The following is a 144,179-nucleotide window of genomic DNA, read 5'->3' as shown; positions in this document are numbered from 1 at the left end:
TCCCAGGACCCTGGGATCATGACCTGAACTGAAGGCAGAGGCTTTAACCCACTGAGCCACCCAGGCACCCTGGGGGTTTTGTTTTAATCCATTCACCCACTTTGTCTTTTAATTGGAGAATTTAGTCCATTTACATTTTAAGTAATTATTAATAGGTATGTACTTATTGCCATTTTGTTCATTGTTTTCTGGCTATTTTGTTATTTGTTCTTCTCTTTGTCTCTTTCTGTGTGACTTGATGATCTTCCATAGTGAAATGCTTAGATTTCTCCTTTGTCTTTTGCATGTCTATAATAGGTGTTTGCTTTGTGGTTACCATGAGACTTGCATCTTTACAACAGTCTATTTTAAACAATTGAACTTTGAACACATACTAAAGGTCTACATTTTTACTCTCCTCCCACACACACACACCTTTTTTTGTTTTTCTGCCTCAGTATTCATCTTTTTACATTGTTTATCCATTAACAAATTATTGTAGTTGTGGTTATTTTTATTTATTTTTTATTTTTAAGATTTATTTATTTTTAGAGGGGGGGGAGAAAGAGAGCAGGCAGGGAACAGAGTGAGAGAGGGAAAAAGAGTCTTTTTTATTTTTTGAGGATTTATTTATTTATTTTGAGAGAGAGATGGGTAAGGGAAAGGGGAGAAGAAGAGAATCTTTCAAGCAGACTCCCCACTGAGCAAGGAGCCTGACTTGTCAAGATTCAGATGTTTAACATCCTGACAAGAGTCGGATGTTTAACTGACTGCACCACTCAGGCACCCCGTAGTAGTAGTTATTTTCAATACTTTTGTATTTTAACTTTCATGCCAGAGTTATAAGTGATTTATACACCACCATACCGGCCTGAGTTTTCTGAATCAATCTATGTGTATTATCTTTACCAGTGAGATTTATATTTATATTTTCCTATAATGAAAGTGTCCTCTTGTTTCACTCTGAAAAAGTCCTAAGAACATTTCTTTTAAGTCTTGTAGAGTGGTAATGGACACCTTCAGCTATTGCTTATCTGCAAAACTCTTTATCTCTCCTTTAGTTCTGAAGGGCAACCTTGCCAGGTAGAGTATTCTTGGTTGGCAGGTTTTTTTATTTGTTTGTTTCTGTTTTTCTTTTGCTTTCAGCACTTTGAATATATCATGCCACTCTCTTCTATCCTGGGAAGTTTCTTCAGAAAACAAAACTCCTGCTAAGTCTTATTGTGGTCATTGGAGGGGGCGAGTGGGGAATCCCTTGCATGTAGCAAGTTGCTTTTCTCTTGCTTTAAGATTGTCTCTTTGTCTTTAACTATTTACATTTTAATTACAGTGTGTCTTGGTGTGGGTCCCTTTGAATTCATCTTATTTGCAATTCTCTGCACTTCCTGAATATGGAAGTCTGTTTCTTTCCCACATTGGGAAGGTTTTCAACTGTCATTTCTTAGAATATGCTTTCTGCTTCTTTCTCTGTCTCTTCTCCTTTTGGTACTTTTATAATGTGTATACTGGTCTGTTTGATGTTGTCCATATGTTCCTTAAGTTATCTTGACTCTTGTTCATTTTTTTTTTTTCGTTCTGCTCTTCTGATTGGATGAATCCTACCATTCTACCTGGCAACCCACTAATCCTTAATTCCATTTGACCCAGTCAGCTATTGAAACTCTCCAATATTTTTTCTCAGTCCATTTATTGTATTCTTCAGCTCTATGATTTCTGTTTGGTCCTTTCTTATATATTCTGTCTCTGTTGAAATTCTCACTTTATATATACAACATCTCCTGACCTTGGTGAGCCTATTTATGACTGTTATTTTGAATTTTTTATCATGTAAATCACTTACCTTATTTTTCTCAAGGTCTGTTTTTAGGGTTGTATTGTGTTCTTTTATTTGGAACATATTCCTCTATTTATTCATCTTGTTTGACTCTGTGTAGATTTCTGTGCATTAGATAACCATTTCTCTCAGTCTTGATGTAGTTGTCTCCTGTAGGAGATTATCTTTATCAATAAGCCTGACTCATTGGTCAAGTGAGCTCTTGGTTACCTCTCAAATCTTTGTGATTGTCCAAGTTGCCTTCTTTGTTCCTAGTGGCTCTCAGTAGTTGAGCATTTTTTGCCAAAATATGTCAGTGTCCCAAAGTGAGGGAAAACCACAGTCAGCACCTAGATGCAGGCTGGTTGAGACCAGCCAGGTCCTCAGGCAATAGCTGGGAATGTATATGGTTAAAGTCTTTCCAAGGATAAACTAAGAAATGGGCTTTATTGTCTTCTCCCTCTATGCTGGACACCAGTATATAGCCATAAAGGTTTATTTCTTCTCCCATTCATAACTGTTTCTTTGTTTGCCACAGTCCTGTGTGACTCATGACTGCATTGGTTCTCAGAGTCAGACCATCCAGGGGACCATCCACTGTGTAACAGCTGTAAACTTGGGGCACCAGACATATGTACAAGCTCATTCTAGGGAGATAATGGTGATTTTGAATAGACTTCAGTGAAAAGGCAGAGGTGGTATCAACTGGCTACACCAGTCTGTGGGAAGGACCATAGTCATCCCCTATGTGTATGGAGAATTGATTGATCCTCAATCAGCAGCCTCTGAAGTGTGCAAATAGGCCTCTTTTAGAGAAGGACTGGCAGATCAGTGTTTCTATCTTCTCTATGTGTATGTGTATGGAGAATTGATTGATCCTCAATCAGCAGCCTCTGAAGTGTGCAAATAGGCCTCTTTTAGAGAAGGACTGGCAGATCAGTGTTTCTATCTTCTCACTCTTCACTGAACCTTACTTCAGTGTGAGTGATATGGGTATTTTCTCATTTATTTAAAGTATAACAGTCAAGTAGTTTCTGGATATATTTCAGAATGAAATTTCCCCTGTGCAACTGTAGATTCAGTCTGTCCACAGAGGAGACGAGTTCAGGAGGCTCCTATATTGCCATAAGAATCTCTTTACATTATTATTTTTAAATGAATACTGTTTTGTCAAATATTTTTGACATTTGTGTTAAAATCTATAACTATACTAGTGACTATTACTTGGACTTAGTTATTTTTAAGAGTGTTCAGTCCTTCCCATCAATCCCTTTTAAACAAGTTTTCTCCACCAAATTATTAATTGCAGTATACATATACATTTTACTCATCCAGATGATATTTATCTTCAAGTAACTTTTACCAAGAAAATATATAGATAATATTTTTTTCTTTTTTTAAATTTTTTTTTTTTTTTAAATCTCAGAATGCCCATAAATTTCTTTCTCACATGAACTACAATATTTTGATTTTAAAACTCTTCGGTGTATAACATTTTTCTTCTCAAAATTTCATAATTTCTGCTCTATTGTTCTGTAGATGTTTTTCTTCTTAATCTTTATTCTTTATTCTAGGATTCTTTCCTTTTAACTCACTTTATGTATTACATTAAGAATTTGGAAAATAGAAAATTAATTTTAAAAAATGCTTATATCCCCACAATCAAGCGAGAATCCATGTTAATGGATAAGATCATTGCTTTTTTTCTGTGTTTATGTTTATATATTTAATTACTATTACACTATGTAAACAGTTTATATAGTCACTTTTTCCTACTAATAGATTGTGTGGGTTTTTTTTTTTAGTTGTTAAAATATTCCTTTATAAGACATAATTTATAATTATTTCCTAATTATTTATCCTATTGTATGATAATATAACTAAGCACTCCCATATTCTTAGATATTTAGAGTTTCCTATTTGTGATAACAAATCACCCAATGAATGTTTATGTATACATGTGTGCAGGCTTTTCTATTTTTTTTTTTTTAATGGGAGATTCCTAGGAAATAATGTATTGACTCAAAGGGTATGAACTCTTAAGATTTTTTTATACATAATATAAAATTGATTTCCTGAAAGTTTATGCTAAATCATAACTAACATTTCACATTGTAATTAATGGAAAGAACCTATCATTGCCAATTTAACAGAGGCAACTTACATCACACGATTTGAATGTCTTCTTATTTACTTGATTATTAGAGAGGGAAAGAAGTTATACACTTTTTCCTGTGTTGAGTGCCTAATTGTATTTCCTCTTTTATGAATTGCCTTTCCATATCTTATGTAGTACAGTGGGTTAACAACTCTGCCTTTTGAGAAGTACCAAAGATGTGGTTTGATTTACATTTAATCAATCAGAATATGTATTTTTTTAAATTTTTAAATAGCTTTAAAACAGGGCCTGAAATGTTTCTTTTTATCAGGAATCATAGTTGAAAAACAGCTTGTGACAGACTCTAAGCATTTAGTGTGATGGAGAGGAAATCTAGGAAGAATTAGATTATTATGTTTTGGTAATTCATACTTTTTTCTATCTGAATGCCTGTAATATTTCATCTGGAAAATGGTAAGTCCTCTTACTGAACATATTCAATAGTACTATTCAATGGATTTACTTTATTTTTTTTTAAGATTTTATTTATTTATTTGACAGAGAGAAAGATCACAAGTAGGCAGAGAGGCAGGCAGAAAGAGAGGGGGAACCAGGCTCCCTGCTGAGCAGAGAGTCTGATGCGGGGCTCAATCCCAGGACCCTGAGATCATGACCTGAGCTGAAGGCAGAGGCTTAACCCACTGAGCCACCCAGGCGCCCCTGGATTTACTTTTTCTACATGTATTTTATTGATATGTTTATTTCACTTATTCATTCTCTCATCTCTCTGTAACTCATATATACCTATAACTTTTAGGCATAGTTTTTGTCAACTCTTTTCATCAATGAGTTATCATCTCAACATTGTTTTCCTCTTTTTCCCATTTTCCTCTGCATTTAATACTCTTCATGTTTCATTTCTCCACTTCCATTTTGCTTTCTTCTCGTTATTTGTAGTTGTTTAGTAGGATGATTTTTTGTTTCCTATAACATTTTCTCAGAGTTGTGATTTACAGAACAGTGGCATCTCAAAGATGTCCATATCCTTTCCTCTTATTCTATAGCAAAAAGGGCTCTATGGGTGTGATTAGTTAGGACCTTAAGGTGGGAATCTTATCCTGGATAATTCAACTGAAGTTAGAAAGAGAGGAGAGAGAGAGAGAGAGAGAGAGAGAGAGAGAGGTGATGATAGGAGAATGGTCAATATGAGATTTGATTTTGTTGAATTTGAAGATGAGGGAAGTGGGTGACTACAAACCAAGAACTATGGGCAACCTCTAGTTGTTGGCAAAGGCCAGGAAATAAATTTTCCCCTAGAGTCTTCAGAAAAAAAATACAACCCTGCTGACACCTTGATTTTAGCCCAGTGAGACTTGTACTCCACTTCTAACCTACAGAACTGTAAGATAACTGTGTGTTTTTTTAAGCCACTAAGTTTGTAGTAATTCATAATGCCAGTAATAGAAAACTAGTACAAGAGGTATACCTTCAGAGTTATGGTTCTTTCTCACCTTTCTACAAACCAAATCCATATAATAATTCTTAAAGAATGAAAGTTTTCATTTATGGATTGAATTTGGCCTTATTCACTGTATACCTCTGTAATATTTGTATATCTTTCTTAAATCTATAATTTGATGCATTTGATGAGATCACAGTCAAGCATACAGGATATATTTATCCATGTGTGGGCTATATGTTGGCATCTATATTTACATAGCTCTTTGGCATTCTGAGCTGATAGATTACATGGAAAATTGCAGTTTTCTCTATATTTCTAGCCCTTAACCTACATTAGTACTTTTGTTTCTTCTTGTTTTTATACCAGTTAACAGTATTTTACTTTAAGGACTATGTAATCTAGGGTTAAGTCGCAATCATCAACTTTCTACCTAGTTTTCTGAGATTTGTAATCTATGCATCAGTATAAGAAGGAAAGTAGTGGGGCGCCTGGGTGGCTCAGTGGGTTAAAGCCTCTGTTTTCAGCTCAGGTCATGATCCCAGGGTCCTGGAATCAGACCCCGAATCAGGCTCTCTGCTCAGCGGGGAGCCTGCTTCCCCCCCACCCCCTCTCTGCCTCTCTACCTAATTATGTTCTCTGTCTGTCAAATAAATAAATAAATAAATCTTAAAAAAAAAAAAGGAAGGAAAGTAGTGTTGGGAGGGATGATAAGGAAAAAGACAAGCAATATTTATGAAAACTAAAAAAATGAATCACTCCATGAAAAATATCAATGGCATTTGTATTTTGTGAATGATAACAGACATGCATTACTTAAACTAGAATATGTTTATTAGAGAATAGTTGAAAATTCCAGAAAATTATAAAACATAAAATAGAAGTTATCTAATGTCTCAAAGGTAGCTGCCTCCTAATATGATATTGTATAACCTTTTAAACATTTTAAAATATTGAAATCATATGGTTGTACAATCTCATTTGTTCATCTGATATATTAAATGTGTTTCCCTAAGCCATAAGTTTTACCTTGGATTATAGTGACTCTTAAATTTCTTCTATTGTATGTATTATTTACATGATGAGTGTGTATACATCCTCAAATTTTTTACATGTGAGATGAGAGCAGTCAGTATAGTATACCTAATTTCTTGTAGGTTTAGTAAATTTTGGTCTCCCTAAGATTTTAAGCACACATAGCCCAGAGTGGTCATGCTTCCCAATTTTTGCAGTAAGTTAACTAAATGAGTTGTGGCCAAAACATAGAGTAGTAAAATATCGTATTTCCTTTTTTCTTATTTAGTATTTTGGTGTTTATCCTTGTTTTGGAATGTTTTCCCTTAGTTTGGAATTGAGAGAGATTGTACCTAAAATTAGTAGGTGGGTGTAATATTAAGCCTAAATTTGTACAGTTGATAGCAGTGAAACCCATAATCTTATAATGACAAAAAAATAAAATTTGGAGCGAGGTGGCACATTAAAAATTACTCGTTTACCACTCCTATTTTAGATCTGAGTAAACTGAGGCCCAGAGAGGTGACATAAAGCACTTCCAAGAGCTTTGTGTTAGTAATATCAAAACTAAAATTCAATTCACTTTTTCTTCTAGTCCTTTAGCATGAGCAAGAAAACAACAACAACAAAACACGTGTGACTTCCACTTACAGTTTCTTGCTTATCCATTTCTTCTGAATCTACCTCCTTTCTCATGGCATGGATCTGTGACATTTAATAATGAGACTGGCCTCTGAACACCTTGATTGAGGAACTGTCAGAGATCGCTGTCAAAGGGCCTTTTCTTTTTGGAAGCAGATACATATACCCCTCCCCCCTCAGACTATGCATGAGCTTTACTTCCCTTTTCAAACAGACCTCTTTGTTTCTGTTGTTCTATGTTCTCAAAATTGTATGTGGCCAGTGGAATTAGTTTTGACCGTGAGAAAAAGTCCTACTTGTTTTTCATTATTATACTTTATTCTGTTTATCTCTTCTATAGGTTGATGCGATATCCAAATTTGTTTTTTAAAGTACGGCACAATTTAAATTGTGTTTTGTTCTGATTTTTAGTTTGGGAGATCATATCTCATATTTTTGTTATTTTTTTCACATGTTTGTAATCATTGAGACTTAAGTCATTAACTGCTGTTTTGTAAGAGTTATTTGATGTTGAAGAATTATTTTAATTCACTTAAAATAAGGTTTTTAAAAATTTTTCTTCTAAAAACAGGAAATCAAATGTTGATGAGAAGAAAAAAAAATAAACAAAATAAGTTTGTCTCACTTTAGTTAAATTTTATAGCACCTTATTTACTAAATCCTGCTTTGTCAAGTTTTATAACTTGTATAAATACATCTAGGTCACAGTGAATTCTTGGCAAATGACAATATAAAATTCAGAGTAAACTAGAAAAAGTGATTCAAATGATGACAGATAGTTCGATAGATAGATTGATTGATACAGATTTTGATTTATTGACAGGTTGATTCTATATTTCAAGAGTAGGATTCCTAACTTCCCTATCAATACATTTTCTTCAACCACCTCCATTCATGCTGTTTAGCAAAACTGTGTAACTTATTTTGTTTTTATTAAGGATTGCATTAAATTACCGAAGACCTCATAATAGGTATCTGGGATAAATTACTAATCTTTTACTCTGCTCATTTTCCCTGCAAAGATATTCATAGGATTTGTCACAAACTGATGAAGTTATCATTTGGTTAAACAAAAAATCATCTAAGGCCTTGATCCTCAAAAGGTAGTTCATTGACCAGAATCTTGACATTGGATATTCAGAAATGGACAGAAAGTATATAACATTTTCCATATACCCATCACTAAGAATAATTAGCAAATGCTTACATTTGCTTCAAATGGTATCTTAAAGAAGGGAAACACTACAGATATAGCCAAAGTCTTCTGGAAACTCCTGGTCCCTTTAACCTCATCTTCCATATCCCATATTGAAGTCTGTTAACACTATTCATTTTTTAAATTACATATGTATGTTGATAGTCAATGTGTAGTACTGTTTTCTGTATTTTAAACGTTTTGTGTAAATGATGTGGTACTGTATTTATAATTCTATGACTTTTTGTTTCATTCAACATTAGTTTTGAAATTAACCAGTTAGATGTTTCTATATTATAAACATTTTTTCTTTGAATTTTAAAGTTCTGCTCTTTATATTTATGTCTTTGCTTTTTACACTTAGTCCATCCAGAATTTGTTTATGTAACCTGATATAGAAAAATATGTGATTTTTTAATGAATTTTTTTAAGTTTGTGAACATGAAGTGTATTATAGTTTCAGATGTAGAATTTAGTGACTCATCAGTTGCATATAACACCTAGTTCTCATTACATCAAGTGTCCTCCTTAATGCCCATCACCTAATTACCCCATCCCCAAACCCACCTCCCCTCCAGCAACCTTCAGTTTATTTCCTGTTGTCTCTTATGGTTTGCCTCTCTTTCTGTTTTTATCATATTTATTTTTCCTTCCCTTCCCCTATGTTCATGGTTTTTGTTTCTTAAATTCCACTTATGAATGAAATAATACGATATTGTCTTTCTTTGACTGACTTATTTTGCTTAGCATAATATATTCTACTTCTATCCATGTCATTTCAAATGAGAAGATTTCATTCTTTTTGATGTATCCAAAGGATACAAACATAGTGACTCAAAGGGGCACATGCAGCCCAATGCTTATAGGAGAGTGTCCACCATAGCCAAACTATGGGAAGAGACCAGAGGTCCACTGACTGATAAATGGATAAAGAAGTTGTGATATGTATATATAGCTCTATTTATCTATCTATCTGGCTATATATATGGCCAGATATATAATTTTATATATATATATATATATATAATATATATATATATATATATTTTTATATATGACAGGAAAAAATGTGATTTTAATCTGTCTTTACAGTATTTTTAAAAATCCTGTCACCTTAGTTTTTGAAATTTTCTTGGCTATTTTATTTAATATTTTGATTCTCTCCTTTTTTTCTGTTATGAAGAGTTAAATCATACAGAAATTTTATGAAGATTCATGAAAAATCCCTTGAGATGTTCATTGAAACTAACTAAAGTGGATATATAAACGGGAATAAAAGTAGTATCTTTATAATGTTATAATACCATCACTTCTATTCATGAACATAGTGCATCCCTTCATGTATTGCTTTTTTTAATGCCCCTCACCAAAGTTTTATATTTTTGTCCATTAAATTTCTTGTACTACTTTTGTAGATTAAGTCTCAGATAATATTTAAATATTGTTGCTATTTTGAATAAAATCTTTTACTTTATTATATCTTATAAGGATTTATGAGGTATAAGAAATGCATGCATATTTATTTACATATGTAAAATACATAAATATGTATGCATGTTTGCAGATAGAGATACAGACATAGACATGGTATATATGTGTGTTCATGTGCCCAGCAAACTTGAGTTCTCTTTTCTATGTATGTACAGTTTTCTCACATAATAACCAGCTTCTATGTTCCTTTACCATTCTTTTGCCGTTTTTGTTTTGTTTTTTTGTTTGTTTGTTTTGTTTTTAGTATTATTGAATTGTGTAGGACTTCACTAGTTAGGTAATAGGAAGTCACCTAGTGTTTTCTTTCTTTTCTTTTTTTTTTTTTTTAAGATTTTATTTATTTGACAGAGAGAGGCAGAGAGAGAAGGAATAGAAGCAAGGGGAGTGGGAGAGAGAGAAGCAGGCTTCCCGCTGAGCAAGGAGCTAGAGGCAGGGGCTGGATCCCAGAACCATGGGATCATGACCTGAGCTGAAAACACATGCTTAACTGACTGAGCCACCCAAGCACCCTTAGCCTTGTGTTTTAATGATGTCAGTGAGGATATATCTAAAGCCTCCTACATTAACATTTTCTGTATCATTTTTAAGGCATATCTTATAAGACACACCTACTATTTGTAAGGCATACTACTTTCCTATCTTTTTTTTATAATTATGTTATCTTAGTTACCATACAGTACATCATTAGTTTTTGATGTAGTGTTCCGTGATTAATTGTTTGTGTATAACACCCAGTGCTCCATGGAATACGTGCCCTCCTTGATATCCATCTCTGGGCTCACCTGTCCTCCCACCCACATCCCCTCCAAAACCCTCAGTTTGTTTCCCAGAGTCCATAGTCTCTCAGAGTTCATCTCCTCCTCTGATTTCACCCCCTTCATTTTTCCCTTCCTTCTCCTAATGTCCTCCATGCTATCTCCTATTTTTAGTTTCCTAGAAGCTACCTTCTAAAATTATAAATACTTGTTGAATTCTGTGCTTTTCCTATATGTTCTAAATTTATATCTTTTTCATCTCATTTGTTATTTAGGAAAAGAATATTAATAGGTGTACTTATATTAAAATCTCATTGCATTCTTGAGATAAACTATTTATTTTGATGCATTTGTTACAATTATTGCATTCATATGATGCATTTTGTCTGCATTACTGGAGGAGGATGTTTTTATTTAGATTTTAATAATTTTATACAATAATGTGATTGGTCTATAATTTTTAGCTCATATTGTTCTTATATAGTTTTGGTATCAATAATATATTAGCATCATAAAACAAACATGATAGTTTTCCCTATTTTAACACATTTTATATAAGGCATTGGTCATAGGATTTATATAATAAGATGTAACTCACTTAAACAATAACTGAACCCTATATAAAAGATTTTATTTTGAATGTGGCTACTGCACGATGGAAACGTATTCCATGGTGAAGTGGATTGTGCAATCTAGGGAAAAGGAACAACACCATGAAGTCTGGGAAGGACCACCATCAAGATCAAAACTAATACAAATCTATACTCAGATTTTCAGAAATAACCCATTCATAAACTATTATGAGTATATTTATTAAATGAATGTTTCTGTGTATATTTTTGAAAACACTCAACTTGGTATTTATATATTAAAAATGTCCATAAATTTGGAAGATACAAGTTTTAAAAAACGGATAAATGATGCCCATGGATGGCATGGCACAGATGTAAACAGGGGAGGCATGTTTTAATTGAATTTTGAGAAGTAATTGGAATCCCTACAAAGGGAAAATTTGATTTTGTATTTTAAACTATGTTTATCTCTTGAAGGAGGGAAAATACTCAAAATGGAGAATTTCTTAGGATATACCATAGATGAATACTTCAAAACTGTTTTATTGTCTTTGTTCCATATCCAAACTTATTAGGTATTTGATTTCCCTGGGACTGGACATTTGAGAAGGTACGCCTAGGAAAACGAATGTAAGTATTTCATACACTGTAGAAAAATACCCAAATGTGATTGAACAAGTTACTTTCTGATTAAAAAATTAATCTGGTATGGATTTAGATCATGGTGATGCTGATCAACTCTGCATTACTAATTGAGCTGAAAAAACTCTTAGTTTCAATTAGGTTTTCAAATCTGATTTATTGGTAATGGCTGCCTATGTTGATGAGTATCGGGAGGTCAGGCTCATCATATGAATGCAGTGATTTATTAGCAATATAACAGAATGGAAAAAAAGATTGACAGTATAAATGTCACATATTTGCCATCCTTATTGTACTAATTTTTAAACCACTGAGGTAGAGCGTCAAAGCAGCCTAATCTAAAATAGTTACATTTGCCTTGTCTTTCTACAGTGATATCTATACTATAGCTATCTACTAATCAAGAGCCATTTTACAAGGGTGGATTTGTAGGTACACTATGAGCAAAGATGCTACAGTAATACAGAATCAATGTCTTCCCATTGCAGAAAAGGCATGGATAGTCACACATGCACTGAGAGTCTCCAATAGAGTAAAGTGCTCTAAAACTAATGCTGCAATAACTAGTTTCACTTAAATGGTTTAACTGAACTAAACTGTCTTAACTCTGTTTTGAACAACATATTTTACATATTTAACTTTTATTTTTTTAAAAGTACTCTTCAGAAGCAATAATATTTTACCCACTTTACATTCAAGGAAACTGAGGCTCAGAAATAGTCACTAATTTGCCAAATGTCTAAAATAAGAAAATTGTTTAACTTAAACTGGTGGGTTACAAGGCATACCTAAGGTCACAAAACTATTAGATAATATGGTCATAATATGAACCCACTCAAAATGCCGCCATAGTCCTCTCTTGCTGGTATAATTATAATCATATCACATAGACTTCTAGAAAGTCCTTATGCTTTCTTTGTTAGCATTCTACTATGCAAAGATATAGTAAAGCTTTTATTTACATATTTATTACAAAGGTCATAAATTCACATATGTCCAGAGATCATTAATATAAGAGATGAATATAGAGAGACCACTAAAATGGCCATTCCCTTTCCATTGAGTCTTCAAGGAGAGAATGTATGTATGTATATGTATATATATATTTTTTTTTCAATATGTTTATTATATGATGTCAATATATAAATAATATATATATATAAAATACTAAGTCACTTAATTATTTGGGGATTTGAGCTCATTTAAGATGTAAGTAGGAAATTAGAAAGTCTAAGAGCTGCACTTTTCTTCAGATCTTAAACTGAAAGCAGCTCAAGAATAGTTACTGTCTAATTGATCATTTTCCCAGTACCTAGAAGACTACTTGTACTGTGAAGAAAAATTTTTGAGGAATAACTGAAGACAACTAAAGGTTATCTAGAAATTAGAAGTAATGAGACTTACTTTGCAAGAATATTGAAAATACCGAATGAATTACTGTAAGACACCTATATAGTGCCTAGAATGTGCATTTATTTTCAGGACCAACTCCTACTTGAATAAAAGAAATGTGGAATTTAAACTCTAAAATGAGGGTTTGAGGTGCCTGGGTGGCTCAGTGGGTTAAGCCTCTGCCTTGGGCTCAGGTCATCGAGCTCCACATCGGACCCTCTGTTCAGCAGGGAGCCTGCTTCCTCCTCTCTCTCTGCCTGCCTCTCTGCCTACTTGTGATCTCTCTCTATCAAATAAATAAATAAAATCTTTAAAAAAGATAAATAAAATGAGGTTTTTCACATTGTCCTGTGTTTAAGGACCTTGTGAGCAGATTACAGTCAGTGAAAATCCCCAAATATCTCAATTCAAGTGAGTAGCCCAAGAATCTATCTTTCAAACAAGTGTAGCAGATGATCTAAATGCATAAAGAGCACGGACAATACTTCACACAATATAGATCTAGAAAGCACTGTTAACTAGACTGAATTATGTTTATTTACAGTTTTAGGAGTTGACACTTGACATAATTCAAAAGCAATCACATTTAGAATTTTTAAAAGCATAAGATTTAAAAAGCATATTGCAATATGTGTTCTTAAGTAGATAAGAACCCCATGGAGCTAGACGAAGAGCTCCTCAATTATTCCTGTTGATCTGTGACCATCTGGTAATGGGGATTAAGAACTAGTCTTCTCTCCACTAAATAATAATGCATTATCATTACATTCATTTTCCTTTCCTCCCACACCACCTACACATGATAGAATAATCACTTTTCTCCCAGCTACACTACACAAAATGTTTTTTTGTGACATGATTTAGAAAACTTTTAAGAAGGGACTTGTCCTCTTCTCACATCTACCATTTACCCCTAAAATAATAGTTTGTAAAGTTACAGAATCTGTGAACCTCATGCAGAGTACAATATGAAGGTCAGTGTTCACTTTCTAAGTCCAATAATGCTCCAGAGCTCCAGACACTGCACAATTTACTCTTAAAATGTTCAAATCACTCTTTCAGTGAAGATTCCTAAGTGCCCTTTGAATATGTGAGAGTGGACACCCAGGGAAGGAAAGAAAAGCAAGAAAATAAGGGTGAAAGGAAAGGAAGGATATAGAGAAAGAAAGCAATTACAATTTCAAATGACTGAAGGCATTATGAAATGCTTAATAATTTTGTTTTTAGAGTTGTGGGAGCTTCTGAGAGAGGTGCTGAAAGTAGGAGATACCTGGTTCTGGGAGTCTTTTCAGAACCAGAGCTCACACTCAGCTGCTCTGTCTTCCTTATCACCACTCCGGTGGTCTCCTCTCTGGCTATTAAAATATCAAATTTCTCACATCTGGACACAAGCTAGGAATCTTTGTTTGAAAAGCCTTTGTTTAGGGGAAACATCTAGTTCCAGTGAAATAGAAAATAAATAGATGTATCTGTTTCTGCATGTGGTACAAACTTGACAGTGGAACCGTGCCTTTTCTGTGCAGCAGTTCAAAAGTGGGCTTTTCATGTAAACTCAAGTCACTTCCTTCATTTTTGAGGTCAGTTCAATCTTCCAAACTATGCTTTACTTTAGGAATCACAGGTATTGGTGAGGTTTATACACATTAACTCTGATGAGATTGTGAAAATATTATCCATTTTTATATAACCATTTTTTTACTATAACTTTCACCCTCTGACTTAAAACATATGCTCCTCTGGAAAATATTCATTAACCTTTCACATGATGTATAACTAGCTTTATCACGGTGGATTAAAAAAAAATCCTACTTAGAGTTTTGAAAGAGAGACCCAGTGGGAAATACACAAATGGTAAACTCTACCGAAGGACACAAAAAGGCCCATAAAACATCAGAAGGGTTATAGAGGTCTATGGATTTTAATTGCTGTGTGCCATTGGGCCTTTACAAAGCAATCAAGCAGGCAATCTCCAAAGACAGTCCTGCCATAATACATTTAACAATAGAGTTCTCACCCCATCGGCAGACTAGGGTTTATGAAGGTCCCAATAGCAATTAATGACCTTGTATGCTGAGAGAGAGAGAGAGGGAGAGAGAAAGAGAGAGAGAGAGAGACTTAAATTGACTCTTTTTTTGATGTATAAGTTTAGAAATGATAATTTTAAGAGGAAGGAAGTAAAAGTTAGAGTTAAGGAATGCAATGACTTTATTAAGTGTACTCTGTATTTTCTTTCTTTTTACCTTTCCCCAAAGGTGGAGAGAATCAGTGAAAAGCAATGTGGTCACCAAAATGAATTACTTGAACAGCAGTTGTATTTTGCTCATTTTCTGGTGTGGGGACAGTGAAAATGATAGATTTATTTGTTATTGGACTTAACACAATTATTCAATTATTTGAATATGATGGAGTGATCATTGTAAACCCTAAGACACCCTAAATATCCAACTTTCATTGATCCCAACTCACTTAAACTAATATTAATATTTATACTTCCTTGCATACCAGCTCTGTATCAAACACTACACCTTATTTTATCTAATCCTATGATTAAATGTTACTCTCTTTAACTGATGGAGTAGAGCAGGTAGAGAGATGACTCAAGGCCAGACTTCTAAGTGACCACACTGGGATTCAATCCTAGATATGTTAAGACCGTGGACTCAACATCTTTCTCCCACATGTACAACAGTCTTTCGTATGCCACTAGAGCCAGTAATGCACAGCTGTGTTATAGGGAGTGTGCTTTGCAACAACTTTCTTCAACTCTGGCCTAGGCTTCTGGAAGATTGGTGTTTGGATTTGATTAGCTATCCTCTTCCGGTCTGCCTTGAAATGCCCACTAAGCGAGACTTGGGAACTATACACATTGGCAGAGACTATAAACAGTATAAATCCTTCTGCCTACTATCCAGTGCCTTAGCCTGACTAGACCTATTGGCCTCCAGAGAACACTGGTCAGGAGACTTCTCATTTAATTCCCATTATCTGCAGCCATTTTGTCCCACTTACGCTTGGGCCAAGTTCCCCAGGCTGAGTTTCTGTCTGGTGCCTTGTACCGTGGGAGGTAGGAGAGAGCAGTCTGAAGAAATTTCAAGCAAAAACAAGCCAGAAAAAAAAAATTTTTTTTTCTTGTGAATTTCATTTATGGCTTCTTAGAACGTTCTGCTGTCCTTTGCTTTTGTGTGTTGAAGGTAGTTATCTCTATACACATCTAACATTGAATTTAGAGTATACTCTTTTACCTCTCACCACAGATCCTGGCTTAAGGAGAAATAAAATCTACCTCATTTTGTCCCAGATGTTTTTCTTGTAGTTATCATTTAACACTTGCTTTGCCCTTTCAATATACCTTCCTTATGTCTGCTGAAGAAAAATTTGTAATAGAGGGAAAATATGATAGTATAATCACTGCCCCCAAAGCTTACCAAAAAATGTCTCATAAAAGAAATTATCATCACATAAAACTTGTTCCCCTTATTTGTGTGTGTGCGTAGTTGATATGTTAGTACCACAGGATGGCTCTCACACCAAGAGGGAGAAACTCTGATGATAGCAATAATTATAGCTATCTTTATTTTAAGCTTCCTAGGAATGAAGCTCTTTGCAAAGTGTTTTACATATTTATTTTTACTTAACCAATGTTTAATTAGAACTGTACAGTTTCCAAAGATAATTTCACAAAAACAATCAGTCTTATAACTGAATTTTTAATGTAAATGGCTCTATGCACCCCTTTTTAATTTATGCCTGAAATTGAAAGAATAATGTACAGTATAACTTGATGTAAGTAAAACAATGTCTTTTTCTTTCATATGCATTCCTCCAGATTTTCCAAAGGATTATCTCATATTGAGTAAAAGTTAGACCTTAAACCCAGACAAGGTACAAGACCGGCTCCTCTTGCCTCTCTGATCTCTTCTAACTCCCAGCAGGTTCGACCCCTGACACCCAGGCTTCTGCTCATCCTAGAACAGGCAACAGTTCTACTAACTCAAGGCCTTTGCTCTTGTTCTGCCCTCTTTCTGGATGATCTTCCTGATATCTTTCTGGATCTCTCCCTCAGGGTCAGGACTTGCAGATAAGTCACCTTCTTGGTGAGGTTTTTGGTTTTTTTGTGATAGTCCATTTCAGAATGTCTGCCCCAATCCCACACTTCCTATCTTTATGATTTATCTTTCTTTTTAGCTCATTTATTACTCTCTGACATATACTTTACTAATTTAATTTCTTCCCAGGTCTATTGAGATGTAACTGACATAACATTGTGTGAGTTTAACATACACAGTGTGATGATTTAGTATACATGTGTATTGTGAAATGATTGCTCTAATAAGGTTAATTAACACACCCATCACCTCACATAGTTGCCTTTTTTTCTTCTTTTTGCACTGGGAACATTTAAAATCTACTCACCTAGAATCTTTCAATTACCTAATATAGTATTGTGTTAACTATAGTCACCATGCTACACAGTAATATCCCCAGAATATATTCATATTCTAACTGTAAGTTTGTGCTTTCTGACCAGCATCCTTCCTTTCACCCCACAGGCCCTGGCAACCAGTCTACTCTTTGTTTCTATGAGTTTGGCTTCTTAAAATTCCACATAAAAGTGAGATCATACAGTATTTGTATTTGCCTGATATATTTCACTTAGCATAATGCTCGCAGGGTTTATCCATGTTATCACAAATAGTAGGATTTTCTTCTTATTTATGGCTGCATATAATATATATATATATATATATGTGTGTGTGTGTGTGTGTGTATATATATATATATATATATGGCATGCATTTTTTTCTCTATCCATTCATACATCATTGGGCACTTAGGTTGTTCCCATGTCTTGACTAATGTGAATAAAGCTGCACTGAACATGGAATGCCGATATCTCTTTTAAAATGGTGATTTCATTTCATTTAAATATATATCCAGAAGTAGGATTTCTGGATCATATGGTAGTCCTCTTAAAGTTTTTTAGGAACCTCCATACTGTTTTCCATATTGGCTTTATCAATTTACATTCCTGCCAATGGTGCACAAAGATCCCCTTTTTCTACATCCTTGCCAACACTTGTTATCTCTTGAGCAGTTTTTGTTATGGTTGTTGTTTTGCTTTGTTTTATTAGAATTAGCAGGTATGAAGTGATATCTCATGGGGGTTTTACTTGCGTTTCCCTTATGGTTAGTTAGTTGACCATCCTTTCATATACCTGTTGGCCATTTGGATGCCTTCTTTGGGAAATATTCATTCAGTTCCTTCCCACACTTTTTAGTTGCATTGTTTTTATTTCCTTATTTATTTATTTATTTACTAAAGATTTTATTTATTTATTTGACAGAGAGAGACACAGTGAGAGAGGGAACACAAGCGGGCGGGTTGGTGGGGGGGTGGCGGGACTAGGAGAGGGAAAGCAGGCTTCCCGCTGAGCAGGGAGCCAGATGTGGGGCTCGATCCTGGGATCACAGCCTGAGCCAAAGGCAGATGCATAACGACTAAGCCACCCAGGAGCCCCGCGTTGTTTTTATTTTTGTTTTGTTTTCTGTTGATTTTATGAGTTCCTTATGTATTTTGGAAATTAACCTTTTATCAGATAATGTGATTTGCAAATACTTTCTCCCGTTCTGTAGGTCGTCTTTTCGTTTTGTTGGTTGTTTCGTTTGCTATGCAGAACCTTTTTAGTTTGATATGGTCCCATTTATGTATTTTACTTTTGTTACTTTTGCTTTTAGTATCATATCCAGAAAATCATTATGAAGACCATTGTCAAGGAGCTGCTTCTTCAAGTTTTCTCGTAGGAGTTTTATGGTTTTAGTTCTTACAATTAAGTCTAATCCATTTGAGTTAATTTTTTTGACTGGTTTAAGGATGGTGTCCAGGTATCTGGGTTTGCCAACACCATTAATTGAGGAGACTGTCCTTTCCCCATTGAGTATTCTTGGCTTCCTTGTCAAATATTAGTTGATTGTGTATGTATGGTTTTATATCTGACTCTTGGTTTTGTTCCATTGAGTATATTGTCTATGTTTCTGTTTTAATGTCAATACCATATTATTTTGATTATTATAGCTTTGTAATATAGTTTGAAATCAGAAAATATGATGCCTCTAGCTTTTTTCTCTCTCCTTAGATTGCTTTGGGCATTCTGAGTCCTTTGTGGTTCCATATAAATTTTAAGATTTTTTTTCTATTTCTGTGAAAAATACCATTAGATCTTTTATAGGGATTGCACTGAATCTACAAATGGCTTTGGGTATTATGGATATTTTAACAATATTAATTATTCTAATCCATGAGCATGGAATATCATTCCATTTATTTGTATCTTCTTCAATTTCTTTCATCAGTGTCTTTTTTTTAAAGATTTTATTTCTTTATTTGACAGCAAGAGACCGTGAGAGAGGGCACACAAGCAGGGGGAGTGGGAAAAGGAGAAGCAGGCTTCCCGCAGAGCAAGAAGCCCAGTGTGGGGCTCAAAGGACCTGAGCCCAAAGCAGACACTTAACAACTGAGCCACTCAGGCGCCCCTCTTTCGTCAATGTCTTAATTTTTTTCAGTGTATAGATCTTTTACCCACTGGTTGAATTTATTCCAAAGTTTTTATTTTTATTATTTTTGTGCTCTTGTAAATTTATGCTCTTGTTTTCTTTCTTTCTTTTTCAGATAGTCCATTCTATTGTCAGTGTATAGAAACAAAATGATTTTTATATGTTGATTTTTGTATCTCGTAACTTCAGTGATTTTGTTTTATGAGTTGTAACAGGTTTTTGATAGTCTTTATCATATAATTATATGTTATATATATGTATATATGTGTATATGTATGTATATGCATATGTATATATATTTGATTATAACATCTGCAGAGACAGTTTTACATCTTCTTTTATAACTTGGATTTCTTTTTCTTGCCTAATTTCTCTGGCTAGGCCTTTCAGTACTATGCTGAGTAAGGTGATGAAACCTTTTCTTGTTTCTGATCTTAGTGGGAAAGCTTTCAATCTTTAACTGTTGAGTATAAGGTTTATCATATTATGGCTTGTCATTTGTGACTTTTATTACATTGACGTACATTTCTTCTATGCCCAATTTGTTAAGTATGTTATCATGAAAGGATGTTGAACTTAGTAAGATGTTTTCTCCACCATTTGAGATGATCATATGATTTTTATCTTTCATTTGTTAATATGATGTGTCACTTTTTTTGATTTATGGATATGGAACCATTTTTGCATCCCAGGGTTAATATTCCACTTGGTCATGGTGGAACATAATAGTTCCTTTTATTATTTTTTTTTTAGATTTTTATTTTTTATTTTTATTTTATTTTTTATTTTATTTTATTTTATTTATTTTATTTTATTTATTATTTATTTTTATTTTATTTTTTATTATTTTTTTAAGATTTTATTTATTTGACAGATTTTAATTTTTAATTTTTATTTTTTATTCTATTTTATTTTATTTTATTTATTATTTATTTTTATTTTATTTTTTATTTTTTTTTAAGATTTTATTTATTTATTTGACAGACAGAGATCACAGGTAGGCAGAGAGGCAGGCAGAGAGAGGAGAAGCAGGTTCCCTGCTGAGCAGAGAGCCCAATGCAGGGCTCCATCCCAGGACCCTGGGATCATGACCTGACCCAAAGGCAGAGGCTTTAACCCACTGAGCCACCCAGGCACCCCAGAAGATTCCTTTTAATGTGCTGCTGAGTTCAGTTTGCCAAATTTATTAAGACATTTTATATTTATTTTCATCCGGAATATTGGCCTGTAGTTTTCCTGTAGTATCCTTAGAGATACCCATTACCCTAATATCTAATATTAGGGTATAATATCTAATATCTAATAACTTAGATATTAGGGTAATGCTGACTCCATAATGGGTTTAGGAGTAGTTTCTTCTCCTAAAGTTTTTGATAGAGTTTGAGAATGGTTGATGTTATTTATTTATTTTTCAATGCTCAGCAGAATTCATCAGTGAAATCATGTAGTCTTGGGCTTTTCTCTGTTGAGAGGTTTTTGATTGCTGATTCAGTCTCCTTAGTCATTACTGGTCTGTTTTATTTGTTTAATTAATGTCTGTCTATACATAAGGTCCTTGGAGAACAAGATTTGGGCTACTTGTTTGACTACTGTATTCCCTGAGCTTAGAAACACGTATGGCATTTAGTAGGAGCTGTGCAAATAATTGTCAAATGAATGAATGATGGAATGAATGAACAGCCTGGTTCAACCCAGAATTTGTCTTCAAAGAAGCAGAGTTCAGATAGGTGGATCACTGTCAGAAATGGACTCTCTAGAATCCTGTAAAGAATATTCCATTCCGGCCATTGTCATTTTACCACTTCCTACTCCAAATCTTACTCGTACCTGTTGCTTAATCTTTTGGTTACAGTTACCTTCCAATCACAAAATTCTTGCTCCTAGTCTATGTACTCTTTGTCCCTCCACCCTTTCTCTTTGCTATTCTACCCCTTCCTCCCTTTTTTCAGGTTTAGCCCCACAGAAAACCCAAGTCCGTCTGGCAATAGCAGGACTGTCTTACATGGATGGGGTCAAGATAAAGGAAACCCAAATCCTTTTCAGCAAGGAGAGGAGAGAAATGATTGGGCAATATTCAAAGAATAAATATTTATATCCTTTCAAAAATTATCCATGTTTTTGAAATTGTGGCCTGCTTTAAAATCAATGTCAAAACTTCCACCTTGCCACAATGGCCAATACCCGTCTGCATGTGGCTAGCCATGTTAAAAATGTATCTGTTCATCCAGCAATCACCTTGGTAGTGCTTTTTCTATTAGTATTATCACAGTAGTTAATTTTTAACAGAAGTTTGGATTCATAAGTGTGGATTAAATTGTCTTCAGATGTATTAAATTACGACAGCATTGAAATGAACGCTCTGTATGGAAGAAGAGCAGTAGAGTTTCAAAATACACATTTATAAATGAAGCTAATATCTGACACTTATGAAAACAGGTCACTTTCACATTTGCCATAAAGCTTTTTGATCCTAACAAGGAAACATGGCAACAGATGCAGCTTTGTTTTATTTTGTTACCAAGATACATAAAACCAACATCTTTGCCTATCAAGTATCGAGCAATAAAATGAGGACAGCAAAGTTTACAAATTGTTCAGTGTATTCTCAACAATTGAATTATAACATTCAAGTAGGTTGTGTGTGTGCATGAGTGTGGGTGCTTACATCATGTTCTTCTAAAGGCTGTCATTCAGGGACCAAATAATTATCACTCAAAAGGATCCAATATTTGTATAAAACTAAAGTTTCAGAATACATAGCCCAACTAAGGAAAAACAAAATAACTCTGCAATTAACAAAATAAGAAATGCCGTCAAAACCTTGACATATGCCGTTAAAAGATAAACTGAGACATATTAAAATTGTTAAGAGTTTTATTTGAGCATTATGTTTGGAATAGGGCAGCACCAAACTGCAATTTGTTAGGATCACACCCCTAATAGGAACTAGGGGAAAGATGTACATAAAGTTAGAAAGGGAAGAAAGGCTCTTTATTATCTGATTGGCTATAGTTAAAATCCTAGTTGGCTCTCTAAGATTAGTTGTCTTTAAAGTTTTGATTTGTAAATGACTTTGAGGCATTTGCAGGCTTAGATTTTGGTTTGCTTACATAGGGCCACCACAGCATTAGAGACACCTCAGTCTAATGACCTACTTGTTTAATAAATTTAACATTGCTGTTAAATTTTCCTGGAGTTTGATATACTAGACTATCCACACACCAAAATACGCCATAATGCTTTAACCACAATCTTAAACATACTGAAGAAATAATAAAGTTAAGCACAGACTATGAGCAGTGGATTATCATGGGACTATGCCAGAAACAACAGTCAAAATTGTTTCAGAAGAATCTGTATAGACTGCAAATGCATGCTGTAATTAATTATAATTTTTGAAGATGTTTTCTCCTGCCTTCCCTCCTCTGCCCAGTCCATGGGGAAGAGTACTTTTATTAAATTTCTGCCAGTTTTTAAATAAATATAATAGTAAATATGGGGTTTTTAAAAATAAATAAATAACTCAAAGATGGTTTCTCTTCTTGATCTACATCCTCTTTCTCTTTACAAGTAGTAAACATTGGTATGACCCATAGCTCAATCCTTGGACCTCTTGTTTTTTTTTCATACTTCTTTATCTGATCTCATTCAGTCCTGTAGCAGGAATTATTTCTGTATTATTCAGAATGAGCTAGACTAGCTACAATAACACAGCAAGGTTGACTTCTCATTCATGCTATGGCATTGTGAGGCAGCTGGAAGTTATGCTACATGTTATTCTCATTTTGGAACCCATATAGATGGAGCACCCACCCTCTGGAAAACTATCAGTAGATAATGGCAGAACAGTAAGAGTTCTTAAGGCCCTCATATGGAAATTAAATGGTTTCGCCTACAATAGCTTCCTCTCAATGCTATTTCAAAACCCCAACTAACCACAAGGGAACTAAGAAATGCAATTTTACCATATGCCTGAAAAGTAGAGAACTGGAAGTGTCTGACACTGCATCATCTGCTTCTTCCTGATGACTCCATAATTTTGTTCTTCCTGTGGGATTGTTTGCTGAATCCCACAGTTGTATATCCAACTGCTAAATCCACATTCTAATTTGAAAGCTTGAGACCATCTCCAATTTAACCTGTCCAAAGAAGAATTGATTCCTCATGCCTACAAGCACCCCTCCTCCAAGCTGCCCTGTCTCAGGAAATCATTCACCATCATTTACCTATTTATTCAGGCTCTACAACTTGGAATTTTTTTTTACTCTTCTCTTTCTTCTAAATCACATAGTTTACCATCAAGTTCCCTTATCTCAGCTTTCACATATCCAAAACCAACCACTTTTCACTATATATACCTCTTCCAACTGTTATCCAAACCACTGTTTTCTCTTAGTTGGGCCACCAAAATGGTCCCCTCATTGGTCCTCTTGTTTTTCCTAAACACTATTATCCATATAGCACTGAAATGATCCTTTTAAATCACAAGAAGTTATTTCATACCTGTTTATATTACTCCAATGGCTCCCAGTCATATTTATATTAAATTTCAGATGCCTTGCCATGTTCTATAATTTGATGCACATTAAAAATTTATTTACCACCCAGTGGCTAGAATGATCCTTTTAGGGTATATTTCAAATTATGACATACCCCCCTTCAAAGCACTCAGAGTGTTTCCCACTTCACTTAGGTAAAATTCAAAGTTGTTACCATCACCTTAAGTGTCTTTATCATCTTGTTCCTGGCTCTCGCTACATCATCATCTTACCATAGTCTCCCTCACTAACTCTTTTTTTGTTTTTTCAAACTCCTCATGAACACCTTAGCCTTTGCTATTCCTTTGGCCTGGAGCTCTCCTACCTAATCATCTGCTTATCATGATGCTCTATTTTACCATGATTACTACTGAAACATCATCTATCACAGAAACCTTCCTTCCCTTGACTGCTATCTAAAATAGCATTTCTTCTCTCCTCCTCCACAACACTCCATTCCCCTCACCTTGTTTCATTTCTCAGATGCCAGAACCCTGGTTTTTAAGGAAGATTTAAGGCAAAATAAGAGCTCGTGAGGAAAATAAAAGAATAGCTCCCTTACAAAAATAAGGTTAAAAATTAAATGCCATTTTGATTAAAGGGTAAAGGATTCCCCCACTGCTTACTTTTATGCTCTATCAAGGGCATCTCTGAGGCTGGCAAGAATTCTTAAGCCTGTGATTTGGGTTTTTCCTTAGTACGATCTCTTCCTACTCTTTTCTTTACCAGAAAACTTGTGAAAAGAGCAGTCTTTCCTTATTGTCTCTATGATCTCCACTCATTTGATCCACTATTTCTATGTGTTTGCCTCACTTCCAGTTCTGCTTGCATTGCCCTGTGAAAGTCAATGCCTGTTGAAGGAATAATTAAACGGGATTGGAAGTGTTGTAAAGTTCCTTTTTAACAAACACTTTTCCAAAAGGACAGGAACTTTTTTTTTTTTCTAATCAAATACAAGAGAATAAGAAAACAAATTTTAATCACAGCTACCATGGTTTCCTCACAGACTTAAAGAGATATTTCCAGAAAAATCCAATTTGATTTGCATTCAAATTTCTTTTCCCTCAAGCTTATACTGCATAAACTTCAGTTTGGATTAATGTGATCTCCTTTACATAAAAGGCTTCTTCTTTTACATAACACTTCAAAATTATCATGCTATTAATAACCTCAAAATATGTTGATGAGGGTATGATGAGCACAAGAAACATTATATACAATTTGCAATAGATCTACATAGAGATTTTTGTAAATGAGACAGTGTGAACTTTGAAGACAACCATAAAAGTAGTGAAGCACCAAGGAGAGTACTTCAAAGTCTTGAAATTAAAGTTATCATCAGGTTCAGTAATTTCTAAGATTATTTAACCATTCTGAATAATCACAGTATGACAGAACCAGATAGAAAAGATTTGAGCAACTAAGAAGTAATGGGCTGAGGTCACATCCTAAACGAGTCTAAATTCTTTACTTTAAGCTATTAACCAATAGGATTATTATATAATTGGTTGATCTGTTCTGGTAGCATTTATTGATTACTCAAACCATACTAATTAGTAGTCTGTCAAGTAGCAAATGTTAAGCAAGCACTGAAGCATAGTCTCCAATCTCATTGTGTGTGTGTCTGTGTGTGTGTGTGTGTGTGTGTGTTTGTGTGTGTGTGTATAACATGGTATGTGCATGAAGCACAATTACAAAAATCTGGGTTTTCTTAGAAAATATTTAGTTTTTAATATTTGCAAGCTTAGTTGGCATGTTATTTTAACTGAGAAAGTTAACAAGCAGACAGTTGATAACAATAATGATGATGATGATAGAAACAACTAATATTCATACCTCATTGCTGCCTTTGTATAGTGTTTTGACATAAAAGAATAGTTAATATAGAATTGTGAAAACAATTCTGTAAGTGAATCTAATTCCAAATCTTTCAAATATAAAACCCAACTTTAATGCCATATCTGCTATGGCTTGGAGTTTACTTTTCCATTGCATTTTACTGACAGTATGCCTTTATTAGGCTGTTCTGCATAGTAGTTGATAATGAGGGTTTTGGAGCTAAACTGCTTGAGGTTTTTGCTTTGGCTCTCCCACTTAGTAGCTGTTTGACTTTGAATAAATTACTTAGGCACGCTGTGCTTTTTCCTTTTATATACAAGAGATAATAATAGAACTTGTCTCAAAGGATTACAAGGAATATATGAAACAACCATCTAGAAAGCACTTGGGAAGAACAATGTCCAGCACCTAAGAAATATCTGCAAATGTTATCTATTATTAATACTTTCATTATTAATCATTTTCAAGCAGTTAAGTACGACAAAACATCACTTGGTATCTTACTAATTTTTGTACTGTCAGAAATGCTCTGTTAGGTTTCTCATTCCTACACAACTATTTTTACTTCCAGACTTGAATTTTTCACATCATTATAAATCTATTACTTAGATTCAGATTTTGCTAGGGGCAGGTATGGATATCCAGCATTTTGGCACTAGATCATAAAAATATCAATATAAATACTTTCCTGTATTTTTCTATAATATTTATTTACAAAGGTAATCTGTTTCCTTATTTTGGTTCCTTTGATCAAATTAAAGTGAAAACAAAAAGTCCTAACTCATCTATTTAGGTAAAAGCCATTTTCTTCACTCTTTATCCCCTCTTTTCTCATGAACAGAGTCACATGGAATATCTATAAAGTTTGAAAACCGTGATTTTTTTTTTCACTGTACCAAGGAACATTTCACTATTTTCTTCATCATAACCCTAGAATTTTAACATTTTAATTTAACAATTTTAAAATTGTTCCCTTACAATTTTTACAGTTTCTCTCCATGGACAAAACTATGTCTTTTCCTACAAAATGTACATATTTTAAATAAAACATGAACCCAAAATTCAGGACATTTAATTGACATTAATATAGACATGAACATATAAAGCACACCTCACATTTGAGGCCTTGGTTTAGTCTTCATATATCATTGTACTTTTAAAAATGTTGTTTAAGGTGTTGTACTTTTAAAGTGTCAAAAAACAAGACAGGAAGGTATCTCCATTTCACAGGTGAAAAACAAGTCCAAATGAGGTAGAATGAGTCAATCAGCTCACTTAAAGGTTTGGTCAAAGCTAGAACTAAAAGGTAAATTCTCAGGTCTCTAGTCTTTTCCACAGAGTCATTAAATATTATAATTAAAGTCTGATTCTAATGTTAGCATATTTGGTAAAAACCAAATACAGATGAAATAATCTTTGAAATTTATTGAATTATCTTATAAAGTATAGGACAATGTGCATGAATTTGTGTGCACCACCCCCTAGACATATCTTTCAGTTTGTTAGAACTTTAAACTGAAGCAGTAAGTTAGAGTAGATGAGCTAGCAGAATGAATTGTGAGACTGGCCAGCCTGCTGTCAGACTGACTAGCAGAAAAACAGATGAAAAACAAAGATACCATACAATACTTCTGTAAATTATTATATTGAAGCTATACGAGACTCAAGGGTGGAAATTGGTGGAAATTATGAGAAACTTCCAGAGAAGACCACTAGGGGAAGCTGGGCTGGGAGTCCCTAACACATGGAATGGGGTACATACTTAATAAAGGGTATCCAATGTGATTACTCAAAGAAGCTAAAATGTCCTTCGCAGTATGAGGACCACAGGGGAGGATTGTGTGTCTCATGCTGAGAAGTCTAAATGGCAAAGACAGGTTGACCAAAGCAAGTCAAAGGATACATGGCTGGCTGCATTGGGCATGACCTGTATTTTCAGATTTTGTTTGGTCAAAGTACTTATTAGTGTTTCCTTTGGAACAGGAGTGGACTATAAGAATGGAGCATTAGTGAGGAAGTTGTATTATGTTCTGTCCCATAGGTATGCCTGTTCTGTAGCAGATGTCAGATCCCTACATTCCTAGCAGCTTTGAAAAGTGAGAATGTAGAATTGTAGATGGTAGGTCCTCAGCGATGGGAAAATGACATTCTTGAGCTTGGTACACAGCATATTTCTCAGATCATAACTTTCATCAGATGTTAATAGAAAGTTCATGTAAAAAAGTTCTACGATCTCCTAACTTTGGAAAAAAATAGTTACTAAATCCCTTTCTAGCTATTTGTAATGCATATTAGTACATTAGAGATTCTGAAAAGTCTTGCAGTAAACACAATTTAATTTTGTTTAACCTATCATTCACAGATGATTATTTTGAATATAGACTTTTCTATATATCTATAAATATCATTCATACATATAACGACTGAGAGGAGAATTTGCTACCCTATAGAATGCTTTTTTGATATATTATTTTGGACCAATTATTTTTAAGAAACAACAGGCACAAAAGAAGCTCTAAAAACTGAGAAGTTACCCTTTGTAAGAGACATTGACAATTATAAGGGAGCTCTCCACTTGCAAGGGTGTTTGCCTCTTTGTACCAAAAGGAAAATGACTACATTTCTAGAAACTCTTAAGAGAAGAGGCCACCTACTTAAATCTGTGTAACAACCATATCCTTGTTCACCGTGTGTTGCCTGGGAACCTCTCATAACTGGCTCCCCTTGTAACATCTTTCGTCTTTAGCTGAAGATGGTATTTAATGGCTTCATTCATTAAGAAGTTAAGTTGGCTAATTGAATTTAAATTTAAAAAAAAAATTAAGATGGTGATGGCTTGAGCCATTTTGAGGAGTTAACTCAATTTTCCTGGGTATCTCCCATGTATAGGGAAGTATTCATGTTCTTAACCTTCTGTTTGTTTTTCTCCTGTTAATCTGTCTTTTTTTATTATAAGAGACTCTCAATCAAGAAACTGGAAGAGTAGAGGGAGAATTATTTTTTCTCCCCTACAATAATGTGTAATATATATTTTACATATATACTTACAGATTATATACACACATATTCCATAAATATATTATATATGTATACACACAATATAATGTATATATTCATTGGAACACAGATTGAGAAACCTTGCTCAGTATTCTTTTCCATACCTCCATATGTCAACATGTTTGCAAAAGAATAATTCTTTCCAAAAGTCATGTCATAATGTATCAGTCACAACCAGACTGACTCCCATTTCCTAAAATCTCAATAGATTAACCCATAAAAGCTTTGTTTTTATCATATCACAGTCTGATGCAAATCAGGTGGCTCTCATTGGTGGCTCTCTTCCATCTCCTAGGGATCTGAGTTGCTTCCATTTTTCCATCTTTACACTTCTTTTCTTCAAACCTCAAATAAAAGAGAGAGGGAAGTGGAGACACCATACCTGCTCTTACTTACCTCTACCAAGAAGTGGCATTATACATTAACTACCTCTTATGTTCCCATTAGTAAGAACTTACTTATAAGGTTCCAACACAATTGCAAGGGAGGCTGGAAATCATAATCTTTCTTCACACCCCAGAAAAAGAAATGCGGTGGTGGACAAATCACTTTTCTCTGGAACATATCACATGTATTTCCTTAACAAGAGGGAAAAAAAAAAAAAAAAAGGTAACCTACTGGATCTCCATAGCCACTTCCAATATTTCCATTCATATTCAAGATACATTCATTTATTCAGCTAATAAGTACTTATTGATTGCCTGCTATGTGATAGACAACATGCAGGGATGCCTTGGTAAACATGAAAGAAAAAATTCTGTCTTCATCAATTTTAGAAACAGGCCATGAATAAGAAAATTTTCTTTTTCTGAACACTTGTCACTTTCATCTGCAAAGCAGTGTTTGAGGACAGCTATTACATATCTGTTACTGTGGTCAAAAATAGCATCTTGACTTTGATTTAGATCATAGACCTTAAAGAAAGACCATTAGAATTTAAATGACTATATAATACATGGCTACATTTATCTTTAAAAATCTCCTATTAAGCTTTACAGCATGGTTTTTTCCTTTTTAAAAAAATTCAAAAAAGCAGAAAAATCACAGTAAAATAAAAAGCACATCTATACTAGAATGATTTACATTTTTAATCATTTTACAGTATTTGTTTTTTTTCTTATAGAATACTTTCTGGACATACAAAAAACAGAAATTGGTTTATATAATTCCTGTCATATTTTATGTTTTCTTTTATATTTGTATTCATAAAGAATAGGTAATTGCTTTGTAAATTTTTAAAATATGCTTAAATTATACATTCCACAAAGATAAAGATTATTTCCTCTCTACTATATAGTTACCAGTCAATAAATATTTATTGGTTGAATAAAGACATATATACAATATTCTCCAACTTATTTTTACATAACTAAAAAAAAACAAACAAAAACATTTTGACCAGATCATAACAAATGTACAAAGAGGTCCACCATTATGGGTATTGTAATAGGCAGGAATCTAAAGATTTCCACCCAAGATTTCCATCTTCTAGTCATCTAATCAAATACTACCTATCTAGTCACCAGTGTGAAGGGGACTTTGCAAAACTAATTAATATTGCTAACTTTTAAATAGGGAAATTATTGTGGATTATCTGGGTGGATCCAGTTTAATCATCTGAACCCTTAAAAACAGAAAAATGTCTCTAGCTGAAGTGACAGAGGTGCAGAGAAGAAAGTGAGGCAAGAGAAATGAGACAGATTATGAAGGAGAGGAAGACTCAGTTTGCCACTGCTGGCTTTGAAGCGGCAAGGGGCCACAGACCAGGGAAAGTAGGTCGCTCTTGGTGACTGAGAACAAACCCCAACCAGGATCCAGCAAGACAGGTGAGACCTCAGTCCTACCACCACCTGGGACTAAGGTTTGTTAACAACCTGAGTGTGCCTGGAAACAGAGTATCCGCTAGAGTTTCACAAAGGAATGCAGGCTGGTCTTCACCTCGGCTTTAGCTTTATAAGTCTCTAAACAAGTGAACCATGCTGTGCCTGGACTTCTGATGAGTGAGATAATAAATGGATATAAAGCCACTAATTTTGTTGTAATCTGTTACTATAACAATAGAAAAATAATACAGGTTCAGTTAATTATCACACAGCAAATACATTAGTATGGCCATCACCCAGGTCAAGAAATAAAACCTGCCCAACCGCTAACCATTCTCTATTCCCCACATGTAACCACAATCTTCACTTTTAACAATATAAATTAGTTTTGATTATTTCTGAACATTATATTAATGAAATCAGAAGCACATATTACGTTGGATCTGGCCTCTTTCAGTCAGTGCTATATGTATATGATGTATCCATGACTGCGCGTATACTTCTAGATCATCATTTTCACTGTTACATGACATTTCACAGCATGAATATATGTCACTGTTTACATAAAGTTGGCCTCAAATTTCATCCTGGTCTTCGTTTTTCTTCCCATACCTTCAAATGCATTGAATATGTGTAGCTTATTTTAAATAATCGTGCAAACGTCAGTGACATCAGGACAAGTAGAAACAGCACTGGGATAGCATCTTTGTGTCAGGCCTGTTAACAATTTCTGTCCCCTTCAAAACACATGAGGATTCACAGCTCACCTGTTTCTTTGAGAAAAATTTTATTTCCTGAACATCCCCTGCACTGCAAATTCCGTCCTGGGCTGTTTTAGGAAAGGAAGGCAAGGCAGTGATTCAGAAGGTGCACCATGTATTGGGAACCAAGGAAGAAAGGGATGTTATAAATGAACTAGACTTGAGGGATATTATTATTTTGTGAAAAATGAAGAGCATGCATAGAATTTGTTAGATTCGCTTAAAGATCCCTAATAAAACATGTAAAATAATAAGAGGAATACTAGATACTTAAATGTTAAAAACATACAGAATGAAATAATAAAACCATTAAGGAAAAGGGACAGGGAAAGTTTCTTGACAGAACCGTGATACATCAGATTTGAAAGAGTGGAGATTGGAAAGAATTCCAGACACAAAAATGCTAGCACATCAATTTCAGTGTATTTTTGAGAACTTTCTTCTTTTTTCCTCCAAGAAATGTAAAGACAAATGTAATGATTTGTACATTTTTTAAAAGATTTTATTTATTTATTTATTTGACAGAGAGAGAACACAAGTAGGCAGAGAGGCAGGCAGAGAGAGAGGGGGAAGCAGGCTCCCCGCTGAGCAGAGAGCCCGATGCGGGGCTCGATCCCAGGACTCCAGGATCATGACCCGAGCCGAAGGCAGAAGCTTAACCCTCTGAGCCATCCAGGTGCCCCGATTTGTACATTTTTGTAAAGATGTACAAATAAGAGAGAGAGAGGGAGAGAGAGAAGTGGATAGAGAAGAACCTGTTAAAGGAGTAACTTTTCATTTATTATATTTCATTATTATATATATTAGTGTCATATATAGTAGTATATCATATATAGTAGTATGTCAATCACAAGGAAGACAACCAGGATTGGTATTGCATATCTCTTCCTTAAGCCCAGTACCTGCAACGGATATAATTCTTTGAGATTTTTCCCTATAAATATGGAAATTTTTTTTCCTTTTTTTAGAGGTGACAAAATGGTTTCATCAACATAGACCAGGGTTTCTAAATCTCAAAACTATCAACATTTAGGGCCAGATGATTCTTTGTTTGGGGGTCTATCTTGCTCTTTTGGGTTATTTAGCAGTATTTCTGCTTTATACTCACTAGATTTTGCTAGTACTCCTTACCCTGAGTTGGATGTACTCTGGGGGACAAAATAGCCCTTGTTTGAGAACCTAAACTGTCAATTTAAAAAAAAAAAATGTGAGGGGCGCCTGGGTGGCTCAGTGGGTTAAAGCCTCTGCCTTCAGCTCAGGTCATGGCGAGGGTCCTGGGATCGAGCCCCGCATCGGGCTCTCTGCTCGGCAGGGAGCCCGCTTCCTCCTCTCTCTCTCTGCCTGCCTTGCTGCCTACCTGTGATCTCTATCTGTCAAATAAAAAAAAAAAAATGTGGAGATCACAGTAGACTCTTAGAATCTATTCTTGAAGTCCCTGTCACTACAGTAAATCTGTGAGCATATAAAATTTTAGAATTATGAAGGGATATAGTAATCTAATAGATTATAGTGCAGAAAAAAAAATCAGAACACCTAGCTCTTGCTCATTAGGATGTTAAAACCCTGAAAGTGTGTGTGTGTGTGTGTGTGTGTGTGTGTGTGTGTGTGCGTGCGTGCATGTGCGTGCGTGCGTGTGTGTGTGTGTATGTGTGTGTAAAATGGGTTTGACTTGAAAAGCAAACATTCATCAAAGGATTCACTTAAAAGAGACTACCTGGGTGTGGTGTAGTCTAGCCACTCAGAAACCCTGCGTGGAACTCCCAAACATCTATCAGGAGTTGTCGGTGGGAGCACAGATTTGGGTTAGAGCGCATCTACTCTACAGTTTGAAAGGAAACTAAACAGCAATTGAATGTTCAATCCAAGGGGCCAGATCACTGCCTACTGTTTCCTCTTGGAGTGATTCCAGGTAATATTTGCACATTTTAACGATTTTGGATTTGACTAACTTAAATAATTAAAGGCTGGAGCCAACAGTGCAAAAATATTTTCCCAAAATGAACAATGCGAGCCTGTCATCTATTTAAGAAAGAATGTTTGTAGTTATGGCACACGTCTTCTTTCGTTGTTATATAATAGGCTTATTCTCTGACTTGTGCTAAAGATTTAACGCCACAGTTCCACATGCATAATATCAGACACAAGGGATTCCTTGTTCCTTCTCAACCCCAAAATTTACGAAATAAGATAAGATGCCTCTATTGTGTTATTTTCCCAGTTGCCATTCTTCACTGATGAGAGTAAACAGAGCACTAAATGAATTACGGCTATTAATTTCTTTATGAAGGAATAATACTGTAATGAGATCTGCACAATTTTATCATCTGAGATTTCTATTTTTGTTATATGTTCACATGCGTGCTCTCAAAATCCCTCATTTGGAAATGCTCATAAAAGAAGTATCAAATCTATCTCTACATCAAGAATGAAATATGTAAAACCAGACTGGTTCCTTCCTTTCTTTTATACACTGATTTAAACATTATTTTCCGGGTATCTACATATGCCTCTAAAATCCCGTGCAACTGTTCAAATGTTGAAAGTAAATGAAATAATCATGCTTGTTAAAAGAAAAAAAAATGTAAAACAACCTTTAGACCAAACGTGATGCATTATATTGACATAATAAATGTGGACATTAATTAAAGAGCAGCAGAATCCAGCAGAGAAGTTTGCCCTCCATCTGCTTGACTTGAGGTAATAACAATGTTCTGTTAACCCAAACTGACAGATTTTCTAGGGTTTGACTTGATCTTGAAAGTTGCTGCTCCTAGTAGGAATAACCGTATGTCTGACATCATCCGTGGCAGGCCATATGGAGTAAAATTCACTGCTGATTTGTTTCTTGTTTTTGTTTTTTGGTCTACCTTCCTCTTGAGCTCTGGGTTGTAGGTAACCCTTCACACTTTTCCTAGTTTACCACCCATGTACTTTCCCATACAAAATAGCTAGGCCTCAGGTGATGTCCCAGGTTCCAGTCCACTTGTGTTTGCCGAAAGGACATGCCAAAAATTCACCTCGTGTCCTCACCGAGAAGAGAAGTAGGCTGGCAAAAGTGAAATATGGCATAGTAATCAATGGGGTTGTTATCCAAGCCAAATATGAAAGCAGAAGCGTGTTAAGCCCATCAGGTATTCTGTAAGAAAAGAACTTACAGAATTTTCTAAATAATAAATTAGTGGGATGAGGGATCTTGTCCCAGAACTGAAACCTACATCTTTGAATCTGTTCCCATCCAGTATGTATTAGTTAACCAAGGGAACTGTTTTCTTCTTCCATCTCATTACAGATCAAACATCAAAAGCTTTCCACTAGAAGCAGGCACCCAGGAGGCATTTTGCTTTGTCACAATACAGTATTCACAGCCTCGCTGATAGGAGCGCTAACTCTCTTGGTAGCCTTAAAGAACAACAGTGTAGTTATTTGTTGTGCTTTTCCTCTCCTCCCCTGGAATTGTTGCTTCACTGTAATAAGTAACATTCCTTCCAATTATCTGAGTTCCTCAAGTCCACAGAGCTGACCCCATGACTTTCGAACCGACTCACTGTTTAGAGTCATTAATCTAAGATTATAAACATGGAGGGAGATTCATGAGAAAGGGATGAACTCATGGTTCCTGAAGAAAGACAATGGCATGCAGTGTTTTCTCAGGGGCTGCGTTTGCGTGCATGTGTGCGTGTGTGTGCGTGTGCGTGTGTGTGTGTGTGTATGTGTGTTGATTTTAAATCCTCCTTCTTTTCCTGAGAGGATTTTCCCCCTCGTCTTTTGAACTGTCCTCATCCTCTGGCGTGCTTTAGTTGTAGCCGTCAGGGACACCTATTGCAGCCAGCGTACTGGAATGGCTTGTTTTTCTCCCAGTCTTTGCCGGGACGGCAGATTCCAGAAGGCAACGAACATCCTGATGGAGCAGTGTTAATACTGGGCAGATCAAACTTGCCAGCTCTTATCCACTTGCCAATGCCAGAATTCACTCACAAATTGCTCACCTTTCTTGTAAACCTGTCTACTGTTTTTGAAATTGGAAATGGCAACGAAGTACCATTGGTGACTCTGTATTAAGTCAGAACGACTGAGATATATTTATGTGAATTGAAGGCATTATACTTTGATTCTAGGGATCATCTTGAAGGTTTTGATGTTCTCTGGTCTTTCTTCTTGGTTCTATGAAGAATTTTTTTTTTCTTTCTTTTTTTTTGAAATCTCTGGAGGGAAAGAAGAAACTGCATAAAACAGACACCTGTATTCTATACCTCTCTATTTAAAAGCTAATGTAATAATTAGAAATCTTAAACGCTGTGCATGCGTGTGAACTTGATACGTATCCAAGTCTTTCATCTTCACCAGAGATCTGATTAAATCTTCTGAGATCTTTTTGGAAGCTGAAGAGAAATATTCTGAATCTGCATCATTTTGATACTACATTACATAGGAAATTAAAACATTCTTTTTGTTGCTGGAATTGGCTTTAGAACAGACAGCATGACTCCCCCCTGGTCTGGAGCTCTGATGTCAATGTGAACTAAAATATTCTCTCTCCCATCCATTCCCAATCTCTGCTGCTTTTGCTGCCTCCTTATAAAGATTATACATACACTTAGCAAATGAAGAAAGGAATTAGTGATGCTCTCTCATTTCCTGTCTTCCCACAGATGGTGATAAATTCAAATTCAGACTCCATTAAACCTGAGTAGAGAAACCCAGCAGGTGGCTGTACTAATGGAAAATCCTGGCTTTGGAATAATGGGAATTACAACCGACAGCTCTTCTACACCACAAAAAAGATGATGTATCCTTATTGACAGTGTCGCATTTGAGTCCAGAAGGCTGATCTGATAGTTCATTCCTGGCACAACGGAAGCTAAAAGCCCCCTGGGTATTTTCTTGGCCACACCACTGTAATTTTTGTCATATGAACTTTCTATTACAATTCATTTTACAAATCTCATATAAGCTGAAGAGAGCAAGAGGAATAGGAGGGAGGGAAAAAGAAAGAGGGGACCTTTCTTTTGCCTACAGGCATACTTTTATTCTTTTTTCTTGCTTTAAAGGACAAATAAAGGTTGACATACAACAGTATTTCCAGCCAATTCAGTATTTTTAATGCTGACATGCTTGGCCCAAGTTCTTTCAAAGACCCTAGACAAGCTCATCTAAGGGAGTTTCTGTTTAAAAGATGCATAGATTTCCCTGGAGGTGGAATGCCTGATGTTCCACTAGAATTCTTACAGGAATCTTCATTGGTATGTATTTTTTTTCCCTTGCTTTTCTCTTAGCTCCACCCTCCTTTTAAAACTCCAACATGTTGTTTGCAAAATAATAATAATAATAATAATAATAAAATAAATTAAGAAAGAAAGAAAGAAAAGGATTTGATCACACCTATCTGAAAAAGCATCTGCGTGTTCAAATATTTAAAACCTCATATTTTCAATAAACCTCTAAGTCTCTGAAAATACAACAAGGATTTATCAAAATATTTCATTGTATTCACCATCTGGCAGCAGCTTAAAATATTATATTAAGATTAATAATCATACTTTGCACTTACTCAATATAACATGCTTCCTCTCAAGAACTGTTAGTACTTTACAAAACTGAACTGAGTCATTGACACTTTTTCTCCCGCAAACACTCCCCAGGGTGAAAACAAAAACAAAAGTGTGGGAGAAAAATTCAAAGGACAGGTAAAGGTTGGAGATGGCCTGGAGAGGTTAGCTTTTCATTCAAGGCAGAACTTTCTCCTTCAGTCCATCAATCTCAGTCAACTTTCATTTCGCAGCTTTTTGAGTAAGAACTTTGTTCTACCCCGGTAAAGTGCTGGGGCATCCAGCTTTCATTGCCCCCAAGTTCAAAGCTTAGGAATTGGCCTTTAACTGAAACACAGACCTACGAGCCTAGATACTTGCGGCTCACAGTGAGGGATCATTGGACCTTGGAGAAGAGGAACACAGATCTGATGAGGCCATAACAGAGAGGGATACAGTAACTACAGACTTACCTCCATCCTCTCTACAAGGATGAACTGGAAACTGATGTAAGTACTTCCCTATAACATCTGTGTGTGTGTGTGTGTGTGTGTGTGTGTGTGTGTGAATATATATCTTTTAACACATGCATATGTATAGAGTCCTCATTGCCTTTGGGTTTCATCATTTCCAATTAGCTTATTTATGTCATGATGTTCTGAATTAAATAACTGCCTAGATATTTGTCTCATGTGGATATCCCCAGCTGAAAGGCCAACAGTGACTCCCTATCACACTGAAGAAGGGCTAAGTCACAGCCAGAGAGAAGCTCACGGTGGATGTTACTGGAGGAAAATTATTTGTACCTGAGCACACTAGAAAAACAAAGGGCCAAATCAGAAGGGCTATGAAATACTGTTATCTTCAAATGGTTTTGTCGTGTGAAAGCGCAAAACCCCCATGCACAGATTGTCAACAAAATCAGGGAAATCTCAAATGAAGACTGGTAATTGAGTTCCCTGTTCGTATTTTAGCGTCTACCACTGTTGCCTACAGACATAAATTGCTAGGGAGACAGACTTGGAAAACTTAAAATATCTGACGATATGAAAATACTATCAATTTGCATTTAAACAATTGTAGTAGTCATTTTATTGACTGCATAACATGTGCTGGGCTCCGTTTGTTGTATTATTTAAGTCTTGCGATTGCCTTTTAATACTGCCGTTTCACAGAAGAGGAAGCAGAGACTTACAATGGAGGTTACTTTACCTAGGTCACTTTGCTTGGATGGGGTAGGGTAGAGTTTGAATTCAGGTTTCACTGACTCCAACAGCATCAGAATCGCAGTCATGTAAGGCAGTGGCTGTCAAGCAACATCAGTATTACCTAAAAACTTCTTAGAAATGCAAGTTCTCGGGCTCCAACCCAGACTCATTCAAAAACCCTGAGTCTAGGTTCCAGAAATCAGTGTTTCTTTCTTTTTTTTTTTTTTTTTAAGATTTTTTATTTATTTGTCAGAGAGGGAGGGAGAGAGAGCGAGCACAGGTGGACAGAATGGCAGGCAGAGGCAGAGGGAGAAGCAGGCTCCCCGCCAAGCAAGGAGCCCGATGTGGGACTCGATCCCAGGATGCTGGGATCATGACCTGAGCCGAAGGCAGCTGCTTAACCAACTGAGCCACCCAGGCGTCCCCAGAAATCAGTGTTTCTAACAATCCTCCAGGGCATTCTGATATGCACTAATGTTTAAGAACCACGGTTGTGTGTTGGGAAGGATGTGGAGAAAAGAGAACCTTTGTTCATGGACGGTGGGAATGTAAATTGGTACAGCAATTTTGGAAAACAGTGAGGAGGCTCCTCAAGAATTTAAAAATAGAACCGCCAGATGGTTCAGTAATCCAACTTCTGGGTATATGTCGAAAGGAAATGAAATCAGTATCTCGTAGAGAGATCTGCACGCCCATGTTCATTGCAACATTATTCACAATCACCAGCATATACACACAACCTTAAAATGTGCCCTCCGATGGAAGGATAAATAAAGAAGAATGGATAAAGAGGTAAGAGACTATGATCAGTCATGACATAGAAGGAAATCCTGCTATCTGCAGCAATGTGCATAAACTGGAAGTCACTGTGCTAAGTGAAATAAGGTAGACAGAAAAAGGCAAACACTGTATGATCTCATTTATATATAGAATATACATAAAGAAAAAGTTGAACTCGTAGAAACAGAACACGAATAATGGTTACCATGGCCTGGGGCTGAAGAGATGGGGAGATGCTGGTCAAAGGATTCAAGCCTTCAATTACAAGATGAATAAGTTCTGAGTGCCTGATTTGTAGCTCAGTGACAGTAGTTGATACTGCTCTTGTATCTTGAAATTAGCTGAGGGTAGAGCTTAAGGATTCTCACCACATACACATATACACACAAATAGGGTAGCTAAATGAAGTGATGTGATAATTAACCTGATTGTGGTTATTATTTCACAAAGTATATGTATCTCAAAGTATCACATTTTACACTTTAAATGCATATGATTTTGTCAATTATACCTCAATGAAACTGGAGAAAAAATGTTTTTAAATGAAAAATATCAAAGAATTGCAATTATGGACTTAGAATTGCTTAGAATTACTTGGTGACACTCCAGTTCTAGCCTTGTACCATGTCCCAGCAACACATCTCCTTTTTGCCTAAGCTTGAGGGTGCCTCTCTTTTCTGGCAACCAAAATCAATACCAAATCCAGAATAAAGAAGGTTTGTTTCTGGGGCATCAATATTCAAAATCCAAATCTATGATTTGTTCAAACAATTTGTTCAATATTTTTAGAGAAGATTAACATTGGTTCATTTTTGGGTTCCTGTTCAATATTTGTTCTTTTAAAAAAAAACTTTATTTTTAAAATTTTTAAATTTAAATTCATTTAGCCAACATATAATACATCATTAGTTTCAGATGTAGAGTTCAGTAATTCATCAGTTGCATATAACATCCAGTGCTCATCACATCACATGCCCTCCTTAATGTTCATCACCCAATTATCCCATCCCCCCACCAACTTCCCCTCCAGCAACCCTCAGTTGGTTTCCTATAATTAAGAGTCTCTCATGGTTTGTCTCCCTCTCTGATGGCTTCCCATTCAGTCTTCCCTCCCTTCCCCTATGATCCTTTGTGCTGTTTCTTATATTCCACATATGCTTGGAACCATATGACAATTATCTTTCTCTGGTTGACTTATTTCTCTCAGAAATAATACCCTCTAGTTCCATCCATGTCGATGTAGATGGTTAAGTATTCATCCTTTTTTATGGCTCAGTAATATTCCATTGTGTGTGTGTGTGTGTGTGTGTGTGTGTGCACATGTGTATTAGTAGTAGTAGTGGTTCGGTATTTGTTCTATTCTGGCTTGAGGTTAAAGGCTACTGTGACTTTGCACGTGAGGGTTTGGAAGGGGTTGGTACTAATTAAGGCACTTTTCACATCTTCAGTAAGGCTCTTCCCTTTACCTTATTACTCATCTCTGGCCTCATTGTACCTGGTCACTCTGAGACCAGTGCCTCACCAGTGGGTGAACTGGCAAACTAACCCCAGGACCTCTTCAGGGCCCTAAAGTTTTCTGCACTGAGACTTCTTGGCTCATTTCATTCATCAGTGTTTTCTTGGCTCCATGTCATGCAGAAATTTATTGCAGTATTTAATTTTTGAATCTTATATCAGTTATATAATTTACTGTGTCTACTTACACACTTAAAATAAAAATGTAAATATAAATCTTAATTTGGGAGGAGCAAAAAATATATATCTGTTTTCCAATATACTCAGTATGAATCTTGCTCTCTTTTCTTTCTTAAACTTTACCAAACAGATGTGTGAGAGAGCCCATAAATTTTCTGAAAACCAAAAGAAAGATAAAATATTTTAAGGAAATTTAAAATATTTTAATTTACTCAAATTATGCCTTAAGACCAATTACTGAGTCATAAAATCATCTAAGTGGTGGCAATCAGCCCTAGAAAAGACTAAGTTAAATGGAATAGACTAGACGGGAATAGAAAATAAAATATCAGTTTATCATATAAAAATACTGTTTTGTGAAACTTTTGTTTCTATTTTACGTTTCAGGGTGTTCACACATGGATGCAGACATGAGTTTGTGTGTGTGTTACAAACTTTTTAATTGTGCTACGAAATATTGTGTTAAAAAATGAAAAATGCATTTCTTACTATGGATTTTGGGTCATGGCAAAGAGTTTGAAAAACACTTCCTTGGTCTCTCTACAGGAGGAAGGGAGAAAAATTAAATATTTACTAGTTGACTGCTGTGGGTCCAACATGGTACTCACATATGTTATCTTATTAACAACTCCCAATCTACATGTGAATTAAGTATTTTTACCCTGGTGTAGTGCTGGGAATGGCCAGCAAAACCTGTACCGTTGGATGAGAGATTACTCCAGACGTGGCTGTGAAAGAGAGGAGAAGGCAAGGGGGGCAATGCTCAGAAAGAAAGACCCTTTGCTCTTCTTTACTCTCACCTTTATTCATAGTTCATAGTTCAGGATAATCATACAAGCAAGTGATGGGGGGCAAGGGCTTACAGGAGATAGAAGTCTGATTATGGGAAAGATACAATGTGCTGATCACCTTGTTCTAGGAGTTCTGCTAAACTTAGCTTTAGGGGACAATGCATACATCTCTTAGATCATGGGGTGGCTGTTTGGGCTAAGACAGCTTCAGGAAAGGCAACTCCCCACAGCATTCAAACAGCTGAGTGGCCCCACGGCCCTCTGCTTTCCAAAGGCCTATGCCCTTCTCTGAAACCTTCCATTGCCCCCGGCAGCCTCTGTGTTACATTTTAGCAAGCTGGGTATTATGGATGATTTCATACTCTACCTTAACCCCAACATTGTAGAAACCTGAAGAGGCTCGAAGACATACGGACTGATCCTAAGAATGAATGCATGGAAGTAGAAGTTCTAGACTTAAACTGAATATGTACTAAAAACAAAATCTGATGTTTTCATTATATTTTTTTTCCATTATATTTTGTCTGCCTCTATTAGGCCATTTTTTTAACCCAAAAAAGGATCAAGTTAAAACATTCAGATTATGGAGTAATACATAGTAACTTACTATTAAATAGCAAGGTATTTTTGTTTGTTTGTTTGTTATCACAATGAATTAATCCCAGAATAGATAAGCCAATTAAAGAATATGAAAGGAAATCATGTATACTGATATATTCCTGTTTTGTTCTTCAAAATTCATTAAAATGTTTTAAGTATATTTTGTTTTTAAATAAGCCTAAATGTGATCCTACTTTTTGTAAACTCTCCTATGCCTTACATGGCTATATTCATGTATTTTTCATCTTAAAAACTTGTATTAGGTATCTTTTCCCAAAATCTGTGGGAAATCACCCAAATAATTAAGGCTGACAATGGCAATACTAGAACTGTATCTTATAAAGTTAATTTTGTAGTATTGTGGATAATGTAGTGGGAAAAAGGAAGAAAGGGGAAGGCAGACTAATTAGGAATTTTGATGAATTCAGGAGAGAGAGATGATGATGATGATGACTATAGACTTGGTCAGAGGAAGTGGTGATATAAAATAAAAGATGAATCCTAGAGATTTTTATTTTAGACATAGAGAAATAGGTAGGGGAAATCCCAAGCCTATATCAATAGGGGTAAGATTAATAAAGGAAGAAACATGGAAATTTCCAGCAGAAGTTTAAGAAGGGTTGAAATCTCATTAGTTAGCATTGTCCAGAGAAACAGAACCAAAAGGATGGGTGGATGGATGGATGGACCGATGATTGATAGATAGATAGATTGATTCATTCTAAGGAATGGCTCATGTTATTGTGGAGGCTGACAAGTCCAAAATACTCAGATTAGACCAATAGACTAGAAACCCACAAAGTGATTGATTTTGCAGTTGAAGTCCGAAGACAGTCCGGAGACAGAATCCCCTTTCTTCAGGGACCCCAGTCTGTTTTCTGTTAAAGCCTTCAACTTATTGGATGAGGACCACCCATATCATGGAGGATAACCTGCTTTACTTGGAGTCTACTGATTTAAATACTAATCTCATCCAAAAAATAACTTCACAAAGATCTCCTGTCTGGTATTTGAACAAATATCTGGGTACAGTGACCTAGCCACATTGACACATAAAATTAACCATCATAAATCAGAAATAAAGTTTGTCAAGCAAATAAGACCATGCTTTGCCTTTGCATAGAGTAAGCACTCAATAAATGTAATTTTGATTGCCAGCAGGTCCAAGAAGAGGATGTAAGTAGCTTACCGAAGAGAAGTGATAAAATATGGAGGTTATTATTGAGAGGGGAATGCCAAGCACGGACTGATTTTCACTATGTCCATTCCTGAGTTTCTGTTCCCACTGCCAACACTTTTCAGGCTTATTTCAGTCCTCAATAAATGCCCAAACATGCAAGAGTATTGTAACCATTTTTTTCATGTTCCTTTTCCCTCTCTTTTCAAATGGACTCAGAATAAAATTGTCTTTCATTACAAGGACGAGCATATAATCAAAATTATGAAAGGCCTGAATTCCCAATAATCTTCCAGATACATTTGGAAATGAAATCATTGAGACCAGAATAAGAATAATAATAGATGAGTATCTTTCAATTGGCTGTATATATTTATCATTTTAAATTGATTTTCAAGAATTATACTTCTTAAAAAACAAATGTGTAATTTTACTTCAGATTTCAGCTTTATCTTGAAACTTATGTTAGCCTAAACAGACTGTCAAAATATGAGATGGGTATTTTAAAAATACATTTTGATAATCTGTTCTACATGTGATTCCTTCAGCCAAAGTCTTGAATTTTTGAACTGTTAGAGAACAATATTTTTTACTAAGAACCACATTCCTTAAAACATTTAAACTTTCTTTTTAGAGGTATAAGTAAGAGAGAGTAATAAATTTCAAAGTAATAAACCCACTGAAACATATAATTTAAGAAGGTTTTAGGTATTATTATTGTTTAATATAATTATATCATATTTATAATATTATTATTTGGAGTACATTAGTATCAAGTTCTGTTATAAAGCATTGTTTAAAAGAAAACAATGAAAAAGAAGAACAAAGTTGAATAACTACGCTATCTGATTTCAGGATTCACAATAAAGCTCTAGTGATGAAGTCAGTATGTATTGGCATAAGGATAGACACAGAGATTAAAGCATCAGAATAGAGAACCAGATTAGACCTACAAACATATGGGCAATTGTTTTTTTGACAAAGATCCAAAGGGAGGAAAGATAGTCTTTCAATTGCAAGAAAACTGAACCTCTGTCCATATCTTACATCCTACCCCAAAATGAACTCAAATGGATTGTAGACACATATGTAAAAGCTGAAAGTATAAATTCCTAGAAAAAAACATAGGAGAACTTTTTGTGACCTTGGGCTAGGCCAAGCTTTCTTGGATAGGACAGAAAACTCAGAGACCATTAAAAAAAGTGATAAACTCCATCAAAATTAAGGAGCTTGTACTTTTCTTAAAGACCCAATATAAAAAAAAAATTAAAAATGGCCAAAATCCCAAACACTGGCAACACTAAATGCTGGCAAGAATGTGAAGTAATAGGAACTTTCATTCATTGCTATTGGGAATGCAGCATTGTATAATGATTTGGCACTTTCTTACAGACTGTACTTTGACCATATAATCTAGCAATTGTACTCCTTAATATTTACCCAAAGGACTGAAAACTTCTGTCTGCACCACCCATATATTTATCCCACCTTTATTCATAATTGTCAAAACTTGAAAGCAACCAAGATGTCCTTCAGTAAGTGAATGGGCCAGAGAGTGGAATATTACTCAGCACTAAATAGGAATGAACTGTCAAGCCATTACAAGACATGGCAAAACCTGAAGTAAGCCAATCCAAAAGTGCCATGCATGATTCCAACTATAGGGTATTCTGGAAAAGGCAGAACTATGAAGAGAGTCTTAAAAAAAAAAAAAATCAGGGATGCCTGAGTGGCTCCATCGGTTAAGCAGCTGCCTTCAGCTCCGGTCATGATCCCAGCGTCCTGGGATCAAGTCCCACATCCGGCTCCTTGCTCCGCGGGGAGCCTGCTTCTCCCTCTATCTCTACCTGCCACTCTGCCTGCCTGTACTCTATCTCTCTGACAAATAAATAAATAAAATCTTTAAAAAAAAAATCAGTAGTTAACCAGAACTTTCAGGTGAAGGGATGATCAAATGGAGCCCAGAGTCCATGAAAATCCCCTGTATGATACTACAACGATGACATGTCCTAATACGTTTCTGCAAACCTCTAGAATGTACAACACCAAGAGTGAACCCAAATGTAAACCAGGGTGACTGTGATATGTCAGTGTAGGTTCGTCACTTGTAACAAGTGTACCTTCTGATGCGAGATGGTGTTAGTGGAAGAAGACATGCGTGTGTGTGGCATAGGATATATTCGGGACGTCTCTATGCCTGCCTCTCACTTTTGCTGTTAAAACTTCTTAGAACTGTTTAAAAAAAAAAAAAGTAAGTGGTAAAAAATACAGACAGGGAGAATATTTGGAAAACATATATTTGATATAATGTTTGTATACAGAATATATTTTAAAAATTACAAGAATATAAGTAGCCCAGTTTTTTAAAAAGCCAGATAACGAGAAGATACTTCACAAGACAAATGACAAAACCAGCCCAGGAAAAGATGCCCAATTTCACTGTCCATTAGGGGAAGACAAATTGCCACAATGGGATTCCCCTACACATCTGTTAAAATGGCTGATGAGAACGCAGAACCAGTGGAGCTCTCCTGTCTTGCCTATGAGAATGCAAAACTGTCACAGTCACTTCGGAAAACAGTCTGGCAGTTTCTGATAAAAAGGAAACATACACAACAAACATACTTACGACTCAATAACCTTACAATCTCTTATGCAATCTTAATCTCTTATGCAAGAGAAGTGAAATTACATGTCCACACAAATACCTGGATGCAAATGGTCATAGTAACTTTATTCATAATTGTTAAAAACTGGACACAATCCAAATGTACATTACAGTGAGTACTTCTGTACAGCGGAACACTGCTTGTCAATTTTTCAATGTATCTGTATCAAGTTGTCCCTTTATCGATAAAAAAGGATTAACATGCAGAAATGAAGATGGGTCTTAAACTATTATGTTAAATGAAAGAAGGCCACACAAACATCCACATACTGAATGGTTCAATTTTTATGACATTTTAGCAAACACAATCTTATAGGGACAGAAATCAGATCACTGTAAGCCAGGATCTGAGGTTAGGGGAAGCACACTGAAGACTTTATTATTATAAAGAATAATAAGGGAAGACGTTTTAGGGAGGTGAAAATATTTTATGTGCTGGTTGTGGTTGTGGTTACACACTTAGGTTTGTCAAAACTCAGAGAACTGTGTCTTTTCATGTATTTAAATTATACCTCAATAAACCCGACCTTTAAAAAAAAAAACATAGGTTTTGATTAAGAAAGAGGTAGATTGGTATGTTATTACAGAAGATGTTGACCTTGTGACCTTGACCAAGTTCCTTAACTTTGAAATGTCAATGTACCTCTCTTTGTATTAGTCTATGCCAAGTGTTGAGCACAGAGCCTCCTTCTGAATTTTAGTGTTTACAAAAAGATAGGGATGGTCCCTATACCACAGTGAGCTGAGTGGAAAGTGGGGGTGGGATAGAGGTGATGGGTACAAACGTAACTCTTCTCTAGGATGAACAGGAAAAACCCATGCACCCCACCACTTCCAAAACCAGGCTCATCTTACCAAGTAAATTCTTACAGCTTACAGAAAGTAATTTAAAAAGTTTCATTGCCAACACAGGAAAAATATAAACTATAAATATATGTGTGTGTATCATATACAGTTTGTTAATTGGAGTGTGAATGCAGTAGAAAGAGGGTATGAGTAATAGGTGGCTTAAGCCAAATTTAGTCTAGTCAGATCCTTGTTCTGCCAATATACCTCAAGCTTAAATGGTATCACTGAAGCTGTTTCAGACTTGAATTGCTCCAAAGCATTATCCCCGTGCCAACTAGGCTGAAATCTGGTGGTAGTACACTTCTCCATCCAGATATTTATTTACAGCCTCACTTAAGCCATGCATAACTTTATAAGCACTTAGAAAGCTACACTCACAGACGATTTGTGAAGCAAACGTATGCTGGAAAATAAGCAGTTTACAATATGAAATACATTTTTTATGGGGAAGGTTGTTGGAGATTGTGTGGTTAATTAAACAGTCAAGCTCATGGATCCCCATGCAGAACTACGAACACAAGAGTTGTAACCACTTTTGGTGACTTTTGGTTTCAAATTTGACTCTGTGATTAGATGAATTTACCTCCCCACCGCTCTGAAGTAGTAGTGAACCTATTTTCTTCCTTTCCTGGAATCTAATAACAGAAAAGAAATTCTACTTATTGACCACTTCTTTAAAAAACAGATTTGGGGGGAAAAAAGAAAAAAGAAGAAGATTTGAGGTACAGAACTAGATTCTCTCTGTCTCCCAAATCCATGTTTGTTGTCTGTTTTTGATCACGCCTTGATACCTCTCTTTCATATGCTTCTCCTGTTTGGGAGAGGGGGAGTGCATGCTTGAGGGGTAATTATAATTGTTTTTGTTTTTTGTTTTTAAATCCAAGGATTTGAATGTTTAAACGCTTGATGTGTATACTGTCTATACATATACAAATATGTGTTTATAAATTAGCATCAAACAATAATGAATTAACAGCTGAGTGCCTGTGGTGTGCCCACTCTTGTCCATAAATCATAAGCAACTTGACCTAAGGCTAAGCAATGGTTGGTTTGAAATTTCACATTAAGACTAACTTTTCATTACAAGTCAATCAAAAGTGAACTCACTCACACAGTTCTGACATTCTGATGCAATTCAAGAGGGAAAACATTATTAAAATTATAAAAATAAGCTATCCATTCATATTTTCAGCAGTTTGAACCATGAAAGCAACATAAGCACATTATAGAGGAAACAGTTACCCATAATTTCATTTTCCTTGGAAAACCATTTTTGTTTCATAGCCTTCTTCATATCTGTGTGACTTTTGCAGTGCGTGTCTCTTAAAAAACGAAACATACCTAAATTTCTAAAGGAGGAGTTCGCAAACTCAGACCTGAGGTCCAAATTCAGCCAGCTGCCTATTTTTATACAAACCACAAGCTAAATTAGATTTTTATGATATTAAATGGTGGAAAATCAAAAGAAACACTATTCCACGATGTGCGAAAATTATATAAAGTTCAAATTGCGGCGTTGATAAATAAAATTTTCTTGACCTACAGCCATGCTGATTTCTTTATGTATTGTCTGTGGCTGCTTTTTAGCTTCACGGGGCTGGCAGTAGGTTAAGTCAAGTGAAGCACTGACCTTGGTCACAGAATTTAAGGGGGGGTGCCCAGAAACTGGGTAATAAAAATAAATAATATTCTAATGCAATATTTTACAACTCAAAGTTAATGCCAAAAATTCATGACAAACAAAATATCAAAACTTTATACAGGTCTGCATCAGTATTGTAATGGCAGAACTGAGTGATTAGACCAGGACTATGGCCTGTAACACCGCAACCATCAATTGTCTGGGTTTTACCAGAAGAGTTTGCCAACTCCTGCTCTCCAGCATTTAGTCCCTACTACTGTTTTCCTGTTTCCACCAAGGTTTTCTTCTTTAGTATCAGATCAATAACATTTGTGACCAAGACATTCCATGCCAAGGCTCTTTGTCAATCAGAAGAAAGGATATAAACCAAATGAAATATATTTGATTAGAAATATGACAGGCATGAACTGTTCTCATTGTGACTGTGGTTTTCTTAAAGAAAAGGAGGAGGAAGGTGAGGTGAGGAGGAGGAATCATGCCATGTGACCCAGACAGAATTCTGTGTGAAAGGCTGGTTCTAACAGGATACCAAGTAAGATGGGTGGCAGGGGTGGGCATAAACTTACAGAGAGCACCGTTCAACCAGACGTCACCAAATACTGCTTGCTTAAAAAAAAGCAGTTGTTAATTCATGTGTGGTACCAGGTTATTTTGCACCATAATTTCACTCTGAGGAGGTTCAGGACACCAGCCACCAAACCTTAGGTATTATTTAAATTCTGAAAAGGAAGGGCATAGACTCTGCCAAGGATCCGCCTACACTTTTCATCTTCAAGAGCTGGTTGCCTAATAATGGTGGCTAAGTCGTTAAACCAAGAGCTAAGTACTAGAGGTGAAATGCCATGTAATGAGATTAAATATCAGGGAGAAGTCTCAAAACCTGATTTCTACAGATTATTATTTAAATTCTTATTTGTTGTTCTGAACTCCATTTTCCACCTGTTGGTTTTTATAAACCGTTTGTGTCTGAACACTGTTAAGGTGAACGTTAGTTTTTCATACTTACCCAAACAAATCTTTGATAGTAATTTGCCAGACTTCTTTTCTTACTGTTCAGAGTCTTGAAAAAATTTTTCATAAGGGCACACTCAGAATTTCTTGTACCTTGGGAGTCGTTCTGCTTTGCAAAGATCTTGTGCTGCAACAAGGATATGTGCATTTGTTACCTGAATGAAGTTACATTTTGCCTGTTTTTCTAAACCTTGTACTAAGAACGCCTGAGGTTTTAATTTTTGTTCCTAGTAAATATATCAAACTTACATATTATATTCCACAATAGCCACTTACTAAATATTTGAAGAGAGAGCCAGCTTTTGTATTGTATAAAGTCATTTCAGACACAAATACAAATCTTTCAAATATACAGTGGTCTTACATATTCTTTAACATATTTGATTATACAGGCCTGCAACAAATTAAGAAAGGGAGATTTTTTTTTTTTAGGACAATTGTATAGTCATTATATTATTAGACAATAAAGATACTTTTATTTCTGCAACTTATGGTTAACACTGGTGATTATGACATTTATTTGAGCTTTTTAAAAATTGGTTGTTAGATATTCTGACTGGTGATATTTATAAACATTCTCAATTATAGACAGTCTCAATTCTGATCCAACAACTCAATCACCTAGCACGGCTGAATCATATAGCAACTTATTAGAACTTCAATCTTTGTGGTCTGTCACCAGAAATTCATCATTTATGAAAACAAATACTTAACAAATTCCAGAATTGAAAAATTACAAACATTAGAAAAAATATGTCAAGTTTAATATTGTAAAATTACTCAGATATTATGATATATGCCTAAGAAAAGTATGACCTCTCTGCTAGGTAGAATGACTACTAAGTGCTCAGAGTCTGGCTCACCATTATATATATGCTGTATATATGCAGCAAATTGCTCATAGTAATCTCTTTTTTTAAGATTTTATTCGTTTGTTTATTTATTTATTGGAGAGAAAGCAGGAGCATGAAAGGGGGAAGATCAGAGGGAGAAACAGACTGCCTGCTGAGCAGGGAGACCAATGCGGGACTCGATCCTGAACTCCAGGATCATGATCTGAGCCGAAAGCAGTTGGTTAATCAGCTGAAGCCACCCAGGTGCCCGCATGTAGTGCTCTTTTAATGATGATTCGTTGAATAAATGAACTCAATACATTGAACAAACACTGATGAAACTGTATTGACGCATGCTATCATTGTGGACCTTGACAAAGTCTCATCAAGCATTTTCAAGTCCAGGAGCGCCTGGGTGGCTCAGTCGGTAAAGCATCTGCCTTCAGCTCAGGTAATGATCCCGGGGTCCTGGGATCCAGCCGAGGTGCATCTGGCTCTCGGTTCAGTGGGGGGTCTGTTTTTCTGTTTCCCTCTGCCCCTCTCCCCACCCCCGTTCATGTTTACTCTCTCTCAAATAAATAAAATCTTTAAAAAAATAAAAAATAAATAAAACTAGAGCCTGTGTTAGAAATGTGGATAGATAGACAAATAATATACAGAAAGTATGTAATAACTCTGTAAGTAAACTCAGATCCATGCCTAAAAAGAGTCAGGAGTTTTTTTTTTTAAAGGCTTTATGTCTAAGGGGGGCTGTAACAGTACTGGTCTTTTCTATTTCAATGGCCATTTGGATTCAGAGTAAAATTTAAAGTGGAATCTCTTAAGGATGAAATAAAAGTCCCTTGTATTGAGGGCCATTGCTCTGCTTGGTTGTTGGTGAAAGGTAGGACCTGTTCTGTGGCTATATTAAAGATTTCAGTGGCTTCCATGGATAATGCCTACACTGTATAACTTATCGTTGAAAAGTGGTCCCATTAATAACTCCTGAAACCAAAGGATTGACCAACAGATACCATTTACTGAGTACTAAGGAAGGAATAATATATGAGGTTCTTGAGAATCTTGAACAGATTTAATTCCACCTATACCATTGGAATATTTTCGCTTTGGTCAGAGACACGACACACACCTGGGAATACAAAGAAGAGTTTATTTTAAAGAATCTAAAATATCTGTTGTAATGAAGTACTTGAGGTGCTAAAAAAAAAAAAAAAAAAAAAAAAAAAAAAAAAAAAAAAAAACAAAAAGAAAACATTCATCTGGGAGTCAGAATATGTGAATTTGGTCTCAGCTGTGCTAATAACTGGCTGTGTGACCCTGGGCTGGTCACGTCAACTTGCGAGCCCTTAATTTTTTCATCTCTTAAATGAAAGATGTCGCAGAGGGATTTGATGATCCTAAACCCTGCGTGTAAATCATAGCGAAATCTACAGAAAGTAATCAAGGCAGGAGAGTATGGAAGAGGCACCTGAGTTCTGTTTGTAATTAAAGAGGTTGGCTATCAAAAGTTGGGATGCGAGAAATGCTCAGGGTGCACATGCCACACACGGTTTCCTGCTCCAAGGAAAGCTGCCTTCTCTCACGCAATTTGCCAGCTCGATTCTTCTGTTTTTTTTTTTTCTGATTCTTATCCACAGGACACTGCAATCACTTGCTAGTTTGTGTTGTATTTGCTCAGAGTAATCATATTACCTCCAGCAACTTATGATGTGGTCCTAGGATGTGGCAGGATTTCAGCTGCAGGAAAGAAAAGGATCAATCTGAGCATTCTTGAGAAAGATTGCAAAACTGCTTTTAGTTCACATACTGTATCTCTCGTGTGAGGTTTCTTTTAATGAGGAAAAAGCGATTTTTAAAAGGAGGAACTCGGATGTTTCCTAAAGCAACATTCAAAGCAATTAAATGGAGCTTTTTAAGCAACATGATCTTTTTCACTCTCTCAAGCTCCTCTTTAGCCTTAAGTAAAAAACCAAAAGAGACCTTTGAAAAATGATGATTTTTTTATACTTAATATGTGATCTTTTCATGTTTCTGCTGTTGTATGCTTTTGAGCTGTCTAACAACTATAGCTATGTAGCCAGAAGAAGGGCAGACTTGTCTTATATCCTGTGAAGAGGTGACTACCTTTAGTGTGACAATGAAAGAAAACATAAGAATTCTATGAAAGGTTTGACTACAGAGAATATGGGGCCAAGACCTTCATCTAACCTTGGATACACATTATTCTTAATAATGCATACCGTTCTCTCTCTCTCTCTCTTTTTTTTTTTGGCCGACTTTAAGTAGTGAGCTTACGGAAATTGATGATATTTTACAGAAACAGATTTAAAAAAAAAAAAAAGCATAGTTCTGTTTCCTGTATCTTTCACAGTTCTTTAATTTGAGACATATCACTTTTATCTCGTCTTGCTTTAACACCAGATTTGGTTTAATTAAATTTATGTCAAATGAACACATGAAACGAAAGAAAAATCAGAAAGCCTGCAGTTGCCCATTAGTGAGTCAGTGACTGCAGTGAAAGGCTTTTGAAGCCTGGCTTACTGCCAGGACAAGCTTGCAATGATGCTCGGAGACACCCATGATGCTTTGAAGGGAAGGACTTAGCTGACCTGAGCCTGCTCAGTGGAATCAGTCAAAATCCTCATGGGCTGGATGTAAAATCTATAATAAGTCTTCTGTCTTCAACCATTTACCTGTCAAAGGAAAAGAGTAGGGGGTGTAAAACCACAATCCGCATAGAAAATTAATTGTACTAGACCCATTTATTATTATTATTATTATTATTATTATTATTATTATTATTTTATGTGGGTGGTTTTGTTCATCTGTTTTGAAAGCAACATGCCAAGCCTTTTGAGAAGTAGTGCCATAGCATCAGTCTCCAGAGATACTCTGCCAAAACGGTATTTAACTGAAGTTCTTCTAATTGAAATAACTGTCATTGAGTCAAATAATGTATGCTGTTAGAGAATATAAAAAGAATAACCTTTAGGAACTAATATGTAGAGCTTTGCAAATGTGTCACTGTTAAAACACCTAAGTTTAAAAATAAGCAAAGCCCCAAATGTTTTGACACTCTTCTTAAAACGCAAAGTAGTGTATCACATCTCATATTGCTTCTGATACCACATGTTCTTTGTGTTTTTATACTTGAACACATTTAATACATCCAGCCCCGGCACCCCCATATAAAAGTATATTAAAAGATCTACCAATCACATATAATGTTTTTTTTTCTTTGGTTTTTGCATTCAGATGTTTTTCTTAAGGGGTATATGCTTATCGGAATCTAACCCAGAGGTTCATTTGCATTTTGTATTTTCATATTTTAGACATTAAGGCCTTTAAAAAAATTTTTAGATTTTATTTATTTATTTGAGAGAGAATGAGAGAGAGAGAGAGAGAAACAGAAGCTGGGGAGGGTTAGACCCTCACAGAGCAGAGAGCCCAAGGACATAGGGCTCAATCCCAGGACCCCAAGATCACGACCTGAGCCGAGGGCAGACGCTTAACCAACTGAGCCACCAACGTGCCCCTAGACATTACAGTCTTGACACAAACTTTCAACAATAAAATAAATAAATCATTATGCAGCAGCGGGTACACCAAGCCTTAGTTAAACAAGATATGTAACAGCAAGCTGGGTGAACATCCAGAAATATCAAAGGGACTAAGAAAGGCAAGAGCAAGCTCTTCGTCCGTCCGTCTGTCCTTCCTTCCTTCCTTGTTTTCTGGTCCTATTTGGAAATAACTGAAACAAAGAAAAATTTAAATGTTCCCAAAGTCAAATCATATTATCCGAGAGGCAGCAACAATCCAGCAATCCCAAGAATCACAACGTCCTTATTCACTTTCGAATGCACTGTTTTGCTCGTCTAACACAGTTGCGTCGTCTCATATTTTCTACGTATTTAGGGTCTGCTTTTTTTCTTCTTCTTTTTTCTATTTCATTTACAACTGAACAGAAATGTCAGGCAAATTAGAAGTAGAAGATTCCCAGGGTTGCTTCTGTACCATTCGAACATGTTTCCACTTACAGCGCCAGTGCCTCTTGGCAAGTTGTGGAGTGTGGGTCCGCACCGGAGCACCACACTACGAGGTGCCTTTGGGAGAGCATCGTCTTGAGAAGAGAAAGGATTTCTGTCTAGAGCTGAATATGAGACATCGTGTCTCGGCCAACAGCAAAGTCCTTAATTTTGTGGAATTTGTGAAAATGTGTTCGGCCGGATTCTGCCACTTGCCTCTAGTTGGATATTACTAGTCTTTTCATTTTCATGAGATCAAATAAGATATAAAAATATTCAGTGTTTTCAAATTCCATAGGATATAGGACAATCCTAGTAATATAAGAAAAAAGATGGGTTTAATTTACATTCACATTACCTGTGATGAGGTTAAAAATGTGAGTTCATATTCAAATAATTCACTTCTTAAAACCCATACCTTTCTTTGTTCTCAATATATACATTTAACATTTAAAATATTTTATAACACCAACACATACTTCTCCCAAAAAAACTTTAATTATAATTAAAAAGGAAGAATTTCATGTTGATGAAATAATATTCAATTATTCAGTATTAATTCAGCATTCTTACTGCCATATGTATTTTTCTTCATGAAAAACTTGTCAGTTCCTTCAATAATTTTGTTTAGTAAAAGATAAATTATCTGTTACAAATTGCACATGATCATAGTAATTGAGAAGAATCTTAAAATGCTCTAAGAGCTATTTGATAATAAAAGTTTTAAGAAATTGAATCTATTTGTGAACATGGTGATAGCCTTGTTTACTTGTTTTTGATTATGTTAAGGTATTATTAGATGTCTGCTTTGTTTTATTCATGAAGACTTTCTCTAAGAGTTACAGAAAACTAAGCAAGCATTCAAAATTCTTAGAGATTGCCTCCTGCAAAATTTCCTCCTGCAAAACATTTGTCCGATAAGCTTTTTAAAACCAGAATACATAACGACCTGACCACAGTACTGAGGCAAATTTTTACTATTTTTTTTTTAATTTTGAACTATTCTAGTTATTGTGTAGTGCAGATTTTCCCCGTGGCACTACCGATCTTGCGTCTTTAGTCCACATTTTAAAACCAAATTGCCAGAAGTGTCTGAAAGGCTGTACTTCAGAAAAAAAAAAAAAAAAAAAAAAAAGCACTTCAGGGCCAAGCTTTTGCTAACACACCAAGCATTAAGAGATGAATCAAGGGCGTACAGAATGCTGAGAGCACCTTTCGCTCTGGAATCAAAGGCATGCCACGAGGAGTCAACATTTTGCCTGAAGTTGCTCTCTCTGGCTCTCCCGTTGCCTGTAATGAAGTAGCTAAAAGGACATTTGGGACAATCCTGGGCCAAGCAGAGCTGTCTCAGATCCACCTAAAGAATCATAGCCAAAAGGAAAAAAAAAAAAAAAAAAGATTCTGAGAAATATCTCAATCCAGTTCTCTGTATTTGTCCACAGAGAGTAAAATGTGTGCAGGCACGGCCCATGTTACTGGGAGTAGAATATGACATTCAGTCAGTTGCTCCCTGATAGTCTCCAGTAAATTGCCACCCACTCAAACTCTGCCTTCGTCGTGATCCCGCAGATGCGAATTTAGGAGTCTGTGGTTCATTAGGGTGCAAATTCCCCAGTTTTGTGTTTGAGGGTTTCCTCAGTTACTCAACGTGGAAGGGTTAGGATGGAATGATGAGAGAGAAAAAGAGGGAACAAACCCTTTAAAAATGACCCAAGAAGACTTTTTATAGCCACATGCTTCTTCTACCAGCAGTAAGACTCTGACAGGCGGGCATTCCTATGGATACTTTTCCAGCTCAAAGTAAGGATTAATACAGAAGTCCTGATATTCTAATTATGTCAATGCCCAGCAAAGTGCCTTCCAGATAACACTTCCGAAAGAAAATTGCTTACAAATGCCATTTATTCATTTATGTTCATAAAATGAAGCAAGCAAATCAATAAATGGATATGAAGTATTTGGAGCATTGGGGAAGCCAATATTACACCAATTTTTTGTCATATAACCAATAACATCTCTAGTTTTAGACAAGACACTAAATTGCAAAGACAGCCCTAAATTCCCAGTACCTTTTCCATAAATTCTTTTTCTTAAGAATTAAAAGCATGAGGTATATTTTAATATTATCCTCCAAATAAAAGAATAAATAAGTAACTATTTTTTTTTAGGTTAAATAAATAGTTTCTCTCTTAGGGACCATTGAGAACAGAGGGTGAAAGGCAAGAAAATGTATTTTAAATATGACGTTAAGAGACACGATTATCCTTCATATAAAATACAAATATTTAAATGAAATAAGGTGTATTATTTATGCGATTCGAACTTAAAGTGTACTCAACTTGAAGATAACATTTTTTTCCCTTACTGTAACTGTCCACAGGAGAGCCCGCATCACTTTTATTTTTTAGAACAATAACTTGTTTTACCTATTGTCAACATTGGTACATAAAATGCCTGGAGCATATTTTAGAAATCACACAGGGTTCTGTCTTTGAGTTCTGTCCTTACAGATTCCCCCAGTTCTAACAATATCATCACGGAATATTAAAATATTCACAGCAAAGGGACACACAAGTTTGAAGGTTGCAGTCAAACTGATTATACTAAGCGATAACACCAGGGTTGTCCCAACATTGGAGCTGACAAGTCAAAAGGGGACATACTGTGCATTTTCACTGGCAAAAGGTAAAGATTCAGTGTAGCAAGACAGCTGCCTTCCTGTGATCAGAGCTATTACGGAAAGAAAGGATTTTGATTAAGACCGTTCACTTCGCGCAGAAGCACATTTGAAAGAAACAGTAAGGGAGAATGTGCCCAATGCACACCTAAAATGTTAATTAATACATCTCCGGAAAGAGGAGCCACTTACGTTTCAGTTACACAGGCAGGGTGAATTCATGAACTCAGTTCAACGTTCCCCTTTGCATAGTTGGTGGGCTTCAAAAAAAGGCAGCAATGAAGTCACTTACAGTTTGCAATTCAGCTGTCATGTGGAAGTCTGCAGTAGGTACGAGCAAAATATACGGTGCAGAATATGTGGCTCAATATCATACAGCAAAATCGAACTTTGCAACTGCTTATGCATAATTAACTCTCTGGGACTAGCCTGCTCTGGTGTACCACTTTATAGAGCAATAAAAAATTAAACTAAAAATACAGACTCCTAGGTAACTGTGGTCACGGTAAAACTCTGTCTTCCTTTGCAAGCTTATTATTTCCGGAAGCTGTGGCTGACAGCTTCTATGAACACACATTTTTGCATATATTTTGTTTATGTGAGAGCCTTGGCATTTCAGCCATCTCCTGCTGAGGCCCCTTCCTACCATATGCTTCTGTTTTTCTTCATTAGGTGATGTGATCCCTTCTGACTATTGCATGCATGTGAAAGGACAGTGGGCTTGGGGGAGAGAAGTAACCCGGCTTTAAGAGCGTGCACGTCAGTTGGCCTTCAGCTGTTCGGCACTGATTGCCTCTGACAAGTGTTGTAGCTACTCGTGCTAATGGATGTCTCTGCTTTAGCAGAGAAGAGGTGAAAAGGATGTAATTTCCAGTGAAAGAAAGCAACATGAACTATTATTTAATTACTGCCTAATATAAAACTCCCTGGGAGTCCCCGTTGATTTATAGTTCGAGCTTCTCCCTTTCTTTATTAATGAACAATCTAGTCTTTTAATGCAGTGCACTTAAGTTGCACCTGTTATTGATAGGGACTTTCCCATACAGAGCAAGGCAAACAATCCATTTTGCTACTCGAAGCATATAGGCTTAAGTGCTTTATTTTCTTAAACATAGAACATGTTCTTTCACCTTCTAAAAAACAAAACAAAAGAAAACAAAAAAAAAACAAAAACAAAAGACACTCGTGTCAGTGTTACCCAGCTTTATTTTTTCCACTGGTCAAAGTTTGGGGTTTTTGTTTTGTTTTGTTTTGTTTTTTTATTGCTGTGGGTACTGAACTTTTCAACTCTCTGGCTTCTAAGAATCAATTAACATCCTCTTCTCCCCCCTCCCTCCTTCAATCTTCACACCAATAGGGTGCTGAGTTAAGGAGACATAGTTTTTGTTTTGTTTTTTAGCCTCGTGCAATTTCTGAATATGCCGAAGCTGATGTGCATCAGCAGTCGGTCTCCTACACAGAATTCACTGTCCTGCCAGGGGACCTGTAACTTCCAAATCCGAGAGGAAGTAGTAATGCAAACCCATTCTTCATTGTCAAATGACAGGGCATTTCGCAATCAAGTTGTTTCTATTCGTTTCTTTCATTGGGGGAAACAGTAAGGGCAGAAACAAGCTCATGCGATGTTTTGGAATGAATGCTGTTTACTTTGCACACTGCACTGGCGTGGCCATTCAGAAGAGAGCGGGCTGCTCTAAGTAGTAACTGGCTTCTGATCACCTTTAAATGCATAGTAATAAGATCATATAATTTTTTCTTCTATACATGGTTTGTAGGAATTATATTGCTGAAGTTTCTTTCTTTCTTTCTTTCTTTCTTTCTTTTTTTTTTTTTTGCTACTACTTCTATCTTCCTTACCCAGTTTTGCTCAAGGATTATCCTTGCGGTATCTAGACATATAGTACCTTATATCATTTATGCAAATATAGATCCAATATTTCACAAAAAGGCACATATTCACTTTATGAAAGTACATTGTGTCTGAGCCATAAGCTCATATGGAGAATAAAACTTTCTGTATTATATATAGTCCATATGTTTACTTCAATCACTTTTAGGTCCTATTAATTTTTAAGCATTTGTCCTTCATTTTGCTGTATCCTTAGGTAGTCTGGTAAAACCTTGAAAATTGTGGTTTCCTTTTAAATGCTGCCAATTTGCGGATTTGGATATTATCAGAAAACAGTTCATACAGTGATGCTACACTCTGATGTTTTCCTACTCTACATTTTTGTGTTCCTGAAAAATGTTCCTGTCTGCCTCATTTATTTAAGTATATATAAAACCGAAACAGATACTCTACAAATGACATTAATACAACTTTATGTTAAAGGCTTATAGATTCTGTTCAGGGTTTTCCCAAAGCTAAATCTCTCACCTTTGATACAGATTCTCATGTTGTTCTTTACACTAATGTAAAGAAATACTATTTTTATCCAATGACTGTCCTAAACATAGACCTGTGATTTATATAGGAAGAGTGTTAATGAGTGTGCATGTTATTGTCTATTCGCTTTAGAATATTCTTAATATTCTTTTACTTGGAAGCAGAGTGTGAGTGTACAGTTTTTGTAAGCAATCCATTTCTTTTTGATTTACTTGCATTGCATAAATCAAATATTGACCCTCTTGGAGGAAGAAAGGTTATTTATGTCGCAGTTTCCAGCATGAAATGGTAGTAATGCCAAATGGAACAATTTATGCTCTGTATGCCAATTAAGGATTTTGACTCCTGATCTAAAATCTGATTGTTTGACACTAAGTGTTAAAAATAGGGAGTAGAATTCACCAAATTTTGTCAAGGTAAAATTTTATTTTCAACTGTGCTATACAATAAAAGAATGTTCTTGCTCTTCTCTAGAATTGCCATTACTATGTGTGAATTACTCAAAAAGCAACACGAAAGTGTTTTCTTTTCTTGTGTAGTCCCTCAAGAAAAGATGAAAAAATTAGAAATTGAATTATTATGTTTTTAATGTAAAATCAATTAAGCTTCATATAGTTCCTGATAATAATATATTAATATTTCTTCCTCTTTATAAGTTCTTGTAGGGAGTGAAGCAAAAACATGATTATTAGAAAAGTAACTGTTTCCTTGTCTCATTTGACAAAAAAAAAAAAAAGCTTCATTCATAATGAGGAACGGGGAGGTTTCGAGGAGTAAAAACTGCTGATTACATTCAAGGTCTAAACTTCATCAATAATAGAACTATAAAAAACATTTTTAAATTTGGGTCTTTTCCCCAAATAATATTAATTAATCTGATTTGGGAAGCAGGAGATAGAATATTTAAAGGTGCTGCATTTGCTATAGAATTGATCATCCTCTATTTAAGAATTTTTTGCATGGCTTATGACATTTTACATGTTTAAAAGAAAAGTGAATAATGAAATTCTTCTGTGAGGATGAATACAAAACTGTCTAAATCTTACACATTTGTTAATGCAGAAGAAAGTTTATTGCTTAGTTCTGGAAGGAAGAAATTTCCCTTAGGTGATTTGGAAATGTTAATATCCTTTTTGCCTCTACTTTTTTAAAATAATTTTTTTTATGAAAGAAACACACACACACACAAACACACAACAAAAATAGGATTACTGCAACTGAATTTTAACAGGCTGCAATTAGCCCTCAGGCCAAACCCCTTAGTTTTAAATAACTTATATGTTTCTAATAAGGAAATTATTACAGAAAAGCTTCAAAACCTCTTAAAAGATAAAATGCTTTTTTAAAAAAATTGTTTCTTCTCTCATCCTCATAAACAACAGTAAAATAATGAACATTTTAGGAAAATAGGTGACTTAAATTAGATTTTAAGTCTATGGAGTCTCAGAGCGAGTCATCTTTAGTCAACTCAGTAAAAATCCTTGACAATATTTTAATGTCTTCAAAGCAAGTTCACATTTCTTCATGAGTACTGTATAAATGATGCAAGGACTCACCCGAAGACAAACATATTAACACACGTCTAATTATCAAAGAATCTTCATGAAACCAAACATACCTTGCTCTCATCTCTGTAACGAGATTTATAAACCGAGAGAGTTTGAACTCCACAAATGTTAAATGAACATTTTAAAAGGTAAAAATGTATTTCTAGCGATACACCAAATGGGATTTGAGTAGTAGCTAAAATAAAACCTTAGGTCTCCAAATGTCTATTTCAATTTGCTCTAAGGATCAGAAAGAGTACTGCTGCTCAGAAATTCTGGCGGCACTTTCTTCCAGGGATGGAACATGCATGAAATGTCCATGGATGGAGAGGTAGTGGTCATTTTAAGAGAAGAGACTCCACTTTGAAAATAGGGGTACTTTGTAAATCAACAACTATCCCCCCCGCCCATTTTCAGAGAGCAGCGGCGCTCACTCTCAAAAGGCTCTATAAGCTCTGCGCGCGGAAGACGCAATCCCAAATCCAGAGGAAAACCGTTGAGGTTTACAAACTACTTTTCTTAATCATCAAAAGTACAGGGGGTGGTATTCTTGCTTCATTTGTGGGTCCACTCCCAACTCCAAACAGATCTGAAACCATTACAACGCATGGCAGTTGGTCGATAGTGTGGAAAAACCTCATTTACTGACTGGCCAGACAGTTTTAAAACCTTCAGATTTTTCTAAGTCTAGGTTATTAACTGTCTGACTGTAATCACATCTTCACCATAGGGAGCTTCAAAAGCTTTTCATTTGCATTGAATCAGTTGCCTTCCTCCCTGTCTTTTTTTCCCCCTGGAAATAAGCTTAAATAATTCAACAAACTACACACATGGCTAGTGATTATTGAACCATTCTGAGACACTCGAGGCAAATGGACCATTATGTGGTGGGAATTAAAACTTTTTTCCCAGTCACTGGGAGGGTAGGTATTCATATATACAAATATATCTCTCTGCAACACTTCTTCCACACTTTCCATTCTCCTAAAATAATATGAACACCTACGGTTGTGCCATAACTTTTACTCCCCAGTGCTTTTTCAGCAATTGTTAGGTCAGATAAAGAGCCTTGGGGAGTGCACGGATATTCCAGATTTCTTTGCCCAAGTATGGAGACTGAGTTACTTTAAAAGAAAATACAACACTTTTGAGAGCACAGTTGAAGAAGAATAAGTAACTTATTTTAATCATTCTAAACGTTCACAATATTAGATCAAAATACGATGAAGGGTGTTTGGGAACTTAATATGATTTAGCCTTAATTACAAATATTTATATTTTGTTAGGTCTCTGTGTAAAAGTATTTGTGGATATTTTGCGCTCACAGCCACACAGGCTTTTGAATTATCCCAAACCTGGAGAATTACTTTGTAATTTATCTTGCCATCTGTTTCTGTAGATGTTTGATGAATGAAGATAAAAACTCTAGGCCTTGTCACCCTAAGATAGAAACTAGGGTTTTATGGTAGATTTTAACAAAGAAAAAAATTAATTTCGAAAGATAGAAATAATTTTTATTGATATAGTGCTTTTATTTCTCTAAGCAGATAGCAATAAAAAAGAATAAAAGACAGAAAAATCACATATTTTCATAAAACAATAAATCTTCAATGTAAAATATCATAGAACATTGCATAACTGTCTTTGCAGACTAGAAAATTTATTGGGAATAGAGTTTTTTTCCTCTAAACATTAACTTTGAGGTCTTAAAGAATGAGTCATACTTCATTGCATAAGACTAATTCAAGTAATTTTTTTAGTAAAGCACTAGTATCAGATATGATATGTATCCTGACACCAATATTAAGGATATGCCTACACTAGCAATTTCATGTAAGTATCTGTTGTGATTATTTTGTGATTATATACTTATTTATAAACGATTTCAATTTTTGTGATTTATTTAAGTATGATATAGTTTTGCATCCACTTTCCAGCAGTGTACAGCATTTGTCAAACTTAAGATACACTTGTCAAACTGTGATGTATATAAAAATATATGGATGCGACAAAAGACTCATGCGTGTAAAATGAGTGATCAATGGCACCATCGGATGTTCTGTTTCTTGTATCTTTGATCCTCTGATATCTTTTTCCTAATTCTCTAATCTGTTATGAGCCTGATTCATGACTGGCTCTCAACAAATACTTGCTGTTGAATGAACTCAGGTACTTTCTTCCTTCTAGGCTGATAGAACATCAAGCAGTTCACAGCAATGCAGAATTGTATTGTACATGTGTTTTACTGATTACAGTATTTTTATTTAAATACAGGGTTTTCAATTATATATTTTATGCTATTATGTCTTTGGTACCTTATCCCTGTGCTTGCTGATTCTTCCTAACAATGACTCCAGCAACTTGAGCATCCTAACTACTCTGGCATTCTTCCTCTGTTAAAGACAGAGATTCGTGTACCTTTTTAAGTGGTGGTGGTGGGGAGAAGTGGGTTATAGACAGCTTTGAGAACTGGATTTTATTTATGTATTCTTTTCCTGAAACAGTTATTTTTTTAAAGGTTTATTTTATAGAGAGAGGGAGGAAAAAAAGCATGCGCAATGTGGGGGAGGGGCAGTGGGAGAGTCTACCTCTCCCACTGAGAGAGAAAATCTCAAGCAGACTCTGTGCTGAGTGCAGAGCCTGACATGGGGCTTGACCTCATAACCCTGAGATCATGACATGAGCAGAAACCAAGAGACCAACGCTTAAGCAACTGAGCCACCCAGGTGCCCCTTCCTGAAACATTTTAGATACTTTTTTTCAGAGTTCATAGAGCAAAGAAATCAACCCATGGAATGCAGATTACGAGTACCTAATATAAGGGGATCTGTTCACATTGGAGCATTGATTTAAGACAAGTGATGTGACACTATCGACTCTAATGCGCAGGATCAGGAGTTGGCAAACTATGACCCTCAAGCCAAATCTGCCTGCCACTTGTTTTTATAAATAGTTTTATTAGAACAAACTTACCCTTTTCATTTACATATTTTATCTGGTTGTTTTCATGCTTAATAGCATTGTCGAGTAGTTGCAACAGAGAGCAAATGGCTGAAATCTACAATAATTATTATATGGCTCTTTACAGAAAACAGTTTGATCAACAGTGGACTAAAAATGTAATCTGAATACAGTGAATTTTTTGTGTTATTCAGGAAGACAAGACTCAAACTGAATATGAATTATGAAGATGAATGGATAAAGAAGATGTGAGATATATGAATACTTACCATTTACATTGATGTGGAAGGAACTAGAGGGTATTATGCCGACCAGAGTAAGTCAATCAGAGAAAGACAGTTGTCATATGATTTTAATCATATGTGGAATATAAGAAAAAGTGCAGAAGGTCATAGGGGAAAGGAGGGAAAACTGAATGGGAAGTCATCAGGGAGGGAGACAAACCATGAGAGACTCTTAACCATAGGAAACAAACCGAGGACTGCTGGAGGGGAGAGGAGGGAGGGTGGATAGGGTAACTGGGTGATGGGCATTAAAGAGGGCACATGATGTGATGAGCACTGGGTGTTATATGCAACTAATGAATTACTGAACTCTACATCTGAAACTGATAATATACTGTATGTTAGCTGATTAAATTTAAATTTTAAAAAGAGTCCAAAGTGCTGTATAAACATAATAGATGATCCCACAAGGATGAGGGGTGCCTCAAATAAAATCATTACTAAGTTATCTTGACTTAAAATATTTTGAAATAAAAAAGAATATTAGTATAAATACCTGTCTATAAAGTATAACTGATTTTGACTTTATAAACGTTTAAATTATAAAAATAACAACTATAATAATATGATGTACCAATTTACCAGGGACATCAAAATAATATCATACAGTTCGGATATCACATTTGAGAGAATTAACAAAATAATATTTTGTTTTGTTTTTCGCTGGAATGAGACCAAGATGATGAGAATATAGAAAACAATAAAGTTAGAAGAAACCGTTAAGGAAACAAGGATGTTTAGCCTAGAAAAGAAGAGGTGGGAGGGTAATAGAGGAGAGGTAGAGGGAAATGATAACTGTTCTCAAATATTTTAGTCATCTTTGTAGAAGGTGGAGTTTAATTTGTTACCCCGGAAGCAGTGGCATGTTGGCAAACTGGTTCTTGGAAGGAAAATAGCCCCATTTGTATGTTTCCCAGTTTTTGTGGTACAAGCATTCCCACCATGGCTGATTTCAGCTACCTTGGAAGTCACTGAACGAAGAGCTGAGAAGAGATGCACCCAGTTGGCTTTCCCAAGCACCTCAAGACCAGCTCCAGCACACCATTACAGAAGGCAAAGTAAGGCTTAAAACTACAGGGAGGAAACATGGCTCACCATAAGAAACTTGAGATTTACACTAGACTTTCTCAGTAGACTGTAAATTCCTTTTCTGAGACTGTTTAACAGAGGACTTGCATGTGCCTTTTAAGTCCACTAATTAACAAAAGCACAGAAGAGTATGTGCTTCCTAAATCCCATGCAATTGTTTATGACTCTGTGATATTTGAAGATTTGCTAAATATTCTCTTAAGCACTTCTGCCATTTTCATTCTGAGATAAAGTTTCAGGTATTATAATCTCATGAGAATAAGGGAGGTATCTGTTGATTTCAAGCCTTATATAAAAGTCTACAAAATGCTAATTTGATAATAAACTTCTTAAACATAGATATATTCAAAGTTTTTGAAAAACATGAATTTTACACATAACTTTGTATAAACTTCTCATTTTATCTCAGGATATATATATATATATATATATATATATAAGGACTCTTTCAAGATATCAAAATTGCATTTATTTCCTTTTGTTGTAAGCATCTTTTTGATATGGAGGGTGTTGTTTGTAAAACCCAAGGAGATAATTGGAGGTAGCGTCTTAAACTTGTTTGCCTGTGGCTTCTTGAGGAAAGGCTTTTCAGGAAAATTCCCCAGACATGTCTGAGATGCTATGGGAGAATGCCTAAATATATCATTGATCCATAGGATCTGCTTTTTTAGGTGACTAAAGAAAAAAACAGTCTCAAGGTCACTTTTCTCTCAAAAATCCAGTTCTACAAAATAAAAAAACTAACGAAATAAGACCTATTTCTCACCAAGTTAAAATATTAAAAGTGAGGGCAGGTCTTCACTGGTTTTGTTGGTTTCGCTAATTCCTACATTTTCAGAACTGAACTTTTATTAGGGTGGCCTTGTAAGTTGAGGAAGAGCTGGACTTCGTGGGATCTAGAAGATCTGGAAGATGCGGGAGCACAGCCTTCATGGGGAAATGTTAGTAACTGTCTCCTTATTAATGATTCTTTGTGGAGTGAGTATATAATATAACCCAAGCCAATGACAATGGGGGAAAATCTGCTCTTGGTATTCAGGGAAAGGAACAAAAAGACATTCTCTTTTCAGCTGTTCTGACCTGTAAGTATGAGATTCTTTGGGCTGATCCAGGCATACTATGATTATGAGTAGACAACTCAAGACACATCATTTCCAGGATGGAAACCATTTCCAGCTAGGAAGAAACTGTCTGTTAAATCACTGGCTTAGTCATTCCTGGGAACATGCTGCTTCTGACCATCTTGTTGTGTAAAATAAAAAGGAAGATGACAAAAAGACTTAATGAAAGCAGAGAAAATTATTTCCCAGAATAGAAACACTATAAGAAATATCTAAAAAAGTTCTGCAGGCAAGGGTATGATACCAGCTAAAATTTTTGATCTAAACAAGAAATGAAGCTATCAGAATTTGTACAGTAAGAACAAACACATGAATTTTTTATTGTTTTTAATTTCTATAAAAGATCATGAAATGTCTTTAAGGGAAAACAATATAGATGTATTGTTTGCTTTATAACCTATAGAGAAATAACAACTGACAATAATTAATCAATGGATGGGAGAGAAGAAATTTTAAGTATACTATTTTAAAGTTCTTATACTCCATGTGAAGTGGTATAATATTATTTGATGATTAGCCTTGACAAGTTAAAGATGTAGCTTGTAAATCTTTAAGCAGTCACTGAAAAATTAAAAAGAGGTATAACAAAATAAGCCAGTTATGGAATCATTTAAAAATGCTCGAGAAGGGGCGCCTGAGTGGCTCAGTGGGTTAAGCTGCTGCCTTCGGCTCAGGTCATGATCCCAGGTCCTGGGTTCGAGCCCCACATCGGGCTTTCTGCTCATCAGGGAGCCTGCTTCCTCCTCTCTCTCTGCCTGCCTCTCTGCCTACTTGTGATTTCTCTCTGTCAAATAAATAAATAAAATCTTTAAAAAAAAAAAAAATGCTCGAGAAACCCAAAAGTGAAAGACAAGAAAAAGAAAACCAAAAAGATCAAATAGAAAGCAACTAGCATGAAATCCAGCCATGTCAATAAATGTACATAATCTAAATAACCCTAAATTAAAAGACAAAGATTGATAAATCTGATAAAACAGCAAGATTTACCTATGTTTATAATAAGATTACTTTAAATATAAAGACACAAATGGATTAAAGTAAAAGGATAAAAAGAAGATGTACCTTCAAAGTCCTATCAAAAATGTTTAGAGTGGTTACATTAATACTAGAGAAAGTGGGCATTAAAACAAGCAATATTATCAGTGATAGAGAGAAACACAAGAAGATCAATTAATCAGTAATCTATAATAATCCTTAACTTATAATATCTAATAATAGGTTCTAATTTTGAATTCAATATGTCCTAAAAACAATCCCATTTTGGACATAGTTCTTTGTTTCAGAAATATGTTTTATTCCACAAGAAACAATCATATCCTGCACATCCACTAACATAAGTAAAGATCTTAGTTTATATTTGGTGAAATACATTTCTAAAATAGGAAATAATAGGAGTAACTATTAATTTTTTTTCCCTTTTTCCCTGGTGTTTTGGCAGTTTGACAGCTTCGAGAGCAGAGGTATTCAGAGTTATACCTTTCAGAATGCTTGGGTTCAGAGATGGGTCTTGAATCTGTTTCTTAGAATACTGAATCTGAAAACTTAGGCAGAATTAAGAAAACTCAATCTGCAAAATATGTGAATTAGAGGATCAGTCTTCTTCAACAAAACAAATCTCTCATAGGCATTAGGTTTAGCAGGATTTCTTTCCCTTACGTATCCCTTCTCCTATTCAAATTAATATTCTAATTTTAGCTTGGGATATTGCTTATGCAGTTTGATAAAGAAGAATTAATCAGATTAAAAGTAGAATTGACTTGAGTAATTACCTTTTTTTAAACTAAAACAGATCTACATTGGTCTATGTCAGTTTCTGGCATTTTATTTTTCGCTATTATCTGTTCAATTAAATTTTATTACATTTCCAACTTTTTTTAAAGATTTTATTTATTTATTTGACAGAGATCACAAGTAGGCAGGGAGGCAAGCAGAAAGAGTGGGAAAGCAGGCTCCCTGCTGAGCAGAGAGCCCAATGCGGGGCTCCATCCCAGGACTCTGAGATCATGACCTGAGCCAAAGGCAGAGGCTTTAACCCACTGAGCCACCCAGGTGCCCCTACATTTCCAATTTTTATTTTTTTTTTATTTTTTTTAATATTTTATTTATTTATTTGACAGAGAGAGATCACAAGTAGAGAGAGAGGCAGGCAGAGAGAGAGAGAGGGAAGCAGGCTCCCTGCTGAGCAGAGAGCCCGATGCGGGCCTCGATCCCAGGACCCCGAGATCATGACCTGAGCCGAAGGCAGCGGCTTAACCCACTGAGCCACCCAGGCACCCTACATTTCCAATTTTTAATACTAAGATGCTTCTCCAGTCTTCACTGAATGTCAAAACACAGATCTTTTTAAAAAGCCTACATTTAGAACAACTTCTCTGCAAATATTTTCATGTGCCTTTAAATGATTTCCTCCTCATGATTGTAAAAGATTAAATGATTTTTCCAAATTGTTCAGAATCTGAACCATGTTTCTCATGGAAAGGACAATTTCTAAAACCATTCCTTTCACAATACTCCCATTTTGGTAAACATCTTTGATTATGCTTCAAAAGTATAAAGTATAAATAAACCTACAAAAATGTGATTAATTCTTTTAGGAAAAAAAATGTTTTTCTGTTTTTTGGATTTTTTTCAAAACCAAATGTAGATGTCAGGTGAGAAACTTCCATTCATTTAGTTAATCACTTAACGTATATTGATTGAGTTTGTGCTAGCTACTGTTTCAAACACAGGGATATGCATGGGTGTAAAAACTCACATTGACCCCTGTCCTGAGAAGATTACGACAGGGGACAAAAATAGTCCCTTCAAACAGAGAGAAATTTCATCTTTGAAAGTGCTCTAATAAAGAAACTCCAAGAGTGACTATTTTTTTTTAAGATTTTATTTATTTATTTGACAGAGAGAAATCACAAGTAGGCAGAGAGGCAGGCAGAGAGAGAGGAGGAAGCAGGCTCCCTGCTGAGCAGAAAGCCTGACGTGGGGCTCGAACCCAGGACCTGGGATCATGACCTGAGCTGAAGGCAGCGGCTTAACCCACTGAGCCACCCAGGCGCCCCAAGAGTGACTATTAAAGAAGGAGTTAGCCTGGGGAATGGATGCTTTAAAAGAATGAATTAGAGTAACTAGATAGACAGGAAGGGGAGGAGAGTCCAGGTAGAGACATGAGGGTATGCAAAATCCCTGTGGTAGGAAGGAACGTGGTAAATAAAAGAACCAAGAGAAAGGAATTCTGATTGAAATGCAGAGAGTGAAGAAGATCTGGTGGACGATGTAGCCAGAGGGGTGGATGAGGTTAGAACATGCTGTAGTTCTTCTAAAAATTCATTTACTTCTTTCACTTCAACAATAATGGGAAGCAAAAGTAGAGTTTAATTTAAGGAGAAAACACAATGATTAAAGTTGTATTTGAGAAGATTCTCTAAGCATTAAAGAATGCAGTGGAGATGGGTCAGGATTCATTTTGGTACAACTTGGCAATTATGGTATGCAGATACTATGATGGCTCCCCAAGTCCTCACTTCCTTATGTATACACCCTGCATAATACCTTCCCCTGAACATGAGTAATGTCTATGAATATAAGGGACTTAACTGTCACGATTGGGCTATGTTATATGAGAAAAGTGAAAAGTGCAGGGATTTTACAGATGTAATTAAGGTCTATAATCAGTTGACTTTGAGATTAACAAAAGGAGAGATTATTCTGGGCTTGACCTCATCATGTGAATCATTTTTTTCAAAACCCTGTAAAAAGGGTTCAGTTTTCTCCTGAAAGAAAAGATTCAAAGAAGGAAAGATTATCCTGCTGGCTTTGAAGAAACAGACATCCATATTTTGAATTGTCTGTGGACATAGCCACTTGGTGAGGACCTGATGGAAGAAGCCTCTGGGGGCTGAGAGGACCCCCTGACCAAAAGCTAGTGAAATAATGGAGTCCTCATTCCTATAGTCACAAGGAACTGAATTCTGCCAGCAAGCCAGATAAGATTGAGATAAGGCCCTGAGCTCCAGAGGAGAACACAGCCTGGCCAACACTTTTATGAGCCTTGTGAGACACTGAGCAGAGTCCTGTCTGAACTAGTCATTCACAGAAACTGTGAGATAATAAATACATATTGTTTAAGCTGCTAATTTTGTGGTAATTTGTTACACAGCAAAGAAAATCAATACACCAGTTATCAGTAGAACAGCTAAAAGATGACGGTACATTGGCCTAAGGTAATGGTGGCAGAATTAGAGAGAATTAAACACATTCGAGAGATAAAGAAAATAGAATCATTAGTGCTTGATCTGTATTGGGTATAAAGTGTGAAAGAGGAGTGTTAAGGATGCCACCAAACTTTCTAGTTTGATCAGCTGCGTCCATGAAGGTACCAATCACAGATAAAGAACACCAAAAGAGTGGCTGATAGTGAACTTGGGTTTCAGAACTTGGATTTAAGGATTAGAGGTTTTTAAAATATTTGGGTGCAAGTGTTTCAAAGTGGCTTTGAAGATTAAATGGCATATCGTACTGTTTGGCCCAGAGTAAGCATGAATTGGGAAAAGAGCAGCCAAAGGTTTTAAGAGAATAGAGGGAAGTTGAAATTATTGGGGAAGGTGTGAATGTGAGTTGACCAACAAACACACCAGTATAGAATTAGTGGTAGATAATTAATGGTAATTAATTGATGAGTAGGAATTTGTGGTGAAATTAATAAGCCTACTTTGAGACTCCAGTAGTGGGATTCATTCTAAGATAAAGTTTTACAAGATCACTAGGATAAAAGAAAAGTGGGGGAAAGGCCCTAATAGAATATAGGAATAGGAAGGAAAAGTAAAGCAACCAGACAAAAATGGGGCAGGGGGAGAAGAAGCCAAAAGGTGAGGCCAAATATAATAAATAAATAAATTAATTAATTAATTTAATTAAATAAGTACCCTGAAAAATATTTAATATGTAGCTCATCCAGTTTTGAGTTTTGTCATTCACAGAAATTATTTTATTCAGAAATCCACGGAAAAGTAGTAATGCTATATTTAAAGAAAACATTTTTAAAAAACATTTTATTTATTTATTTGAGAGAGAGACAGTGAGAGAGAGTATGAACGAGGAGAAGATCAGAGGGAGAAGCAGACTTCCAGTGGAGCTGGGAGCCCGATGTGGGACTCGATCCCAGGACTCCAGGATCATGACCTGAGCTGAAGGCAGTCGCCCAACCAACTGAGCCACCCAGGCACCCCTAAAGAAAACATTTTATAAAAATTATCTTATTGTATCCCTTTCCTTGAAAATTAAAAAGAAAAAACAAAACCAAAAACCAGGCAGTCAGATATTAGGTAAAATAAAAGTTAAAGAGCCTTCTTGTAAATTCTATATTTGGTTTATTTATAAATAGAAACAACTTTCATGAATTCGGCATACAGATAAAACATAGAATAGTGGTTACCAGATTGTTCTCCTAAGTATGACTAGCTGAGTTTGAATGCATCTGCTAATGGTGTGGTGTGACCTCAGGCAAGTTACTTAGTTGAATTTCCATTTCATCATCTCTAAAGTGAGGATACTAATAGTACATATTTAATGGGGTTTTTATGATGAGTAAAAGACAGAATGCACTGAGCACAGAAGTTGACGAGTAGTAACCATGAAACAAAACTATGTATTTTTATTTTTATTTTATTTTTAAGATTTTATTTATTGGGGCCCCTGGTTGCTCAGTCGGTTAAGCGACTGCCTTTGGCTCAGGTCATGATCCCAGGATCCTGGGATCAAACCCCGCATCGGGCTCCCTGCTCAGCAGAGAGTCTGCTTCTCCCTCTCCCTCTGCCTGCTTCTCTGCCTACTTGTGATCTTTGTCAGTCAAATAAATAAGTAAATAAATCTTAAGTAAATAAATAAATCTTAACTATACACACACACACACACACACACATATGAAGATTTTATTTATTCACTTGACAGAGAGAGAGAGAGAGAGAACAAGCAGAGGAGGGGCAGAGAGAGAGAAAGGGACAAGCAGACTCCTTGGGGAGCCTAACGTGGGGCTCAATCCCAGGACCTTGAGATCATGACTTGAGGCAAAGGCAGATGCCTAACTGACTGATCTACCCAGGTGCCCCAAAACTATGTGTTTTTAAATTTAACTTGCTTTAAGTACTCAAGGTTCATGTGTTTTAAAAGTGAAGAGTAAAATGATGACATAGTATACTAAAGCAATAGAAATAGTAGAATGACTGGTCTACAATATACATTTTTTTGAAATGGCTGGAGTCCCACTATGAATTGGCACAGTGATAGTAGGTAGGAGTATATGTAGTAGATGTTCAATAAATCTTTAGTAAATAAATAAAGAGGAGGATACTATGCTGGTTGTCATTACATGAAAACAACTGGTTAATGTTAAGCAATTACAATATTGCATTTAAATACATGGCACCATTAAACAATACAATATGGTGCAGGTGTCCTTTGAGTATGACCTTGTCCTACATTAGAGTGGGAAACTAAAACAAAATAAACAAAAACAAAGAAAAACAGAATCAGTTCTTTCTTTTAATAATTGGCCAGTTAGAAATTGCTCTCTTCTCATGTTGCATACAGAATAATTAGAGTGTTAAGCAATTTGAGTTTGTTAGACAGTGTGATCAGGTAAATCAGAACAATAATTCATAGGGCACAAGGGTTACTGAATTAGTTATTCAGCAAATGCACTTTTATAGCACCCATGGGTCCTGATTTCTCATTTTTTATTTATTTTCTGTGTGCACCTGTTTAGCTGTTAGATTTCTTCCCTCCCCTGTTACAGCCTCTTGCTCCATTTCACATTTCTTGAAGACTGCACACACAGCAATATTGTAAATTAAAGAAATACAGAGGCAAAGGGGGAAGAGGAGAGTTCTCAGGAGAAGGAAAGGTGAAAGAGACACCAGAGACTAAGTATTAAGTGATTTAATGTGCTACATTACTATAAAGATTATCTCTTCAGAGGATAGGCCACTTTTTGCAAATATGTTTTGGCAAATTTTATTTTGACTTCTTTTAATAGAAAACTAACATGCACTTACATTGAGCAAGATGTGTAACAGTAATCTATTCCACTTTCTTCTAATCTCTGGTAATAACTTCTCCCATGCCATAAGCAATGAATCATATCCACTGTTCTCTAATGCATGACATTTGCATTGTAAAGTTAAGTTATGCTATGCAGTTAGCTCATTTTTTCTTCCTCCTGGTAACATCAACAAAGTACATTGATGGAAAATTACCTCGATCTGTTTCATCCAAAACAAACTTGCTATAATACCATTCTGTTGACCCAGAATAATCTCAACCCCAACACTCTTGAACAAGAAGTGAAATCAGACAGACTATTGGTTGGCCAGACCCAGATAAGGCTCTGGGTGAAAAATATAAAATCTAGAAGTACTGACCTAGGTGAACATCCTTGAGTTTCTTCACATTTTTATTTCTCTGAAGCCATGTTCTGCATTTAATAACTTATTACTCAAGAAGTTATACTCTTCCCCTTCTGTTTTGTTTTGTTTTGGTTTTTCCTTCTTTTTCTTTTTTTTCTGAGCATAATTGAAGATTAGCTTCAATTAACATTCTGTGGGAAGGTCTGAGAGTCTTATCCAGGTCAAAAACAAATAAGCAAGCGAACAATTTAGCATCAGAAAGTTTTCCCTATTTACATAAGATATTAAGGCATTTAAGAATGAATAAATCATAACTGGAGATTAAGATGACATTAATTTTTCCATTATTTAGTTCTTGTTTTTCAGCTGATTTGACACCAGGTTTATCAGAATCAAATTTGTGTTTACACTTAAGTAGAATTTTTCTTTAATATTATTGAATCCTATATTCATCATAAGCAAGCTGTCCTAATAAAGCCAAGGTTGTATTTTTTTAATTCATTCATTGCTTTTTTATTAAGTCCATATTCTATTCTACTATGGATTCCTGAGTTCTCTCTATTAGAAGGAGAAAGGAATATGACGTTCTGAAAATGAAGCACATGTTTCTATTTGGTCCAACTTTACAATTTCCTTTTACTGATTTTTTAATGATTTTTTAAATAATTTATAATATTTTATCAAAAACTAGCAACCCCAATTCCTACTTTATTTACAAAATACTTGATCAAACAAGCACTTCTCTTTCGATCACTATAAATGTCAAGGTAAAATCATACAGAACTTTGTGCAAATTTGACAACTCTAGAAAACCAAGGTTCCAAAAAGTTAATAATCGTGTCAGATTCATCAAACAATGAGAAAATATTCCTGACTGAAAGATCTTAAAGGATTGGTTCAACACAGTTCATGGCATATAAAAAGTACTAAATTAATGTTTGAAGAACTTAGTGGGTTTCAATGGAGGAGGGCTTTTGGATCGGTAGGGAGCAAAACTTCCAGTTTTCTTTTCATAGAGCTGCGTAGATTAGATTGAGCATGTTACTTAATTTTTTCATGCATCAGTTTGTCAGCTACAATATAGTGTTTAAAGTAGTAGTAGTAAATAACTCATTAAATACTTATACACATGTATATTCAAGCACGGTAAATGATACTTCTATCCCTTTCTGTAGGGAGAGCATCGTTTTTAATCAAATAAACTCTGAAACCTATTGACTAGCTTAAATTCCATCTCAGTAACTTACTAGGTAATAGATACTAGGAGAGCTGCCCACCTTAGTTTGTTCTGGCTGCTATGACAAAATACTACAGACTGGTTAGCTAATAAACAATAGAAATTTGTCATAGTTCTGGAGGCTGGGAAGTCCTCAATCAAAACACTAGTATGGTCTTATTTCAGTGAGTGCCCTCATCCTGGTTCACCTTATTTCTATGTCTTTGCTTGGTGAAAGGGGCTTGGGAGCTCTGTGGGGTCTCTTACAAGTACATTTAACCCACTTACGAGGGCTCCACCTGTATAACCTAATCATCTCCCAAAGGCCCCCCATCTTCTAATACCTTCACATTGGACATTCGGATATCGATTTATGATTTTGAGGGAACACAAACATTCAGACCATAGCACTACCTGCATTCCAAACCACAGTTTCTCCATATGGAAACTGTACGGTAATGCACTTACCTCACAGAGTTCTAAGAAGTCAATACAGAAAATCGATAAGACACAGTATAGTACCTAGCCTGCTGTGTCAGTTGCAATTGTTATGGTATTTTTTAAAAATATTTTTATTTATTTGAGAGAGAGAGCAGAAGGAGAGGGAGAAGCAGACTCCCCACTGAGTGGGAGCCCAATGTGGAACTCGATCCCAGGATCCAGAGATCATGACCCAGGCCAAAGACAGATGCTTAACCAACCCACTGAGCCACCCAGGCGCCCCAGTGATTGTTACAGTATTTTTCTATCACATTGCGAAGTAGTGATCCAGTCATTCTTCAGATTTTTCATTAGTTAGTTCTTGGAAATTTTGCCTTGTTTCCTTCTTTTGGCAGTTGAAAAGTGAAATGTTCTTTTTAGTTTAAGCTCAGAAATACAAGAAAGTAGCTTCCTAACCATAACCAACACAGCAGCCTAAAACACTTCAGTCACAGTCCTGATTTGGCATCTAGATCTTTGAGACAGTGTTTTGAAGATAAAGGGTTTCTTGTTTGTGATGAAAAACTCACGTCCAAAGTGCGCTTGTTGCCTCACAGGTAAGTGAAAGGAAATACCAAGTATAATAGCCAGTCAGTTTACCAAGCCATCAGCTCGAATAAATAACATGTATGGGAGTGAAGGGGTCAGACCACAGGGATTGAAATGCAAGCTCTGCTTCTAATTACTAATGTGACTATTTTTAGGGAAATGAAGCTCTGTACTTTAAAAAAATAATAGCTTGAAAAACCCCAAAATTATGTCAGTGGAGTTTTGTTTCATAATTGTAAATAACAATTTTAAAAACTGTGGAAATGTGGTAATAACTGTATGTAATACAGACAATTCATTGAAAATGAGCTTTTGTGAATATTCAATTCATACAGAATATCACTTATGTAAAACCAATAGGTCTGGACAAGCAGCCACCATATGGGCCTTTTGATTGATGTTCTGCACATCTCTTGTAAATGCTAGAATATTGGGCTGATGACTTTAAATTTGAAGCCATGGAATAGATTTTTTTAAATAGTATTTTTTCTTTCAAATAAATGTAACACCAAAAAATTAGTTTTGTTTTCCAACCTTCCCAAAATTTGCTTATTAATTTTACAATATGATAAGATTTGATGCTGTGGATATGCCCTTTTTGCTCAAATACCAGCCAAGGTATTGCTTTTCTATTTGTAGTGGTTGCCATTTGTAGTAATATACAGTGTTACTGCACTATAAATATGTTGGAAAATTCCTCCCAAGTTATCTTTTCTAATTTTTTTAAGTTAGTGAAGAAATATGGAAAATGACCTGAATCGTGAATTTTCATTTTTTCCTGCAATACTCTCGCACTAGTGTCATAGCCTCTAACTCCAAACAATAGGACTATGAATCACACTGTTTATGTATTTTGACCTTATAGACTAATTACCAAAGATGACAGTGATTCATACAAATATGATGTCAATCTTTTAAATATTAGCAGACAGGGGCGCCTGGGTGGCTCAGTGGGTTAAGGCCTCTGCCTTCGGCTCAGGTCATGATCCCAGGGTCCTGGGATCGAGCCCCACATCAGGCTCTTTGCTCAGCAGGGAGCCTGCTTCCTCCTCTCTCTCTGCCTGCCTCTCTGCCTACTTGTAATCTCTGTCTGTTAAATAAATAAATAAAATCTTTAAATAAATAAATAAATAATAGCAGACAGAAATTTCTTGCTGCCATCTGAAATTTCCACTTGTTTTGTAGCCAAAATGAAAATGTTCCATGAAGACAAAATATCAGAGCATTTGAGAACAAATGGCCCTCATCATTGAGAACAAATCTCCACAGTTCTGTAAAGGTAAGAGAACAATTGTTGAACATCGCTTGCTTGATTTTAGAGTTCGGTAACAGAGTCGCTTCTCAAAATTTCTTCAAGCTACATAATGACATTAAAATACAGTGATATCTTTGAAGTGTGAGAGGCTAGGACACATGGATTTATGTGAAAGGATAGTTTATGATGTACATATACTGCCAGCACTATGTAAATTGATTTTTTAAAGTAATCTGTCCTATGGAAAATAAAGCAGAACAGTCACACATTTGCAAAAAGCAAACCAAAGCAAAGTGAACAGAAATACAAAACAAAGTAGTTTGGGTAGATCGAGCACTTGCCCCAAATCAGAACATTAGGGTTCTAATCTCAGTCCTGATAAATCCCTCTCAGCACCTGAGACAGGGGGTTGGACTGGGTCATCTCTATAGGTTTTCCAGTAATAGGAAGGAAGGAAGGAAGGAAGGAAGGAAGGGAAAATCCTTAAAGTCAAATGACAAGGATATTTGGTTATAGGCCAGAGCATAAGGAACCTTTGGGCTACAAAAAGTAAACAAAGACACAAAAGCAAAACAAAAAAATACCAAATCAATGAAACAAAACAACAACCAGTTTCTTTTGTTTTTCTCTTTCCTTCTTTCTTTCTCTCTCTCTCTCTAACAACAACCAGTTTTAATGAAAACAACAACAAAAACCCAAAACAGCAACATGTATGAAAAGGGTGAAAGTGCATGATTTTTTTAAGTTGATACAACAGTGAAAAATTATGGATTTGAACTTTTTGTTGTTTTCATTAGAAACTGTTATGTGGTTTAAACTGGATCTTGGGTGTCCATTATGGGAAAAATATTTTGATAATATGTTGTATTGAAACAACATGACACAAATAGATTTTGTGGAGTTTTATATTCCCAAGTTGAAATACCGTACGTCTGATATTAGATGTCTTATCTCAGGGTTAAAGTTGAGATCATACTTCGCACCACCAGAAATAGTGGGTTGACCAACTGGGGGAACTGGGGAAATGCTCAGCGTAATGCCTGGCCTAAAGCAGGCACTCAGTAAACATGAAATCTTCCTTAGTAGGGAAATGCTCAGCGTAATGCCTGGCCTAAAGCAGGCACTCAGTAAACATGAAATCTTCCTTAGTACCATTGCCAATTTTAAAAACTGACAATAAAACAGTCTGGAAATTAAACAACATTCTTCACTCAGATAAATTTCATCTAAATTATGTGACACTGTAGCTTTATTTCAGATGATAACTAACTAATGAAAATAATCATAATTTCAAAGGACGTGAATAAAGAAAAGCATGGAAGTGCAGAAATGCCTAATTTCCAGGTATACAGAGTATGACCAAAGAGAGAAGATACCTTATACAACTAGGAAAAAAAAAATCTGCATTACTTAATAGAGCAGGGAACCAATTAAGAACAGTCCCCTATCCAGTTTAATTAGGCTAACTACAGGTAAGGGAATCCTATGGTACAGGGAGGAGCATTAGGTGGTGAATTCTCACTGCATCTCTTTCATCTATGACCCCTCCACTGTGACAATGTTAAAGATATGTAGTGCTTGACTTTCACCCAGGAGTGCCCTCTTAATGTGGGATTTAAATAAATTAACACTCTCACATTACTAGAAACTGAACTCCAAATATACTTCAGTGCTGTAAAAAGTAACAAATTACTTGTTCTTTTATTTTTCCCCCAGTTTACCACCAGATTATAGCATATCGAGGTCTAATTTCAGCTTTAGTAAATTTGTTATCTTACAAAAAGTCTGTGCGATCAATGAAAAAAGAATATTTGACACATTAATCATGCAGTGTCAAGACTTAAAGTACTGCCGTAAGATGACATCAGAAGTTGAAAAGAATAACCTTAGTTTTCTTTCTGTGGGGTTTAGCTCTAACTCTGACTTATTCTTAACTTGTTCTACTTGCAGTGTTTCAAAAACACACTCTAGATAAAAATTGGATCTTGTCTGGTTCCCCTACACGTACTGATTTTAATAGTGAAGCAAAAATTAAAATCAACCAGAGGGCAGGAACCTAAAGAGAGAGAGAGAAAGAAAAAAAAAAAAAAGTCTTCTAACCTGGTCAAATATACATATGTGTGTGTGTGTGCGCGCGCGTGTGTGTATGTGTGTGTGTGTGTTTGTACACACACATATATACCTTTTTTTTCCCCCTGGAGTGCAAAACATAAAAGAACTAACTACAGATTCAACTCAACTTGGTTAAGTCATTTAAGTCAGAGCTGGTGAGATTAGAAGATGGGTTATTTACCTGAAATAAGTAAAGATACTTGTATCAGGCGAGTATTTGAAAACTTAAGACCTGGGAAGAATATTCTATTTCTCTTTAGTAGTTTCAACTTACACTGAATTTCTTCATTGATATAGACTTTCCTAATTTTTTTTAACTGATTTTCCCATCTTTAATGTGAGGTAGTTTAAGAAGAAGAAATTATTTTCTAGCTCTCTGGGAGATTTCAGGAGCAGTAACACAGGACCCCGCAAGGACTGAGGAGATTCTGCTGTGGGCAATACCCATGTGAAAGGTGAGAAACTCTCAGGTCACGTTCTTGCTGATGCTCTGCTCTTTAAGCAACATTTAATCTCTTGCCTTGGTGCCTACAGCTGAAGCACAAGGATTATAAACTCTATATCAAGACTCTTAGGAGAAATAATTACTACATATTAATGTTAAACAGTATTCCAGATCATAATATATATGCATATGTATATAGATCTTAATATTTATATTGTAAAATTCTCTATAACTTTACCCTATAGCCAGCTACTTATCTATCTAGCTCTTTAAAACATCTCTTTGGTTTTTATGAATATGCAGTAAAGTTATGATAATACTAACAAAGATTGAAAAAAGAATGTGTCAGTTATGCTGAGTGAAATAAGTCAAGCAGAGAGAGTCATATGGTTTCATATGGTTATCATATGGTTTCACTTACTTGTGGAACATAAGGAATAACACGGAGGACATTGGGAGATGGAGAGGAGAAGTGAGTTGGGGGAAATCGGAGGGGGAGACGAAGCATGAGAGACTGTGGACTCTGAGAAACAGACTGAGGGTTTTGGAGGGGAGGGAGGTGGGGGGTTGGGTGAGCCTGGCGGTGGGTATTAAGGAGGGCATGTATTGCATGGAGCACTGGGTGTGGTGCATAAACAATGAATTTTGGAACACACACACACACACACACAAATTAAACTAAATTAAAAAAAAAAGAATATGTCTTAGAATTTTGGATCATGGGAGTTAAATCAGAAGAGGGGAAAAAAGTATGAAACTTCTTATTGGCTTCTGAACACTCATTTTACGTGGCCATATAAATTGATATCCTCTTGGGCACTTTTTTCTTTGATCCAGAGCACTTCAGTGAGTCTTACTGTCCATAGCAGCTACCATTTCACCGGTTAAATAATTCTGTCCACTGATTTCAAAATGAAAAACATATTTAGGATTAATGTTGTGATTCTTATGTGTATGTGAATGCAAAATTTCAACATCAAGGCAACAAGAGATTACGATTTTATAGTCTCTCAAGTATTCTCTGATGTGAATCTGAAATGTCTTTGTCTAATAGTACAATAATGAATGATACTTCATGGTTAGACATTAAGCATAATATAATAATACATGTATTACTTCATGTAAGTATATTTTGAAGGCATTCATTTAAAGTAATTTAGCTTTTCATATTCCTTTGCATGTGGAGAGCAGTATTGCTGACATCCATTCATAAATTCATTCAAAAAACATTTATTGAGCATCCACTCTATGTACTTAAAATATGCGAGGCATTTTGAAAGGATGTAGAAAATGTAGGACATATTTATGTTTCCCAAGAATAAACCGAAATTTAGCATAATTTTACACATTATTACTGAGTGATGCAGGGCAAATTCAAGACCAAGATTTGTGAGATTTGTCTAATAATGTACAGTCGGGTGTCTGGGCTTTTCTATACTGAATACCAAATGAGAAATCTGAGATATATTCTCGATCAGATGTGATTGTCCAATTGACTCATGTGATGCAAATGTCGGGAGCTCTCCAGTTGTGAGCTATATTTAAACCACTTTGTACACTTATACACACAAATTACTAGAAACACGGGCTGGGGATTTATATTGGAAGAAAACAGTAATCTGTAATACAACATAAACTACATTTTGTAGAAAAAGCAATGGATGGATTTTCTTGCAATATTGTAATTATTGATAGCAGAATTGTTTGAAGCGTATAACGTGAAATTTAGAAGGGTAGCTGTGCATCGAAAACACACAAAACAAAAGATAAAAGTCCATTTATAAAGTAGAACGAGAAGGGAAAATGTCTTACTAGGAAAGTCTACCGTTCTACTGCAGGGAACACTGCAAACATATCATCATCTACATTGAGTCATAATAATAGGCTTTTTAAATTTTAATAAAAAAGACTTGGAGGCATATAAACAACATTCAACATTTAAGGAGCGTGGTAAATCAGATTGTATTCCTTTTGAAAAGGCTTTATGACGCAGTTGTTTATTCAGCAAAACAAAACTGTTCCCTGTGTCCGTTAATGAGCCTGGCTTTGTGCGACACAGACTTCCGCAGGGCTGACTCCTGTTTGGAGCCATTTCACACTAATTAGAAATAAGAGAAAAGGCGGTGTTCATAAGCACCACAGCTCTGGGCCTCTTTGAACAGCTCTCTCCCAAAATTAACTCGGTTGTAACCCTGCGTGAATAATAGCTTTGCGGCAACAGTTTAGAGAAATATATTGTTAATAATTGTCATCTTGCTGAGCAAAATGCTAGGGCAAATTTTACATAACAGCACAAGATGAAATCAAAAGGTGAGTTTGGGAGGCTTTGAAAGACACCATTTGCTGTTCAGTTTTATTTCTGAGACTCCTCTTACAAGGATGTTGAAGAACCTTGCAAATAGGTAAGAAGGAAAAAACTCCACGGCAATAAATACAGAGTTGTTTGATTTTAAAAATTATACTGAAGATGTTATTTGTATTGATACAACCTTACAGAGTTCACTATCAGTAGGCAGTTTCGCTTTCAAATAGCACACATATGAAACAAAACCCCTGCATTTTAGTTTGATACGTAGAAATCACTAAAGAAAAAAATGTAGTTGGTATTTATGGTTAATAAGTAGCAGAAATTTTACAAAGTTTCTGAATGAAATAGGCCCAAGAATTCATGTAACTTTGTTCATAGCAGAGAGATAGAAAAAAAAAAAAAGAGAAAGACAATTTCTTGAGAAAGAGAAGCATAAAGTAGAATCTAGGGCTTGATCTAGCATCAACAAACTGTCAGATAAAGGCAAAAAAAAAAGTTGTAAGAAGGATGTCACTCTTTGAAACAATTTATCCCATATACATATCAATTTCCCGTATGAGGCCAGGTTTCTAAAGATTACTGCTTTGGACTGTGCAGGGGACTGTATACATTTTCCTGTTCCCAAAAAATCATCTTTCAAAAAAAAAAAAAAACCCACAAAGATCTAGAAAGAAATGAACATTGACAATATAATTAGAAACCCTCAAGTCACCAAAAAAAGTCTTATTGGCTGCAGGGTTGTCTTCCAATCCAAGGCAAGGCAGAGGGAGAAATTAGGTTCTGATTGCTAATAGAGCTATGAGATGGATTGAGGTCAACAGTACAGATAGGCTCTTTGCCACAGATTCTTCCGTCCCTTTAACCAAAGAACCTCTTTTCATGACAATCAGGTTCCAGTTTCTCAGTATACAAAAATGAATAAGGATAACCCCTGCCCACAAGCAGCAAACATTCTTTGTTTAAAAAAAAAAAAAAAGAGAGAGAGAGAGAAAGAGAGAGACTGGAGCACCTGGATGGCTCAATGGGTTAAGGCCTCTGCCTTCAGTTTGGGTCACGATCACAGGGTCCCAGGATCCAGCCCCACGTGGGGCTCTCTGCTCGGCGGGAAGCCTGCTTCCTCCTCTCTGCCTGCCTCTCTTTCTACTTGTGATCTCTGTCTGTCAAATAAATAAATAAAATCTTAAAAGAGAGAGAGAGAGAGAGAGAAAGAAAGAGATGGAAAGAAAGGAAGAAAGAAAAAAGAAAAAAAAAGAGAGAGAAGAATGAAAGGACAATGAATACTTTGTACTGTGGGAACACAAAGGAGGTCCATTCTGGAAATGTAGGGAAGACAGAATGGCATTAGGAAAAGCATCTTAGAGAAGGTGAACTTGAGAAAGGAGAAGAGTGTGTGTGTGTGTGTGTGTGTGTGTGTGTGCATCTCCAAGAGGTATTTCAAAAACAGACTTATTTCCTAAGAAATGTCAACAAAAGATTAATATGAATAGGACCTAAGTACACCAAAAACAAAAGAATGCCTTGGTAAGGGAGATGCATTATATTTTACTCCATATTTACTTCATATTCTATAGATTATCAAATTTTCAAATTCAATTCAGTTCAGATAGTTGTTAATAATGTATGTGTTGCTTTATTCTATTACAAAGGTATATACAGGGTGCCTGGGTGGCTCAGTGGGTTAAGCCGCTGCCTTCGGCTCAGTCATGATCTCAGGGTCCTGGGTTCGAGTCCCACATCAGGCTCTCTGCTCAGCAGGGAGCCTGGTTCCCCCTCTCTCTCTGCCTGCCTCTCTGCCTACTTGTGATCTCTGTCAAATAAATAAATAAAATCTTTTTTTAAAAAATAAATAAAAATAAAAATAAAAAGGTATATACAAATGTACTGGAAATTGAATGTAAAAGCTTATGATTAAGTCACAAAAATAGACAATACAATGCATGCTACATAGAGGAAGATTTAAAAGATTGAAAATCTGCAAATGAAGCAAAATTTTATTTTAACAAGGGATCAAGAAATTACTAAGAAAATGTCAAATTTCAATTTACCAAGTTGTGGAGGTATACGTATATTTAAAGGTACAAAGACAAAATTTTCAAAATGAAAAGGGAGAGGCCATTGGGGAGAACCTGCTAGTATTCTCCTAGGCATTGAAAGACATCATCATTGGAAGTCAGTAAATGAGAAAAACAAAGTATGAATCATTAAAATCACCTAGGCTGGGGAAAGGTGCACTTAAACAACAGCACTGACAGAGTTTTATCATAGAAGATTCTGACTTATTTTGCCTTGGATGAGATCACATCATAAATAAATTAATACATACATACATACATACATTTTTATATGTATATAAAATATATATATATTCCCCCCCCCTTTAAATCCTCCCTGTGATTTTAATGTGTAGTCAGGATTGAGAACAAGTTGACTAAAATCATTATGGGTCCAATCCTAAAAATGTTAAGAGAAAACCAATTTCCCCAAAAAATATAATTTATAAACACTTCAAATTTAATGTGAATTTATTAAAAACACTGAAAAATTACAAACATCATTACTCCCTTTGTACTATCCCATTAAAATTTAAAAATGTTGTTTATAAGATATTAATACAGAGAAAGCATTCCCCTTTTTAAGAGGTTAGTCTCTTATTTCCTTTTTTCTATGCAATTAATACTTCAAATACTTCATTTACAGTAAACAGTGCCTAGAATTTAACAGTACTCAAAGTAAGTTAACTTTTAAAAGAAACAATGTTTTCTATTAGCACATTTCACTCTAATTTTCATCTGAAACTGTAATTATGCTGGCAAGTTATTTGGATTGATGGATTTCAACTCAATTGAATGCTCCGGTTATGAGGCAGAGAGTTGAGCCAAATGACGAAAGACTGCTCCAGCTCTAAATTTTTCAGGACTAAGAGCCTCCTTCGAGCTCTGGTATATATAGGGGAACAACCAAGGTAAAGGTCATAATTGAAATTCATTAACAGAGATTTGCAAATTTAAGGCAGGGAAACCCTTATCTTGACCTTAAACCTTAACAGCGCATAGCACGCTTAGAAAACTAGGTCACACCTCTTTAAAAGAATCCTATAGGTTTCCCTGCCATTTTAACAAGTTCATGATAATCCGATTCTTAGGCTAACGAAAAAGACAAAGATTTCAAAACGCTGGAAGGCAGGTCAGTACATTTTAACACATTAAAACTGTCAAAAAAGTGTCTTCCAAACTTAGTCCTGTTAGTGAAGGAAAGGTCTACATTAGTTAGTATCCCAAAGGTAAGGCTGTTCTTGTATGTTTGTTAAAGAAGGCAGAGTTGCCGGGTGGAAAGTGTGCAACTCCTGAGGCAGATTGCCTGGGTTCAGATTGTGCCTTCTTACTTACTGACATTTTGAGCAGGGAAGTTAGCGACTAAGTCTGGGGTTTTTTGCCTATAAGTTGGGCTTTATATAAAGCTTCTAATTCACATAGCATAATAGTGTAAGAAATAATACATAGTGTCCAGCAGCAAAGCAATGAATATGTATTGGCTGTAATCTCATAACCCAGCAGAAAAAAAAAGAATTCACGTAAAGCTCATTTTAAGCAAATTTTCCCAAGATCTGGTTAAGCATATATAGTGTAATTTTTTAAATAACAAAAAAAAAATCTTATTTTAAACAGTGATCAATAGCACCATTTATCTCAGCCCCAAGAAGAAAACTGCATTTTGACCTTAAAAATACAGTGAAAATATAATGTACTGGGACAACATTTTGATAAATTCATTTTCCTTTAATATATGGCTTCATGATTGCATCTATATGAACATCTGATGGTCTCTTTTTGTCTGATACTGAAAAGTTATTTAATGGTGAATATTAACCTTGGTCTTTTCCAAATAATTATAATTGAGATATTTCGTTAAAATAGATATAAAGACCAATTATAGGTAAGAAATCTGCTTATACCTACATATAACCAAAATGTTCGCAAAATAGGATTTCCAGGTTAGAGATTATTGGTCTATAAGAGTACATAATTCTCTAAATGTTTCGTTGTTAGTTAATGTCAGGGCTCAGAATAGAAACCAAATTTCTTGAATTACAAGGCTTTGTACCTTTGCATTTATAATTCTTTTTAGAATTTACAACTATGTATTGTGTAAATATGTAGATATAATTTTACAAAGTTATAATTTCTAACTTAAAATACTATAGTACTAACTATATTAATGATTTACCAATCAGTTGAGTTTTTTCTATTATTCTTACATATTTTATCATAAATGGGTAGTTTGAGCTAGAATCTGAGGGATTCTATTATGAAACCTGTTAATACATAGAACAGTGCCCAACTCAAAAAAAGCTGCCAAATAGGGGAGCCTGGGTGGCTCAGTTGTTTAATCATCTGCCTTTGACTCAGGTCATGATCTCGGGGTCCCAGGATTGAGCCCTGCATTGGGCTCCCAGCTCAGCAGGGAGTTGGCTTCTCCCTCTCCCACTTACCCCAGCTCGTGCTCTCTGTCTCCGTCTCTCTCCCTCTCAAATAATAAAATCTTAAAAAAAAAAAAGGGTGCCAAATGGTAACAAAGATGATGATGATGGTAAAGAGGAAAATGAAGAAATGTCTTTCAGTCCCATGGTTTCCTCCCAACTGAAACTTAAATTGTACTTCTAAACTTTTTTTTTAATGTTGCTAATATAGATGTTCATAAACATTCATTGGGCAGGGAAAATGATTTCACGATTTACTCTAAGTTCAGACACTCTGAAATGTACATTTAAATGTTTTTAATGGGAACCTGCTTCTGTTTTCTTTTTTTGTTTTCTCCTCTATACACTGTTATGTTAATTGTGTTAGCCCTAAATCTTCTACTCTCCTAGAATTAACTCCTATATGGGTAAATGTGACCACCATTGCAGGATTAATTGTATTGTGATTAATGAATGGCATTTCAAACTAAAAGCAGCCTACAGAATGGAAAAAGATATTTGCAAACAACATACCTGATAAAGGGCTAGTATCCAAAATATAAAGAACTTATCAAACTCAACACCCAAAGAACAATTAAAAGAAAAGAAAAGAAATGGTCAGAAGACATGAATAGACACTTTCCCGAAGAAGACACCTAGATGGCTAACAGACAGATGAAAAGATGCTCAGTGTCACTTATCATCAGGGAAATAACAAACCACCTCATACCTGTCAGATGGTTAAAATTAACAACACAAGAAACAGGTGTTGGCAAGGATGCAGAGAAAGGGGAACCCCCTTACACTGTTGGTGGGAGTGCAAGCTGGTGCGACCACCCTGGAGAACAGTATGGAGCTTCCTCCAAAAACTAAAAATAGCACTACTGTGTGATCCAGCAATTGCACTCCTAGGTATTTACCCAAAGGATACAAAAATACAGATTCAAAGGTGTACATGCACCCTGATGTTTATAGCAGCATTATCAACAATACCCAAACTATGGAGAGAGCCCAAATGCCCATCGACTGATGAGTGGATAAGGAAGATGTAGTATGTATGTACAACAGAATATTATTCAACCATCAAAAAAATGAAATCTTGCCATTTGCAGCAATGTGGATGGAGCTAGAATGTATTGGGCTTTCAGAGAAAGACAAATACCATATGATTTCAGTCACATGTGGAATTTAAGAAACAAAGCAGATGAACATATGGGAAGGGGATAGAAAAAAGGAGAGAAACAACCCTAAGAGACTCTTAACAATAGAGAACAAACTGAGGGTTGGTGGGAGGAGGTGGGTGGGAGATAAACTAGATGGGCAATGAGCATTAAAGAGGCCACTTGTTGGGTGCCTGGGTGGCTCAGTGGGTTAAAGCCTCTGCCTTCAGCTTGGGTCATGATCCCAGGGTCCTGGGATCGAGTCCGGCATCGGGCTCTCTGCTAGGCGGGGAGCCTGCTTCCCTTCATTTCTCTCTGCCTGCCTCTCTGCCTACTTGTGATCTTTGTCTGTCAAATAAATAAATAAAATCTTTAAAAAAAAAAAAAAAAGAGGCCACTTGTTGGGGCACCTGGGTGGCTCAGTGGGTTAAGCCTCTGCCTTCAGCTAGGGTCATGATCTCAGGGTTCTGGGATCAAGCCCCACACCAGGCTCTCTGCTTAGCAGGGAGCCTGTTTCCTCCTATCTTGCTGTCTGCCTCTCTGCTTACTTGTGATCTCTGTCTGTCAAATAAATAAATCTAAAAAAAAAAAAAAAAGAGGGCACTTGTGATGAGCACTGGGTGTTGTGAGTGATGAATCACTGAACTCCTAAAACCAAAATTGCACAGTATGTTAAGTAAAATTTAAATAAAAATTTTTAAAAAAACAAATGACATTTCAGTTAATGACAACTAGGAGGAATCATGTGTCTGATGTTAAAAAGAAAATGAATAAAACAATGAGTACAAATAATTTTTATAACTTTTTCATTTTTATAACTTTATTGTTTAATAGTTTGACTCAAAAGAATTACAAAAATTATACTATTACCTTTTGCATTTCAGCCAACTTCCCCTAATGACAGTATCTTACATAGCCATAGTACATTGCAAATGAACATTTCAAATGGCCTTTTTAATTTATTTTATTTGGATTTAGTATATTGGTCTTCAAAAAAAATTTTTTTAAGTGGGAGTGAAATCAGTTTATTGTTTACAAATTGAGCATCGCCCCAAAAAGAGTTTGAAAAGCCCCAACATAGTTTTTTTTTTTTAAGATTTTATTTATTTATTTGACAGAGATTACAAGTAGGCAGAGAGGCAAGCAGAGAAAGGAGGAAGCAGGCTCCCTGCTGAGCAGAGAGTCCGATGTGGGGCTCGATCCCAGGACTCTGAGATCATGACCTGAGCCGAAGGCAGAGGCTTTAACCCACTGAGCCACCTAGGCGCCCCCCCAACATAGTTTTTGACATGCTCCTCATCTTGATGAATAGCCAGTAAACCAATGTGTCAAGTACAGTCACAGAATGTGTCCTTTACCATTTCTGGAATGCTGAGGAAAAGTATCTAAGAAGAACCAGTGTATTCAATTGTTGATCAGCTCAGCCCATATGTCTATAACCTTGAAAATGTTCCTAATAGTGATGGTGACATTATAATAGAGATAACTCCAGCATTTCCCAAATCTAAGAACTGACTAAACTGCCTTTAGAGACAAACTCAAATTATGTCCTGCATTATGTAAAGTTTGTTATATTTCTGCATTCTCTTACTACCCTTAAGGTTTAATGATTTAAGGAAACATGTGAAATGCAGGGAATATTCACAAGACAGACTTGACATAGGTCAGTAATACTGTATATGATGTTTAAAAAGTTAATATGAAGTCAAGGCGTAATGACAAAAGCATGGGGTTTGGAGTTGAACTTGAAATAAAAACTCCATTTTACAACTTCTTAGCTGTATGACTTTGAGCATAGGACTTAATTTTACTGAACTTTAGATTCACCCTTTGTAAAATGAGAGTAATAACAACTACCTTGTATTGCTATTGTAAGGATTAAAAAGGAATTATGTTTAGAGTGTCTAGCTAGTACCACGGCCACTGTGTGGAGGACACTACAAAGCTCTAAGGATTGTACAACATGCCTCAATCCCTGTTACCACAGTCATGGGTCATAGTTCTGCTTTAAAAAAAATGAAATAATAATCATGGCAACTATTATTATAGACAGTAATGCAGATAATAACAATAATATGTATTTTAGCCTACAGTATATACCACCAAATGTCTTTCAAAAACTATGCAAGCATTTTATAACACCAGTACTTAGAGGAATTACTTGGTTGGAAAATTAGAAACAATACATTTGGGCCAAGTTGAGAATAGCAAAGAACAAACTCCTGTGGAGAAATGAACACGAATGGATGGTTATTCTTTTCACCTCTACAATTCAGGGTAGCAGACAGCCACATTTAAGGACAGAGCATATGTCAGAACAAGAGCTGGATACTAAGATCAGATAGAAATGGAGCGATGGGTCATGAAGTCCCAAAGAAGCTACATTTAGGGAACTAGATCAAATAGATACCAAAGTTGGGGCAAAGCTCCAGGCAGGAGACAAATTTCAACGTGCCACTGTTTCCAGTACTGAAATCAATCACTGAAGAGCTATAAAGTCATTGGATTAAAAAGGACATTCTCTTTGGAGCAGAAGTAAGAGCCCAAAGCTGCTGGCCATGCCACCAGGACATGACAGGCCCTCAGGAAGCAGCCTAAGATGGGGCAATCACAGTGATTTCCTAGTCAGTTGACTTCCATCCTCTGTAAGTGTTTCATCTTTGTGCTAAGGAAATAGAAGTTTCAGAACCACTAACTCCATTCCTAATTCAGAGTATGGATAGATCAACACAATTCCATGCTATAGCCTAAAAAATGAACTGAAGTATATAATCTGAGTGTCCAGAGAATTATTCCAGCTTTTTCACAAGGCAGGTAAACATGTTTTTTTCATGGTTTCCAGTCTTGTTCCAATGTTTTTTTTGAAGGTTACAATTTCATTGTGTTTATATTCAGTATATTTTTTCAATGTCTCTGTGAAATTATGAAAGTTATAAATAACCAATTGATAATTAAGATTTATGTACTAAAATGGCATCTCCAAATGGAAAATGGAAATTTCCATTATGAAAAAGAGCATATTCTTGGGCTCATAAAGGGAACAAATGCTGAATCCTAATCAAATCTATATGTTGTATCATAAGATGGTATGCCAATATTTATCCTGTATAAGTTTTGGATTATAGGTATCAAAGACTTTATTAATTTGCCCATCTATTCCTTTTTTAAAAGAACCACATAAAATGTAGATCAATTATTTTTCTGCTAACTCTATCAAATGTCTTGTCTGGCTAATTATTTCCATCCCTTGACTGCACATTAGTTCATTATATCATTTGAAATCCAGTTTCTGCCACGGAAATTATTTTAAGACCACTATTTCCCATTCTTCCTTGGCTGAATACATTTTGCTCAGAATAAAAGTCATAGAAAAAAGTCCTTGGCTGCATAAAAGTCCTTTGTTGGTGCTTTTGAACTCCCTGGTCGTGGACTACAAAGAGTCCGGCACTCTGCCTCTCACCCCTGTAGAACAGAAACGTCGCCTTTTGTGGATCTTGATATACAGGATACATTACTGAGTGCCTTTAAAAGCTTTGTGAACCTTGATGGAAATCAGAGGTGAAAATGACAGTTCAAATGTCTGGTCTGGGTTTAAGAGATCCACGGTAATATATTTTTCTTCATAACAGATGCAGATAAAATAGTGAGAGTTGTTCTACCAGTAAAAGCAGGCTCAGACTTACGGTCACTACTCTTTGTACTCCCCAAAGCTATAGCCCAGTGGACTTGGGAAGCAGACTCACTGCTAGGGTTACTGCCAGAAGCAAAAATGTTATTATGCTTATCAGGATTACGTAAGGTTTGGATCATCAGTGTCTTTAAATGCTGAAATGAATTTTGGATTGAAGTAACCTATTTGAAAGTACAGTTACTATTTAATCATAATTAAATTTTTCCTACTAATCTTGAAGACCTGTGAATCATCGGTACTTAAGCCCACACCCAGGTTAAGAGAGGTGCCCAATAGATGTCTGTTTTATTAAACATGGGATTAGTTTGGAGTTGTAGGAGTCAGGGTTCATTCAATAAAGCAGAGGTACAAAGAGTACTTTGTGAATGGAGAATGTAGTCTATGGATTAGCCCTTCTGCAACATGTGAGTGAAGCTGAGAATATGAAGATATGGAAGGAGGAAGGCAGAAGATCAGAGACAGAATTAATAATCATTCCTACTGAAGCTCCAACTTGGGTGAATGAGTCAGAATTTACAGGGAAATCTGAGGAATCAAGTGTATTCAGCCTTCAAAATGGACCTGCAAAGATGTATTTGTTGAAAGATACCTGGGTGGCTCAGTCAGTTAAGCATCTGGCTTCAGCTCAGGTCAGGTCATGATCTTGGGGTCCTATGATCAAGTTCCCCATCGGGCTCCTTGCTCAGCAAGGAGTCTGCTTCTCCCTCTGACCCTTACCCCTCTTGTGCTCTCTCTCTCCGTAATAAATAAATAAAAATCTTAAAAAAAAAAAAAAAAGATACCTGGAAACTATTTTCTATGTGCAGCTGCCACACCCATGACTCCACAGGCCAGCTCTTCTTGCTGGGCCTGGGGACCTTGGTAGTCAGCAGGGCCACCAGTCAGGATGATGAGCTGGAAGTAGAGCAGAGAAGTATGAGGGCAAGTTGGGACCACTAAGGATTTCTCTGTCTGCCTGTCACTCTAGATGACCCATGAACTTCTACCAGTAATAGACTTCACTTCCCTGTTCCTCCAAATCTCTCATGAGTTCCTTTTAGCTAACTCTAACTTTAAACCTTACAGAGAGGAAATTCCAGGACACATACTTTCCAGTTTAACTAAATTGACAAGATCACAATTCAGCCCAAGGGTTTTCTTTCCAATGGATACAAAAATAATCATGTGATTAAAACTATATATTAAAGTAATAAGAAAAGGAAGGTAAAAAATATCCTTTGTACCTCCTACATGAACTCATGATTCATTCACCTGACAAAAACATTAGACGTTCACTGTATCTCATTAAATAGAGCTGTATGTGTTGATAGGGTGTTCTTTTGGTAGCATATCTTTGTCTAGACACTAATCTGCTCTAACAATGCACCATTTATTTGGGTTTATAGCTTTAATGAGATTATAATTCATATTTCCAAACAGTTTTAAATCCCCGTGTAGAATTTAAAACAATAGTTATCTATTGGAAATTCATCTTGCTTGTGAACAATTATTTCTACTGATGATGGAATTATGTCTGTTACCAAACAATTAAGTATGTTACTGTACAACTTATGGTAACCTACTGGTTTTAAACGTCCCTGTCTTTTCAGGTAAAATGCAAATAAAAAATTAATATTCTCTCATCCAGTTTGCGTGCCCTTCTGGAAATGACCCTAAGTCTTCTGGGGTGGGTTTGGAACACATAGGTGGAGTTGTACCTGGCCTATATGCTATACTGTGTTCTTGCTAGTCACTGTTCAGGAGTAACTTGTCTTTCTTGGCCCTTGCCTCATCTTTACATATACTCTTAATTCTCATAGCTTAGCCATTGTCTTTAGTTGTCAGTTTCCTAGAGAAACTATATGAAACTATACTTTCCAGCCTTCACTTCTGGTAGCCTTCTTAATAATACACTAGCCTTGAGAGGATGAAAAAATGTTGACCATAAGCCTTCTCAATCTTGGGAAGTTCAAGAACTCTTAGCCATTTTCTACAGTCCGTTCTGTGCTATGATAAAACTCTCATTCACATTTACCTAGGCATCCACTTGAGCCTGTGATATTTAACTTAGCTTATGTTCCCTGTAAATCAGGACCTGAGCCCAAAGTTTAAGTTCAAGTACTTTTTTTAGGAGTGCCACGCAGAGAGAAGAAATCTGGAACAGAAGAAGCAAAACAGGGTATGAAGAAGCTTTATGACACTGGCCACCTCTATAGGCAACTGAATGCTTGATGCCATGGGCTGTCTGCCAGGGGCTGTATCTTCAGAGACTTCTTGACTAGAGAAAGACTGTCAGTCAGCTCCCTCGTTCACTGAGAGATGCCCCAGGATGTATTAACTTACCTGCACTTCTGGATTATACATATGTGAGAGATCAGTCCAAGAATAGGAAATGAGGTGCACAGTCTGCGCCTACACTAAAGTACTGTCACATTTCACTATGTGAAGTTGACTGAACAAAACAGAACAGGTCACCACAGCAGAGGGTGCAGTAAGGTGGGGGCGAGAGTATTTCAAGAAAAATTTAAAAGGTCTCTATCCAATGCAGTTCTCTCTTTGTACCGCTCAGATCCCATGTGCCCTCCATTAAATCCAATTCATGAAAATCCTCTTGAAGGTAATAGGCAGGAATCTCCCTATATATATCCAGTTTGAGTGTTAATAAAACAGGCTATAGCCCCAACCACTGTAACTTAATTAATCCAAAACCTTAAGTGATATTCTCAGTTTTCTTTCTCAATCAACCATACTAGCATTCTTTACCTCCAACAAGCTCTTTGATAAATACGGTGTCCATGAACAATGAAGTGACTCAGACTTTTGTGAACTTTTAGTTAACTTGCCTTTCTATGGGAATATTACCCAAACACTGTTATCATTAGATAAATATCCAGACCATCCATGCCATCACTGAGGCCATGCTATATTTCTCCTTGCCGTGGTATGTAGTATAAGTATATTTTTTATGGTAGTCAGTCTATCATCTCTCTAAGTATAGTAGCACTTTTCTCTGCTGTTCTAGTGACATTATGTGCCAGAGCTATCAGATGATAGCTTGAGCTTCAAGATCAGTGGAAACATTATTGTTTGTCCATGGGTAGATGTGTTCTTCCTATACACAGGTCTCTCTCTTTACTCCACCAAGGGGAAAAAAAGAAGGCTATGTAGAAGAATCTAAAAGTTGAGGGATTTGGAGCATACTTTCTACTGCTAGTTCTTTAGGTGAGAGAGGCCAACCATAATCCTGCCTCAGTGTTTTTGGATCCATTCTCTAGTTATTAGAGAGAGGACATGGTGTATTGGCCTTTGGTTTGCCACAGGTACTACATCCTGGAGGACAAAACTCAAACCCTGTATGATACTGTCTCCCAAGGTGGAACCTTTGCTGAAACTAACAATTTCTCCCATTGTATTAGGCTACATGATTCTCAATAGTAAGGTCTAACATTGTTATATCTTTGCCAAAACAGGGCCCCTGGTTTGAGGCAATGTTAGGCAAGATATTGTGCTATTATAAAAGCTTCAAGGGAGGGGAGCCTGGGTGGCTCAGTGGTTAAGGTCTCTGCCTTCGGCTCAGGTCATGATCCTAGCATCCTGGGATCGAGCCCTACATTGGGCTCTCTGCTCAGCAGGGAGCCTGTTTCCCTTTCTCTCTCTCTGCCTGCCTCTCTGCCTACTTGTGATCTGTCTGTCAAGTAAGTAAATTAAAAATAAATCTTTAAAAAATACCCAACTTTTGTAGCAACATGGACAGGACTGGAAGAGATTATGCTGAGTGAAATAAGTCAAGCAGAGAGAGTCAATTATCATATGGTTTCACTTATTTGTGGAGCATCACATAACATGGAGGACAAGGGGAGATGGAGAGGAGAAGGGAGTTGAGGGAAATTAGAAGAGGAAGTGAACCATGAGAGACTATGGACTCTGAAAAACAACCTGAGGGTTTTGAAGGGGCGGGGGGTGGAAGGTTGGGGGAACCAGGTGGTGGGTATTGGAGAGGGCACGGATTGCATGGAGCACTGGGTGTGGTGCAAAAACAATGAATACTGTTATGCTGAAAAGAAATAAAAATTAAAAAAAAAAAGCTTCAAGTGATGGTTCTGATGGAATCTCTATAGGCAGACAAAGCAAATCCATGCCTGATGCATATGGATAGTTTTGGAGTGATACAAATGTTTTTAAATTAGATAATATTGATTGAACAATTCAGGTAATTCATTAAAAATCTTTACACATTCAAAACAAGTACATTTTATCATGTAAAGCCTTTCTGTTTTCTTTCTCTCTTTCTCCTCCTTTCCTCTCTCTCTCTCTCTCCATTCCTTCTTCCCTCCTTCCCTCCCTCCCTCCCTTCTTCCCTCCCTTCCTCACTTCACTCCCTCCCTTTCTCCTTCCCTCACTTCCTTCCTTCCAAGATTCCCAGACCAGTGCAGGCTCTGTCTGACACAACTTCACATTAGTCATCAGAATAAGAGATAAAAGATAGATGCTTTTCAGGTGGAACATTTTCAAATAGCATGAAAGTACAACTAGGCTTCACTGACAAAGAGATCTGCAATGTGGCAAATCTTCCCTGATGGTGAGTGGCTATACTCCACAGGATTTTTCTGGGATCCAGTTTCCTTTAAGTTTTTCTCTGTATTCCCCTGTAGCCTGCAGTCCTTTGTACAGTAGAAGTTTTCATGTCCAGGACCCAATTGGCATGGCCCACTCACAATATATTGGTAATTATATACTGGTAACCCATCCTAACTGCAAGAAAGGCTGGGAAATTAGGATGGCTGAGCAGTCCTAGAACTAGCACAGATGGGAATGAGAAGGAATTCTGGTGAAGAGGTTGTAATCGGTACGACAATGACTTAGACCAGGGATTTGGGAGTTAAGTAGTCAGTTTTCCTCTAACTATACCACTTCCCAGCTGAATAACAAAAAGCAAGTCAAAACTTTTTCACATTTGTAAAAAGGAAGATTATGAAAACAAATATATAAGAACAAAAGATCAATATGTCTGATGTTCTAACAATTTCATTATATTACTACTCTTCTGCTAAAGAATTTAGAATAGATTCTTCTTTCATAATTTGAAAATTGAACTCAATCTACCTAAATTAATTAGACAAAACCCATCCATTTTTTTTTTCCAAAATAAATTTTTACCTCTAAACATGCTATATTTATCTGCCTTTGCTCATGTTTCTTTCAGTCTGGAATAAAAATGTTTTCACTCCAACAATGAAAATCAGAACCTTTTCTTCAAGAATCAGTTCAGTCCCATCTCCTCTATTATGTGTTCACCAACTACTTTGGTACAAGTTGATATTTCTTTCACAACTAAATGGTTATAGTATACTTTTTTAAAAAATCAAGATATTTCATTCTGGCAAATTTGTTTGAAACTTTCACAGAATTAAACAGAACTATTATATGTTATCATTTGTGTGAAAACACTTTTTAAAAAATGAGATATTATACTAATATGTCCTCAGGCTCGGGGATTCTTCCCTCAGACATGTCCACTCTATGAATAAGCCTATTGAAGACATTTTTTTTTTCATTTCTGTTACAGTATTTTTGATGTCTAGCATCTCTTTTTGGTTCTTTCTTACAATTTCAATCCCTCCCTCAGACACGTCCACTCTATGAATAAGCCTATCAAAGACATTTTTTTTCATTCTGTTACAGTATTTTTGATGTCTAGCATCTCTTTTTGGCTCTTTCTTATAATTTCAATCCCTGCTTATATTATGCATCTGTTCATCTATGTTGTTTACTTTAGCTAGTAGAGCCCTATCATATTAATTATAGGTGGGTTAAATTCCCAGTCTGATAATTCCATCATCCCTGCACTGTCTGATTCTGGTGCTTGTTCTGTCTCTTCAAATTGTTATTTGTTTGCCTTCTAGTATGTATAGTTTTGTTCTTGATAGTCAGACATGATGTACAGAGTAAAAGAAATTGCATTAAATAGGCCACTAACAACGTGGTGGTGAGTTGTGGGCAGAGGGGTGTTCTGTAGTCCTGCAATTAGATCCTAGTGTTTCAGTGAGCCTCTGTCTCAGGTCTATGAACTTCACAAGTGTTTCTCAGTACTTTTTTCCTCCCCACTTAGGTGGCAGAAGATTTCTAGAGTGGGCTGGATTTGGGTATTTCCCTTCCCCTATGTTTAGACTCTGATAAGAACCCAACAGGTTAGGTTCTGGTTAAGAAGTTTCCCCTGAAGACATACCTTGTTAAGAAGAACAAAGTGTTCTGGCATATTTCAAAAATGGTTCTTGTCCCCCTCCCCCTAGTGGAAGCACAAGGGAATTTTCCCTGAGTATTTACTGTAGGAACCTGGGTGAGCTCCTAGGGGTAAATCTCATTGTAGTGCAGGGGATCCCCCTAGAGTTTTTATCTCTTAGACTTGTCCACACAAAGCCTCCAGCAATTCATTAATGACAGTTCAGGTTTTCCTCTGTTGGTGCTGGTTCCATGGCTATTTCTGCTCCTGTCTAGTCCAGTATACCTCTACTCCTTATATTCATCTGCCTGTCTCGCTAACTGTGACAGCAGTCTTGACAGTGGTTTGCCCTGTGTCCTCCCCTCTCCTACATACCGAAGATTGGTTGGTTTTTCATAGTGTTCAGCTTTTTCTTATTAGGACAAGTTGTGATTTATAAGTTCTTTACCTGAGGATCTGTACAAAATTATACCTAGAATCCTGTTTTATAATCTGTCTGTCCTATGCTTTGCCCAAATGTTGAATTTGTTGAATTAAGGCACTATAAGCTTAACTATAGAAACTTTATTTCATCTCCCTTTTCTATTTTGCCCAGAGTTGATTGTATATCTTCAGTTAAGAGTTTGGGCTTTAGGGCTGTAATATGCTGCCAGCAGTTAGCATAGCTAGCAACCAAATCTTGGTTTCTAAAGATGTTTTTCAAATTAAAGGAATCAGTGTACCTAGGAGAAATGACTGAATCAGGGCTGGGTTTGAGAAGGTACAGAATAAGGCTGGATCATGTTATATTAGAAAGTAAGACAGCACTTATTGTTATTAATATTATTATTATTTTAGATGGTGGGCAGACTTTAAAAATGTGAAGGAGTCTCTTGAAGGGAGTCACCAGGGCCAAATCTTGAAAAGTTTGAACATTTAAATAAGTAGCCACAAAAATGAATTTTAAACCATTGAATAAAATAAGAATCCCTGTGTTAGACTGATAATTTATATCCACAAAGGGGAACATTCCTTTCATAGAATATCAATAAACAATTGAAGAAGGAAAAATACAAGATCACCGTTTTTAAACAGTTATAGTAATAATTTTTTGAAGCAGGAATCACCAAAGGATGCAAAGGATAATCAAAGATAGTGAGTGACAGTTTGAAAAGGAATAGGATAATCTCACATATTACAGTTGACCCTTGAACAACACAGATTTGAACTGGGCAGATCAGTTAAATGCGGATTTTGTTTTCAGTAAATATAGTACAATACTGTAAATGTATTTTCTCTTTCTTAAGACTTTTTTAAATTATTTTCTTTTCTCCTAATTTATTGTAAGAATACAGTATGTAACTCATATAGCATACAAAATATGTGTTAATTGACTGTTTATGTTAAGAGTAAAGCTTCCAGTCAACAGAAGTCTGTTATTAGTTAAGTTTTTAGGTAGTCGAAAATTACATGCAGATTTGTGACTGCACGGGGGTTGGTGTCCCTAATCCCTGTGCTGTTCAAGGATCTATTGTATTATTAATTAGAAATGGGAATATAGTAATTTTATAGTGAAAAAAATCTGCATGAAACAAGTTAATCAAAGATCAAAGTAAGCATTACAAATAATCTCAAACTAGCGTTAGGTACCCCCTGATATGATACAGTGAGAAGAACATAACATCACAGTATCACAGGTAACCTAAATATAATGATACAGACACATTAGAAGAACCCAAATTGAGAGACATTCTATAAAAGAGTATGCTTGTACTTAAAAAAAAAAAGCATATTCATGTCATAAATTCTTCCAGTTAAGGAAGAATAAAGAAGCACAGCAAGTAACCACCATGTGTGGCTCTATATTAGGTCCACCTACCTCAGTGAAAATTATCATAGCTATAACTGACAGTGCTGGGACAATTAATGAATTTCAACATGTATTTCATATTAACTAATAGGACTGTATGAATGCAAACAATCTGGAATTTTATAATTGTACTGTTTTTGTAAAAAATAGGAATCCCTTTGTCCTTAAGAAAAACAGGGTAAAATATTTAGGGGTAAAGCAATTGGGATCAAGTAAGTGTGGCAAAAAAATGGATTGATCGGGGTGTTAGCTATATGGGAGTGCCTGGCAGTAAATACATTTTTAAAATGTCAGCTATAATAATAACAAAGTAATAATAGCAATAATAAGAGTGTTTGCTCATTATAACTTATGTTCTATTATGTATTCAGTGTGAGACTTCAAGTAATTCTTGGAAATATTTCTCTTAAAGATTTGATCTCATAATTTATTTTTTAAAGGATTTTAATTATTTATTTGACAGAAAGAGAGAGAGAGAGCACACACGCAGGCAGTGTGAGGAACAGAGGAAGAGGGAGAAGCAGATTTCCCCCTGAGGAGGAAGCCCAATGCAGGGCTAGATCCCAGGATCCCGAGATCATGGCCTGAGCCAAAGATAGACGCTTAACCAATGAGCCACCCAGATGCCCCAGGTCTCATAATATAACATAGTATGGCCATGATCCAACATATGCCAGATTTAAAAAGTAGGTTTATTAGATACTCTAAACATTCGATTATCGGGTCAAATCCACATTCATTTCTGATCATATCTGGTTTCCTCCAATGAATAACTTCCTAGGTATATGACTTTTTGAGTATTGCTTTCCCCATGTATCTGTGATTAATAAATTACCTTGGCTTCACAATCTATGATATAAAATACCAATACTTCATGTATTATTTATCAGTGCATATGAAAATGGTCTAGTTTGATATTTACGGTTAGACTGAAATAAAAATGTTAATTTTATATGCCCACAAATAAATATTATTTCCATAGTTGATACTTTGGTATGCTGAAATAATAATCAAATTGAATCTTATGCAATCTAAATCAAAGAAAACAGTGTCCTCTTTAAAATATAGAGGAATAGGGGCACCTGAGTGGCTCAGTGGGTTAAAGCCTCTGCCTTCGGCTCAGGTCATGATCCCAGGGTCCTGGGATTGAGCCCCGCATCGGGCTCTCTGCTCAGCGGGGAGCCTGCTTCCTCCTTTCTCTCTGCCTGTCTCTCTGCCTGCTTGTGATCTCTGTCTGTCAAATAAATAAATAAATAAAATCTTTAAAAAATTTAAAAATTAAAAATAAAAATAAAATATAGAGGAATAAAAGTTAAAAAAGAAATAAAATGTAGAAAAAAATTGCACAGACCATTAACTATTACTTTCTTAAATTATTATAAGAAAATTGTTTTAGGAATTACAGTTTACTAAAGGATACTTTGTATATAATATTAAACAATTTTCTAACATTACTTTTAAATAGATTTATAATAATGTGTAATTTATAAAGTAGGAAAATATTATGCCTGTAATACGGTATGCTAGTAGGACTGGCATTTATAGTTATTTAAATATTACGCTAACAAAGGATTATTATAGGTAATTTGAAATATATTATTGTATGTACTACTGAAATAAATAATATTGAATGTTCAATGTCTAGAAATAGCAAATACTCAGTAAACCTTAATGAAAATATTGAGGATAATGATCATAATAGTGATGTTGATGAACATAATGATGCTATGGCAAGGCCTGAGAACTAAGAAGGTATGTGTCAACTATAGGGAGTTGGTTCTATTTAATCTACAGAGAGTAATATTAGAGAAATTTTGCTGTAAAATAAGAAAATTGTGTTAAAAGCATTGATGGTATTAGATTAAAAGTTTAACACAGAAAAATGAGGTGTGGGTCAAAATTGTACAACTTGTTAATGAGCTGGTACTGAAGAAACAAAAGATGGTGTTAACTAAGAATGCTAAAATGTGTTCAAAGCATACTCTCTACATAAAGAATATGAAAAGAGTTTTGGGAATAACAGGCTATGCAAGTCATTCTTTATGCATTCCATTACATGTCTATATAAAACATCCCATTGGAGATACATTCTAAGAAAAGCTCTCTGTTTTAAGAAAAGAAACTCTGAGTTCCATTGGGATAAGTTATCAGACATCAGTCTGGAATTCAAGTAATGTCTATTCTTTGTATGAATATATATATTTATTATATTGCATTTCGAGCATTTTTATTTATATTCTAAAATTTTCACTGATAATTCCTCATTAGCAGAAGCTAAAAGTAGTATTTATATCTGTCCTAACCTTTAGTCTAGTATAAAGTGCATATTGGAAATTTTAAATTTAAAGAAATAGTAAGTAGTGTCATTTGTTATCTGGCAAAAATTTTGAATGACATTACCTTTCTTCATTCACTTAGAGTTCTATTTTTTTAAAAGAAACTTAGCTTTTCAGCAATTGCTAGCTTTTTAAAATATTATTTTCTGAAATTATGAACATGTTTTGAATAAACAAGTCATTTTTAATTTTCATCAAAATGAGTTCAGGTTTGCGTTAATCTTTCTTTGTATTTAAAAGTGTAGAATTTGTAAAAAAAAAAATGGAATGAAGATGTTGTAACTGTATCATTGAATTATGTATGGTTTGCCTCAAAACATCAACCATTACCAAAGTCCCAACCAATTTATTGTAAAGTCTATGTACATAAACTGAGCAATCAGAAATATAAAATAAAAAGTCTTTGTAGACGTAGATGAATAGTTCCCATGATAATACAGCAAAGACGCGAACACACAAGTGCTGTTAGCTGGTCTTCAGAGAGCCATCAGGGTAAGAGAACTTTGGACATTCCCTAAAACTAAGTGACCTCGTATTTGAAGAATTGAACAAGTATGGGCATGCTGTTAACTTGTTAACTGGATGAAATCAGTGGGTGGCCCCTAGATCATTAAAGTAAAACATCAAACATTTAGAGGAAGCTAGTAAAGGAATGAACACCTTCAGGATAATTGGAGCTAATTCTGTTAAATGTAAATATGTTAAATACGAGAATAAACATCTATACCATACACTTCACACCATCTTGTATAAAAAAGTAAAGCAAGCAATGTCCTTTATTTTCATTGTCCTTTTTTTTTTGAAAAGTTAACACAACCCTAAAGATATTCTTACTGTTCGACACAGTGCAGATTGCAATGAAAGCTCCTTGTAATCTAAACTGCAGTTTTTCAAAATGATTACCACATGCAGAGTAGCCGCTGTAATATTTCTGTTTTCTACTCTATTAGTTTAGAAACAGTACAGTTCCTGCTGACATTCTTATAAGAGATGTGGACAAACCAGTGGAAAGATCAAGATCCCCTTTGGTAAAACAAGATGAACACCCCCACACTACAGAGTAGATGAGCAGCACTGTTTTGTATAACCTGATAAAGACAGGATCAGAGAAGAAGCACAAAGAAGTTTTGATCTCCAGACTAAAATCCTTAATTTTGCTGCATGCAATGTATCCTGCACATTTTCAATACAATGCCTTTGTATGAATCATGGACGATATCTCACTTTTGAGAGATAAATTGTATGAAATAACAATATAGGTTAGGTGAGCATCCCTTGTATCAACAAAGAAATTGACTTGTATTTTAAGCTTATGTTTGGGTTGGAACACAGTGAATTTTTTAAAATCTTTTTTTTAAAAAAGCAATTTATATAACTTAACAGCATTAAGAAAGAATGTATTAATAAGTTTTGTCATAAAACTTTTTAACCTCAGAAATGCTTATCCATTCTAAGTACCATGCATGGAAACACTGCTGTATATTTAGAGGGAAAAAAATGAGTTCAATGACTGGGGGGAAATCTCAAGACTTCTAACAGTATTCCAAAGTGACTAGGGAACAAATAAGTTTGAACTTTTGTTTATCAGCTTTTACATGTTTATGTGTTATAAAGTTGTCCCATGTCGCCACAATGTTTTTACAAAATGGACTTTTAATACAGCTATATTTCTGGTTTGCTTTTTGAATCTGGTTTACAAATAGCATTGGGTAGGGCGTTCTCCATGACTTTGGCTTCCTTGAGTAATGAATGTATAAGTCTTGATGCTTTCTTTTTTTTTTTTTTTTAATATGTGCCCATGCCTTAAAATTTTCATTTGTGTCTTTTATATTGATAGCTGTATAAAATATTGTGAAATCTTAATAATTAAGTTATAGGAAGATAACCTTTGAAAATTCAGTGAACTATGAAAATAAAATAAATTTCCAATAATCATTAGCTACCCAGAGATAATCATTTTTTAAACTTCAGTGACTCTCCCTCAATATTTTTTCTCAGGCCTTATACAACTGTGAGATTGGGAAGATACTATATGTTCTAATGTGGCATCAGATTTACTGGTATCTTTATTTCAGTTGTAATAATGCTTTGAAAATATTTCCTCTGGCTGCAAACTTATCCTTTATATTATTATAATGTAATGTTATCTATCTTTGACATTATTTCCAGTATATTGTGTTAACATATGTAATAGTTTAACAAACATTTTTATTCATAAATCTCCTACCATTTTCTTGAAGGACTGTACTGTACATAAAATTAGTCAAGTGAAAGGAATGGAGTTTTACCAACAAATGAAGCAAACATCCAGTAGCGATACCCAGTAAGTAAACTTTCCTAGTGAGACTTCTCCATTGTATTCTGGACCACCTTTACTTTTGCTTAATCTGTTCCCGGAAATGAGATGTCTTAAAACTAATCTCTGTACTCTAAAGGACTAGAGCCAATAAATAGTGGGCCTTGGTTTGACCATAAGAATATCAGGGATTTAAAGTATGCATTTTTAAACGAGGTAGGCCATAGTCTTAAATCATATAATGAAAGCTCTGAATGTTGGTTGCTTCTTGAATAGACACTGATTAGCAGGACAGCTTTTGGGGGCATCTTGCTTTTGAGTCTCCTGTGTGGCCTAAATTTTCTTTTCCCCCAAAGAATATCCCAAGTTGGAGAAATGAAAAGGAAGTTTTGACCAAATTATCAAAACTGCTCAGGGCTCATTATTACTTCTCCAGTCTTGGGGTTGTGCAGTATTTCCCAACTTAGCACTCTCGGTGAATTTAATGAGTACCCTGTTTACTTCCTCATTCCCACCGTTAATGAGCCTGTTTAAAAGACCTGGACCTGCCAACAACCCTTGTAAGCTGTTCTCTAGGCACTGCCTCCCTCCTAGAAAAACTGCCACTTATTATGAGCCCTTTTATGTGATACTTCAACCAATTTTTACTCTATATAAAAGTATTCATATCCAAGCTAATTTAAACTAATTCTTTGAGTAAATTTTTATAAGATATGCTATCCTTTTGCTTTGCTGAAATCAAGATATACCACATCTATTGCTGCTTTCATCTATTAATCTCATAACTTGATCCACAAGGAAAAAAAAAGCAATTAAATTTGCCTGGCATGATTTTTTTTTCTTTTAAAAATCATACTGCTTGCTTTTCATAATTCATTTATCCTCTAGATGTCTTCCAATATTTATCTTAGGATTTGTCTCCTTATTTTACTAAGAGTTGAGATGACTGATGCTCTCGTTTTAAGAAAACAGTGTCTTGTTTGCTCAGAGCTTTTCTCTTTTATAGTCTCAAGTTACCTGTGAAAATAAACAAAGCTGCACTCATCATTGGGAAGCAAGCTCACTGAACAGATAATGTCTCCCTATTCTGTCTTGAAAATGTGGCACAAAATCTGTGTGTGTGTGTGTCTTTCTCAACATTATGGATTGTATGGTGGGAAAACAAAATTGTTTATTTCTAAAATGACCCTGTCTTCCCTGTGTTTAACAAGATTTTCCTTGCATGCTAATTGTTTCAACTTCCTACCTATGCTTTATTTATTTATTTATTTATTTATTTTTTGCTTTTTTTAATCTTTTATTAAAGATGATTTTAGAAACCAGGTCAATATCCTAATCATTTCAAAGTCTTTGTGGATTTCATTATCTTCTCCTCATTAATTAGTGTGTGTGTAGTGTGTGTGTGTGTGTGTGTATCCTTATTTATTTCTTTGAAAACCCCTTTGGATATTATTAACATATCATTTCTTTTTCTTTTTTGTTTTTTTGAGGTTTCCTTTTCACTAGAAAGCTTATCTCATTATTTGTATTTATTTTTAAATTCGGATTCTATTGATCTTTCCTTTAGCTGCAATAGTTTTTCTTCATTTCTACACTTCATCCCTAAAATAACATTATATATCTCTATCACTGGTATACGTATTTTATAGCATTTGGAAATATTAAATCGTTTCTTGAATCTATTAATTTTTATCTTCCTTTAGCAATAATTAATATATTCCAAGTCTCAAAATTTTCAAAGTGACTCAAACACACTCTCCCTTTACACATTCTCCATTCCTAGACAGGGTAAGTTGGAATTGGGTGATTTCAAATCCAAGAGTGGGACAAGGTAGAAAAGGTGAACAGTTTAGAAGTTATTATAAGATTCCTGGCAAGAGTGAATACAGGCTAGGCTAGGTCTTGTAAAGCAGAATTAGAACATAGAGGAGGGAGGAGATGTTAAAGGTCTATAATAATCTTTGGCAACTGAGAATATTCAGGAAACCAGGTTTTCTTCCTGCTGTCACTTATCTTTCTATTGTAGTAGGCTTAATCTGTGTTTTTCAAAATTATTGTGCACATTACTTACCTCCTGGAGATCTTGTTAAAATCGGAATCTGACTCTTTAGGTCAGGGCTAAGCCTGAGATTCTGCATTACTAACAAATCCCTGTAAGGTGCCAGGGTTCATGATGCTGCTTTCTCAAGGCACACACTGAATAGCAAGTGACTAAATGACTGGAGTCTCTAAGGAAAGACACCTTATCTTACACTCATTCTAAAGAAGAGCACCTCCTACACCACTGACAACTTAAGCATACCTCATTTGTGTTCCATTCCTAAAAAATCTAACATAATGACTTATAGATTTGACTGACAATATTTTAAAGTATCATCCTGTACATACTTAAATCCAAACCATATTTTGCACCTTGGATGCAAAGTAACATATTTGTACCCAAAGTACAATGTTCCTACCAGAAAGAATCCATTTATTTATAAAAGCTTCAGGTACTAAGAAGTTTCAAATCAACCCAAGAAGACTATCTCCTGCATATAGGATCTGCCATGTTCAATGTCCTATTACGTAAGTTTGATGGGAAAATTTGAATTCCTCACAAAATAATGATTGGAGATTGATTAGAGTTGTGTTTCTGGATGTGAGAAGAGAGAATTTTGGTGCACAGAGAATAAAAAAAAATTATTGCAGTTCAACTTAGAAAAAGTTGAACATATTACATGTACCACTCAAGTTAGGAGATAAGTACACACCCACAAAACCATCACTACCATCAAAGCCATATACAGATCCATCACCTTCCAACGTTTCCACCTGCCATTATATTATTATTATTGTTCTTATTTTGTGTATGTGTGTGAGAATACTTAACATAAAATCTACTCTCTTAGCAAATTTTAAGCATGTAATACAGCACTGTTAACTCTAGGCACCACCCCCACCTCTGGCAACCACCATTCTGCTAACACTTGATGTTAGACTTTTAAATTTGTTTTTTGTTTTTTTGTTTGTTTGTTTTTAGGTAGGTTCCACACCCAGTGTGAGGTTCAAACTCATGACCCTGAGATCAGGAGTCACATGCTCTACGAATACAAACTGAGCCAGCCAGGTTAGGCCTCAAGTTAGGCCTTTTAGATTCCACACATAAGTGAGATCATACAGTATCTGTCTTTCTCTGCCTGACTTATTTCACTTATCCTAAAAATTCATACATGGTGTGTGCTAATGGCAGGATTTCCTTCTTCTTCCTTTTTTTTAAAATCACATAACAGTATTTGTGTGTGTGTGTGTGTGTGTGCGTGTGCATGCACGCGTGCATGTGTGTATCAAATTTTCTTTATCCATTCATCTGTTGATGGGCATTTAGGTTGTTTCCATGTCTTGGCTATTGTGAATAATGCTGCAGTGAACATGGGAGTAAAGATACCTCCTCTAGACGGTAATTTCATTTCCTTTGGATATATACCCAGAAATTGAATTGCTGGATCATATTGTAGTTCCATTTTTAATTTCTTGAGGAACCTCCATACTTTTTTCCAGTGTCAATTTGCATTACCACCAACAGTGCACAAGACTTCCCTTTTCTCCACATCCCTGCTAACACTTGCTATTTCTAATCTTTTCTGATAATAGCCATTTTAACAGGTGTGAGGAGATATCACATTGTGGTTTTGATTTGCATTTATCTGATGATTAGTGATACTGAGCACCTTTTCATGTATCTGTTGGACATTTGTATGTTTTCTGAAGACATACATTAACCCCCCCATCAGACATATGGTTTGGAAATACTTTTTCCATTTCATAGGCTGCCCTTGTATTTTGTTGATTGTTTCCTTTGCCAGGCAGAAGCTTTTTAGTTTAACATAGTCCAAATATATACATATATACATACATATATATATGTGTATATATATACATACATACATATATATATATATATATTTATATACAAGTTGCATGTGCTTTTGGTGTTATATCCAAAAAATTATTGCCAAGACCAATGTAAAGTGTTCTCTATGTTTTCTTCTAGGAGTTCTACAGTTTCAAGTTTGATTTTAAGTCTTTAATCCATTTTGTGTTGACTTTTGTGTAGGGTCTAAGTTAAAGATTGAACTTCATTCTTTTGCATACAGGTATCCAGTTTTGCTGTCACCATTTATTGGAAAGACTGTCCTTTCCCCCTTTGTATTCTTGGTGCTCTTGTCAAAAATTAGCTGATTGTATCTACATGGGTTTATTTCTGGGCTTTCTATTCTTTTCCATTGGTTTGTATTTCCAGAGAAAGATTAAGAGCCTCTCTTTTTATTTTTTTTAAAGATTTTTTATTTATTTGTTTGACAGACAGAGATCACAAGTAGGCAGAGAGGCAGGCAGAGGGGGGCGGGTGGGAAGCAGGCTCCCCGCTGAGCAGAGAGCCCGACATGGGACTCGATCCCAGGACCCTGAGATCATGACCTGAGTCTAAGACAGAGGCTTTAACCCACTGAGCCACCCAGGCTCCCTGAGCCTCTCTTTTTAACTTGTGTGTGCGCTCTCTCTCTCTCTCTCTCTCTATGTATGTATATTTATATTTAAATCCATTTTATTATTATATTAGTATTAGTATTATAAATACTCTATATTTATAGACATTGATATATGTACAGATAGCATATTTTATATATAAAAAACATATAAACAGGGACAAATCTTTAATAAAAATGCATATTGCATATATAAATATTTGTATAAAGTATTGATGTATTATAACCTTATCAATTTTATTGAGGTATAATTTGTATATAATAAAGTGTAAGAGTGCAAACTGTATCAGTGCGATTCTGCCCCTCATAAATTGGGGAAGTTTTTCCTCCTCTTCTGTGTTCAGAAATATTTTGCAAAGAATTGCGGTTATTTCTTCTAGAAATATTTGGCACAGTTTCAGCTCTAGAGTCCCTCTTTGGGAAAATGTTAATGATAAACCGCATGTATTTAATAGCTGTCAGGCAATTCAGGTTCCCACTTCAAGAGCTAAGTTTGGTAGTTCATGTTTTCCAGGGGATTTCAATATGTCATTTAAACTATCGGGCTTGTTGGCATAATACTGCCTATGATATTCTTTTATTAACTTTTTAACATTTGTAGGATGAGCAGTGTTGAACGCTCTTTGCATTACTAATATTGGTGACTTATAATTTTCTCTCTTTTCTTGATTTACCAAGGATTTATCCATTTAAAAAAAATCTTACCAGAAACCAATTTTTACTTTGTTAGTTTCTCTTTTATTTGTCTTTATTTATTTTATACTGATACTTATTTTTTTTCTTCTGCTTACATTGAGTTTATTTTTTCCTCTAACATGGATTCTCAGATCATATATTTTAGATTTTTCTTCTGTTCAAATATAAATATTTAATATTGCAAATAGTCCCTAAGCACTGTTTTAGCTCTATCTTACAAATTTTGTTCCACTTATACTCTTATTATCACTCAGTTGAAAATATTGTCTAATTGCCTTTTTGATCTCTTCTTTGGCTCATGTGCTTTTTAGAATTGTGTTATTAATTCCTGAATATTGAGGTTTTCTTTAATGTCTTATCGTTCTTGGTTTCAGTTTAATTCTGTTGTCATCAGAAAATATACTCTGTATAATTTCTATCTTTGTAAATTTATTGAGATTGATGAATGAGATAGACATTTCAGAAAAGGAAGCTTTGACTTTGTTTTTGCTATTGCTATGGCCTAGCACATAGTCTATTTTAGTAAATACGCCATACACAATTGAGAAAAATATTTGTATCTACATGCCTCTGAACACTTTTTCCAATTTAGGCCAATTTTTACAATTTATAAACTGTAGAATTAGTGTCTTTTAGATTTAACTAGGCTTCTTAGGCTTTTTCTAATTCTATTTTATTTATTTGTTTAAGATTTTATTTGTTTGAGAGAGAGAGACAGAGATAGTAACACGGATAACAAGAGAGAGCACAAGCTGGAAGGAAAGGAAGAAGCAGGCTCCCCACTGAGCAGGGAGCTTGATGCAATGCTCAATCCCAGGAGCCTGGGATCATACCCTGAGCGGAAGGCAGATGCTTAATAGACTGAGCCGAACAGGTGTCCCTCAAAATGTATTTTTTTAATATTGTTGAATAAATGGAAAATAATTTTGTTCTGATCATTAAGTCTCTGGGTTTTTTCTAAGTTAATTTATAACCTTCATGTAGGCTTAACAAATATTCCAAAAATTTGAAGAGAGATGAGATAGAAGAGTTATTATTAAGTTCAAAAATAAAGATAAGGTGCCTGGGTGGCTCAGTGGGTTAAAGCCTCTGCCTTCAGCTCAGGTCATGATTCCAGCCAGGGTCCTGGGATCAAGCCCTACATCGGACTTTCTGCTCGGCGGAGAGCCTGCTTCCCTTCCTTTCTCTCTCTCTGCCTACTTGTGATCTCTGTCAAATAAATAAATAAAATGTTTAAAAAAAATAAAGATAAACATTTCACAATTGACATAACGACAGTGGGAAAAAAGAGTAATGAGATAGTAGCAGTTCTACCAGATACTGAAATGTAATAATAATCCTCTTCAGTTAAAAGGTGTCACACTGGTGCATAAACTCAGACCAGTGAGCAAAATAGGATAATAGCACTAGAATTAGATTCAAACATATAAGGACATTTACTACATGATAAGAACAACTAAATTAATGCTGGAAAAGGGGGACTTTTTTTTTTTAAGGGAACTTTAAGAATAGGTAGAGTTTGCATAACTTAATAGCTACTTGGAGAAATACAGACATTAATCTACATATCACTCTAAACTCCAAATATAAGATCTAAATAAAAGAAAATGCAAGTACTGGAACAACTATGGGTGAAATAATTTGTAAATTCAGTATTGAGAAAAACTTTCTATGACTCACAATTTATATAGAATTAGGACTGGGTAAATTCATTTGCTAAAAATAAAATAGAATTAGGGGCCCCTGGGTGGCCTCTTTGTGCTTTCCCTCACTCTCTCTCTCTGTCAAATAAATAAATACAGTCTTTAAAAAAATACATTTTGCATTTGTTGTTAATTTTATCTTTTCCCGATGATATTGAAAATCAGGTTTTCTCTGTCATTATGTCTTCTAACAGCTATTTTTTAAACTATGAAAGATATTTTTAAATTTATGTTATGCTAACAGTAGTATATTGAATTATAATTTACATAATAACAATGTTTTTAAACACAATTATACAGTTGTATAAATTCTGACATATATTGACTTGTGTATTATAATCACCCTAATCAAAATAAAGGTTTGCTATTATCCGTAAGGTGACTTGCCCTATGACCTTTTGACTTCCTAAACAGTTTCCTTTGATGACTGTAAGTTTTAAATTTTAATGAAATCCAATTTGTCATGCTTTTTTCTTTGCAAATGGTTTTATTTCTGTGTTACCTAAAATAAACTTTACTTATCTAGGGTTGTGAAGATATTCTTCTATGTCATGTATATGTCTACAGATTTAACTAATTTTTTTTCTTGTTCTTGTGAATTATATCAATTTATTTCCTAATGTTAAACTAGTAGCACTTTCCTGGGATAAACACAATCATTCAAGATGTATTACTTACTTTATATAATGTTGGATTTATTTATTTCACTTAGAGTTAAAATCTTTGTATCTACATTCATGATCTTCTTGGTTTGAAATTTCCTGTCTTTAATATCCTTTTCATGTTGTGATATCTGCATCGTGCTTTTCTTGTACACATTTTACTTTCTCTCTATTCTTTGAAAGCATTTGTATAAATTTACTTTTATATTTTTTCTAAATATTTCATAGAAGGAATTATTAAGGCCATCTGATAATTGAGTTTTGCACATGAGATTTAAAAATTAAATTTTTAAAAACTTTATTAAAAACTTTAACAGATATAAGACTACTGAGTTCTTTTATTTTCATTAGTTTATTTAAGTTGTATATTTCAAGGAATTTATGCATTTGTCTAATTCATAGAGTATGTTTGCAAAATTTTGTTTATCTTATATTGACTTATTTTTCTTTTATAAATGCATAAACTATAACAATGTCCCTTTTTTTTTCTTCTGCTGTTGTCAAAATCTGCTTTCTCTCATATTTCCTTGATCAGCTTTGATGGTCTTAGTAATCTTAATTTTATTAATCATTTTCAAAAAACAAGTTTAGACTCTATTCATTTTCCCTGTCACTTAATGTTTTTCATTTTATTGCTTTCCACTAATATTTTTATGGTGGAATCATGTCATTAAGATGGCATTATAGGTTGTTTCCAACTTCAGCCCCTCACAAGAATACCAGCAAGCAAGTGTCCACAGACAAAACACGAGAGTGAAAAGCCCAGAACACAGAGGTGAGGCTGAAACCTCCCTTTGGATCATACATACAAGGAAGGACTACATTAAAAGGATAAGATGAACAGCTATACTCTGACTATATCGCCTCTTCTCCAGGCAAACACAGTGATACACTAAGAGAGCTTGCCCAGGCTTACAGTTTTTCCAGTAGGATAAAGATAGCCCAGAGTGGACATCCAGCTCCCCCAGCAGGACACTTCTTAGGAGGCTCAATCAGGTTACATGTGATCAGGATCACAGGGGCAAACTGTGGAGCTTGACCACTAAATATCAAATTGAGACAGAAAAACAGGTGGCCCTTACAGCAACCAATACTCAGATCTTGGCAGAACACATTCCTCCTTGCAGGGATGATCTATAGGGATCCTAGTCAACAATTCTACCATCTATAGAATTGAGCTGGTGTCCCTTTTCTGGAAAAAATATGCAAGAATAAATGAATGGGACTACATCAAATTAAGAAGCTTCAACACAGAAAAAAGAAAATGCTATGGTAATCCAAAGAATGGAAGAAAATATTTGCAAGCCACATATCTGATAAGGGGTTGTAATCATATATATATATCCCACACAACTCAATAGCAAGAATAATAATAATAATAATCTGATTAAAAATGGGCAAAGGATCTGAATAGAACTTTGTTTTCCCCAAAGATGGTATTCAGATGACCCAACAGGTACATGCAAAGATGGTCAGTATCACTAATAATCAGGGAGATGCAAATCAAAACCACAATGAGAGATCACCTCACACCTGTTAGGATGGCTATTATAAAAAAAACAAAAAACAAAAAACAAAAACAAACCAAAAATAACAAGTGCTGGCAAGGATGTGGAAAAAAGAGAACCCTTGTGCACTGCTGGTGTGAAAATTGGTATAGCCACCATGGAAAACAGGGTCGAAGTTCTTAAAAAAATTAAAGATAGAACTACCACATGATCCAGCAATTCCACTTCTGAGTATATAGCTGAAGAAAGTGAAATTATTATCTGGAAAAAATATCTGCACCCCATGTTCCTTGCAGCAATATTTATAATAGCCAAGACATGAAAACAACCTCATTCTCCATCAATGCAGGGATGGATAAAGTGAATATGGTATGTATTGTATGTATATATGTATCTCTATACATATAGAGTTACATCACTGTAACTACAACTGATATACTGTATTATATATTTAGAAGGTGCCAAGAGAGTAAATCTTGAAATTTTCATCACACACAAAAATTATAACAAAAAAAAAACAAATAATCCAGTTAAAAGTTTGGCAGAAGACATGAATAGACATTTTTCCAAAGAAGACATACAGATAGCAAACCGACAGATGAAAGATGCTGAACATCAGTCATTGTCAGGGAAATACAAGTCAAAACTACAATGAGATACCACTTCACACTGGTCAGAATGGCTAAAACAACAACACAGGAAACAACAGGTGTTGATGAGGATGTGGAGAAAGAGGAACTCTTACACTGTTGGTGGGAATGCAAACTGGTGTAGCCACTCTGGAAAACAGTATGGAGCTTCCTCAAAAGTTAAAAATAGAGCTCCCCCATGAGCCAGCAATTGCACTACTAGGTATTTACCCAAAGGATACAAAAATAATGATCTGAAGGGATACAAGCAGCCTGATGTTTATAGCAGCATTATCAACAATAGTCAAATTATGGAAAGAACCCAATGTCCACTGAGTGATAAATGGATAAATTTTATATATATATATACATATATATATATATATATGATTGATATAGATATATAGATAGATAGATAGATACCTCTATCTATCTATCTATCTATCTATCTATCTATATATCTATATCCCCTCACAATGGAGTATATTACTCAGCCATAAAAAGAATGAAATCTTGCCATCTGCAAGGATGTGAGTAGAGCTAGGGAGTATTGTGCTAAAGGAAATAAGTTAGAGAAAAACAAATACCATATGATTTCACTTATATGTGGAATTTAAGAAACAAATGACCATGGGCAGGGGGACAGGAATTAGGGAGAGACAAACCATAAAATAGTCCCTTAACTGTAGAGAACAAATTGATAGTTACCAGAGGGGTGGTGGGTGGAGGGATGGGGGTATCAAGGAGGGCACTTGTGATTAGCACTGGGTGTTGTATTTTAGTGATGAATAGCTAAATTCATCTGAATCTACTCCTAAAACTATATTATACTATATGTTCACTAACTGGAATTTAAATAAAAACTTGAAACTAAATTTAAAAAATTTTAACATTGTGAGAAAAAGGATGTGTTAAGAAACTTAATGTGGTCATCATTTCACAATATCCACATATATGAATAATGATTATATAATGTATATTATATAATTATATAATTAATATATAATAATTTATATAACGATATTATATAAATCATTATATAACAATGATTTATGTGGCACAACTTAGACTTACACAATACTGTATGTCAATTATATCAGCAGTACTGGAAAAAATTAAATAAATATATTTTTATTTTTTATTTGCCTTTTGTTCTTTTTAGCTTTAATTTGCACCTCTGAGGTGAAAGCTTAGTTTATTGTTTTAATGTATCCTCTTTTATTACATATGGATGTAAAATGTGTATTTCTCTCAGCACTGTTTTAGATACATCCATGATAATTTGAAATGTGTGTTTTTCTTAACAGTTAGCTTAAAATATTTTCTGTATTCATTACAGAGGGTTTTTTTGTGGGGGGGAGAACTGGATTATTTTAGTGGTATATTGTTTAGTTTCCAAAGAGAGATTTTTTAAGTTATCTTTTTTATTGGATACTAGTGAAAATTATTGTTATGAGAGCATATACTTAGCATGGTGCAATCATTTTGAATTCACTGAAACTTTTTCATGAGACAATATCTGATCCATTTTGATAAAAATTTTATGTGAATTTGTGAACTTTGAAGTTATTGGGCATAGTGTTTTATAAATGTGAAGTTGGCCAGTTTAATTAATAATCTTGTTCATATTATTTTATACTGTTAGTCATATTTTGTCTGATTTTAATTCTGTTTACAAAAAGGACTTGTTAAAATCTCCAATTATGATTTTGGAGATCTATCTAGTTCTTCTTTTAGTTCTGTCAATTTTTGCTTTCTTTATTTTGAAACTAACTATTTGCTATGCACAATTAAGACTGTTATTTCTTCTTAATAAATTAGCTCCATTTTCATTAAGAAATGTTATCTTTGGCAATATTTATTACCTTGGAGTCTACTTTGTTTCACAGTAGATGAGGTAATACATCATCTTCTTTGTGCTTATTATTTGCATGGTATATTTTGTTCCATTCTTTTAGTTTTAAAATTTTCTTGCATTTAAAATGTTTTTGTCATAACAAGCAGCACCTAGCTGAGTTTTTCATCTAGTGATATAATTTCTGTCATTGAAATGGAGTGGTTAGCCCCAAATACCATTTGGTTTATTGATAACATTGCTGTTTATTTCTACTATTCTCTATTGTTGATGTACTTCTCCCGCCTCCTTTGAATTAATCCACTGTTTGTTAATATTCTTTATATACCTCTAATGACATTTTAGCTAAGTCTAAAGCATTTTAATAAGTTAGTCTAGACATTACTATACTGTCCTTAACTTTCCACAGTTATTTAAAGATGTCTTTATTTCATCTTTATTATTGAAGCAAATGTTCATTCAGTACAGAATCCTAGGTTTACCTCTATTTCTTTCAGTATTTTAATTATGACGTTGCATTGTCTCTGTGTTCCATTTTTTTTTTCTGATGAGATAATCAGCTGTCATTTTTATTGTTTTCTCCTCTATAGGATGGGCCATTTTTTCTTACTACTCTTAATGTTTTCTTCTTCTTTTTTTTTAATTCTCTCTTTGTCATTAGTGTGACTATGATGTGCCTAGGTGTAATTTTCTTTTTATTTACCTGTTTAGGGTTTGCTGAGATTTATGGATCTCTGCATTGTTGTCCTTCATTTATTTTAGAAAAAAAATTGAGGCAGTAGTTTTTCAAATACTTCTTCTGCACATTCCCTCTTGATTCCTTTTATGGTACTTCCTTGCATGTTAGACTATTTCTTATATTCTTACATGTCCTAGACTCCTCTTTTTAATTTTTTCACTGTTTTTTTTTCTATGCTTCAAATTGCATAAATTACATTATTCTTTCTTGAGCTCACAATCAATTATCCTGCTGTGACTTGTCTGTGACTAGGCACATCTAATGAATTCTTTATTTCCCATATTTTATTTTTCATTTCTAGAATTTTCATGTCTTCTTCCATAGGGGTTTTATTTCTCTGCTTAAGTTACCTCAACATCGACACTTTATCCACAGACCACTTAACATATTTTCAGTGGTCATTATAAAGTCTTTTTCTGTTAATCCCAACACCTGAGTTTTCAGAGGTCTCCCACTGACACTTGTAAACTCTTGAATATTGTCCTATTTTCTTGCCTCTTCACATGTCCAATGCTTTTTCTTACTTTAAGTGAGACGTCATGAATTATACATTGTAGATTTGCATTATGTTCTTTTTTTTTCTAAGTGTGTTGAATTGTGTCTGGCAGATGGTGAAATTATTGGCAGATCATCTTGTCATCTTGTCAAGGCTTGCTTTCAGGCTTTCTTCAGGCCCATTTCAATATTCCTGTTAGTCCTAGAGTGTAGTTTCTTACTCCTAAGCTGTAGATGCTCTGGTCTGAACTGAATCCTTAGGATATCCACGCAGGTCTTTCTCCTGTGGCTGTCCTGAAATGCACATCTCTGCTAAGGGATGTTACTTGTGAAGTCTCTGTTCCAGTTTCAGTTCCACTCCCCAAGAGAGCTGTTCTCTGTTAGGCATTTGTCAGTTCTTCTTGGCAAATGTACAATTTAGAATTGAGTCCAAGTCCTAAGAATTCGCTGTGTAGATTTCTAGGCCGCCTTCTTCTGAGGATTCTTCCTTTCCGGTATCCTGCCCTATAGATTCCAGACGCCTTACCAGCCTTGAAGACAAATTTATGTTTCCTTGGCCCAGCATGTTTCCTAGGCCACAAGAGACTTAGGAAAACTGTGCATATATGTCTTATTCCTGACCTTAGGGGAAATATTCCATTTTTTCCCATTTAAGTAGGATGCTGGCTTTAGATGTGAAGTTTCTAATTTTACAAGGTCAGTTAATTCTTGTAAATCTTTTAAATAATGATTGAGTACTATTTTTTTTCCAAATGACTTTCTCAACACCCATGGAGATAATTATGATTTTTCTCCTCCTATGTTAGTATGGTGAATTAACTTGATGATTCTTCTAATGCTTTTCCCAGAAATTGAACTAGTCTTGCATTCACTGGGATATGTTCTACTTAGTTATGATGTATGAGTTTCTTAGCTCTGTTTTCTAGTATTCAAGACTTTTTCATTGACATTTCTCAATGAGTTTAGTGGTTTTTTACTGTGTATGTATGCTACATTTATTAGTATTTATTAGTTATTATTCATTAGTGCTAGGTAGCAATATAATGTTGCTTCATAAAAATTATCTGAATGTTATTCTTTAGTTTCTAAGCTCTAAAATAATTTTGTATTCTTTTGATACTTCCTATTTGGAAAATTTGGCAGAAATACATGCAAAGTCATTTGGGCTTATTATTTTGTGGGTAAATTTTTAAATAATACTAATTTCTTTTTGGCTATTGATCAGCTTAAGATTTCTATTTCAAATGGGATACATTTATCTTGGACATTAGTCAACCAAATTTTAAAAATATGTATGCTTGTCATTTTTATGGGTTTTTAAAATTAATTCATATATTTCACTTCTTATTTTACTTTTGGTGTTTGGTATTACAAAAAATGTAAAAATTTGTGGTATCTCACATATTTTCCTTATTTAGGTCATCTAATGACATACCTACTTATTTTCCATTAATTTCTTTTTTCTCTTCAATTCTTCTATTTTAAAATTTTTTCACATTATTAATTTTCTGATTTTTGAAATTATTGTGTTCTCAATTTTAATTTATTCTAGTTCATTTATATTTATAAAAATATAGCAAATTCCTTCTGATCACTGCCTTAAATATATCTCATAAATTTTTTTACCTAGCATGATCTTTGTGATTATATTTTTAGAAATTCTCTACTTTTGTTTTGCATTTTACCCTTTACTAAATAATTGTTTATTATTTTTTTCTAATAGTCATTTCTTATAATATCTAGCTTAATAGCTTAATATCCTTTATGATAAGGGAGTTTTGTTTGCTGGATTTCTACTAGAAGGAAGTTGCCAATATTTTCTTTGTGACTAGTATACAGACAATTTTTGTGAATGTCATTATGCATTTGAGAAAAGGGTACATTTTCTATAATAGGTTTAAAGTTCAGTATACATACTATTTTCTTTTAATATGCTTTTTAAAAGTTTCCATGTACTCACTTATTTTGATCCTTTGCACTTGTTTAGATCTGTTTTGGTGTGTTAGAATTTCCTATTATTAGTGAACTCTTTTTAATTGATCCTTGCATTTTTTAGTTTCCATTTCATATAGGAGTTTTCTTGTACTCAGCTTTCTAGGTATAGTCAACTGCAGTTTCATTAATCAATGATGCTGTATCTTATGTATTAAATGTTATAGTATCTTCTGATTATTTGATGGTCTTTTGGTTCTGCAGTATCCTTAATTTACACCTTTCTTCTGCCCCCCTATTCTCAACCCCTTTTACCAGGAAGTATCCAAGAAGTATCTCCATTTTCTACAACACACTTTCATCTCTCAGTACCCGTGCCTTCCCACAACTCCTATCTCTGTTCTCACGCACTGTCAAGCTTCTTCATTTCAGTTCATATGTAGTCAATGATCTCATGTGAGTGTTTTGTCACTAGAGTCACACTTCCTCTTTTTTGAAATGTTTGCAATCTAATCCCATTTTGCCTAGCCTATCTGCTTCCCTGACTCCTTGTCTGTACCATCTGCTTCTAACTCTCATGTCATTCTCATTTCACTGGAAGGAGTGTTCATATTGCCACTTAGATCAAATTTAATGTTCATACTATCCTTTGTTTCCTAAATATGGTATAAACATGAGCTATGTTCAGTTTATTTAGTCCCTTTGTTGACCTGTATGTTTTTGTTTTTGTCAATACATGAAAAAGATCCCATTTAATTGGTCAGCATTATCTTATGGGTACCCAGAAATTCTTAAATTCTCTGTTATGTTGCTGTGTAAAAGAATTATCGCATCGTCTTAAAGTATCTGTGTAATATACATGCAGTTGAGTTGGTGCCCCTGGCTTCAGGTCTCTGAGAAATTTGCACTAGAACTGTTAGAACTTCAATCTCCTCTGAAGTTTGACTGGAAACCATCTGTTCCCAAGCTTATTCACCAGGTTACTCATAGACTGTTTCCTGAAAGCCTCAGTTACTCACTGGCTATTGGCTGAAAGTCTTTCTCCCCCTCCCTTGTTGTGAGCCTCTCCTTAAGGTAACTTATGACATGGCAACTGACTTACTTCTGTGGGAGCAAGCAAGAGAGCAAGAAAAATCATCCAAACAGAAGCCACAGTCTTTTTATAACCTACTCTTAGAAGCAACATCCTATAATTTCTGCCACAGTCTGCTTACTAGGAGTCATTAAACCTGGCTCATCCTCAAGGGGAAGAGATTAAACCAAGGTGTGAAAAGCAATAGGCAGAGGTTACTGAAGGTCATCTCAAAGTGTATCCACCACAAATATTTTGTGGTAGATATATTGATGAGAATATGATCTTCTCACCAAAAGGGCATAGAAGCAATGATACATGAGGGCAGTTAGTACATCTGATGCCCATATATTTGTGTCTAAATACCACTTCTTAGTAAAGAAAAAACAGAGAAATTACTTTTCTAAATCTGCAGCAGGGAAAATACAAAGTGAGCCCTAAACACTATTTTTGTGACCAAAACCAAACCAACCCAAACAAAGAAGACTAATCAGGACATCTCTAAAGAACACAGAAACCATCTTGAAAGGGCTCCCCCTAGCCAAATTTGGGACAAAAGATATGATGGTTCTAATAGACTACACCACATTAAATTAAAAAAAAAAAAATCTTTGAGTTTGTATTAATATCACACAAATTGGGAAGGAAAAAAAGAGGTAAAGCTCTTCTTATACATCTAGATATAAATAAGCAAATAAGTAGTAGACATATCTGCATATATTTGCATATGTGTATTCACATACAAACACACACATAAATATCTAAGTAGAGAAAGTCAGTCAGTGACTCTGGGGCAAGAGTATATTGTAATCCTTATATTATTCTTTTAGCTTTTTAATAGATATGACTATTTCAAAATAAAAAGCTAGAGGAGGAGAAAATAAAAACTTAAAACTCTTAGAATAGAATATAGAATTATAGGGTCACAGAGGACAATTTAGGGGTCCTAATAAAGGGTCACAAATTTAACAAATCTGATTACATTAAAACAAAGAACTTCTATTTATGAAAAATTATGCTTTAGAAAAAGTGATACTACAGAATACAAATTAGGAGAAGATATTTGAAACACTTATAACTGAAAAATAAAAACTCTCCCCAATACATAAAGAACTTATAGGCATCAAAGGGAAGAAAAAATCCCAGCAATTAATTAATTAAATAAAACATAATAGGCTGATGCCTGGGTCTTTTCCTCATTGGAATATATTTTGGCTTTCAAGTAACAGAGAAGTGCTTACAAAGTATGGAGTTAAATGTCAACTCAGAGAAAACCCTTTGAGTTTGAAGTTTCTTGATTTTTATGCCCCATTTGTTGTATGCGGAACATGATAGATGCAGATTTTATATTACTAATTTCTACATTCAAACCAGCTGCATCTTTTAAATCCATTAATTTCCAGTAATTTGCACTAAGTATCTGATCAGGTATTAGGTATCAGTGAAACAGGTATTTTCTGATAAAACATACCTACATTAAAAACTCCCCTAATCTTTTCAAGAGTAAATGCCGATGACATTTTATGAAGATATCTGGAGGACAGCAAGACCTCAGGTATCCAGAGAAGGGGAGAGTATGTTACAAACCCACTATTAAGCTCTTTTCTTCTGATCCAGAATCACAGGGAAAGTCCTAATAACATATATCAAACACCTTTGAGAATGAAATTTCATATAGCAAGGAAGGTAAAAAATTTCAAATCCTTAAGAACCATACCATATCAACCAAAACCACTGTCCAATCATTTAAAATGTAAAAATCATTCTTAGCTTACAGTTTGTACAGAAACAAGCAATAGGCCAAATTTGGTCAGAGTTTGACAACCACTATTCTACACCTTAGGAAAAAAATTATTTTCCTTGTAGGAAATGAGTTGGGGAATTTGGGACATGATCAAGGAAAAAGATAAGACCATGACATAGCTGTAGCATACATAAACTTTGAGGTACAATGAAAGGTTGGAATGCAGAGGACGTCCCTCATAGCAGGAGAGCAAGAGTGCCTCAGAGGCTCTGGCTTGAGACCACCATTCAGAAGGGGAAGAGGACAAGGAAACTCCTATGAGAGAGAGAGGGAAGGATGAAAGGAGGGAGAGAGAGAGAGAAAGAGGCTGTAAGGGGAGTCATCTGTCTAGGTAATGCCACTGAGCCACACAGTGAGAAATCTCTGGGTCAGAAAGCTCCAAAGGGCTATTGCCTCTTTTTGGTTTTGTTTGCTTGATTGGTTGGTTTGGTTTTCAGGGTAGGGTTTTTTTGGTTTTTTGTTTTTTTTTTAATTAATAGACCCTTGATTTCATCTGTGGCTATCAAATGTTGGGTTCTATTTCCTGGGGTATGCAAAGCAGCAGGCAGGTCTAAATGGCTAAAAAATCTGCTTTTTGAGGTCATATTTAAAACAGTGGGATTCATAAAAGCTTGAGTTTGGCTCCAGCAGACTTTAAGAGCTAATGAATTTCTGCTTGCTTTGAAGAAATAAGTAACACAGAGGCAATATAGAAGCCACTATTGACTCACTTTTATAACATTCTTCTAACATCAAGATCTGAAAAGAAAAGAGGGAGATTTCTCACATGTTATAATTTACTAACATACAAAAATGTATTCCATCTGCCTTTGAGTTAGTGGTACCTCTTACCAGGCCCATCTCAACTATGGGCAGGACTTGGGGAAAGTTTACAAATGGAGTCTTCTGTCCTGTCGTTGGTGCCCCTTCTCTTTCCACCTCAGCCTCTCATCGCTCTCTCATTTCCAACCTCTCATCACTCTGTCTGCATGTATGGAGACTGTGGAGACCCGACAACATACCAATCTTCTCCACGGTAACTACCCCTCCGCTCAGCCATAACTTGGCCACTCCTCAGGGCTAAAGAGAGACACATCATTGTCCTGTCAGCCCTGAGTAGGACAAAGTTGATTCTCTGAGCCTGAAAGGGGGCTCAGGGTTATTTAGATAGGAAACTCAGGCTTTGTGGGTATCCAAATTATGGATTCAAAGGGGGAGGCACATTTCCTTGGCCCCACAGACTCCTCGTTCCTTTGTGAACTAGAAAAGAGGCCCCTTCTGTGTCCAGGGATGTGATCTCTCTTAGAGCACTTGCCACACAGAGAACTCAGTAGAAAAGTACTAAGTGAACAACTATGTTGGTGATCGAGGGAATGAAGAAATAGATGAACAAGAGCATGGAGATAAACAGTCGAAAGTGGTGATCCCGATTCCATAAAGCATCATAAAAAAATACAGTTTATAAATTAATTAGCATGGGGTCCCATAGGGAGATGCTGGTACATGGCTTTCTTTCCACAGCAGTAATAGTGCCAGCCATTCTCTGGTGATGAAGTCACATTAGATCATTCAATCATCCATCATTCCATGATGTGTAAATCACAAGTTCCAGAGTGCTAAATTAAGAAACTGATCCCTCTACCCTGCATTTCCTCTCTAATAGATATAGATCACAATTTCTTTGTGTACATCATAGTCTTCCAGCATCATGTATATGTTTAGAGGTTATTGTTACTCAATAACTCTATCTTCATCATATAGGACTAAAGCATCAGAGCTCTTGAAAGATGAAACCTAGTGATCAGTGTCAACACCATTGATTTTTCACTTTGCAAAACTTGTTCATGGGAGGGAGTGAAACTTTTTTTTCTTTTTAAAAAAAATTTATTAACATATAATGTATTGTTTTAGGGGTACAAGTCTGTGATCCATCAGTCTTACAAAACTCAGGCACTCACCATAGCACATACCCTCCCAGTGTCCATCACCCCACTACCACATCCCTCCCACCCCTCTCCCCTCCAGCAACCCTCAGTTTGTTTCCTGATATTAAGAGTCTCTTATGGTTTTTCTGCCTCTCTGGTTTCCTCTTGTTTCATTTTTCCCTCCCTTCCCTTATGATCCTCTGTCTTGTTTCTCAAATTCCTCATATCAGTGAAATCATATAATTGCCTTTCTCTTATTGACTTATTTCTGTTAGCATAATACCCTCTAGTTCCATCCTCGTCATTGCAAATGGCAAGATTTTGAGGGTTTTGATGGCTGCATAGTATTCCATTGTATATATATACCACATCTTTATCCATTAATCTGTGGATGGACATCTAGGCTCTTTCCATAGCTTAGCTATTATGGACATTGATGCTATAAACATTTGAGTGCACATGCCCCTTTGGATCACTACAATTGTATCTTTAGGATAAATACCCAGTAGTGTGATGCTGGGTCATAGGGTAGCTCTATTTTCAACTTTTTGAGGAACCTCCATAGTGTTCTCCAGAGTGGCTGCACCAGCTTGCATTTCCACCAACAGTGTAGGAAGGTTCCCCTTTCTCTGCATCCTTGCCAACATCTGTCATTTCCTGACTTGTTAATTTTAGCCATTCTGACTGGTGTGAGGTGGTATCTCATTGTGGCTTTGATTTGTATTTCCTTGATGCCAAGTGATGTGGAGCACTTTTTCATGTATCTGTTGGCCATCTGGATGTCCTCTTTGCAGAAATGACTGTTCATGTCCTCTGCCCATTTTTAAAAAAATTTTTTAATTAACATATAATGTATTATTAGCCCCAGGGGTACAGGTCTGTGAATCGCCAGGTTTACACACTTCACAACAGGGAGTGAAACATTTTACCAGGGAAGAAGCTGGACATTCTTGACTTGGGAAAATGCTTCTACTAAAATAACAGCTTGTGGTCTGAAAGTGCTTTGGGAAAAGCAGCATACAGTTTACTTTTATTTATTTACTTATTTATCTTATTTTTTAAAAGATTGTATTCATTTACTTGAGAGACACAGAGAGAGAGCACAAGCTGGGGAAGTGGTAGAGGGAGAAGGAGAAGCAAACTCCCCTCAGAGCAGGGAGCCTAATGCGGGACTTGATCCCAGGACCCCAGGATCATGACCTGAGCCGAAAGCAGATGCTTAACCAACCAAGCTACTCAGGCACGCCCACAGTTTACTTTTTTTTTTTTTTTTAAGATTTTATTTACTTATTTGACAGACAGAGAAATCACAAGTAGGCAGAGAGGGGGGGGAATCAGGCTCCCTTCTGAGCAGAGAGCCTGATGCGGGGCTCAATCCCAGGACCCTGAGATCATGACCTGAGCCTGAGGCAGAGATTTAACCCACTAAGCCACCCAGGTGGCCCCACAGTTTACTTTTTGACAACCATTCGATAGCAAATAAAAACTTGAGAGGACTTAGGTACACAGAGAATTACCTTATGAGTCTTTAAATTGGAGTTTAAAAATTTCCAAGGAAGTAGCATTTTATAAATAGGTTGAACATCTGTCTCGTACTGACTACTCAATAGGCAACTTAAACTTTAGTGAACTGTATGGCTGATCTATTAGTGGAAGACTCACCAGGAAGAGTAGGACCAGAGGAAGATACACAAGATTCTGTAATGAAAGAGAAAGCAGGAAGATGTCATGAGCATAGCAATGGGTCTTGGTGACAAGGAAGAAACCCAAAACACAAAACTGAAAGCATTTTTTCTATGCTAATACTATACTAGGAACTAAGTGCATCGTCTAATCCTACATCAGTTCTATAAGAAATGGATGGTAAACTCATTTTAAAACTGAGGAGATTGATACTCAATAAGTTTATATAATTTGTTCATAATTTTCCAACCAGCACTGACCCAAAATCTTTATATTTTCAATTGTGCCAAGGGAGGAAACTGGTATATTAAACAGGGGCACATCTGATTTTGTGTTGTGTTATGCTGTTTTCCTGTTATTGAGCTGTAGTGCTGGGACTGCCATGATTCAGAACTCCAGTTAGTGACTCCCGGATCCTGCAAATCCCCCAGACTTTGTTCCCCACGTTTTGTGACAATGGTTATATGCCCATGAGTTTCTCATGCTCATTGGCTCCCACTTCTTTATATTTTTCTTCTCTTCCTACGTCAGTTTTCTACATTTTCATATAATAATGACAATAATCAGTCTTAAATATGTCTCCTACTAGCAACCTCCAAAGTACGTTAATACATATGGCCTTTGATCCCTGTGCATAGGACAGCCATTTTATTCCCATTTTGCAAAAGGGAGAAAATGAAACTCAGAAAGATTAAGCAACTTGCCTAAAGCCACCCAAGTAGGAAGTGGCAGAACCAGGACTGATCCCCCCCCCTTTTTTTTTTAAATTCCTATTCTATACCACTGCCCTTTCTTGTACCTCAGGCTCACATCAGGGCTTTCGGAGTTCCTTAATCCCACAGAATACATTTAAGACCAAAACATCCTGAAGCATCTGAAGCCAACTTCATATAGCTGGTAGGGTTAAAAGCAAAAGAAACAACAACATCAATAAAAATCATCCCCTTTTTAGCTGTGCATAATAGCCAAATGGAAATCTGAATTTTGTTGAGCAAATATGAAGAGAACTCTTGACCAGGGCCATTTTAAACTCTGTCCCTCTCACATTGGGTCACTTTGGTAAGCAGAAATTTACTGAGGGGGGAAAAATTCTGTTTAAAGAGAATTTTGTTTTGAAAGCATTTAAAATAATTTGGTAAATCGTTTAGTGTGGATATTACATTATGACCCAATAGGAATCTCTGAGCATATTTCTTTCCTAACATATGATAGAAGCCAATCCTTGAGCACCCTCTTAGGTTCAAAGTGGCTTGTAAAACTGAATATCAGTAATGAAGTTATAAATTCAGCATTCCAAAGCCTAACAAAAGCCAGCCACAGTAATTACAGAACAGAACTAAATTATATATATATTCAAATTATATACATATATAATTAACATAGAATAATGAATAACATATATAATATAATAAAGAGTCTGAAGAGTTACCGAAATGACATGGAAGCTGGGAATAGAAAGATGACCTATGAAGGATGATAGGACACATGTTCCAAGCAGAGGAAAAAATTAAAAATCAAACAAAACCAAAAAACCACTTAAACCTTCCTAAAACATACAGCTTTCAACATACCCACTATGAAATTCTGTTCTGCTCTGATTCCCTTAGGTGATGCCTGCTTTGAAGGTCTTACTGGCTTGTTAAATTGCAATGAAGGCAAATTGGTTCCCCTTTTAACATTGACAGGTTACCACCAGCCCCATGCCACTATGTTAACAAGCACTACCAACCTCTGCGCTGCTCTACTGCTCCAAACCCCTCCGGGTGCCACACTGTGTTGGGGGCAGAGATAAGTCTAGCGAGAAAGTCATCACACTGAAATCATGATGTTGTCAGGATCATCTCACTGTACTCTGGCAAACACTACATTAAGCTGCTGATAGCAACATAAAACTCAGCAGGGTTGAATGATCACCTACATTCTGATTTTCCTCTGGCTCTATGAAAATAGCGCATGTGATGCTTTGTACACGAGTCTCTTTTTCATATGTAAATACCAGGAGAGAGAGAATCCAATAAATAAACCTTAAAATATTTGAATTACTTGGACTGTAAAGCTAGACAAGTTTACACTTTGAAGCATCATGAATTTATATCCTTTATATTTGTTTCAACAGATAATATTGCTATTGAGTTTTCATATCAATAATATAGCACAGAGGAGTGCAGTGTCATATATGAGCACATAAATGTCTATTTAAAGAAGTATGCATTTGCATTTACTAATACCTTGTATGCCATATGCTAGGTTTTTTTTAAAAGAAAGACTATAAATAGCAAAGGCTCTTATTTTTTTCAATAATTCTTGAAAATAATACTTCTAGGCTGATAAATTTTATCAACACCAAACAGTACAGCAGGAAACTTACACACAATCTAATGCTTGTGTTTCTAAAAGACACTGTTCAATTTATGACATGTTCCATATGAAGGCCAGGATACACATAGCCTCCTAAAACAGTCTCTGAGATTTAAAGCCCATACTATTTCTTATGGACTTGGTTTGCCTGCCATTTATAATTTCCATTTATTGCTTCCTTAATTGCCTGGGCATGACCTTATATTTTGTAACCTTTTCCTTTTCCTCTTTAGGGCTTTAAATGATTTGCACATATCATCTTTAATTGACACCTCAGTGTGACATCAGCAAAATAGAGAGGATGGATAGTACAATCCACAAAACATTATCCTTGCAACTACATTTCTAATACTTTGAAAAACAAATTAGCAGAACACACTTGCTTTTAAGCTTTTCTTGGCAATCTTTTCTAGAAGGCTGATTCTAGTACTCAAATTCCAGTATTCAAATCTTGTGCACCAAAACAATAAACAAAGACTTTTAACTTCAACCCAAAACTCAGCAAATGAGATTTACATAGGGAATACTTTTCTTCAAGTAAGTTGATAGTAAAGTTTTGAGACTAAGAGGTGAGAGTAGAGTTGAGAAAGTATAATCCTTCTTTAGTTGGGGTTAATGGGATGGAAGGCAGATATTATCATCATATACTTCTAGAACTCCTAGGAAACTTGGAGACCACAAGACCAGTCCTCTCAGTACTGAGGACCCTGAAGCCTGATAGCTTTCTTAGCATCAGAGAGTTTCTAATAGTAGTTGGGACCACTCAGGCATTTCAACTGCAGGTCTTATGTGTTTTCTACTACATCAAGCTCTTTTCTTTCAGAACCTGATCTAAAATAATCAAAGCAGATGTAAAAAATATATTAGCAAACATATAAATCAATGGGGGGAAATGGCACTATATGAGAGAGAAGTACTGAATGATTAAGATGTTTTATTGTATGAAAATGAGGAAGAAGAGGAGACAATTCCAGTGACAAGCAGTAACAGATATTAAAGACAACTTATATCACGTAGGTCTCTCATCCTTTATTTTCTATTCATCTGATACTTAAATCCCCTCTATAAATCCTATTGATATCATTCCATTATATAATTAATATGCAGTCATCCAAATCATACTTGAATCCATTTGGTGATGGAGAAATACTGTTTCAGAGGCATGCATTTCATCTGACTCAACCCAAACCAATTTCCTTTCAAGTTCTTTCCTTGAAGAAAAAATACTTCTAGATTAGAGAGTGAAATGATGATAACCACTCAATGTTTAGATTCATTTACTCTTTTTACAATGGAAAAAAATGTATCTGAATCCAATATAAGCACAAAGAATTTGCTATCCTTTATGATGAAACATGCAAAGCCAAAAAGTGAATTAAAATTATCTTTTTCAACTTTTCCACTGTTAAGTATGGCAATTGTATTAGGTACTTTATCAGTTTCCATGATAGCCTTGAAATATATGATTATATATATACTTATATATATAATCAAATTATTTAAGAAGTTAATAGCATCAATAGAAAGCTGGGGCTATAGCTAAGGTTCTTTCCTTGCATTACAATGTCACATACCTTTAATAGCTTTGAACCAAATAATAATTTTTTCAATATAAAAAAAATTCAAGAGTCTTATTTACCTTCTAGTAAAGCAGTCATTTATCTTGAACTGTTCAATGGTAAAACAAGATATTCTATAGAAAGTACAGATGGATGAATGATAAGTACTAGCGTGAATGAAAAACATCTCAAGGCAAAAATGCAGAAGCCATACATAATAGGAAAGGATGTTTATAGAACACAATCAATGACCTTGTCTTGAATTCTGTGTCTGAAAGAGAAATGTTCTTAGTAGAGGCTTCAAATAGAGATCATATTTTGTCTACCATCACTGCTAAACTTTCCATGGATGAGGAGTCAGATTTAAATTTGAGTAAGTCAGATTTTACCCTTTAGTTAATCCTGATCCATACAGTATCATAAATGCAAAGCCTTCAAGTACTTTCTAAGAATACTCTTTGAACTATTTTTAAATTTTAACTTATTATCCCAAATTTATTGTTATCTGTGTCTCAGTATGACCACACGCATGTAGATCAGAGATGCCCTTTCCATGTATATGCATGTACGTATGTATATGCAATCACACATAACACATATCATTAATTTACTGAGTAACGTACTACAATGGTTCTTGCTTTAAGGAATAGCAAAATAACCCAGCATACCTCAAAAAAGAAAGAAAGAAAGAAAGCTAAACAGCAATCCCCACCTTGCAAAATAAAAAAAATAAAAATAAAATAAGCAATGGAATGTGTATTTGGAAAAACAAAGGCAATTTAGGAGTATTTTTTTTTATTTTTTTAAAGATTTTATTTATTTATTTGACAGAGAGAAATCACAAGTAGGCAGAGAGGCAGGCAGAGAGAGAGGAGGAAGCAGGCTCCCTGCTGAGCAGAGAGCCCGATGTGGGGTTTGAACCCAGGACCTGGGATCATGACCTGAGCCGAAGGCAGCGGCTTAACCCACTGAGCCACCCAGGCACCCCTAGGAGTATTTTTTATACCTCAAAACTACAGGTAGAGCAAAAATCATGATTAACTCCTTTAGCCTACTGGAGCCAGTTCAGCTTACGTGAGACAATTGTTAAATTCTCAGAAATTTGGGGAGCTGGTTAATAAATATAACCATTATTAAAAAGTAAATTGAAGCTTACAATTGAATAAGATATTAAAAACAAAGGTGACAGAAACTAAAAATTCATAATTTTCTAATTATTTTGCTACATTTTACTATTATCAATGTGCTTGAGGTGGTTTAAGTCTATTATTATACCAGTCCCGGGGAAACACTATAGAATCATGTGACACTGAACATCTCTTTCGGACACCTCTTTCACTGCTTTTAGTTGGTTCCTTAAAATCAACCATGGTGTGGGGGGCACCTGGGTGGCTCAGTGGGTTGGGCCTCTGCCTTCGGCTTGGGTCATGATCTCAGGGTCCTGGGATCGAGCCCCTCGTCTGGCTCTCTGCTCGGCGGGGGGCCTGCTTCTCCCTTCTCTCTGCCTGCCTCTCTGTCTACTTGTGATCTCTCTCTCTGTCAAGTAAATAAATAAAAATTTAAAAAAAAATCGACCATGGTGGGGATACTCACAGCACAGAAATCAACTAAAGCTGCAATGCAAGGTGTTTCATCCCCCTCCATCCCAAAGACAGCTGCTGCTAAATATTTAAAAGCACACCACTGATATCCTGAACAGGAATGAATGCAGCTTTGTGGTTCACAACACAACCTCTGAATATGACCTTGTCCCTTAATATCTGTGTGCTCTTGCAAAATTTTCTTAAATAAGTAGTGACCTAGTCTCTTCGTCTGTAAAATGGTTTATAAATCTTTTTAAGCACTTAACACTGTCTGGATTAGAACTTTAAGTGATCAGTAAATGCTAACTGTAATCACTATCAACCACAAGATGTAGCAATGAACTACAGAATGGGCCAGTGGATTTAGTCTTAAGTTCAAGAGAACTGGTAAAATAGACAAATTAGGTTTTTTCATAATTTACTTAGTTCTTTTTTTTTTAAGATTTTATTTATTTATTTGTCAGAGAGAGAGAGGGATAGAGAGCGAGCACAGGCAGACAGAATGGCAGGCAGAGGGAGAAGCAGGCTCCCTGATGATCAAGGAGTCCGATGTGGGACTTGATCCCAGGACGCTGGGATCATGACCTGAGCCGAAGGCAGCTGCTTAACCAACTGAGCCACCCAGGCGTCCCTACTTAATTCTTTATATAGAATTGCATGCCTTGGGAGCTAGAGTATAGGGAAAAATCAGTTGCATTCTCTGAAAAACCTACAAAGAATAGGATTTTTATGCTTGTATAAAAACATATATGCTTTTCTAATACTTAATTTTTTATTTATAGGGTTTTTTTAACTTTTAATTTTAGTATATAGGGTTCTTTAACTTTTTAAATTTTTTAAACTTTTTAAGTTTCCAAACAGTATAAATCATCTATATCTATATCTATCTATCTATATATATAGTAGTAATTTAACCAAATATCCATCACAATCCAGTAGAAAGGTTCTGACTCCAGGACTTTGTAGAACTAACATTTTTATATTGATTCTGTTTTAATTTCCTGTGTCTAGCAGAGCAAACCATCTATCTACCATGGATGGCCTCCAGTTTCCTCAGCTTTACATTGAAGTTATTTTACAAGGTTGGATTAGCAGCTTGAACTTTTTTTTTTTAATTTTTGATTTATTCATTTGAGAGAGGAGGGGGTGGTCAGTGGGAGAGGGAGAAGCAGACTCCCCACTGAGCAGGGAGCCCTACACCAGGCTTGATTCCAGGACTCTGGGATCAAAACTTGAGCTGAAGGCAGGCATCTATCCAACTGAGCTACACAGGCACCCCAAATCCATCTTATGAATAAAATCTTCCATAGCATGGTACTATATAGTTAGGATAATACATGGGATGATGGATTGAACACATATATTTACTTCCCCCTCCCATCCAAAATCCCAGATAAAAATAATGAAAAGCACATAAACAGCAATGAGAAATACCAAAAGCAACATCAGTATTCAAGAAATTTAGAAGAATTCTCATGAGATATAAAACAGGGACAATAATCAGACCAGAGAAAATGATAGCCAGAGACCTGCAGAAGTAAATTTCACAGATAACACAAAGATTGTAGCAAATAAATACAATGAACAGAACACTCAAAAGCAAATACTGCAGAAATTCACTAGAAACTTTATCCTGAGCAACAGGACTATTTGTAATCCTCTTAGTCTGAGAAGTGCATGCAGCTGAAGTGCATGTTTGTTTAAGGCTGAAGTTCTTGGCCAAATTTATTTGTTCATTATATTATTTTTTTTAGAGTAAGTCTGAGTTCAGTCATCATTTTAGGTGTCTTCCCTGTTGCTAGTGGGCTGTGAATATTCTGTGTCTTTGCATGTCTGGCCCTCTTGTTTCTCACTCACATTTGAATGGTACTTTTGATACAGTCAGACTCAGTTATTTTTCTGCAGAGCATTGAGAAAATTAGCCTATTGGCTTTATGCATCTGAATTGTTAGTAATAAGTCTAACAGATCAATCTGATTCTTTGTCTGTGTATAGCTACTTTTCCCTTCTCTTTTTGGAAGCTTTTAGGATTTCCTACTTTAGTTTTCACGACCATTATTTTTCTGTTTTTCTACCAGTGAGATTTTTTTTACTCTGTTTAGCTCTTAGAGACTAGTTTCAGTATGACTACAATTTTTCTTTAATTCTAGTGTACTGTGGTATTTTCTACTGCGTATTTTTTCCCCTCAATTTATTTTATTCTCTCCTTTTGGAGTTCTCTTTTTTATTTTTATTATTTTTTAATTAACATATAGTGTTTTATTTGCTTCAGGGGTACGGTCTGTGAATCTTGAGGTTCAAGATGGTGACATTGAAAGATCCTGAACTCACCTCTTTCCCCAGACACTGAGTCTGAATATGAAACAATTTGGGGGTGGGGTGGGTAGGTAAAGGGAAAGGGAAAAAAAAAAAAAGAAAAGGAAAGGAAACCTAAAGTCTGGCTGAGTAATATCTACACAGCAGGTTAATGAGATGAAAACCACATCAAACAGGTCAGGAAAGGCTAGGTAGGTCACAAACCCCTAAACCCCACCACAGGCCAGCCACCCGCAATCAGGGGAGAGCTCAACACCCAAACTTCCCAGAGTAGCGAGGGGTTTGAACCCCACACTGGGCACCCCAGCTTTTAAAATCTGTACCTGAGAGGCACCCCCCCCCCCCCACCAAATATCTAGCTTTGAAAACCAGTGGGGCTTGTGTCTAAGAGGTCACAAGACAGCAGCGATCTAAGAAATGGGTCTTAAAGAGCTCTGCTCAGGGGCGCCTGGCGGTGGAGCGGGTTATGCATGAGATTCTTCGTTTTGGCTCAGGTCTGGATGGAGCTCGCTTTGGCTGGTGCTTAGGGCGAGTCTGCTTAAGATTCTCTCTTCCTCTCCCTCTGACCCTCCATTCTTGCTCTCTCTCTCTCCCTCCAATAAATCTAACAAAAACAAAAACAAAACCTCTCACTCAGACTTAACCCGCCCAGACTTCCCATAAAAGAGGCTCCTTTGCTTATACTAAAGCATCAGCCTGCGGGGTCGCCTAATCACACAGGCGGAAGCCTGAAGGAGAACTTCAGCAAAGGAAGCTGGTGAGGGTCAATTTTCCAGTTTTGCTCTCTTCCTCTGCCTTGCTCTAGGCAGTGAGTGCTATTTATTTTTTAAGACCTTCTTTTTTTTCCTCTCTCTTTTTTCCGGGGCAGGTGCCATCTTTGCTTTCCCGCCTCAGCCTCGCCACAGCCGGCGGGCGCCATCTTCCTGCTCTCGCTGAGCTGTGCTTGGAGCCCCCATAGTTCCCGGAAGAGAGTTTCCGCATGCGTTTGGTGCCCGGATTTTTATGGCTGCTGTAGAAGGGACCTTCCTTGCTCCTCCGGCCCTGGCTCTGGTGGCCGGGGAGGGGCTTGGGTCCCATGGGATTATAATAATCACCAAGACAGCTCTTGGCAATTTAACCACCCCCAAGGTGCTCCTGAGAGCGCGGACTAAACCGCACCTGTGTCTCTGTAAAAGGGTCTGATTTGCCCACCCTGGAGCTTCGGCCTGAGGGACGGCTTCCGGTTGGGCACACACAGCTCGTGGTCTGGGGAGCTGCTCTCAAGGAATATGGAACTGCCACTCATGCATCCTGCAGCATCCCGCTGTATCTCCTTAAAAGACCTTATCCACTCGTCTGAGCCCTCCAGAAGACCACCGCCAAACCAAAATGCCACCGCCATCCAGAAAACACGTCCAGAGCACCTGATGCTGGTGGTCCCACTGGAATGCATAGACTTACATACTTTTTTTTTTTTTTTTTAAGATTTATTTGTCGGAGAGAGACAGAAAGGAGAGAGGGCATAAGCAGGGGAGCAGCAGACAGAGGGAGAAGCAGCCATCCCCCCTGAGCAAGAAGCGGGATATGGGACTCTGGCCCCCGGATCCCAGGATAATGACCCGAGTGGCAGGCAGCCAGTTAAGGAGTGAGCCACCCAGGTGTCCCAGATTTGCATACTTTAGAAACTGTTGTCTGACGGTCTGGCTTCCAATCAGCCTGAATCTGGGTGGTAGAGATGCTCCCTTCTGGGACATTAACAGGCCTTAGCATGCTTTCAACTGCTGGGAGCTATTAAAACAATATAATAGATGGCTTGGACAATCACAAGTGTGAGAGACAACCAAGAACTGGGGCAGGGTTGAAGGACGAGTTTCATCTCAAGGCCAGTCCTTCAGGACTAGGAGAAGTGGTTGTTTCATCTAATGCATGGAAACCAACAGAGCCAAGTAAAATGAAGAAACAGAGGAACACGTTTCAAACAAAAGAACAAGGTAAAACTTCAGAATGGCTCTTAAATAAGCATTATAATTTCCTTACCTACCTTCCATATTCTTAGTTTTACTTTCTAAACATTTTTGTTTTTAAAAATAACACATAGAAAGGGTTGAAAAAAGAACCTCATGTCCTTGGTTTGGGTGTGTGTGTGTGTGTGTGTGTGTGTTACACGTTTTGGTTGCTTTCCATCTATCACTTACTTGTGCATCTTTAAACAATATAGCTTACTTTTTCCTCTTTTGGAACTTTTCCATAAAATGAAATAAACTGAATACATTATTTTATTTTCCTCTATTCATTGAATAATATGTTAAATTCATTCATATTGTTGTACATACCTGCCATTTGTTCATTTTTATTGTTTTACAGCCTACCATTTTATAGTACACCACAATTTACTGTTGACTGGCATCTAATGGTTTTCAGTTGGAGATGACAAACAATGCTGCCATAAACTTTCTTGTTCATGCATCTTGGTGCACATGAGACTTCACAGGTCTAGATCGGTAGTTCTCAAAGTCTAGCATGTATCAGAATCATCTGTATAACTTTTGGTAAAATAGATTGCTGGGCACGCAGGTGACCATATACAGTTTATCCTTTTCTTACTATATGTTTGTTTCTTTTCTCAACTCTCTTGTGGATTTATTTTGCTCAACTTTTTCTAAGGTCTTGAGACAAATTCTCTGTTTATCAATTTTTAACCATTCTTCCTCTCTTTAGTATGCCTTTTAGGCTGTAGGTTTCTCTGTTTAACTACTCAAATAATTTTGAGTAGTTTCTATTATCTTTGACTTCAAGATATTTTCTATTTCCCATTAACATGTATTTCTAGATACACTGAGTTTTGTGCTTGTTTGTTTGGTTTTTAAAACTTTAAATGTTGAAATAATTTTAAATTCACAGGAAGTTGCAAAGATAGCAGAGAGGTATAATTGTCACCCAGTTTTTCTTAGTTTTTATATCTAATGTAACTTAAGTATCATATGAAAACCAGGAAACTGATATTGATACAATATGTTTGATTAGTTCTGTGTCCTTTTTGATCCCGTATGCATATTGGTTTAACCACCACTGCAATCAAACTATAGGATAGTCCTTCACAGCAAAGATCTTCCTGCTGCCACTCCTTTATAGGCTCACCCACCACCCATGCCCCACAACTACTGATCTTTTTTCAATCTCTACATTGTGTCTTTGGTAGTGTTACAAATATGGAATCATATGATATGTGGGCTTTAGAAGTTAATTTTTTTTTTTCTCAGCATAATGCCCTGAGATCCATCCAAGTTGCTGCATGTATCAATAGCCCATTCCTTTGTATTACTGATTATATTCCCTGGTATGGATGAACTACAGTTTGTTTACCCACTAATCTGTCAAGAGACAGTATCCTAAGGGTTTGGGTATTGTGATCTGAGACTCTGCCTTCTATTTCAGTTTTTTGTTTAGCAGACACCTCCTGATAGTACAGTAAAGGGAAAGGTGGAAAAGATATCCAGGTTCCTCACTTAGTCTCCTTTCAGTCTCTTGGGGGAAAAGATGCAGAGGTGGAAGGTCAGGATCCCCATGAGGCCTCTGGTTGCATTACCTTGGCTAGGAAGGGCACCTTATTATTGTTTCCACATGATCTCCACTGACACCCTTGTGTGTGGGGGTTTGGAGCAGTGGAGGGTTTCTCACCTTCAGGCTGGAATGAAAGTTTTGCCTTTCCACTGGGTCCTTTATAATTGTCTTGAAGGGAGGAGAAGAGTCATATTACAGTGCGATAATAGTAAAAACCTCGGCTCTCATTTGGTCATGATCCTGGGGTCATTGGATCGAGCCCTGCGTCAGGCTCTGTAGTCAGCATGTAGCCTGCTCGTCCTTCTCCCCCTGTCCCTCACCTACCCTACTCTCTATCTCTAAAATAAATAAATCTTTTAAAAAACTGAATGTGTGTGTGTGTGTATATATATATATATATATATATACACATATATATTTATATATAATAAATATATATAATATGTATAAAAATATGTATAATAAATATATATGTATATATAAATATAAATACAACAAAAATGCATAAGATCTATATGTTGAAAACTTTAAAAATGTGATAAAAGAAATAAATGAGCCTTATCATGTTCATTAATACGTAACTCATTAAAGATGCAAATTCTCTCCACATTATTGAATGCCATTCCTATCAAAATCCAAACAGGATTTTTTCCCCCAGATATAAACCAACCAGTTCTAAATTTTATAAAGAAAAACAAAGGAACTAGAATGGCTAAAAGAATTATGAAAGACAAGAACAAAGTTGGAGGGGGTGCCTGGGTGGCTCGGTCATGGTCCCAGGGTCCTGGGATCAGGCCCCACATCAGGCTTCCTCCTTGGCTGGAGGACTGCTTCTCCCTCTCCCACTCCCCCTGCTTGTGTTCCTCTCTGGCTGTGTTTCTCTCTGTCGAATAAATAAATAAATAAATTTTAATTAAAAAAAAAAAAGTTTGAGGAGTTACACTGGCAATTTTAAGACTTACTATAAAACTATAGTAATTAAGTTAGTATGGTATTGATGAAGGGATAGACATACAAATAAAAAGAACAGAACTGAGAGTCCAGAAATAGATCCAAATGAATATGATCAATTGATTTTTGGGAAAGATACAAGAGCAATTCAAGGAATGAAGACTAGACTTTTCCACAAATCGTGTTGGGACAACTAGAGATTCATAGGCAAAAGAAATGAACCTTGTTCTAAATTTAATATCTTATACTGAAATTGCTCAAAATGAATCATATATATAAATGTAAAAAATCTAAAACTTTCAGAAAAGACAAAGGAAAAAAAATCTTTCACATTAGGTTTAGTGATGAGTTCTTAGACATAATACAAAAATAAATAAATAAAACCCCAAAACTCCATAAAAGACATTGCTAAGAGATTGAAATGGTTAGCCACAGAATGGAAGAAAATATTTTTATATCACATGCCCACAAATGACTGGTGTACAGAGTATATATAAAGGAAACTCAAAACTCAAAAATAAGAAAACACAATCCAATTTAAAAATTAGCAAAAGACATGAATAGCCACTTCACGAAAGAGATAAGGATTAACAAAAAGGATAGTCAACATTGATAGCCACTAAGGAAATGCAAAATAAAACCATGCTGAGATGCTACTACACAACTATTAGATGGCTTAAATTTGTATGTATGTGTGTGTGTGTGTGTGTGTTTCTATGTCTGTGTTTAAATGTTCACAAAGTGACAGTATGCATGGCAACTGGAACTTCCACAACATTGCTGGCGGGAATACACAATTGTACAGCCTTTTTGGAAAAGGTTTGATAGTTTCTAAGAATGGTAAACATAAACTTATTTGTGACCCAACAATCCCACTCCACCACCCCCCTTTTTTTGGTGAGAGAGAGCGTGCGCATGTGCTCAGGCACATGTAGGCAGGGGGAGGAGAAGAGAGAAAGGGAGAGAGAGAATCTCAAGTAGGCTGTATGTCCAGGGCAGAGTCCCACACACTCAATCTCAGGACCCTAAGATCATGAACTGAGCCAAAATCAAGACATGGAGGCTTAATCGACTGAGCCTCCAGCAATCTCATGCCTGAGTGTCTATCCTAGAGAAATGAAAACTTACATTTACGCATTAACCTGAACACTAATATGCATAGTGGCTTTATTGATAATTGACAAAAACCATCAACAACCCAAATGCCCTTCAAGAAATGGATAAATTATGGCTTGTTTATCCATGCAGTGGAATACTATTCAACAAGAAAAAGGAGTAAACTTTTGAAGTATGCAAGACTCTGAATGTATCTCAAATTGTTATGCTGAATAGAAGTCAGTCTCCAAAGGTGTGATTCCTATTATTATAATACTATTGAAAAGTCATATCTATTGAGATATAGAAGCAATCGGTGATTGCTAGGGACTATAAAAAGTATGATGATCTTACTTAAATATATGATAGTTCCAGGGAGATTTTTAGGGGGTGAGTAAACTGCTCTGTAACTGATTATGATGGTGCTGACATGAATCTAAAGGTGTTAAAATGCATAGAACTCTACACCAAGAAGGGGGAAAAAAGTTTTACTCAAGGTGAAAAGAGCACGATGATTTTTAAGTGTAATTAAAATATTTATTTTTCAAATCTGAAATATATTGGGATTTTTTAGTTATCTATTTTTCTGGCTTAATTGAATTGTGATCGGAGAATATATTTTATAATGAAACCTGTTCATTAGAATTGATGGAGACTTGCTTTGCAGCCAGGATGTTACCAATAGTTCCAAATAATCTGTGTATATTGATAGAATGCCTATCTATAAATTTTTGTTTGTTTGTTTTTGTTTTTTATTTATTTTTTTTTATTTTCAGCATAACAGTATTCCTTGTTTTTGCACCACACCCAGTGCTCCATGCAATCCGTGCCCTCTCTAATACCCACCACCTGGTTCCCCCAACCTCCCACCCCACGCCGCTTCAAACCCCTCAGATTGTTTTTCAGAGTCCTTAGTCTCTCATGGTTCCCCTCCCCTTCCAGTTTCCCCCAACTCCCTTCTCCTCTCTAACTCCCCTTGTCCTCCATGCTATTTGTTATGCTCCGCAAATAAGTGAAACCATATGGTAATTGACTCTCTCTGCTTGACTTATTTCACTCAGCATAATCTCTTCCAGTCCCGTCCATGTTGCTACAAAAGTTGGGTATTCATCCTTTCTGATGGAGGCATAATACTCCATAGTATATATGGACCACATCTTCCTTATCCATTCGTCCGTTGAAGGGCATCTTTGTTCTTTCCACAGTTTGGTGACCGTGGCCATTGCTGCTATAAACACTGGGGTACAGATGGCCCTTCTTTTCACTACATCTGTATCTTTGGGGTAAATACCCAGTAGTGCAGTTGCAGGGTCATAGGGAAGCTCTATTTTTAATTTCTTGGAATTTAGAGGAATCTCCACACTGTTCTCTAAAGTGGCTGCACCAACTTGCATTCCCACCAACAGTGTAAGAGGGTTCCCCTTTCTCCACATCCTCTCCAACACATGTTGTTTCCTGTCTTGCTAATTTTGGTCATTCTAACTGGTGTAAGGTGGTATCTCAATGTGGTTTTAATTTGAATCTCCCTGATGGCTAGTGATGATGAACATTTTTTCATGTGTCTGACAGCCATTTGTATGTCTTCATTGGAGAAGTGTCTGTTCATATCTTCTGCCCATTTTTTGATATGATTATCTGTTTTGTGTGTGTTGAGTTTGAGAAGTTCTTTACAGATCCTGGATATCAACCTTTTGTCTGTACTGTCATTTGCAAATATCTTCTCCCATTCTGTGGGTTGCCTCTTTGTTTTGTTGACTGTTTCCTTTGCTGTGCAGAAGCTTTTGATTTTGATGAAGTCCCAAAAGTTTATTTTCGCTTTTGTTTCCTTTGCCTTTCGAGACATATCTTGAAAGAAATTGCTGTGGCTGATATCGAAGAGATTACTGCCTATGTTCTCCTCTAGGATTCTGATGGATTCCTTTCTCACATTGAGGTCTTTTATCTATTTTGAGTTTATCTTTGTGTATGGTGTAAGAGAATGGTCGAGTTTCATTTTTCTACATATAGCTGTCCAGTTTTCCCAGCACCATTTATTGAAGAGACTGTCTTTTTTCCACTGTATATTTTTTCCTGTTTTGTCGAAGATTATTTGACCATAGAGTTGAGGGTCCATATCTGGGCTCTCTACTCTGTTCCACTGGTCTTTGTGTCCGTTTTTATGCCAGTACCATGCTGTCTTGGTGATCACAGCTTTGTAGTAAAGCTTGAAATCAGGTAACATGATGCCCCCAGTTTTATTTTTGTTTTTCAACATTTCCTTAGCGATTCGCGGTCTCTTCTGGTTCCATACAAATTTTTGGATTATTTGCTCCAGCTCTTTGAAAAATACTGGTGGAATTTTGATCGGAATGGCATTAAAAGTATAGATTGCGCTAGGCATTATAGACATTTTAACAATGTTTATTCTTCCGATCCAAGAGCATGGAATGGTCTTCCATCTTTTTGTGTCTTCTTCAATTTCTTTCATGAGTGTTCTATAGTTCCTCGAGTACAGATCCTTTATCTCTTTGGTTAGGTTTATTCCTAGGTATCTTATGGTTCTTGGTGCTATAGTAAATGGAATCAATTCTCTAATTTCCCTTTCTGTATTTTCATTGTTAGTGTATAAGAAAGCCACTGATTTCTGTACATTGACTTTGTATCCTGCCATGTTACTGAATTGCTGTATGAGTTCTGGTAGTTTGGAGGTGGAGTCTTTTGGGTTTTCCATATAAAGAATCATGTCATCTGCGAAGAGAGAGAGTTTGACTTCTTCATTGCCAATTTGGATACCTTTTATTTCTCTTTGTTGTCTGATTGCTGTTGCTAGGACTTCTAATACTATGTTGAACAAGAGTGGTGAGAGTGGGCATCCTTGTCGTGTTCCTGATCTCAAAGGGAAGGCTGCAAACTTTTTCCCATTGAGGATGATATTTGCTGTGGGTCTTTCATAGATAGATTTTATGAATTTCAGGAATGTTCCCTCTATCCCTATACTTTGAAGTGTTTTAATCAGAAATGGATGCTGGATTTTGTCAAATGCTTTTTCTGCATCAATTGAGAGGGCCATGTGGTTCTTCTCTCTTCTCTTATTAATTTGTTCTATCATATTGATTGATTTGTGAATGTTGAACCATCCTTGTAGCCCTGGGATGAATCCCACCTGGTCATGGTGGATAATCTTTTTAATGTGCTGTTGGATCCTGTTTGCTAGGATCTTGTTGAGAATCTTAGCATCCATATTCATCAGTGATATTGGTCTGAAATTCTCCTTTTTGGTAGGGTCTTTGCCTGGTTTGGGGATCAGGGTAATGCTGGCTTCATAGAAAGATTCGGGAAGTTTTCCTTCTGCCTCAATTTTTTGAAACAGCTTCAGGAGAATAGGTGTTATTTCTTCTTTGAAAGTTTGGTAGAATTCCCCAGGGAATCCATCAGGTCCTGGGCTCTTGTTTTTTGGGAGGTTTTTGATCACTGCTTCAATCTCGTTACTAGATATCGGTCTATTCAGGTTGTCAATTTCTTAGTGGTTCAATTTTGGGAGTTTATAGTTTTCCAAGAATGCATCCATTTCATCTAGGTTGCTTAGCTTATTGGCATATAACTGTTGATAATAACTTCTGATGATTGTTTCTACTTCCTTGGTGTTAGTTGTGATCTCTCCCTTTTCATTCATAATTTTATTAATTTGGGCTTTCTCTCTTTTCTTTTGGATTAGTGTGGCCAATGGTTTATTGATCTTATTGATTCTTTAAAAAAAACCAGCTTCTAGTTTCATTGATACATTCTACTGTATCTCTGGTTTCTACCTCATTGATCTCAGCTCTAATCTTGATTATTTCCCTTTTTATATGTGGAGTTGATTTGATTTATTGTTGATTCTCCAGTTCTTTAAGGTGTAGAGACAGCTGGTGTGTTCTGGATTTTTCAATTTTTTTGAGGGAGGCTTGGATGGCTATGTATTTCCCCCTTAGGACTGCCTTTGCTGTATCCCATAGGTTTTGGACCGAAGTGTCTTCATTCTCATTGGTTTCCATGAATTGTTTCAGTTTTTCTTTGAACTCCTGGTTGATCCAAGCATTCTTAAGCAAGGTGGTCTTTAGCTTCCAGGTGTTTGAGTTCCTTCTGAACTTTTCCTTGTGATTGAGCTCCAGTTTCAAAGCATTGTGATCTGAGAATATGCAGGGAATAATCTCAGACTTTTGGTATCAGTTGAGTCCTGATTTGTGACCCAGTATGTGGTCTATTCTTGAGAAGGTTCCATGTGCACCTGAGAAGAATGAGTATTCTGTTGTTTTAGGGTGGAATGTTCTGTATATATCTATGAGGTCCATCTGGTCCAATGTGTCATTCAGTGCTCTTGTTTCTTTATTGATTTTCTGCTTCAATGATCTGTCTATTTCTGAGAGAGGTGTGTTAAGATCTCCTACTATTAATGTATTCACATCAATATGACTCTTTATCTTGATTAACAGTTTTCTTATGTAATTGGCTGCTCCCATATTGGGGCCATAGATATTTACAATTGTTAGATCATCTTGGTGGATAGTCCCTTTAAGAATTATGTAGTGTCCTTCTGTATCTCTGACTACAGTCTTTAGTTTAAAATCTAATTTATCTGATATGAGAATCGCTACCCCGGCCTTCTTTTGAGGCCCATTGGCATGAAAGATGCTTCTCCAACCCTTCACTTTCAGTCTGGGTGTATCTTTAGGTTCAAAATGGGTCTCTTGTACACAACATATGGATGGGTCCTGTCGTTTTATCCAATCTGCAACCCTGTGCCGTTTTATGGGCGCATTTAGGCCATTCACATTGAGAGTGATTATTGATAGATACGTTTTTATTGACATCGTGTTACCTTTGAAGTCTTTCTTTCTGTAGATTGTCTCTATATTTCTTTTCAATGCTATTCTTAGGATTTTTCCTCTTTTATAGAACCCCCCCTTAATATCTCCTGCAGTGTTGGCTTGGTGGTTACATAGTCTTTTAAGCCTTGCTTAAAACTCTTTATCTCTCCATCTATTTTGAATGTCAGTCTTGCTGGATAAAGTATTCTTGGCTGCATGTTCTTCTCATTTAGTGCTCTGAATATATCTTGCCAGCCCTTTCTGGCTTGCCAGGTCTCTGTGGACAGGTCTGACGTTATTCTGATGGGTTTTCCTCTGTAAGTAAGGAGCCTCTTTGTCCTAGCGGCTTTCAAGAGATTATATCTACAATTATGATTCCTCAATTTGACTGTCAGGTGCCTTGATATTTTTCTGGAATCTATAATCTTGGGTGGAGTCCGTTCAGCCTCTAGTACATGAACACTGGTTCCATTCACGAGATTGGGAAAATTTTCATGAAGAAC

The 144,179-nt window shown here is 35.7% G+C and overlaps 1 long non-coding RNA gene across 1 annotated transcript; it reads right to left on the bottom strand.

The window, feature by feature from the left end:
* Nucleotides 1–51,899: 51,899 nt before the first annotated feature.
* On the bottom strand, nt 51,900–126,334 carry LOC125083041 (uncharacterized). Its single transcript, XR_007122151.1, has 4 exons — nt 126,248–126,334; nt 125,428–125,463; nt 53,011–53,094; nt 51,900–52,138 (listed from the first exon to the last, which is right to left on the bottom strand). It is a non-coding gene; the product is annotated as an uncharacterized LOC125083041 (long non-coding RNA).
* Nucleotides 126,335–144,179: the final 17,845 nt, after the last annotated feature.

Source organism: Lutra lutra, chromosome 13 (genome assembly GCF_902655055.1).
Source record: "Lutra lutra chromosome 13, mLutLut1.2, whole genome shotgun sequence".
Lineage (NCBI taxonomy): Eukaryota > Metazoa > Chordata > Mammalia > Carnivora > Mustelidae > Lutra > Lutra lutra.
The sequence above is the reverse complement of the archived record's forward strand: the minus strand, read 5'-3'. Positions and strand labels throughout refer to the sequence as shown.